The sequence below is a fragment of the Dermacentor albipictus genome, chromosome 1 (genome assembly GCF_038994185.2).
Source record: "Dermacentor albipictus isolate Rhodes 1998 colony chromosome 1, USDA_Dalb.pri_finalv2, whole genome shotgun sequence".
NCBI classification, from domain to species: Eukaryota; Metazoa; Arthropoda; class Arachnida; order Ixodida; family Ixodidae; genus Dermacentor; species Dermacentor albipictus.
In genome coordinates this window covers 392,494,569-392,638,747 of record NC_091821.1, presented here as the reverse complement: position 1 = coordinate 392,638,747, position 144,179 = coordinate 392,494,569, and the positions used below count along the sequence as shown (strand labels likewise).

The 144,179-nt window shown below is 44.0% G+C and overlaps 3 protein-coding genes across 4 annotated transcripts in view; 2 read left to right on the top strand and 1 right to left on the bottom strand.

Annotated features, from left to right (window-relative positions):
* Positions 1–31,257: 31,257 nt before the first annotated feature.
* On the bottom strand, positions 31,258–82,316 carry LOC135914493 (U2 snRNP-associated SURP motif-containing protein). Its single transcript, XM_065447376.1, has 22 exons — positions 82,180–82,316; positions 81,681–81,758; positions 80,852–80,966; positions 78,384–78,547; positions 75,407–75,471; positions 72,719–72,810; positions 68,844–69,098; positions 67,967–68,169; positions 67,288–67,331; positions 64,898–65,002; positions 64,297–64,363; positions 61,198–61,373; positions 58,451–58,613; positions 56,582–56,661; positions 54,980–55,067; positions 49,277–49,381; positions 46,782–47,029; positions 43,910–44,143; positions 39,669–39,780; positions 39,477–39,587; positions 33,586–33,842; positions 31,258–31,555 (listed from the first exon to the last, which is right to left on the bottom strand). The coding sequence occupies exons 1-22, from the start codon at positions 82,189–82,191 to the stop codon at positions 31,438–31,440; spliced, it is 2,892 nt and encodes a 963-aa protein (XP_065303448.1). The 5' UTR covers positions 82,192–82,316; the 3' UTR covers positions 31,258–31,437.
* Positions 82,317–82,424: 108 nt separating this feature from the next.
* Positions 82,425–120,527, top strand: eIF2A (eukaryotic translation initiation factor 2A). 2 transcript variants are annotated; one of them, XM_065447361.1, is made up of 17 exons: positions 82,425–82,502; positions 82,993–83,062; positions 90,993–91,067; positions 91,145–91,263; positions 92,754–92,850; positions 93,561–93,643; positions 94,235–94,335; positions 94,950–95,067; positions 96,610–96,726; positions 100,070–100,138; positions 107,777–107,878; positions 109,347–109,521; positions 111,927–112,090; positions 112,670–112,839; positions 114,956–115,078; positions 115,144–115,209; positions 120,259–120,527. In XM_065447361.1, exons 1-17 carry the CDS (start codon positions 82,475–82,477, stop codon positions 120,319–120,321), a joined length of 1,740 nt encoding a protein of 579 aa, XP_065303433.1. In that variant the 5' UTR covers positions 82,425–82,474; the 3' UTR covers positions 120,322–120,527. The 2 variants fall into 2 exon arrangements, with proteins under 2 accessions (XP_065303433.1, XP_065303438.1); XM_065447366.1 differs by having other exon boundaries at positions 96,610–96,732; positions 100,076–100,138.
* Positions 120,528–132,847: 12,320 nt separating this feature from the next.
* LOC135914465 (nuclear protein AMMECR1) overlaps positions 132,848–144,179 on the top strand; it is a 17,180-nt gene continuing 5,848 nt past the window's right edge. The window contains exons 1-5 of the mRNA XM_065447334.1: positions 132,848–133,145; positions 135,304–135,414; positions 135,811–135,925; positions 137,230–137,320; positions 142,127–144,179. The exon at positions 142,127–144,179 is cut by the window's right edge and continues 5,848 nt beyond it. Of these exons, the coding sequence (XP_065303406.1) occupies positions 132,925–133,145; positions 135,304–135,414; positions 135,811–135,925; positions 137,230–137,320; positions 142,127–142,293 (705 nt within the window). The 5' untranslated portion in view covers positions 132,848–132,924 and the 3' untranslated portion in view covers positions 142,294–144,179. The remainder of the gene's footprint in view (positions 133,146–135,303; positions 135,415–135,810; positions 135,926–137,229; positions 137,321–142,126) is intronic.

Sequence of the window (144,179 nt, the reverse complement as noted above, 5' to 3'; positions counted from 1 at the left end):
CAGACAAATTCGCACCATGTGAAACGGGTCTTATACCAGTTATCCTTGAATAAGACGCTGCACGCGTACGATCACGGTAGCGAAAAAGCATTGACACCCTATACCGGATAAAAGCATCGATAAAATAAATAACGAACAACGGCAACTTGTCTCACAATTATGCACACTTCTTTTTCTCTCGGCTTCGCGCCTAGCTTTCGGAGCAGAAAGTTCCCATTTTAGAAGGCGGCCACAGCGGGAGCGACTGTAGTATACTGATCTGCATCCGCGATAGCCCGCATTACGCGCGTAGTCGGCTTTCATGCGTTATCATTCGGAGACGCGGTAGGGAAAAGCAAAAAAGCAAAAAGAAATCAGCATCCAAAGGTGCCACTTTCTGCCCCCCCCCCCCCCCCCCCTCCCCGCCTTCTGTTGTTTCGCGCACCGCGCCTTCCCCCCCCTTGTTCTCTCCCCCGGTCTGCGACTCCACGCGGGTTTCCACGGCGATTTCGTGGTGCGCGACTCTGCGGCGGCGCACGGTGTGTCCCGCTTCGAGGCCCGCTCGCCGCTGCCGTTGCTTCGACGTCGTCGGCTGTGTTTTGGGGTCGGGGGCGAGTGCTCTTTTTCCCCGCCGCCGAGCCGTGTCCCGGAAATGCCGCTCAAGCGATAATCTGAGGTCGTCCCGGCGTCCTTGGGGTGTCGCAATAGGCGAAACCCGCTCCGATTCTTCCCCTCGTGTGTACTGGGTCTCTCCTTCTCGCGCGCCAGCGGCGAGTGTGTCTCCTGGCTCGGCGGACTGGAAACGGCACCGCAAGGACGTTGGAGGACGTTTCCCGACGCCTGCGGCCACGAGCGGCCGTCCGTTGCCGCCTGGCGGAGGCGAGCGAGCGCATCTGTAGGCACCCTATATCGCCGCTGCTTACGGCAGGGGCTCTCAAGTGTATTCTGGCAGCTGGCAGTATATGCGCTAGCGTCGACTGCTCGAGGTGCCTCGCCTCGACAGATGCGCAAGCGTTCACAAGATTCGGTCACGTGGACTCGACGTGAGGCGGTCGAGTCAGAATTCGGGGGGACGCAAACGAACCCGGCCAGCGTTCATTTCGCGGAGCGGATGGAGCGAGTCGTGCAACCCCCCTCCCGCCCTCCCCCCCAACCACCACACTCCCACGGCTTGTACAAGCCAGACTGACGCCGCTACTTTCACAAGTCCATGCAAAGTGCACCTCCGTTCTTCTCGTTTCATCCCCATCTTCCCTTCTTCTATCCCAATGCATGGCATTAGCCCAGTGGGGCAGCCAGAAATTTGGGGGGTGGAGGGGGGGGGGGTGGAGGCACGTGCCCAGGTGTGTAGCTGTGCAACTCACCGTAACTGCTCGCGTAGATATACACCAATATCTTTCCACGCCATATTTATGCAGCATTAACACGAAACTGTCACTCTTACCACTCCTGCCAAGTGCCACTTGCGCATGCGTGGTGCAGTTTAGACTAACGCGAAAGTTGCGATGTGTCTCGTAGGAAATATCTATGTTGATTTCACATATGCCATAATTTTTTACAATAAAAGCGGGAAAACAGCGACTTAGGATGATGTCTGGCAAGGAGGCAAAGTCTCTACAGTGCTATTCACTAGATGCTTGCACGTGTTAAAGATGCAAGATTAGGAAAGATTAGATGTGAGCGTTAACGGGCAACATCTCAGCAATAACGGCTAATGCTATGTTCACACTACGGTCGTAACGCGCGTAACAGCTCTTTTGGCGTATCAAACGTAACGGCTGTAAAAAACGTTACGGCAGTTAAGCCGGCACCTTTGTTCACATTTACTGCTGCTTAAATTACGGCTTTTACAACAGGCCAATCAAATTTGGAGCTGCAGAATCGACGTCACCAGCGGTCCTATATGGCTCCTGCCAACATGCGAGCGCTGGCCGAGATCGAAGAAATTCACGCTCAAAACAAACTTATAGTCATGTATTCAATCGCCCAAAGACGACGAAGGCGACGCAGAAGGGTTTGGGTGCGGCAAGTATTTCTCGACAGGGCCGTGGACGGCGATTTTCACAACCTTTTCGCCAAGCTCCGAGTTGGTGACGCTGCGATGTTTTATAACATCATGCGCATGTCGCCCCAGCAGTTCCGCTTCCTTGAAAACCTAATGAGACCACTCATCGAAGTTCGGAGCACGCATCTGCGGCCATCGATTTCCTCGGCGGATAAACCAGATGAACTGAAAACAGTCTCGCAAGGCGCACTGCAAAAATTTTCGCGAACACAGCCAATCGTGCGCACGGAATGGCGAAATGGCACTTCCCGCGCCCGGAGCTGTCTGCAGACGGGAGGACGGAAGTGTCGTCACCGGTTGTTGAAAGCCGAAAGCTTATCGGTCATTGGCTGTGTCGCAACGGTCGTAACATAACAGTCGTAAATGTTGCCGACCCTTTAACACTCTCACCCACGATTTTTGCGAGAATTGCGCACGTTGGTACCTTTACATTCGCAGTCTGAACTAGACGCATACGCTTGTTGCGCTTCCGCTTACGTATGTTACGAGAAATCGGCGCCTTACGAACGTAGTCTGAACATAGCATAACCCATCAGAAATTTGCACTTTGCATATGGCGTTGCTACGATGTGTACGACGTTGTTAGATTTATTAGGATTTGATTGGTTGACTTGTGGTTGGAGTCTCGTGGCGAAAAAAAAAAAAGAAGTATGCTTGCCTGTTCGCGCGCGTCATTGTCGGTGGAAATTATGCGGCTTCTACGGCAAAATCTCTTTATACTTAGTCTTTTGAATAGCTGAAAATACGTTGACGACGTTCGTTCTGCCGCAGCAAAAGTACTTGATTCTACAAAGAACTGTTACCTGCTTCCACCTGTTATTCCACCAATTTCGCCACCTATTAGCAAAATTATGTCGGAAACACAACACGGTGGAAGCAGAAACATAACACGGTGCTTCTAGATATACGTTGAAAGGACAAAGCCGTCTTAGAACAGACAAGCACGCACACACATACACGCCCAAAAATATAGTATAAAATAAAAAGTTTAGAAAATGAGAAGTGATCGAATTTGTTTTCCTTTCTTGGCATTGAGACAGGCGCGAACTGAAATATATACGATTATATGTGTTATGATGTATGACCCCGCATTCAGAAATGCATCTTCACTTGAAGCCCATTGATACAAATGCCGCCTGTTGTGAACGCGCCGAAGTAAACGCAATGAGCGTATACCGGGCACATTCACGACAGACGTCACTTAGATCACGTGCGCGTTGCTGTAGGGCACCTTGCAACACCTCGTCTTCCTGACAGCAGGCGGACGGGTGTCACAGAGGGTTGTCCCTTTTGGCGTCGCGGCGCTTGTCCACCGCGGCCACGGTCCGCCTGGCACGCGGCGCCGGACGCGAGAGAGCGCGGTCACCTTGCACGACGGACACGCTTTTTGACGAGGCTTCCCTTCGGCGCCCACTCTTTCCGTCGGCGGCCGCGGACCGTGGGAGTGGCCGCCGCTCGGCTGACGAAAGTGTGCTCGCCGTGCGAAAACGCTTGTTGTTCTGGGGAGGACGTTGTGAGGACTCGCGCCTATGGGAGACCTACACTGAGAGACCGGCTTCAGGTTCCTCCCGTATTTGATACAGTGAACTACCGTGGGGTCACCGTAGCTAACGTATGCGCGCCCATCAGTGAAGATATGCAAGGGGAGAACATCAATTTCCACGCACTGTGGGGATTAATGTAAGCTAAGCTTTCTGCGATGTTTGCTTTGACTGACGATAATTAGCGGTGAGGCACACAATGAGCCGTGATTGCTTGAGTCTTGCAAGCGGTCGCTGTGGACCTCATGAGAAAGCGATAATGCTGCCTGCTTCAATGCTGCTGACGGCATTTGTGCGTTCTTCTCGATGCCTGGAATGGTAAGGCATCTTTGTCGTTCTACCGTTCCCATCCCAAAAATAATTAGATTTGAGCAGTTTCTAAAATACTACAGTATTTGAGAAACTATTTACTATACTATAGTATTGCTATAATATTTACTGTAGCTATACTAAGCACTGTATTAAATATCGCTAAGTGCAATATTTTCCGAAAATGAATAAATAAATGTCCATAAACCTAGACTTGAAGGATGTGTCTTTGAGAAGTCTCCTATGCAAGAGCGAGACCTTCATTGCCGAATGATCAATATACTTAAAAATTTCTAAGTGATATAGTATCAGCGTATAGACAAATAATTCACAGCAACTATAATTACTTTTTTTTGGCTCTCACTGTCGATTTCGTTACACAACCGCCGTGATAGCACCACTCGATTTTGTACGTTGTATGGACAGCCCTTCCGCTGTTCTGATAACGACGAGAAAGGCAGAGCTTACCGCAGCCAAAACGCGCTAGGGGCAGCGAGTTCGTGAAAGAGCAGCCTCTTATTAAGCCGAAAGCCGTACATGCCTCATGAAACCTCGCCAACTTTCTGAGGCTATGAAGGGAAAGTTACGGGGTCGGAGTGTCTGCACATGTGTTACCGCGCCAAATAGTTCGCCAGCGTTTGACGGTGCATTTGGTCGCTCGGAACAGACCCTGAAACGACGCAGCTTCCACGTGCGATGGTTTCGCGTTTGCCCAGACGCAGAAGGGAAAAGCCGCAAAATAAGTAAACAGTTACATCGAGCCGTGTGTTTTGTCTTATTTAACTGTTGCTAATAAGGTGTTTTATAAGGTAAATAAGTCATGGAGACATTACGGAATCAGGGTGTAGATGAGCCGTATGTAAAAATACTGAAAGATATCTATAGCGGCTCCACAGCCACCGTAGTCCTCCATAAAGAAAGCAACAAAATCCCAATAAAGAAAGGCGTCAGGCAAGGAGATACAATCTCTCCAATGCTATTCACAGCGTGTTTACAGGAGGTATTCAGAGACCTGGAGTGGGAAGAATTGGGGATAATAGTTAATGGAGAATACCTTAGTAACTTGCGATTCGCTGATGATATTGTCTTGCTTAGTAGCTCAGGGGACCAATTGCAATGCATGCTCACTGACCTAGAGAAGCAAAGCAGAAAGGTGGGTCTAAAAATTAATCTGCAGAAAACTAAAGTAATGTTTAACAGTCTTGGAAGAGCACAGCAGTTTACGATAGGTAGCGAGGCACTGGAAGTGGTAAGGGGATAGGACAGGTAGTGACCGCGGATCCGGATCATGAGACTTAAATAATCAGAAGAATAAGAATGGGCTGGGGTGCATTTGACAGACATTCTCAGATCATGAACAGCAGGTTGCCATTATCTCTCAAGAGAAAAGTGTATAACAGCTGTGTCTTGCCAGTACTTACGTACGGGGCAGAAATCTGGAGGCTTACGAAAAGGGTTCTACTTAAATTGAGGACGACGCAACGAGCTATGGAAAGAAGAATGATGGGTGTAACGTTAAGGGATAAGAAAAGAGCAGATTGGGTGAGGGAACAAACTCGAGTTTATGACATCTTAGTTGAAATCAAGAAAAAGAAATGGGCATGGGCAGGACATGTAATGAGAAGGGAAGATAACCGATGGTCATTAAGGGTTATGGACTGGATTCCAAGGGAAAGGAAGGGTAGCAGGGGGCGGCATAAAGTTAGGTGGGCGGATGAGATTAAGAAGTTTGCAGGGACAACATGAACACAATTAGTACATGACCGGGGTAGTTGGAGAAGTATGGGAGAGGCCTTTGCCCTGCAGTGGGCGTAACCAGGCAGATTATGATGATGATGAATAAGGTCTTTACATTTTCTCTTCCTCAGCCCAACTCAACGTGGATCAAAACGCGGGACTCTTTTCAGAAGCACCTTCACTAGTGTGCGCGCTTTGCCTCCGCAGCTTTCATAGCCACAGAAAGTTGTCCGCTAGCATAGCTGCGCGTGCTAACGCGTCGACCTTTTGCGCGTGTTTGTTCTGCCCACAGCGAAGTTAAGATAAACGAAGTTCTCGAAACTTGGGGAAACAATCGACACGTCTCGCGTGCCATTATTTCGCACACAAACGAAAGACAGCGTAATTCGCCGATAGCAAAGGCGCGCACAAACGAGCTGCTGTGTCGTATAAGCTCGCACCACGTGTACACGCCGTACCGCGATCGCAGAATCGCGCAGCCGCACTGTGCGTTTTCCCCCCGTCAAACTTCTTTCTTTTCGCGAAAACCTACAACTCGATCTCGAAACAATTTCCGACGGCCGTGAAGCAGGTATCCCGTTGGTTAGGAATCCCTGCCTTTGTCCGCGGGCGTTCGAGGCAACTATTATACCATCGTGAGAAATCGTTATTACGACAAGCTTCTTTGCCGACCCATTTCCGATCGGCGGTAATATGCAGACAATAAGCGACGAAGAAAGTGAAACAAGCAGAGGGACCATACCGCGTGTGTGCTGACTCAGGCTTTGCACGCCGCTGTCACGATTAAGAGGTGCACAATGGACGACGTGCGAAACAACGCCCCCGGCCCACCACTCTCGATATTGAAATAACAGGCCGCCACTGTTATGAGCGAGCGCACGGCAGTCTCACTCACTACCGGAGGCGATCGGGTGCGAGGAGAGTGTATGAATACGCGCTATATCTACAGGGGCGATACACACACACACACACTATGCAGCACACGAGTCCTGAAAACGAACCACGATTGGATAATCACCCATTGTCTCCTAATGGAATCGTGCCCCAAAACCGCGACTCGAGCGGCGAGGCGTGGCCCAATGCTGCGACTGACTTAATTGCTCCCCGCGATCTGGGACCGCTAAAAAAGTCACGCTTAGCCTCGCGGCGAGTACCCGAGAAAATGCTGGGTCTACACGACGGTCGGGATAACGATATTCCAGAGAAAGAAAGCAGCTCACTGTATGCCCATGGTTGTGGGAGCTGAGAGCAAGAATTAACGGTGTGGTGAATTGTATTGCTTAATAAGAAATGACATTTTATGCGATACGAATATGCGGAACAATGCGATATACCAATGTGACAACGTGTCTGATCTCTAGTACTGCAGTGTCACGCGGGGCACTTTCGATCGCTATCGGGCACGACTCGAATCGAATTTCGCTATAGCGATTGGCTCCCTTCCTCAACCTGCGCAAATGAACTAATCGTGATGGCAAAATTCGATCCCGATCGGGCTCGATCACAATCGAAAGTGTCCCGTGTGACACCGGTATAATGTATGTGGTAACAACGTGACAAGTAGACCTCTTTCGGACCACACATGAATAGTTGTGCTAACAGGGTCCATTTCTTTTTCTTTTCTGTTTTCCCATGGCAGAATTGTGTTTTCTCATTTGTTCAAACTGTAGTTCGAAACTATCATGTCTGCATCTCGTGACTGTACATCTACACTGCTTATCGTCTGATACAATTTACTTGCAAAGCTTTGGTTAATTCAATATGCTACTTGTGCCAGGCGGAGGTTTCAAGAGAATAAGTGCAGTGCACTACTTCCTCGTCGCGGGCGTGTGCACATGTGTGCGCACGCGATGTATCTGGTCTTCTCACACAGCTTTTGCTGAGAACGTCTCATTAAATATAGCGAACGCTCTGCAATATATGCCCTGATATGCCGGCCATGGTCACACGAGTTTTCCTTTTTCCCATCAAGGTGATTGAAATATTATGTGCGATGCGCGTTCTTCTAATGAAACGACACTGAACTATTTGTAACATTCAGGGGAACGTACAAAATTTCATCTTGATAAAGTACTTATAGCGCATTTCAGCCCCATACTATAATATCCAAATGATGTAACGAATATCCAGCAGAGGCATCTCTGCAACTTCTTTTGAGCGTACAAAAAAAAAAGGATTTTTTACAGCACCATGAACGTTAATTTCACGTAAACTAGATCTAGCTGAGCCACCTTTAGGAACTGTTGAATGTCCAACTAAAACATCTAGTGGACATCAAGACAATGTTCGTGGTTTATAAGGGGGAGGGGGCGCAAAGAGCATTGAAGAACGAAAAGCACTGTGAATTCAGCCATGTTTATTCACGTTAACTCTACTTTGTGAGGTGCATGGGTAGCTACTCGTGGCACAGTTTACCTACATATATCATTATCGGTGCATGGATTATTACTGGTAAAGCGCGTTCACCACGGTTTCGTACTATGTATGCACGAAATGAAGCGGGTATGTCGCTTAGTCGACGAGTCAAGGGACGTCGATGACCGGCGATGCACGTCCTAGGAATTACTCTTTTTATGTGAAACTACAGGCTCTGAGCGGCCTCGGCGTCGCCTAAGCGCAACTAAGCATTGCGTGGCAAGAAATTTTCAGGCGTTGTCCAGCCTGATGATTTGATTCCGAGGACGGTGATCTCACAGGCATCTATAAAATTTTGGAGGGAAAGGTGGGGCGCCCTGACAAGAAACCATGACACCTTTCCCCCGCTTGACCCACTTGACTATACCCACCTGACCTTCAGGTGCAGGCAAAGAGCGTCAAAACATGCCCCCAAGGGCACTTAGGGATGTGCTAAGACTGAAAAAATGGGAAAAAAAGAAAAAGAAGAAAGTTTAATTCAGACGAGTTTCGCAAACCTAAACGTCGATCAAATCAGCATGCCTGCTGGATGATTACTCTTATCATTTCTTTGCCGAGATAACGAAACGATTCTATTCCGACTCATTTTATTTCTTGCGCTTCGTTAGCGGCCCGAGTTGCTTAAAGCCCCTTTACCAGTTTCGCCAATATACACGCAGTCACAATCCAGGCATGGTACAACGTACACTTTGGAGTTGATCACCGCCTATAAGTTATCGTCAAGACAGTCCGGTCTTGAGAGGTGAGTGATAAGAAAAAGAATAGAGTCGAGCTATAGGAATCATCACGTTATGCATTCCCCAGTTCCGTTTTAGAAATTTATAAAAAAAGAATAATCACATCTCAGTGCTTCTTACGCACCATAACCACGATCGCATTATGCATGAGACGTGCCGCAATTTCAGGATTAAATATGATTTCCCTTAACGTGTGCACCAAGTGCACGGTATACGAAGGTGTTTTCGTATTCCGGCCTCCATCGAAATGCGGCCTAAATGGCGGGTATCGAACCCGCAACATCGTTCTTAGCAGCGCGACGCCATAGCCACTGAGCCACAACAGCGGGTTTTAGAAATTTGGACAGTATACGTAGTCAAAGGACAGTTGCATTTGGTGTTTTCTTTTTCCGAAACTACATGTCTGTATATCGCTGTACACGACTCGCAAAATGATTGGGTAGTCAAGTTCGCCCTTACAAGGCGAAGCGTTGAAGGCCACAGCAATTAAGGTTTAGCGTTGCTCTCAAGATCTATCCTTAGACGATGTTCTAAAAGAACGCGGGGGACGACATAACGCGACGCAGCACCCGAAGCAACTGCTGCTGCGCAGCAGAAAACAGTGACTCTGTAGCTATTAAGAAATGCCATTGCCTCCAAGATCGGGCGGATCTCGGACGCCATTGACAATGTTAACGGGACGGGGAGCACTGCCACCGGCGTTGCAGGCGTCGAAACTCAGTGGTGCTCCAGATGAGACCGAAGGAAAACCCTCGGCCAGGAACGTATTCAAGCCCGCACCTCCCCTTTCTCCTTGCCCCTTCTAAATAAACTCTTCGCTCATTTTCGCAAGTGAAAGAGGAATATAATTATACAAACAGTGACGCATTCATTTCTCTCCCGCAAGAGATACGCACCGACTTGCGCTGCAAGGAAACTAAGTTCCCCAACATATTGTCACAGGCAGGCAACTAAACAACATTGTCGTTGAAGTCTGCGCTCCTATCGCGAAAAAGCGTGTAGCATTAGTATCGCGGGTTGTTCTTTTCCCCTCTAAATACAAGAAGGGGGAATTTCGTCTCATAGATACACGCAATGCGATAGAGTTTGGAGTGAAATGCGAAGTCCCACGGCTGCACGGCCCACAGAGGGAGATTTCGGTTCAATTATTCGATTCGTCTAGTTCAGTAGAGGAGTACTACAGGAGAGTCAAGTTCATTCCCTACATCGACAATATGAGAGCCTCTCGAGCACCGCTTTGCAAACCGGCAGACACTGAACAACAGTACATAGAGCTTACAATTTGTCTTATCAAGGCATGTCGTCAAGGCAACCTTACTTTGAGCCTTTGAATTTTACGTGAAATATACATGTAGTACCTAGTGTTCGGGTACTATATTTCACGCAGCTGCGTGCACAGAGGTGACCGGGCAACGCTACCAAAGGAGGTATGCCCTGGCGGTCGTGAACGCGATCTGTCAGCAGCAAATTACCGCGTCGGTCACGGCGGGATCCCCCGCCTCGGTCGAAATGTTAGCAGCGGCGATCGCCCTCGCTCATGCAGAACGTTCGCAAAGGGACTCGGTTGTGGTCACGGACTCCCGGGAGACATGTCGCATGGTGCTCAAGGGGCACGTGACTGCGGCTAGCTTTGCAATAAGTTCCAAATCTTTTAACAACCGTTATCACCTACTCTGGTGCCCGGGACACGCGGGGGTACAAGGGAACGAACAGGCTAACGGGTTAGCGCGATTTGAATCAGTGTTGCTTTTCTGTATGAAGTGTTCCAGTAGGTTCTTGCAATTTATATATATATATATATATATATAAAATGTGTGTGTGTGTTTTCCTTCTCAATTTATTTGTCCCCAACTCGGCAGATATCTGCTGACGTTTGACTTTGAATATATACGAAGATATATACGACGGCAGACACTGTCAGCTCCTGACTGGAAGCTTACCGTTATCATTGAAAAGGAAGGTGTACAATCAGTGCATTTTACCAGTGCTGACATATGGGGCACAGACTTGGAGACTGACAAAGAAGCTTGAGAACAAGTTAAGGACTGCGCAAGGAGCGATGGAACGAAGATTGCTAGGAATAACCTTGAGAAACAGAAAGAGAGCGGTTTGGATCAGAGAGCAAACGGGTATAGACTATATTCTAATTGACATCAAGAGCAAAAAATGGAGCTGGGCAGGTCACATAATGCGCCGGTTAGATAACCGTTGGACCATTAGGGTTACAGAATGGATACCAAGAAAATGGAAAGACAGCCGAGGACCGCAGAAGACTAGGTGGAGCGATGAAATTAGGAAATTCGCGGGCGCTAATTGGAATCAGTTGGCGCAGGACAAGGGTAATTGGAGATCGCAGGGAGAGGCCTTCATCCTGCAGTGGACATAAAACAGACTGACGACGACGACGACGACGACGATGATGATGATGATGACGATATATAGTCTAATCATAAGAAGCCGTTGAACAATGACACGAAAGACAGATTATTTATTTATTTATTTATTTATTTATTTATTTATTTATTTACAAGGGAAAAACATTTTGTTCGGACCACTGGAGCCTTGGGTCCACTCTGAAAAGAAATCCTGGCTACGAGCCTGCTGCCAGCGTTTTGTAGGTCGAAACATTACTCCGTGGTTGAAACCTATTGTTCGTTGTTGCGCTCAGACCACTGCATGCACCACTTTCTGGAATAAGCACAGAGCTGTTCAGCCGGAGCGCTTGTACGCACAACGCTCGTGCAAGTGGCGGAAGGCCGAACACTGCCGTGGATCCTCTGCAGAGCCGACTGAGCCGAGCGTGACGGCGCGTCCACTTGGCTTGGTCGTTTTCTCAACAAAACGCACTGCGCATCTGCCGCGTCTCTCGAGACCTTCTAACCACTACACATATGGGCCGCGCATGCGCCGTCGATACTAAGACAACACGGCGGCCAAGGCGTCGACGGCGTAAACGCGCCTCGAGTGACCATCATGCGATTGCTATCGCAACAAAATATTCGTTAGAGCTGGCTTCTCCGCAAATAGATAATTTATGCGGGGAAGTCCGCTTCACTTAATTTTGTCTTGCATGCTTTATTTGGAAGTTTGCATGCTTTAATGGTGTGAAGCGGAGAGTAGTTGCCATGGCAATTGAAAATGTCATTATTATTTATTTGTGTGCTCATTGGGTGTTTATTATTATTATTTTTAGACATTAAAGATTCTTTACAATAAAGCTATGACCGTGAGACACCTGCGGCCGTCGCATGCGAGCTCAACGGCGAGACGGAAATACTGTGCCACGGCTTAAGTTACCCTGAAAAGACTAATTAACAAAGTATAATTAAGTTTTCTTATTATTAACTTCAGCGCAGTTGTTCATATGGAAAACTTATATGGCGTCAATTTATCGCGTACCCATTCTTAAGAAAATAAAAAAACAATCGCACGTAATTTTAGGTATTCATCAAGGAAATTGAAGGTCAAATTCAGGCAATATCGGGACTGAAGGCGTCCCGCTGCGCAACAGACGGTAATAGTAGTAGTAGTAGTAGTAAAGACAGTAGTAAAGAAGTGTGGGATGAAGTCTAAATGATATGACGCGGCAAGTCCTGACCCGACAACAGGGGCACAAGCTTGCCAAGCAAAGCGTGCCGTATCAGTAGTAGCCGCGACTGGCAGAGACGCTCGGTTTCAAACTTCCTCGAGCTGGTAGTCACGTGGCGACTCTCTCTGATATGAAACCTGATAAGGCGCGATATGATATATGAAGCCTTTTCTGCACTCCCGCTGCGCTCGGTTTAATAACAATATTTGGGGTTTTACGTGCCAAAACCACTTTCTGATTATGAGGCACGCTGTAGTGGAGGACTCCGGAAATTTTGACCACCTGGGGTTCTTTAACGTGCACCTAAATCTAAGTATTACGGTTGTTTTCGCATTTCGCCCCCATCGAAATGCGGCCGCCGTAGCCGGGATTCGATCCCGCGACCTCGTGCTCAGCAGCCCAACACCATAGCCACTGAGCAACCACGGCGGGTACGCTCGGTTTCGATATCGCCTGTATTGACCGTTGAAATTTGATAAGTAACTCGAAGTAGGTGCGATTTTAGAGGTCTTTATAAAATTAGGGTACATTAAAAAGTTACTGCCTTCAATGTCGCCATTTAGACAACTGCCTGAAACTTAATAATAAAAATGTTAACTAACAAAATTTTTTAATGAGTCTTTTCAGAGTAACTTAAGCAGCTGCGAAGTATTTTCGCCTCGTAGAGCTTGCATGCGACGATGGCAGGTATTTAACCGTCATAGCTATATTTATTTTTAAAAATCTGTATTGCCTAAAAAAGAAAGTACCCTGTATAAAAGAACAAATGCGTATAAGCCAGGAACGAACCTGCGCACTTTCGATTTTGAGACCACGGTGCTCAACTGTTCGCGTTTTGAGGACAGCGGATATGCTTGAGAAAGTTAGGAGACCCTGCAATGCCTCGCGACGCATGCTGCACAACGATGGTGAATGTTGCGTCCACCGGCAGTGTCATTTAACAATATACCGGGTGTCTCAGTTAACTTGGACCAAAATTTTAAAAAAAGAAAGCCATGAGCTCTAGAGAAATCGTACCGACTGCATAGTAGCGGCAGTCGTGGGTACTTGCAGCCACTATATTTTTTATCACACATCATTAATTAACTATCGACTTTTAATGAGTGAACTTTTTAATTATTACTTGAATCGCAAACATGTAAATTACAAAGTTATAGCGCACTTTAAGTAACCTCCGAGAGAGAGAGAAAGAAACGTTTATTATACGAAAGTGTCCCGAGCGAGGCCCGGTATCACTTAAGGTGGGAAGGCTCCTTAGTCCAGGAACCCTCTGGCTTCGACTGCCCTCTTGTCCCTGGCGACGAGTTGTCGTTGGTCTACCAGGTCGCCGAGGGCGAGCTTGGCCTCCCACGTTTCGAACAGGTGGTTTGCTTCTCGTGCTCGTTTTGCGTCCGTTTCTGGTTGCATTTCGCTGCCTTCCTCAAGCATTTATTTCGTGTTTTTTCCAAGAAAAAAAATAAAAGCCCACGAAATACGCGAAATATGAAATAGGTGTGCGATCGCGCGTCGCTACTCAAGCGCCTCCAAGCAACCTTTGAAATATATACGGCTGCATTCGCAAGAATGTTGTGTTCGATCATGAGGCACTTGGGATAGCTTTAACCTTCGCGTATCATGAAACAAAGCTACAAAATAAATTCAACCAATGTATAAAAAAAGACAGTGTGCAAAAGAGCACGCAAAAAGACAAAAGGCAGCTCTCGGAAGAACAGAAAGGAGCTATACTCAGGAGTTTATTTCAACAAAAAATAAACTGAAAGCACGTACGGCGTCTCAGTTGCCCACAAAGTTTCATCCAAAGGTGCAACTGGTTTAGCCATTTACCATTTCTGTATCGTGAACACTGGAAAAGAGGCAAAACAAAGCAGTTTTTACCTATCTTTATCTTTGCCGAAAGGTTTTTTTATGTAAGGATAGGGCGACATCATGAATGTGCTTTGAAAAGTCACGTTTTACACCACCTTTGAGCGGTTATTTTCCACTGCCACTTACAGCACGTGGTCAAACAGGTCACCGTCTGAAGCAATGCAGTACTTGCTTCTTTCCAACACTTGTGCTGTTGCAGCTTTGACCAACGACGTTGGAATCTCGCGGCAGATTCTGCTTATTTTTGCCTTTAGGGCGTCCGCTGTGGTAGTTTCGCTGCTATACACGCGATCTTTCACGTAGCCCCACGAGAAGAAGTCGAGCGATGTCGTGTCCGGCGACCTTGCAGGCCAGAGTACAAGTCCGTGCCGGCCAATCAACTTGCCAGGAAAAAGCTCGTCGAGCCACGCTCTAGACTGACTACTACTATGTGCAGGAGCACCATCGTGTCGAAACCAGATGTTCCGAAGGTGCGCAAGTGGACCGTTGCAACAGACGTCGTTCACGGGACACCTCGAGGATGTCGTTGACGTAGCGTTGCGTCGTTAGTGTGTTGTCAAAAAAGATGGGCCCGATGATGTTGCCATCAAAAATACCGCACCACGCATTAAACGACCTCTGGTATTGGCGTCGTGTTTGTCCCAGCCATTGGGGATTCCTATCACTCCAGTATAGTGCGCGTTGTGAAGATTAACGTGTGCGTTTCAGGAGAAATTAGCCTCATCCGTCCAAAGCACGCGAGTGAGAAAGTCCGGTCCTTCTTCACATTTCGTGAAAATCCAATTGGCAAAGTCAAGTCTGTTTTCAAAATGTCGGTCTTCAAGTTTTTGATGAAGATAACTTACTTTCGTATGGCAATGTTATGCGGCGCACACGCCATGCGCCCATGTCAGAACACCACATCAAATTACATGAGACCTGGGGTACCTCAGTCCAGCCAATCAGACCTACAGCAGCAGACGAAATGAACATGTCCGTTATAGGCGGACACTTACCTGTAGCAGTGCATACGATGCCCACAAACTGCCTACGCACGTCATGCGCTCGCCTGCATGTCTATCCTTCACGATGGCGGCGGTAACTCAATGTGAGCACAGGGTTGTCCACATTATGCAAAATATGTATAGGAAAAGGGTAGTTGGGACCTACGCGCGGCGCTACCGTGGCGTCGCACCGAGGAATATGCAGTTACACGCCGTCGTCCGAACTTTCACGACGAGAGTTGCTGCCTTGCTGACGAGTTTGGAGGAGAGAGAGAGAGAGAGAGAAAAACTTTATTGGTTCTATCAAGGAGGTTAGCGGTGAGCCGTCTTGCGCTTGCTGCCTGGCTTCTCAGCATAGGTGTGCCCCTATTCCAGGGCTCCACTGAGCCTGGCCACTTCGCACGCGTGCTGCACGATCGCCCTTTGGGCGGTGAGCTCGCTGCTGGTGAGCAGGCCCTCCCATTGCTCCGCACTCGGGTTTTTATGTTTATGGAATGTGTAGTTATGCTTACATTCCCATGTTATGTGGTAAAGAGTTGGTATTTCTCCGCACCATGGGCAGGAGTTTCTGTATTGTGTCGGGTACATTTTACTTAATATGTGTAGATTATAGAAAGTTCCGGTTTGTAGCCTTCTCCAGTCGGCTGCTTCCTGTTGTGTAAGTAGTGTGTGTGGCGTAGGATATTTGATTCTCTGCCCTCTATAGTAGTTTAATATTTCCGCACACGTCGGCTCCACCGTTGTAGGGTTCTCGAGAGGCTCTATCTGTCCAGCTCGGTATGTGATCTCGCGAACTAGACTGTCTGCTCTCACGTTCCCTTCTATCCCGGTATGGGCCGGTATCCAGAAAAGTTTGTGTGTCACTTTATTTCCGAGGGTTCCTGCTCCGAGGAGGATTCGCAGGGCCTCTTTACAGACTCTCCCCTGCATGTAATGCCTGCATGCAGCTTTGGAGTCTGTTAATATGGTCAATGATCTGTTACTTCGGTAGCCTTCGGTCGCTGCAAGCGCTATGGCGACCTCTTCCCCCTCCGCTACCGTGCAATTCCTTATGGTTGCGCAGCTGATTGTCTCTCCCATGTAGTCTACTACAGCCGTAGCTACTCTGTGTGTTTTAGTGTGCTTGTCCCACGGGTATAGCCCTGCATCCGTGTACACCGTGTTTTCCTGTGTTGCCAGGTGGCCTTCCACGTAATCTGCCCTTGCCTGCCTTCTGGCTGCGTGTAGGTTCGCATCCATGTTGCGTGGAATTGGACTTATTCTGAGGGTTTGTCTGATGTTGTCTGGGATGTCTGCCTCTCGATCTATTGCCCCTTTCGTATCGTATCCTAGTCTCTTTAGGAGCATTCTTCCTGTAGCCGACTGCCAAAGTCTCGCTATTTGTGTGTTTAGTTGCGCTTCTGCCAGCTCGCTGAACGTGTTGTGTATTCCTAGCTGCAGTAGCTTGTCGTTTGAAGTATTCCTCGGTAGGTGCAGTGCCGTTTTGTACGCCTTCCTTAGTAATAGAACAGGGTTTAATAACGAGAGAAGGGCAAACTTATTTAAGTGCAAAGGCATACTACACTACTGGCCGAAGTACAGAGCACAGTAATGATTAACTCGTAGCCCGCCGCTACATCGTGCCACGTGATTCTGGGATAGCACGCACCACACACACCAAACACCCTCCGTCTTCCCTAGATCGCTCGCTTGAGAAACGGGTCGTGTCATCATCGGCCATTAGAATGGCCTAGCTATGCGCAGTTTCCCGCCGCACTCTGCCTCTGACGGTGCACCTTCTCTTTCGCATATGACACAATGACGAGGTAATTCAGAGACAGCAGTCAACGGCGTTCTTACGGTTGAAGGCTGGCTACCTCGGAGCAATTAGCTGAGCCAGGCGCTGAAGGTCCTCGCCCCTTTCACAGAATGAGGCAGTTGTCACGTTGGTTTGACTTGTCAGCAGTCCCAATGTGGTTCCCCGCAACGAGATAGACGCGTAATATATTTTCGTACCTCCGCGTTTGCCCCACGAAGGCATTGTTGACTACAACAAAGCGAAAGCGGCAACGGGCAGTGGCCTTGACTGCAGGATACACAGCTTTTGTAGAATATTACGTCATTCCGGATTCCATTAGAGGAGAGAGATATATATTTTATTGGCAGGAAAGACGTAGACGTCCACCCGAACTTGTGCACTTTGGTCTGCTACTCTGCGCTGGGGAAGAGGGAAGGGTAGTGAAAGTATTGAGGATGGACGGTCAGAGGAAACTGAAAAATAAAGAAGCAAATTAGGAAGCGCGGCAGTTTGAGATGTCGTGCGTACTGGCATAGCAATCACGCGCGATCATGATCTAGCACGGCTGAAGTGGCCTCGCAAACGCTGGCGTATTGGGCCACGTGATTGCGTCCGCTTGTGGCGGCCACCGTTTCCCGATGTATCATATTTGGCTCAAGAAACGTGACTCCTGTTGCCTACATAGTTTTAGGCGAGTGACGGAGCTCATTACGACAGTTCATTGTTGCTCATTAGCTTGAAAAACGCTCACATTCCTTCAACTATACTGTGCGCTATAAAAGTTACAAAGGGATAAGGTGCCTCAGAATGGCGGGCCTACGTTTCGTTATTTCGGCCTATTTTCGTCAAAGGACCACCTATGGAAACGTAGGGGCGCCTCTCTGGGGCACTTTATCCCTGCTTGTAACTTTTGTGCCACAGTCTCCTACCGGTGAATCAAGGCTGCTGCACCTAACTATTACGATTAGCATAATATAAGGACGAACGGTTGGCCACTAAGCAGCCGTGTTTACAAGTGAAGTCGGTGAATAGAACACCATACTGATTTTTGTGCACTTATATATGCCGTACAGTCGTAACCGTACACACAGACACACTGCATTGCATAGCGGCAAGCAGCTGTAGCATGCCATGTCGAATTTCAGCGTAGGAACGCTGGAGTAACAGCTCAAATTATGTATGCACGCGGCGCGGCCAGCTACTGGCCAACTTGCTCATGTATATCCCTCACAGTGGCGGCCGAAAATCAGCATCGCCTGACTGTGGCACAGGGTTGTCGGCATTATGCAAGACCCTTTATCAGAGTAACGCTAGACTCCCGAGACCACTACTCCCAAATCTTACATTGTGTAGTGTTTGTTTTATTATATTCTTATTCGCTGGTTCATCTTGTTTACTCGTCCCCATTTCTTTTACTTCCCGAGCAGTCTTTAGGAGTTTGGGATAGCCGGCCTTAAAGAAGCCTATCTAGCCATGTCCCAAAAATTGCAATTCAAGCTTTTGGAAGAAAGTAACTGAAGCATAAAGCCCATTTTTGGTGTCCCAAAATTCACTAAAGTTATTTTCAACATTTAGCACCATCCTCCATAGAATTTATTTATTTATTTATTTATTTATTTATTTATTTACAAGAATACTGCAGGCCTGAGAATAAACAGGCCCTTGCAGGAGGAGCATGATGTGGGAGAAATACATCACAGAACAAAAACATATCTTTTGCATAGCGGAGCATGTCCTGCTAGATGCTATGTTCGTTTGTACGCGGAACATTTGGATGCGCCGCTATCACGGCGCGCAAGCGGGAACGTCACGTGACATTTTTTTCAATTTATTTCGCGGGCATCTGCAGTAAGCGGAAAAACACTGATACTTAATAAATAGAAAGTTAGAACTTGTTTCATCGGACGTTTTGCAAATCGCTCTACAACATTCTAATTGAAATTTTTAGCCTAACTTAGTTGCTTCAGAAGTTGGTTAATTAATATTGACTAACTAATTGTACAATTAAGCAGAACACACACACACACGCACACGCACACACACACACACACACACACACACACACACACACACACACACACACACACACACACAAATAGTGCGGTTTACTCCATACAATAGTCAGCAACATGCATTTGGTCGCGTCGTCTTATAGTGCATCGGCACATTTCAAGCTATGGCTAACGTTAGCCGGGATACTCTGTATATATATATATATATATATATATATATATATATATATATATATATATATATATATATATATATATATATATATATATATATATATATATATATATATATACTTTCTCTTGATTTTTCACATTTTCGAAACTCCTCTGGGTCTGTGCGCTTACTTCGCGTTTCGCAGTCCGCACTTCGTCGCGACACCACGCCAGACTGTTCGCTAGGTTTAAACGAGTTCAGATTATTTTCCCGAGCTCACTTATTGACGAAAGTTATTAAAGTTGCAGTGATATTCCCAGCCTCTTTCTTAATAACGACGAGTCTATGGAATCTACTGAAAAGCTCGAACTAAAAATAAGATGATTATAAATGAACAATCAACAAAACAACTTTTGGAAATTGAATCGGTTATAATTGACCAAGTACTCGTAACACGTTGACAAAGAAGTTTCTGCGGAAGCCCGCAAGGTGAAAGTGGTTGCACGAAAGAAAAATTTCGGCATCCAGCTGGACTGTATAGCATAGTACGAAGCTACCAAGGAATCCCATACGGGTGTTTCAGAAAGAAAGCTTCCAAGTTGAAAAGAAAAAAAAAAGTTGCCCTAAGTTTCTTTTGTAGATTCGTATACTACACTTCAGGTGGATGACTATTTTCCCATCTCACTCGTAACGTGTTAAGAAACGATGGCGGCTGAATTTCTGAAAGGGGTAGAGCAGCTGCGAGCAACAAAAATTTGTGCCCCGCTTCGTTCAGCTTTCTTTCCTCGTGGCTTCGATCCTTCACCCCGGCGGGCGCCTAATTTCATGCAGAGTGCATTTGAGGAGATGCTCAGTGCTACGACGGCATTCATATTTCCTTTATTTAAAATGCAAAGCGGGTATACACCTAGCGCACGGCATCGCGCAAGCACGTAATAGTCTCGAGTGCAAAGAAGCCATATGGCAACAGCCCTGCGCAACCATCAGTGCATTCACATCGAGAGCTGCTCGTTTGTCCTCGCGCTTTTAGTTCGTTGCGCTTTCTCTCTCTATTACTAATGCGTTTTCTTTTTTTCACAAGGCTGGTCAACGGCCACACGCGCTCTCGAGTTTCGCGGGATTACGCGAACGCAGCTATAAGCTCTATGCGAGCAAGACGCGTCGCACGAGAAGCAAGTGAATGGCGCCGACTTTCTTTTCCCTGTAGAGGTATATACGTGACTCGCACGTACAAATGAGAAACCGGCAGCTTTGAGCAGTCTGGCAAGCCCTGGCAAGCCCGCCGTTGCCTCGATCGGTGCACCGCTTGCACTTCAAATCGGCACCGATTCTCCAATAAGCCGGTGGTTAAAGAAGAGGGTGGTGCGCTTGAGAGAGAGAGCTTAAAAAGAGAAAGTAAGACTAGAAGTGAACATTGCGCAAACAATATCAAAGCACATAAATCATAGGCTATTCATCGTTTACCTTGTTGAAGCGGCAAGTCAAGCTCTGCCCCTTCACTGCTGGCGGCGGGCGAGGAGCCACTCTGTGTCGCCGGGGCTTATGCTGCCGTTTAATGCCGCCAGCATCTAGCCTGCCATCTAACGGGCGCGGCGCGACACTCAAAAGCGGCTGTGCTGCCTTGGCGGCGCGTTTTCAACACAGTTGCATTGCCGCGCGCGGTGCTGCTATCGTCTGGCACAAAACGACCCGACATCGACCTCTAAGGCAGGGTGCGACTTCCCTTCTCCACACATTTAAGCATGCGAACTTCCAAATAACGCCTATCGGCTGCGAGACGAAAGAAAACGGTGAAGCGGGCTTCCCCGCAAGGTGTGTCTTATTGTGGAGAAGCCAGCTCTGACGAATGCTTCATCGCAAATGGCAATTATTGGATAGTGTAGGCGCGTTTGATTGTTGTGTTCATATAGGAGGTTGTGGCCAAGTACTGCACCAGGGTGGCCAATCCTGCTCTGGTGAGGGAGTGCGTTACCGGTTCTGGTCACCGGGATCAGGCCACACTCCAGGCCTGTTTGTGCAATTTTATCAACACGCGGATTTTTTTTATCCGGTGGAAAATTGCCGGCACCGGGATTCGAACCACGGACCTCTTGCACGCGAGGCGGGTGTTCTACCTTTACGCCACCGCGATTAAGATGAGATTAAGAAGTTTGCAGGGACGGCATGGCCACAATTAGTACTTGACCGGGGTTGTTGGAGAAGTATGGGAGAGGCCTTTGCCCTGCAGTGGGCGTAACCAGGCTGCTGCTGCTGCTGATGTAGGCGCGTTGGCACCGCCGCCGCCGTGCTGTCTCACTATCGATGGCGAGACAACCCCCGACGCGCGGCCTGCGCGTGGAGTGGCAGAAGCATGCGTTGGGTCTGCCTGCAGCATCGATAATTCATTTGTAGCATGTTTGAGGGCACTAATGTTGCTGCACCCAAGCGCTTAATCACGTGGTACTTGTTTTTTTTCTCGCGTACTCTCTTTCCAATCTGGAAAAATTGAAACCACATCAGCTATCGTCACGGAAAGAAATTACTTGGACATTCTTTAATAGGCTTTTAATATGCTTTTCTTGAAGATGTTAATTAGTAATTGTTTATTACCTATAAGCTCATAGCAAAAAAAAAAAATTTCGTGTTGCTCAAGAGGAAAGTGAGAAATACTGAGTTGGTTGTATTCTTGTAGCAGACGAGTGGAATTTTTTAGGCTTGGCACACATTAGCTGAAACACCCTGTATATACTATGTACTATCAGCGTCAAATGAAAGTTGAACAGCGGAGCGCGTGGCCCAAGCATAAGTGAAGATATAGTGCGCGCCGCCCAGTCATCACCATTGACAGGCGCGCACATACGGTTTGGCCGCACTGCGGGATCCCCCTCTAGTGAGATAATTTCGCTTCTGTTCTGGACCTTACATTTAAAAGGGAGAAAATGAAAAATAAAAACGAAGCTAAAATATTGCAGTTTTTTACGGCGAGTCTCGTCGCACAGATCGCCGAAACCACAAGTGCTGTAGGCGCGAACAGCAGTGCGCGTGATGCAGTTTGCACCGTCATCGCAAGATAGATTCGCCCGCGCCCGGCCCAGATCGCGCCAGGCCCGCGCCGAATGAATGAAGGCTCTGAGTGTCAGCAGCCTTCCAAGTCATCTTTACTTGACAATGGCTGTAGAACTTCGGATAAGAAAGCCAGTGATAGATTTGCAGCTGCTAGGTGCTTTCCAGAATTGTACTTTTGTATGATGCCTCAATCACTTCTGCAGCCAGGTGTCTGTGCCAGCCCAAGGGGCCTAGTGAACAGAGCTCATGATGAGGTTCTCGTTATGAAGGAGTGGTATGATACATATTGTTACAAGCTATCGTGACAATATGATAATAGAGTGAACGCGCAATATGCTTAGTTGCGGTTCCGAGGTGCCGATGTGCGAAATGCCCAACCGCAGATACGAAGAGCCGACGCGCGGAGTATACCTAGCCGCGCAGTCAGAGGTGCCGACGCGCGAAATGCCTATAGTTGCGGGCTCGAGGAGTCGACCCTCGATGCGCTCATATTCGCGCAGTCCGAGGTGCCGACGCGCGAAATGCTTAGGCGAGGGATAACATGTTTCTACCACCACTACCACCACCACCGAGAAGTCCGCGCGTGATGTGCTCGATCGCCGAGTCGGAGACTCCCTAGGCGCGAAATGCTTAGCCGCGTGTCCGAGGATTGCGTGCGCGATGTGCCTCGTCATTCCTGTAATTCCGAAAGACCGAAGGCTGGAAGGCTTAGCCGCATGTCCGAGGATTCCGTGCGGGAACCTTGGTTGCGAAATCCGCGTCGCCGACGCTCGGAATGTTTAGCCGCGAGTCTGAAACGTCCACAAACGTGGAGATCGGCCACGCTACGGCGATGTCCGCGTGGCGCCCATTTTGACACGTCGAGGTATCGGCTAGTGGAGACGTCGACTCGCGAGGCGCAAAGAGCCGAGCAGACGACGCGAGCGCCGGATTAATGGCGAACCGCGCTAGTCACGTGGCGAGCGCGGCCAATCGAACCATAGAGTTAAACTCTATGAATCGAACACTCCGGCACGACCTTCAGTCATTTGCTTTTTGTGCGCTTTGTTTCTGTATGGAGGAGATAGCTGAAGCGGCAAATTTGAAGACGGAGAAATGTGCTTTCCAACGAGACCAAGATGGCGGCGCTCGGTCGCGCCATTTCGTAGCAAAACGAATTCTTTAGAGTACTTCTAAGTGGTTTACAGTGATGATATTTGGGTATCAGATAGGAAAAGGGTTATAGAAACTGAACATGTGATTTTCAAAAAATCGCTTTTTTTGGCGGTTTTTCGCGATGCGAACGCCGCGTCCCCCCTCAAGTGTACGGTTCTTGTCCGTTAGATTTTCAACTGAGTACCTTTCTTCAGTGAAACGTAAAACTCTGTACAAAGATCTATGCGATGTAGTTCTCCCTGTGCCAATGTGCAGGACCATATATAGTGGAGGCAAGGGGCAAGACGTGCTTAAGCGGGTGAAAATGCAAGTAACGCCAGGGACCAAGTCTTTATTTTCTAAGCTTCACACGGGTACGTTGACCGTAAAAACCGTTTTAGAAGATCGTGCTTTTTTCTTACCTTGGGGCTCGCAGTGCTTGATCTGTAAGAAACCAGAAACTATAGATCATGCATTTCTAGATTGCTGGGCGGGTGTCTTCTTTTGGAATGTACTTCAGAGGACTATCAAAAAAGACTTTCCTTTAGATCCACAGGGTATTAGATATTTGCCTATAGAAAACGAGATGATGGACTGCCGTTTGATCTTAATATGCTAGCTCACCTTCACTGTCTATGGCGCGCCCGTATGGCGGGGTATCACTGCGATCCAGATGCTCGGCCTGCACGAATGCTTCTTCGAGAATGCATGTCGAGATTTGTAGAAATTCAGAAAGCACAAGATTGTGTAGCTGCTGTTAGATATGGAGCTGTTTCCTGCGATTACTTCGAGTTCCCCAAACCACTTCGAAACGCAGCACAGCTAATTGAGGAATGCAGAAGCAGGAAAGCACATTCCAGAGGAGCACCAGACAAGTGCAAACAAGTTTGCGGCCCCCAGGTCGTGCGCCGCCGGGATTAGAAGGGGGCGTCGGACAATAGAGCCCAATCGTCCCCCTTCGCCTTTGAAGAAGGCATTTGCCACCACTGCGTAGCCGAGCCACCGGGAGCAGGTGGGCCCTTGTGCAATGGAGCATGAGCGCCCCCCCCCCCCCTCCTCTTTAAAAGAAGTGGATTGCCAGACTGCGAGGCAAGATCGCAGGGGGATCAATTGATCAAGAGGGGAGGACCAGGCGCCGACTCTCTTCGCCGGGTATGACACCATCGCACGGGCGCCTACCATTGGCTGAAAGTGGCGTCATCGGAGCGGACTCTCCCATTGGTCAAATATGACGTGACTTCCAGTGCTCGGAGGGTTTATAAGAAGCCTTCCAGAGAGACCAGGACAGTCCCTGATTCCCTGATTCACCTCTCTCGAACTTCTTGCCGCGGGCCGCAGCGTCCGAGTTGCTGCCGGCCCGTAATGACTGTACGACTGTTAATTGACGCTCACCTCCATGTATATAATGTAGAGAATAAACCCTCCCAAGTTTGTGGTTTTCATCCCGAAGTCCGTCCCCCAACCCCTACACTGCGTGGCTGTCAATGGTGGAACCCTTGACCGCGCTCAAAGGATTCTAAAATAGTCAGCCCTGTAAGGCTGACACTTGGTGCTCAAAACTTGCAAATTTGTCTTGTTTTCTCAAATGTCATTTGTTTGATGTAGTAGTACAAACAGGCAATAAATAAATAAAAAAAAAGTATCGGTAGTTCACGGAAGAGCAGACACCGCTCGCGGGTTTCTCTTTCCCTGTTGCGCTTAGCTTTCTCTATAGTTTGACGCGTTCCACTTGACTGCCGGCTACGTGCTACTTCTATGCTTCCTCAGTCGTCATGAGTGCTCCAGGCCCACTAATCATTCGGCACTCGTTCACAGCAGCGTTCAAGAGGGCTGCCATCCTTTACGCCGAAGAAACAAATCGCTGCGCAGCGGGCCGCAAGTTCTGTTTCTGAATGGGTCGTGCGAGAGTGGCGACTGCATGCAGCGAAGCGAAATTTTCACCTGTGACGGCAAGGGAGGAATTTCCCACGTGGCGAAGCCTGGACGCCTTCCGGAGCTGTAGGCTAAGCTTGCGGCGTACGTCGCTGAAATGCGTGATCGGTCTCTGCCAGTGAAGTGCGACATGGTCATGAAACAAGCTCGGATCTTCGCCTTTTAAGGACCTGCTCCGCCGGGGGTACAACGAGTGGATGGCGGCAGAAAACCGCGAAATTACGCCAACCGGAGCTGTCAAAAGAGCCTCCCTTACGGCTGCGTGTGGTTGGGTGCATGCGGCGTGCACTGCTGTTCCACAAGATGTTGTGGTGCGGTCGTTTGCCAAATGTGAAATTTCGCTGGACGACGACGCGCTGTGCGACTGTAGCAACGATGGCGATGGCAGCGCTAGTGAAGACGAGTAGTCCAGTGACCATGTCAGCTACTAATAAATTTCCTTAATCGAACGCACCCTCGGGTATGCTTTTTTTTTTTCGTGTCACGCGATATGGGGGGTCGACTTACAATCGTGTAAATACGGTATCTTTCGCAAGATTTCACGTGATTAGCGCTAGACGCATCGGCGTCTACAAGAAACGACTTTCTTGGCACAGTGCCAGGCACGTTGTCTTATCACAGTGACTGGATCACTGTCGTGCATCGATGCATCCAGTGCTACGAAACTGATAGTGACTAATACGGCCCAAGTATGTCAGCGCATCGCTGCGTGGACATACTCGCGAGGCGCGAGACGAGGCGTTGGTGACCTGGACAGTCCGTATTTCGAACACTGTCATACCCCCTTCAGTCACGAATTAAAGCAAAGTGCGGGAAAATTATTCCACATGCTTTTTCGACAAGAGAGTGTTCCCAGAATGAAAATAAAGCAAAGAAAAAAAATTTTTTTCCTCCTTAGTGAATTTTAGCACGCGTACACATATGTGTACATTGTGACTCAGCCAGTACAAATGAGACAAAGTTGCATTTCGAGTCTGAGGCAAAGCATTTGTTTATTTCGCATAGAAATGTCATTGAAAAAAGGAAATTGAAAGCTCATTTGTTATGGAATGCGTAAAAGCAGTCATTTGTCGCTGAAAGACAAAGGAACACGTTGCATTTGCGGCATCGCACTCGCGTCCTTGAATTGCAGCCTTCTAGCTTGCAACGCTGAGCAAAGCTATTGCCTTTGTGTGCTGGCCAGTGGTTCATTCCGTCATACCGGACGGCATTTACGGGCCGCGGCTCAGCATTGTGCACCTTCCTTGGGGGCTCCTTCGCATCGTTGCTTGGGCGACCGCGTTTCCTGGCACCGTTCTTGTTGCACATTATCAATGCCAAGCCCACATCATTCTGAAATGCCAACAAGTCCATAATTTTCCTGTGTTGGAAGCAGTTGTCATTTGCGTCAGCCAGGTACTCTTGCCATCCATTCACTAATGAGAATGACGTGAAATGAGAGATGACGCGTACTGGCCACTTCCTTGTTCTTTGTTTTATTGGGTACAACGACAGCAAAAAATCCATCTTGTCAACTCCGCCCATCGATTCATTGTACTGGCTGATGATTTCAGGGCACGGTATGTCGACATGCTTCTTTGATGCCTCACTCCAACGTTTAACGTTTGTAGGCTCCCCAACACCCACGAATGTCAACGCAACATTCACAATGCCATTGTCCTGCCATCTGACAACTGTGACGTCACCAATTTTGGTGACACTGGCATCCATACTGCCGCGTCCCTCTTTTTTAAGGGCCTTCTCCGACTTCAGTGGACATCCTTGCAGCCTATTGCTACGGATGGTGCCAATAGCCCAAATACCTATTTCCTTCAGTTCTTGAAGCAGTGTTATCGAAGTGAAATAGTTATCAAAATAACATTTGAAGTTACGCAGTTTTGGGAGGTGCTGAGTCAACCTCATCACAATGGAGCCACCAAGCCCTAAGTGCTTGTGCTCCACTGAGGTGCCGGTACCTTTTCCCTGGTAAAACTCGAAGTCATGCGCGACACCACTGGAGCTGCAACGAACAAACCCTTTCACACCTTCGGGGTTGGGTTTGTTACGGACAAATTGCTTCGCAACGACTCTCCCTGTAAAGGGGATCATTTGCTCATCGATGCTGTTTTTTTTCAGTAGGAGGCAGTTCAAGGCATCTCTTCCTGACAGCATCAAGGAGCGGTCGCACTTTCCAAAACTTGTCAGTTCCAGTGTGATCTGGGTCTGGCTCAGTGACATGTAGTGCAGAACGGAGCCTGAAAAATCTGTTCACGCTCATTGCTCCCGACACACTTGGAATTTGCGTTGCAGGACTCCAGTACATCCTGATGCGTGGGAATTTCAGTGTTCCCATTATCAATAACATTCCAAAGAACATTTTTATTTCTTCTGGTGTTGTTCCAAGGATGGCTCCTGAAGTCTGAAGCGCGTAGCTGTTCGTGCAACGTGCAATCTCTTCAAACAGTTCTTCTGTAAAGTACCTGAAGAAGTACTCACACGGTTCAATCACAACACTGACATCACGGCCTGCAGAATGAAATGTGGTGTCGGGCGGCTCAAATTCCGCACTGGTCCAAACAGCTTTCCTCTTTTGTCGGCCGGCGTCTTTTTGTTGCTCATCATGGTCTAGCAGAGGATCAAGACGCTCAGCTGCTCCGGAAGGACCAGCTTCATTGTCTGTGACGGCCGTCTGCCAAACAAAATTTATTTTATAATTGCCTAGGGAAACACGACAGAATCACAATCGCGGTCATTCCGCCACTCACAGATTGATTGGGATGCCCTTCTTCTTCCTCGTCGTCAGAAAGTCCAATATCCGACGTGTTCCCATCGCCAATTCTGGACAGCAGTCTTTCTGCCCAGTTATCATCGAGTCTTGTTCGTTGTCTTCCATGATTTCTCAAGTCTGAAATGCGAAAACACCAAACGTTCCATCAGTAAAAACCTCAAGTACAAGATACGCCATCTTTCGGTTTGTGCCGATAGCGGCACGCCGTACACAATTGTGTACGCTGAAGTTTGAGCTGGATTTTCTAGCGTGGTAATGCAGCTCTAATAGATTTCACGGTTTCTACGTGTTCCTTGTGTCTTTACGAGCATAAAAAACCGCGCAGTTGCCTCCCAATAGCAATATAAATCCAGAAACCTTTGGTTTCGTAAATCACTTACCAGAGTTCCTGTAGAATGTGGCGGCGACCATCTTGGAAGTGGCTGTTTACTTCATTTCTCGATTGCAACGACAGATGGCGCTAGTAGTCTTGCCCAGTGCCCATACAAACCTACACAAACGCCTTTCGCGCGGGAAATTTGAACTCCAAGAGAGGAAAAAAATCCGCAAAATCGCGTACACATATGTGTACGCCGTGACTCAAGGGGATATGCGGACACCACATCTAGACGAAATTACAGTTAGTGCATGCGCCGAATTTTCATCCCCTGGCAACATAACCGAAGTAGACTGAGCTGTGATAGCCAAATAATCGCGGGCTTCTTGCAAAAGTCATTGTTCGGCACTTCTTTCATGAATCACAATCAGTGCCCTCGTCGCCGATGACATAGAGAGTGGAGTTTGCGCCACTTGAAATTACTTGAAGTTGCCCGGGATCGTGTCGCTATTTAACACGCAAATAAAAAGTCTGGGTGTGCAGAAATCGACAAATAACGATAACAAGATAATGAAATAACGATTAATAGCAAATGCAGTTGATGCATCCTTTACAACTATAGATGGAAAAGCTGGACGAAAAAAATGGGAACGACAATGACGCCGCTATGTTCCTCTCATTTTTGTAATGCTCAAAATGAACAACTACCTGCCGTAGTGGCTTAGCGACTTTGTGTTGCGCTGCTAAGCACAAGGTCGCGGGATAGAATCACGGCTCTGGCGGATGCATTTCGATGGGGGTGAAATGCAAAGGCAGTCTTGTCCTGTGCATTGAGCATAGAGTTTCCTCCAGTAATTATTTTTGAAACTCTATAGCATTGGGGACAAGTTAAAGATCCCAGTGATCAACAGTATTCAGGAGTCCCCCAGTATAGCATGCCTCATAATCAAATCGTCGTTTTGGCACGTGAAACTCCAGGTTTCACTCGTAGAAATAATCGAAATATGATGCAAAAGTAAGTATTTACACGTAGCATGTACGTACGGACACTATGTAAAATTCATTTCGTGTATCTCTGGGAAAGGTCCGATGGCCATTGACAAAATTTCTACACGATACTTATGGTGCATCATGTAAAATGTATGGCGCATGAACGGTTGAAGGCGCCTGAACTAGATGACGCCACCATACGGAGGGACACTACGGATCACATTGATTGCGTGTCTTGTCCGTACCTGCATGCCTGGCAAACATGGCAGCACCCTTGTGGTTACCGATTTCAATGCATAGTCGTTATGTGGAGCATTCCTCTGTTTTCCCAACACTTAGCAGCCTGGCTTGCCTTGTCCTGTAGTATGGGTGTGTTTGGCGATGGTTTGACTAGGCTTCGCTGGTTTTGGTTTTGAGAATAAGCCAGTGACGTTTTAAAAACCAAAATATAGGTATTTTTTATTGTTTCAGTAGCCAGATTGGCACATGGTCATGCGGGCAGAGTCCTAATATCCAGCGGTGCGCCTTAAGGTGTTCAAAATTTTGGAAATTTCCGCCAAGACCGTGGCGCGTCAAGAGCATATGTTGGTGGTGGTCAAAAGTGCAGAGATATAGGGTGTCTAGCGTGGCCAGTTGACGATTTTCTGATTTTTTATGTTATAGGCAGTACAATTCATATTTCTTTTGAATTTATGCATCAAGTTCGCGACGTGTTCTGCGGGAAAGTTGCGGGAATGCAGACGTGTCAAGAAGTTCCCAATACACAGGTGTTTATGTACCTTTTGTCAGGACCGGGCTTTAGCGACATTCTATCTAGGAAAACGCATGAATGAGGAACATATCAGCAGGGTTCTACTACTTAGAAAGCTGTTTACGTATGTTAGACAGCACAACAACAGAAGATGAAGGATGAGAAATTATTGTCCCTAGGATGGTTTGTACAACACGTGTAATCAGTTTTCAAGCCTCATCTTTTGCCTGTTCATGTACACTGTATTACATACTAACTACATCAAACAAATTAGCCGCAGTGAATGTGAACAACCAAGTCATAGCTGTAAAAATGCATCATGGAAGGCCCATTTATTATTTAGAAAAGTTTGGGACTCCTTTATGGCTTACTTGCTAAGGAAAGCAGGGCGTCACCCACATACCAACGTGGCCGGGATTAGTTAGTTCATGTGTGCCGCTGATGTAGTAGTCTCGTGAAACTGACATGACGGGAAAGAGGATAAAACAAAACGAGACCTTGTACACGCTACTTAAGCTACTGCAGCATGCCAAGCGGGAGCCACATACATTAACCATTGAGCGATAGTGCAACTCGCACATTTGACAGCCTCCAAGGGGTTTGTTAGGTGTGCGATGCACATCGGAACACTGGTGACACCAGTGTTCACCCATGCAAACAAGCTGTTCAAAACGTCCAGTATTGGACAGCAGCAGTATCAGACAGCGATGATTCTAAAAGTTGTGGAGAAAATAGGAAGAAGGGAATGTTCAGGGAATGTACAGAGACGGGTAATGTACACAGGGGAAGAACGTAAAAAATATATATACATATATTAAAGAAGGTGGTTGCCAATTAGAAGGCTGAGTGGGTAACTTGCAGAAGCATGACACATTAGTCAAGAATAGCTGGTAACAGCTCTTGGGCGTTGCAGATGTAGTGTCTCCCTCACATACTGACAATATTACTGTCCACCACAGGTTGGGGCTTAGCAAGCCACAGATAAACAGTCACCTCTTGTGTTCTAGCACGTCACTGTGCACATGTGCTCAGTTCGCTCAGTCCACATAATGTCGATCATCACGAAGAGAAATCGCAAGGCTAACACCTCCAGCATATCGTGAAAGTTTGTTTCTCTCTCTCTATACTAATGGCTGCAGTAAAGCAAACTCACACAACTTCTACTAACAAATCACTTTTATTTGCTCCCAGCGATCCCTTAGGTGAATGCATGATTAGTGATGGTTTAATGGGAATGTAAATAAACTATACAACCAAAAAGGTAGAAAAAAATTAAGGGAGCAGAGATGGAGGCAAATGAAAGTAACAGTACACATTGCAGCACAGGCATTGCTGCTCTTAGTGTTTACTTTTCTTGCTCTTGTGAGACTTTCGGGGAGGTGATTGGGATGAGCGCCGTCTGTGGGGTGACCGTGATCGTGAACGTCTCGATTTATGAGGGCTTCGACTTCTTGACCTGAAACAATACACCGCAACACATAAGCAGTTAGGTACACCATGCACAAACCTAAAACATAAAGCCTGCAATAAATGTGACCAAACTGTGTAATTTTCGCTTGAGCGATAATTGGGACATTGGAAGGGGGAAAGAGAGAGAATGGTTGCGAAGCACCAATGCACGCACGCACGCACACACACACATACTAAATGTGCAGAATGACTTGGCTGCAAATACTTGCTTGATATGGCCTAATGATGCATTGCTTGTAAAAAGTGTCTTCAATATTTGTATTAACTTGATGCAACAATGAATCACACGTAGCAAACCTCAACAAGCAAGCTCGGCCGACGCTGTGATGCAGACACACACACAAAAAAGAAGTTTTACTATACAGCTAATATCATTCCAGTGTAGAAAAAAAAAGACATATATATACAGTACACTACCATTAAGATGAACGCAGTTAAGCTAAATATTCGGGTAAGGTAAACAATGCAAACATGCGACTGGTTTCCCGTTGACTCAATGGAAAAATATTATCAAAATATTATTAGCAGATCAACATGAACCGGTAGTATGGTTAAGCCGATCTTGAGCAGCTGCCGCTGAAGTTTGCTACTCTGATCATTGGCAGACTTAGAGCACGCAAATCTGCTAGCTACCCGAGAGGCAGACGGTATTTCTGTGGACATAAACAGTTGAGCCTGCATTGACAATGATGTGGAAAGCTGCAGGGCTAGTACCACGGTAAAAATATTTGAGGAGGTCCTCTATGTGCCTCTGCAGGCTAGTAATTAGGCAAGGGCACTGCTCAGGAGCCACGAGAAACAGCTCCCCGCATGACACAGCTGATAATGCCCTAAATACCTTGGTGCATTTTTTTCTTTTTCAATGTGCGTGCACCAAAAATTTTGTGAGCAACAAGGGTGCAAGCTCAGGTAAGCAAATAGCAAATAATAGCAAATAATTGGTAATAGCAAATGGCTGTGTTTTGCACGGCATATGAATTGGTTTAGGAAAAAGTGCACAGGAGAAAGAGCGCTGGTGAGCAAGCTTGGTGAAATCTCTGCTATTGTGACAGAACACAAATTGGTACATTTACGGCAGGCAACCATCACCAAACAGCTAAAGAGTGCATAAAGCAACACTTAGTGTCATGCACATTCATCTAGTGATGGAAATATTGGATGGGGGCTGCACTTGACACTGCCGAAATGTTGTCCTTGCACAAAGCCACCTTGAAAAGGCAGGTGAACATATCGGGTGCTCAGGACGGCACGTTATTTCAAGAACTTCCCAAGTACAACTGACAGATGGAGATGTAAAATTAGATGATGGTAAATTTGGACACATTTAAACTGAGATAAACTGATCCACCCTTTCTATATGGCCAACGAGATCACAAATTGAATGCCACCATAGAAAAATTCTTGGAACAGGTAGAACATATAGGTGAAGAGCAAACTTCGTTATACATATAAAAATTGATCAAATGGTCACAAATCAAGCTAGGAATAAGAAACTTTTCTTTTTCAAAACTAGGATGCTGTCGATAGTATCTTTCCATAGAGATGTTATACTGATTGACTGACGTTTGGTTAGCATACCAAAGCAACACTCAGCGATCTGTTACACTTGCCAGATTTGTTACACCTGCATCTTAACTAAGAATGCAAAGATTTTTCTCATTGTGTCTGCCCCCTCCCAACACCACATCACAAATGCATGTGCCAGAATTGGTAATAAAACATGTGACCTTGTGCTTGCCAACAGAACATCAGAGCCAATGAGCCACCACCACAGTGGGTGCAGACAAGTCTGTCTTATCATGTTTGGTCAAATGCAAGTTGATTACTCTGCAAAAAGCTGCTGACACTCCAGACATACTCGATACACCCTCAATGCCCCTAAATGAAAGGAGAAACAAATAAAATAATAAAAGGGGGGGGGGAAGGGCTCAGTTGTCTATAGCTATGATAACTGCTACGGAGTTAGGTCCGTGCATTCAAATGGCTGCGACAATGTATGAAAAGTGTTAAGCATACCTCCTTTTCTTTGGTGAGCGTGATCGATGTGAACGGGAGCTGCGGGGAGATCGTGGTGACCGGGATCGACGACTCTTTCCTTCGGAGGAGACCGGGCTGCTGAGCCTGCCGCTACTGCGCTGGCTCACCCCCGACCGTACCACCAGAGGGCTTGAAATGGGAGACCGAGAGCGTGACCGTGACCGTGATTGAGAACGAGAGCGTTTACTGCGCTCTTTGCGACGCTCACTCGACCCGCCACTGGACTTCTCCTGATCCTGGGAAAACATGAAAAAGAGAAAATAAGCATTTTATTGATCCAGTGCTGGGAAGGCTGCTTGTTTCCCTTAGGACAAGAGGGAAGACAAACACCTGCACAGACACTGAACATCGGTTAACTTGCCTTCATCATTCTAGCTGAATAATATGACATTGCATAAATAACTTTTTCCAAAAATTTCGTTCTCTATCTGTCTCAAGCAAATATTCCACCAAACCTAAAAACGTTTGACAGCAAAATAAGGAAGACAGAATGCCAAATACATAACTAATTTACCAGTTTTAGTAGACAAAAACTGGAAAATGCTGTTTTTTGATTATGCTAGTTGGCTACTTAGCAAAGGCACATTACACATGGAATTAATTCAAACATGCATAACACGCAGTCCAGGTGCAAAAACTTTTCCGAGAACAGGGGTGAAAAATACATGGAGCTGACACTGCGATGGCAAGAAATTTCGACTTAGAGTAATTCCTCGTTATAACGAAGTCAGCGGGACAGCAAAAAAATTAATTATAAGTGGTAATTCTATATAAGCGACCACTGGAGAAAAGCTAAAGCAGTCGAGCGTTAGTTGCGCCACAACTGCGAGGAAGTCAAAATACAATGTATTCAGTGAAGCAAAACTTTATTCAGGTGCAAAAAAAGGCAGTGAGCCTAGGCTGTTTCAAGTAGTTACAGGGTGCAAGCACCGCCTGCTCTTATTTGACCAAGCAATGCACGAGCCCGTGGTAGCCACCCATGCATTCAACCTTATTTCGCAGCAGGCGGAGGTACTCCAACGTCTGCACCATAGTTGGCACTTCACGTGGCTCTTTGTCCGCCGGCTCTTCATCCTCGTTGGGACCCCGAACAGTGTCAATTAGTATCTCCGCATCCGTCACTGGGGCGACCACTGGAGCAGCAGCGTAAGCCAATGCAAATGTCTCAAAGTTGCCTTCTACCTCTTGGCCAGTAATTTTATGAACAGCCTCGCACAGATCGCTGCAACTCCGGTCATCGTCGGGCTGGTCATCGTCAGGGTCGCTGACGACGGCGCGGGAAAAGCCGCCGTGCGCAAAGCAGTTGGCGTCCTTTGAAGGTGCGAGTTTTTTCCATGAAAAGTGGATCGTACCAAGTAAATCAATGTTGTACCTCTTGCTGGCATCATACACTGTGAGCATACGTTGCAAAACAGCATTGTGGTACAGCTTCCAGGTGGTCTCAATGATGCCCTGATTCATGGGTTGCAATACCGTGGTTGCGGTTGCAGGCGAAAATTCCACAGCGATTGCCTTGAGGTTGTGCATCTTCCTATGGATCGGACAATTGTCAATTATGAAAAGCATTTGCAGATTCACTGCGTCGCATTGTCTATCCGGAAGGCACACAGAGTCTACAAAAATAGTAGCAGTCATCCATTCTTGCTTGTTACTTCTGTAGATGCATTCTTTGTGAACAGTTGCATTTCGGGCCTTCCCCAGTATCAATAAGGGAAGCTTGTCCTTGCCTGTTGCATTAGCACCAAGCAGCACAAGGCCATGCTCTTTGCTCTGTTTTCCTCTAGATGAGGATCTGCCAGCGGTAGTGAATGTGCAATTCAGTAGCATTTTGTAGAAAAATGAAGCCTCATCTAGGTTGTAGATGTCTTTGTCTTCATACGTTTCAAGTAGAGCTTGGAGCTGATGTTGGCGCCATTACGTCTACAGTGCCACAGTTCACGGATGCACTTTCGCCAACGATTGACTTTGAGGTCATGCTGTGTTGTTTTTTGAACTGCTCAAGCAAGCCATGTGGAGGGCAAGACCTTCGGCTTTTGCAGTAAGTGCAGGTCCATGTACGGGCAGATTTGCACTGCCGGTGTCCTTCAGCCAATGTAAAAGTACACCTTCCACTTAAAGGTATTTTGAATTACAATTCCTCTTTCTTTTTGCCGAGAAGCTCTTTTCAAAGCCATATAGCACAGGTTCCTTATTTTTCAATAGAGTTGATAAAGTAGACGGCGGTATGCCGAATTGCTTCGCGATGCCAGTTTTCTGCCGGCCACCTTTTTATACTTCTTTTATCAGCAGAACTTCCTGTTCCAAAGTCAGACACTTTCGCCCGGAGACTGATAAAGCCGTTTATTGCTGTAGACCACAAAAGCACACACAGGGCAAGCCTAATGAAGCACTCCGAATAACACACAATCACGTGGCCTGCAGCATAGATCCAAATGCACGTGCCGTCGGCGCCTAAGTAACTGAGTGCGGCAGGCGACACAGAAGCCAAAAGCTCCAAAATGTCATCAGGGCATCTCTCTTTCCTCGTCAGTGCATGCTGGTGATGACAACGGCTGCAATGGCGGGCTTGGCATTGGCTTCATGTGTAGCAGAAGAACGGCGATTGGAGTTGTGGAGACCAAGAAGCAGGAACCGCGGAAGGGCACCCGTTAGTGGAAGAGTGTGCTCGGAAGAGGGCAGCTTTGGAGGAGCAGAATGTCGAAACTGGCAGTGAGGAGGTGAGGAGTTGACATGAAGGCGAATGAGAGGAGTGATTGGCGTCCAAATAGCTTGCAGACTGGAGAGCGAATGGGGAGGGAACGGCAGTGGCCCCTTTTATCTGGAGGGGGGGCGGGGCCGCGGAGGTCACGAAAGACTACAAGAGTATTGTGCTGGAAAGCGCCACAAATGCCGTAGCTGGAGTATGAGCTTGTTTGTTGTGCTCAAAAAATGATTAGCCGCTTGATGTGGGTACCCTTGGTACACACATTGAGCGGTGATTGCGAAAACTGAACAGTTTTACAGTAGGGCTTTGCATCATCACTAGGCAATTTTTTCCCAAGGTAAGCAACCGTGAAGTTTGCAAAACGAGTTTTTCGGTGCATTGTCGTCAATGACACTGTGCTAATTCTACGGTTCTAGCGCAGGTGTTCGTGCACCGTCATGTTTGCACCAGTGAAAAATGTCTAGGAACAAAATTCATTGACCCTATCACGCATTTAGACCGTTTGTCTAAAGTTGGATGGTGCGAATCGAGCATGACTGGCTCGAGAAAATTTCCGGGGAAACAATAATTCGCGTTGACCCGCCATGTTGACGGCCTGACTCGCTGCTGTCGACTCCCGGATTTTTTCGCGTTTTCGAAACGTTATCGGTCGATTTGCACCGTCGGAAGTGCAACGAAGCTAGGGGTGGTGTTTTATTGCGATGCAGGTTGATTATGGCAAGCGGCAAGCAAATTTCCAGACCAGCTTCCCCAAAGTCGTCTTCCCGATTTGTTAACGTAGCTCCTTGCGTTGAACATGGCCCTTATAATAGGGGGGACACTTCTTTTGTGCTTTTCGGCACATTTTAGCGCCAGAAGTGCTCTTTAGAGCAGTAAAACTTTGCTCATTGTGCTTCCCTCATGGAACGCTACGGCACACGTCTGCCCACAGTCTTTTGACCACTTTTCGGCATCCAAGAGACCGTGGTTTTCTGGCATCGCAAAGCATCAGGAAAACTTTATTTTCGTGTGGATTCTATCACGGGGAAATCAGCAATGCGATTGCGATCGAGACTAATGGTTCAGGCGCGCTGCACCATGAAATGTGTTAGCTTCCATTCACACTGCAGTAAACAGCTGGGAGCACTTGGCACTTGCTCGGTACCCGTTACTAGGCGGTCATTGGTCGTGGGTTTGGTACTTTTGTTGTCTGTTCTGTGCCCGCATAAGGCTAATTCGCTGGCAGTATTAATTTGACACTGCAAGCACGAAGGGGTCTCCGCCGCTAGGGGGCGGCGATGCCTCCACTTGCTACTTCACTTTGAGCGGGTCAAGTTCTTTGAGCGCTTTGAGTAATGCGGCTTAAAAATGCATGCGCTTTGGTGAGAACTGGAAGAAATGTTGAATAAAGTGATAAAGTGATATTTCAAGTAAAGCGATTTTGCTATCAAATTTGAATTAAAGGGACAATACTAAGTGGACGTGGACTGTCTAAATACCATTCCAGAAACCTCGCAACGCTTGTTACGCGCCAAGACTTGGTTTACGAAAAAATTGCATCTGAAGGGTCCGAATACTTTTTCCGAAATTCAAATCTCCCGTCACCCAACCGCGACAGTGGTGACATTGCATATGCCATCACCATCTTTTGCTGCTGTCAGTGAGTAAAACGGGGCACGACACACAGTGGCACCAAGTCAAGACAGAGCGGTGGATTCGCCGTTGCAGCTGCTTTTTGGTCAAGTGGCGTGGACCGTTCGGGCATCCTGCGACATCACATGCTAGTTGAATTCTCTGCTACTTGTAGTTTGTGCGAGTTTCGCGAGCCAGCAAAACGAACACAGCACTATGCGATCAGGAAAGTACTGAAACAGGAAAGCATGGACAGCGCAGAGTTGAGCAAAAACTAAACCTTTCGACCGCCTGCATCATTGTCAACGGTAAGTTCAATTAGTTCTTTTTTTCTAAAAATGAAATAGACCTGGGCAAGAAGCATTTTATTTCGTCTTGTAATACAATACAATGATGTTTTTGCAACAAGTAGTTGAGTACTAGGGACAGAATTTAACTGAGGAGTGCGTTCGTGATTGGGAAAGTGCTTGAATGTGCCGGGGCAGTCTCTAACCATGTACTGCATTCACCCAAATTTCTCAAATTAAGGCTTTGTTTGCGATAATATTGACACCTTAGAGATTCTCGAGCACTAATCTATCACTTTAGTTTGACTTAGTATTTGCCTTTAGTGTCCCTTTAAAGAAAATCTACAGTATTACTGCACTGCTACGTGCACATTATATTACCTTTTTTGCCTATCACTGTATTTAGTGAACTGTTGCTGAGGTTACTACTCTTGCAAGTACTACTCTGCTGTCACATAAGGCAATCGTGCAAAGTGAGCATACTGCATCCAAAACTTTGTGAATGTTGCTGTCAATTCAATAGTGAGACAGGCATGTCTGACCAGGTTGCATGTATCATGTGAACAATGTTGTACAATTCTGAAACTACGCGAGTGCCAGCGTGTGCTCTCAAATCTATGGTTACGCATGCATACATCCCAGGCCAAATTGAGCTGTGAGATTACATTTGACAACTGCTGATCGCGCTGTCCGCTGTCATTGTTAATTTAGTACTGTCTTGCTCTCTGGGCACAAGATTACCCGATAAAGAGCTCGAGCCTTTACTCACTCTTTGTGATTCAGAAGGTGGCAAGCACAGTGTTATGAACACACAAAGTAAAAGTGGTGCTCGCATCCAAATAAAGATATCATAATGCAATGACAAGTGCACTAATCAGCACTTAGAAAGTAATGGTGGGAACATTCACCCCTCCTTGTTTAGCAGTGATGCAACATACATGGTGCCATTTGCAAGACTCATCTGGGTGGCAGATGTAGCAAGTGTTCGCTTCGTTTCTTAGTCAGTGCAAAATGTGCAACACGAGAGACACCAAGCAAACTGACGGCACATAAAAGCAGCTTCGATCGGGCTTGTCTGCTTGCACTGGATTTGCCGACTAAGATGTGCCATGCAAATATGAAGCAAGGTGGTACAAGGATGACAAAATGATTGGAAAAGCATTCGTCGTAAAAAGTGTGCTTATTTGAACAATGATGCATGTCCTGCAGCTGCAAACTTCAATGCAGATCAGGTCCGAAGACCCGGAAGCCACAATATTGTTGCTTACCTTTCTGATTAGCTTCTGCCTATAGTGCTCCACTTGAGCGCTGATTGAGAGGCCAGGCTTGCGTTGCCTTTTTCCCAATTCCAGCTCATCCTGAAACTTCATAACCTTCAGCTGCATAAAAAGAAGGAAACATGTTGCAAAGCAATAAAGTAACAAAAAGTAATAACAAAAAAGTAATAACAAAAACCGCACCTCAATTTCCCGTAGCTTGGCTCTTCTTTCTTCTCCCGACTCAGTCTTCAAAAGTTCCAGTGCAGGCATGGAGTCTTGAGAGTCATCCCTTGGAGAACTCTCTTCAAGTGGTCTGGAACCAATTACACAATGAAACGAGAAGGCTGCAACTGCCATCATTTACCATATTTACTCACATGATGATCATACTTTTTAGTCAAAAAAATTCATACAAATTCAGGAGTGCGATCATTATGCAAGTAAAAATTTTCTGCAAGAAGAAAAAATTTTCATCCCGCATTTGCTGTGGAATGACAACAGGTCAACAAACAGGCAGCTGCCGCTGTAACAGTGCGGGACACCAAAACAAAAATGTCGACCGACGGAGCAAGCCAAACGCTATATTTTTTCTTCTCTTGAGTAAATTATGTGCATTGAAACAGTTTCTTCCATATCAGTAATGAATAATATTGTTATTATTGGCAAGTTCGTGGCGATAACGTAGCTATGTCCACTTTGAGGGCACAGAAATAACATTCTTATGTCACTGGCTTAGTTAGCTGCCAGTGACATAGAAACACATAGCGGGCATGCTGCGAAAACCGAGGCATTTCTATTCATTACTATCCTAATACGGCACGTTTCCGCTTAGGTGCGCGAATATTTTAGCTGTGTTACAAGCGTCAGCGTATGAATAGGGTACACTTCTAGCGTATCAGTGTAAATGTGGCTACTATTGTTTCCACTCGCGATTTGTTGCGAGGCCACGAGTGCAGACGGGAGGAATGGAATCGAAAGGAGCCTTTTTGGTTGTTGACCACAACCATTATAAAGCCTGACAGCAGGAACAGGACAAACATGGCCGACCCAACGACAGCTGTCTTGTCAATGAATAAAGAGAAGTTTTGTATAATTATGCATTGCAAAAATGCATTTTGCATTTTCTTTTTCTGGCCGTGGTTTCGACTTCACATCTTGCAAAATCACGGCTTCAAACACACCAGGAAAAAGGCAATGTGGCACTGTCGGCAGCACCGTTTGCCCTCACTTTTTACCCGACAACAGCTTGCTAGCCAAGCCAGACGCCACACGGGGCTGCGCTCCCTGCTCATCTTTCCCCCTTCTTATCTATCACCACTCGTGCGCACTTGCTCTGCTGCTCCTCACAGACGGTTTCGAAGTGCAGAAAGTACGGCAAGAGTCAAGCATTAAATTATGCTGGTTCCCAAAAGTCACACTTAAAGAAGAGAATTGCGCTAAAAAAGACACGGACGAGTAAGGACATGGACGGGCGCAAACTCGCGACTGATTTTATTCAGAAGGAACACAAATATATATACCTAGATTCTTATTGCCTAATCATTGCCTAAGCGCACATGCCAAGAACGTTTTTTCTTTCTTATACAAATTTATACTGGAATCGCTTACACAATCATCACCTGACTTATCAATGTAAAAAGCTTCTGCGAGTTCACGTGCTACCTGGTTACGACTGCGCCTTAAGATTTTGGTTCTAGCCAGCAAAGGCTGGCATGCTTTATCAGGCGTAGCCAAAGGGCACGCGCCGCAATGTAAGGGCAAATTTGACCCTTTTTCGTTAACCATAGAGAGCTTGTGTTCCCTTAGTCGTTCATTTATACAACGGCCCGTCTGGCCAATGTAAACTTTTCCACATGTCAGGGGAATTTCATACACAACCCCGACCGAACACCTGACAAACTGGGTGGCGTGACGTTTGGTGCAGTCTCGCACGCATTCCTCGCCGGAGACAATCCGGGGGCACAAAGAGGCCAACTTGCGCGGGGCAGAAAATACCACCGGCACACCGTAGCGATTGGCTACATTCTTCAGGTTGTGGGAGACCCTATGAATATAGGGGAGAACCGCCGGTCTGGTCTTCGGTTGACCGCCACCATCTTGAGGTGTTCTAGGTTTCAAGCTTTGCAGAAGCTTCTCTGCCACAGCAGCCACGACGGAAACGGGAAAACCAGCCTTCTGCAACCTGCCAATCTGATTGTTGAGGCTGTCATTTACCAGGTGAACACATGATTTCTGCAGGGCTTCCTTCAGACACAGCATAACAATGGCGCGTTTTACGGTCTTAGAATGAGCGGACTCAAAAGGCAACAGGTCTTTCCGGGCTCGTGGTGAGTACATCCAACACGTGTGATCTGGTGTTAAAGTGATGTTAATATCTAAAAACTGCAATCTATCTTGTACAGGTAATTCGTGGGTGAAGGTTAGACCCTTCCCGTGTCGTTTAAAGACAGATAAGGTCTCTTGCACGGTAACCGTGTGTGTCAAACCGGGTTGCTTCTTAAACATCACCAAATAATCGTCCACGTATCTAAAAACTTTAAGAACCATCTTGTCGTCCAAATAACACACCAGATCACGATCAATGCTGGCCAGGAAAATGTTAGCCAGTACCGGCGCCACACAAGACCCGATGCAAATGCCCTGACGTTGAACATGAAAATGGTTGTCAAAAGTTACAAAAGTGGACTCAAGATAAAATTCCAGTAGCTTCATGAAATTGTCCACGGTTAGGCCGATAGTATTCTGAAAATCTACTACACCATTTTCGTCGATGCAAGACCTAACTGCACAAAATAGGTCATCATGCGGTATAGAAAAGAACAGGTTTTCTATGTCAAAAGAGACAGCGTAGCCTAAAGATGAGGAACCCTGTAGGAAAGAAACCACATCACCTGAATTCTTCACAACAAAAGGGTCTTGTATAACTAAATTCCTTAAACACTTCTGGAGAAAAGAGCTAATCTCTCGTTGCCACGTATCCCTTTCACTCACAATACACCGGAACGGCTTGTCATCTTTGTGCGTCTTCATGGTAAAAAACAGTTCTAGGCTATTGCGCTTACAGTTGTTAATAGCTCTTGCAAGTCTATCTAAAGCCAAGTCCTTGCACAGTTCTATGGCTTGAGCCTTTACCTTGGAAGTCTTCAGGTTCTTGGTGACAAAGTTCCTTCCGACGGCCTCAACGGCTTTGTCATGACAAAGCCGTTGACAAAGCCCCCGGATTGTCTGCGGGGGCTTTGTCATGACAAAGCCCCCGGATTGTCTCCGGCGAGGAATGCGTGCGAGACTGCACCAAACGTCACGCCACCCAGTTTGTCAGGTGTTCGGTCGGGGTTGTGTATGAAATTCCCCTGACATGTGGAAAAGTTTACATTGGCCAGACGGGCCGTTGTATAAATGAACGACTAAGGGAACACAAGCTCTCTATGGTTAACGAAAAAGGGTCAAATTTGCCCTTACATTGCGGCGCGTGCCCTTTGGCTACGCCTGATAAAGCATGCCAGCCTTTGCTGGCTAGAACCAAAATCTTAAGGCGCAGTCGTAACCAGGTTGCACGTGAACCCGCAGAAGCTTTTTACATTGATAAGTCAGGTGATGATTGTGTAAGCGATTCCAGTATAAATTTGTATAAGAAAGAAAAAACGTTCTTGGCATGTGCGCTTAGGCAATGATTAGGCAATAAGAATCTAGGTATATATATTTGTGTTCCTTCTGAATAAAATCAGTCGCGAGTTTGCGCCCGTCCATGTCCTTACTCGTCCGTGTCTTTTTTAGCGCAATTCTCTTCTTTAAGTATGTACGACCGACTCGCCCAACAACGTGCTCTCCCCAAAAGTCACCTTCACCGCAATTCAGGAGTTACGCGGTCAAGCATGGGCAACATATTGCTGTGACGCATACCAACAAAGAAAAGGGGCCACTGTCATGGGACGCAGCATGTATTTCTTATATACACGTACATTCACCGCGTATTGTCACAGTACAAGAGTCAATATGCCTAATACGTGTACTGGCAGGCCTTTACAGCTATTTCGGACATGCCTGTGGCATTTCGGCACTTCAGGGGAGTAACAAGCATGCATTTATTTATTCGGAGTACCCAATCTTTCAGATATCCTTGCGGCACCTGGGGAGTCTGAAAAGTCAATTTAATTAATTATGGGATTTTACGTGCCGAAACCACTTTCTGATTATGAGGCACGCCGTAGTGGGGGACTCCGGAAATTTAGACCACCTGGGGTTCTTTAACGTGGACCTAAATCTAAGTACACAGATGTTTTCGCATTTCGCCCCCATTGAAATGCGGCCGCCGTGGCCGGGATTCGATCCCGCGACCTCGTGCTCAGCAGCCTCACATTATAGCCACTGAGCACCTGAAAAGTCAGACGTTGACTGTATGTATACATACAAAAACCCAGGTTTAGCTGAAAGATGCCACTCACTCGCCATCAATGTCATCGTCAACAGATGCTGCAGCACTGCTGGCACAGCTTGTGGCGAGGTGCACCGCTGGACTGGCTGAGGCACCTGCCTTACGCCCACTGCTGCTGCAGCTTTCTTCCTCCTCTTCACCCTGGTCAAGTAGGTCCCACTTGGAGGTGGTGACGGCCTGCTGGGACACCGTCTCTGGGTCGACCGTCTCCCACTTGGAGGGCACGAATTTCGCTGGCGGCGCCCTGTAACAACAGTGCGGTTGAAGATCCAGCAAGACACACCACAATATTCCATCATTACCATACAAAAAACAAGCTAAAGAAAGGGAAAAAAAAAGAAGAAGAAGAAGATAAACATCTCGTCCTAATGACGCCACAACCCGCAATCGATAATTTCAACTCGGCGAGGCTAGTTTAAACAGATGCATACATCCCAGTCATATGCTTCGATTCTTGGATATGTACGGCTGGCTTGGTCTACAGGTTCTAAAAAAATTTTGTTTGGTTATAGTGCAGTATTGCTTATAGTGTGGCTATTCGTGACTCCTGTGACTTACATTATAAGCGATCTACATTGTACAGTAGCCAACCGATTTTTCGGACTCCAAAAATTTCGACTTGATGGATATTCCAGACTCCATAAATGCACCTTCGGGGTTCCCATAGAGCTAATGCATTTTTGCAACTGATTTTTCGGACAACATAAAGGCAGAAGTTCGTTTTCTGAACAAAATTTGCCGCAACAGACCACCGCTACGAGTCAGGAAGGACGCCATTTTGAATCTTGAGCCGCCTGACTAGCTTTGGATCGGACGTGAAGTGGCTTGGATCAGTATAGTAACTTGATTAGCAAGTATAGGAGGTGTCCAAATCCACGTGCCAACGACGGCGCCTGTTGTAAGAAACACCGATCTTAAAGGCCATGCTTTTGCCTGTAGCCTGCGGCGGAAGCGATATTGAGAGCTGGAAACCAGTTATGTGTGGCCAGTTTTGGACACCACCTATGAGAGCCAGGTGATGCTCATGATAACCACCATCATCATCAGTTTTGCCGCACTGTCATAGGTGGTGTCACGCACATTTTTGTCCAGCAGTGATCCGCAGGCTTTTATGCAGCACAGTGCAATTGAAATCGTCACCTGCCCTCACTAGCCACCGTACAACACATCGCTGTTTCAGTGTATTGTGGCTGTTCATTCAGTGCAAAGCCGACACGTTTTCGACGCGATGGACCCTGGTGTTCACCCGCCTCCACCGAATGTGTCGAAGAAGCATGGAAAATATTCGACCATGACGCTGGACAAGAAGGTCGCCATCATCAGGTTCATCGAGCAAGGACAGAGCCAAGTTGACGTCGTGAAGGAGTTTAATATCTCCAAACAGACCTTGTCTGATTACGTGAAAAACAAAGAAAAGATCTTGTCTGCAATCGACCAGTCGCACTGCAAAACTACAAAAAAACAACCAGAAAGGACAACATCCAAAGCTTGAAGAGGCCCTGCAGCTGTGTTTGAATGGAGTCCCAGCAAAGAACCTCCCCGTTTCGGGCAACATGCTCAAGTAGAAAGCCGAGATGCTCGCTTTAAAAATGGGCATTCAGGACTTCAAGTTCACTGGTGGGTGGATTTGTGGGTTTAAGAAAAGGCATGGAGTCTCAAGAAAGTTTGCAGGGAGAGCGGTGTCATGGATAGTCACCAATTACCAGACGAGTAAAAGTTGAAGGCTCTGCTACAAGAGTATGCTCCTGCAGACATTTTTAATTGTGATGAGACAGGCCTATTCTTCAAGATGTTGCTGGACCGTTCACTTTTTTTTTACTGATGAGGCCTGTGCTGGTGGGAAGCATAGTAAGGTGAGGGTAACTGTCATGGTCAGGGCAAACACGATTGGCACCGAGAAGCTGCCCCTTCTAGTGATAGGGAAGGCAAAAAATCTGCGTTGCTTTAAGGGTGCAAAGAACCTGCCTGTGTGGTACAGCAGCATTACAAAAGCCTGGATTACACAAAGGTTACTCAAAGATTACGTCCGCCGTCTGGACCGGATGTTTGAGTGCCAGAAGAAGCAAGTGGTAATAGTTGTAGACAAATGTGGGGTGCACGACGCCGTAAACAATCTACAAGCTATTCGTCTTGAATTCTTGCCGCCGAATACAACGGCTTTGCTCCAGCCGATGGACCAAGGGGTCATTGAAAACCTCGAGGTGCATCACCGCGTCCGTTTGCTTGACCTCACACTCATGTGCTTTGACAACGTTCCCGGAAGACATACTCTGTTAACCTGTCCTCGGCACTCGGCATGCTAGATTTTGGAACTCTGAAGAGCCTGTGACCTAAAAGACAAACGGCATCGCTGAAGACATCAACAGCGGCGAGCAGCTGATTGCCGACTTGTGCAGCAGTGGGATGGACCTTCCCCCTGCTGTTACTTTTCACGAGTTTGCCGCAATCAACAACAACATAGAGTTGTGCATGGAGCTTATGGACGATGAGATCGTGTGCCAGAAGACCGCACCGCTGCAACGCGACTCTTGACTCCTACGACAGAATCTCTGGCCATCCACAACCATCAACGCAAGATGTTACCAATGCTCTGATATTGTTGTCTAGTGTGTATGAACAGAACATGATGGTTGCACAGATGCAAGCAGCCATCGTTACAAAGTGGAGGAATTTAAAACAAGGGACTATCCATGACTTTTTCAGTCCACTTTAGCTGGAATAAAGTTTGGTTTTGCGACTCACGGATTTTTCGGACTGTTCTTTCATTCAGACTATTTTTCGGTCCCCTCCAGGTCCGGAAAATTGGTTGGCTACTGTATTGAATACGTCATCATTTTATAATGTAACTCCTGGTAGCAAAGTTCACACTGAGGCTGCCACACCTGCGCAAGATGGCCGGCTCTAATGGTTGTCCATCTATGTCCGGGTCTTCAACCACGCCCAGTGGCACCCCATCCAGGTCTGGGTCAGCCACAGGGATCCCCACCAGAGGCAGGCCGTCCAGGTCGACGTCTGTTGCCAGTGGCACACCATCCACGTCATCAATGATGTCATCCTTGACCAGTGGAGGAGGTGACGCCTCGCCCTCTGTTGACTGGTCCTCACTGCTTGGCACCAGGCTCACAGGTTTCTGCTCGAGGGAGAAGAGACAAATTGCCCAGGCCCTGATAGAGCGATTTCACCATATGCAGAGGGCATACACAGTGGCCCTGCCGGCGCCATGATGACAGTAGTCCTCATTGCATTTCTGCCATAGATAAGCTCAAGGCAACACAAGGCGGAATGACAAGGACAAATGTTTGAAACCCATTCCTATTGTAGATTCTTTTAATTCTCACTTCCCTGCCTTCTGACCTCTACAGCTAAGGGTTTGTCATAGTACAAACAACTCGACTTTTACCATACTTGCCCTTCAGCTTTTTAAGCACTACAATTACCGACATGAGGTGATGCGCTGGAAGTCGTGAAATCGGTCAATTGAAGATTGACAGGAGAAATTGATAAGCAGGCAAGCTGGTGTATACAGGGACTAGAAACCCACTTTTGGCACGTATTGTTATGTATCTGCATTCTTTTTTTGTGCAGGCATAAAAAGAAAGACTCGAACAGTCTTCTCGCCAACATTATGCAGCCTGCCTTGTTTCAAGACAGCCAATGAATATATCATACAGGAAGTATAACCCCCACATCACCTAATAAATTGGTGTTAGGACATTTAAGGCATCACAAACGAAAAAGGAGGTTGGAGTGGTGTGCCCACATGTTGACAGAAGAAAAGAAGAGGACAGGACATGCAGATGGACGAGCACATGTCCACCTCCCTTTGTCTGTTCTGTGTCGCTTCATTTTATTGCTGGCTGACTTTTTTCAACGCCTCAATTTTTAGACATCCTTGATTATTTGCACTTCTCAGCTTTCGGAACGCTGTACGTTTGCCAACTCTGCACCAAACTGGAGCTTTCGCTGTTAGATACGGACTAAGCTGCATCAATTAGGCGTTGTGAATGTGCTGCAGATGGAGGAGGAGGCAGGCAGCAAGCAGTTCTAGAAAGCCTGCTATCAGCACATTCATACCGCTAGACCTCTGCAATGATTAGGCACGGTATCACATGCAAGGGTGAACAACCTGGCGGCTGTATTAGTGTACTAGGCAGCTGTACTAGGCGGCTGTATCGAGTTTTTTTTTTGCTAAGGGGGACCCTGCTCATAAAAAATTATTTGTTACTTCTTGATGGATTTGGATGAAACTTGCTGAATTTATATATTTTAATGTAATAATTGAAGATATACATTCAGTTTTCTGGCAGAGTAAATAGTGTTCTAGAAGTTTAAACAATTCAGTTTTGTTCACAACTTGCTTGGAGGTGAGCTATTTACTAAACTATACATGGTGCAATAAAGATTGACATACAAAAATTATGTGCAACCAACAAAGAGTGCAAAACAGCAAGAACAGCTTTCTATGCCAATATTATATCAAATGAGAGCATGGCATACTCTTAAAATAGGTGCCCATAGTAGCAGCCAGGACAATTTATTGCTTTTTGAAAATTTCTGTAATATTTATAGGCTCTATTGCACTCCCTAATTGTAATCCCTTTCTGACACAAAAAAAAGTGTGCGTGTGTGTGTGTGTATAGCAATAGGACAAGTAGAACCAGATATATCACCGCTCCATAATTGTGACACCAACAAAAATGATGTTATGTGAAAATGAGAAAAAGATATCACAGCATGTTCACTGTCATTATGCCAAAGGCCAAATCAACCAAGATAACAGGGATCCAATCAAGCAAATCTAAATGCTGTACACCAACCTGGAGCAAAAGAATGCGAAAAGATATATGGGCCGATTTCTGACTCAAAAGAGCAGGGTCCCTTTAAGTGAATGGAACCGTGAAAGCTTTTATGCAGGCAGAAAGGCTTCAAACTGTATTCACGTAACACAGCCTCAAATGACAGCGATGGTGGCCTTCACTATTGCAGCATTTCAAATAGATCTTATTTAAATGAAGCACAACAGAGCAAAATTAGGCAAACTTTCCATACGTTGTAGAAAGCAATGAAATTAATTTTATTGCTCAAACTTTTTTTTTTGGAGTGCCAGATTATTTCTACATTTCGGCGGCCCTCTGTGAGTTCAAACAGTTGGTTGGGAACTGCACACAATTTTTTACTAGCATCTGCTTTACTTTTATTTCTCTGCAGTGCAAGAAATGGGGGACAAATCTGATGAAACATGTTTATGCAATATCGAAATACACGTTACACGTGCCCAAGGTTCAATGCCAATAAAAAATCCACACCGAATACGGAATTCCATGTCTTCCAAGAGGAACCCCCTCCCTCTTCTACCCAAATAAATCGGCTTACTTACTGTTGAAGGTACAAGACCCAAGAAGATGTTCTGCAGACGTATGAGGAAGTCATTTGGGTAGATCGCCCAATCCTCCCAGGCTCGGAAGCAGGACATCACACGTTGCTGAAGGTTAAAGAGCATGATCAAAACAAGAGCCGAAGCAGCTGAAAAATCGAACTCGGAGGGGTCACAAAGCCCTTAAAAATTAAATTCATTTCTTTTTTTTTTTCCCTACTGCAATGCAAATGAGACTGCAGCATGGTATTATTATATAATATGTATTAGGAGCAGCTAATACATCTATAATAACAGTCATCTCATGTACTCCCTTCCCACCCCCCTTACACACACACAATGGATACTCCAACTAAAGATCGGCCAAATTAAACAAAAAAGTACTCCAGCTAGCACTGGTTTGCATAAACCTCAGGCATGCAAAAGAACCGGCAAACATACCAAGCGCTCTGACCAGGATATAGAAAAGTAGCCAACAATTCTAAACAAGCTATCAAAACCAGTTTCACTTGAATCACCATGCTAGACACAAGTAAATGGCAACAGACCAGAGTACTTCAATTATACCTGTTCCAAAGCTATGCCTAAATCTTCGGGCATGTGCAGTACTTTTTGCTCGGAGTTAACTGACTGGCATGCCACAATTTAGCAACAAGATCAAACTTGTCACTTATCATCTACTAAAAAAGTGCTCGAAATGGCTGACCAGACTAAGGAAACGTGCTGATTGCAAATCATACTTGTACTTAATAGATTCCATATAATTAATTACTTGTAATCTATTAAATTGTTTTACAGTCTTATAGTATATCAATTACTCTTTTTAACTCAGTAACGCTGATTGTAATTCAATTACTTTTTTTCCAAAACCAGCTACATTATTTACGAGACAAGCTGTCACAGGCAATGCAGCTTTGAGAACTTCAATTTGGCGGGAACTACAGTAGAATGCCCGTGGTTACGTCAGGTAGCACCTTTGTGGATGCATATACAGTCAAACCCACTTATAACAATATTTAAGTGCCATGAAAATTCCACTGTTAAAACTGATAATTGTTATAACCGGGGTTGCATGAAAAAATCAAAATAGGGGGATGGCAGAGCTGATGTGAGAAAACTATAAGGGCAGGGAGGCCAGTGCGCCTCCCCACCACCTTCCTCCATCCGGCTGCTGATCGTTAACTGCTTCCTGGGCGCTTTGATCGCGTGTAACAAGCTGCAGCTGTCGGCGTTAACGAATGGCACTGCTATAACAACTACAAAGAGAGGTCACGGGTGGAAAGCAATATGCGAGCATGGCTGAGGCATCACTTTGGTGGCCCTAAAAGGGGCCTTCTAAAAAATGCGAGAAGGATGCCATGGCAGCCCGTCAGCTTGAGAAATCCTGAAGAAACGCTGAGGAAAGATCGCCACAAGCATCTCGCCACGTACTTCTCATCGGTTTGAACGAGAAAACCCTATGTCCATCAGCCTTGCATGCTTTACGCGAAACTTGTCGACATTGCCCCTCCCTCAGTACAGGGTAGCCAACCGGAGATAATCTCTGGTTAACCTCCCTGCCTTTCCTTTGCCTTTCTCTCTCTCTCTCTCTTGTCGTCATCCTTTTTCAAGGCATCCAGGTGCTCCACGTAGTGCAGCGGAAGGTTCTTCGCGAAAATGAAGCCCCAGAGGGATTGAATCATCTGCCGGGCGTCCCGTGAGGACAACGTTGAGGCAGCCTGCCCTACCGCATCATCGCTGCCGTCGTGGCAGTCATTACCCCATGCATGCATGTTTGCGACGATTGCCTCATCAGTTAGAAGCACTTAGTTTCTAAATCTACAGCCATGCGCTTTCTTTTCACCGGCAACGTCATGCACTGCCGATGATCAGTGGGCGGATCAGCCATCTTCCGTTTCGGCGGTGAGTCAAACTAGGCTGAGAAACCATGTGGCCAGGACCGATTTCAACGCAACCAACAAAGAGGACCACAAGCGATTAAATTAAGCTGTTTGCAGAACTGCGCTGAATGAGGAGCCAGCAAGCAAAATGCGAGCAGCGCAGTTGGCGTAGCCCATTTGTGTTTGGAAGGGTGGAAGGGCGATGGGAGACGGGCGTGGAGAAGGCTGGAAAAAGCGTGTGGTGGCTGTTGGAGCAGTGAGCCATCGTGCAGCAGCTCGAATTTCTCGTTTTCCTTTTTCTTTCCAAGGATTTCGCATTTCACTACCTTTGGGTGGATACACCCAGCAGCCAGACTTCATCGTTATAACCGATAATGTGGCATCGGGGAACTGTAGTAAGCGGGTTATTTCACCATGAAAAACATACAAAATTTGACAGTGTAGCAGCTTCTCATTGTTATAGCTGATATATTGTTAACGCCGGTATCGTTATAAATGGGTTCGACTGTATTCAGGCAGGCAAACTCGGGGTTTCGTATTTGTCCCCTCATCTTGTAATGTTCCACAATATGTTGGCCGACGAATTAAACCGACGCTGGTATGTCTCTATAGTGATGGCCAACTCAGACGTTAATGCCAGGAAATCGCATGCAGACAATTCTTTTGGCTTGTCACTGGCCCTACCAGGAGTGCCTTCTCCGAGCCCCACTAATAACTAAGTTGCGACACTTCATAGAAGTTCCAAGCACCGGCATCGCAGCATCGAGTGACCACAATAGCATGTGCAAGGCGCTTGTACATTAAACACTGCCCTACTGCCTCCAGTGCACACATTGGGCAAGTTTTCAGGGTCACTGCTGATGTCTTCACAAAATAACGAGGGACAATAACGAAAGTTTTGAAAAAGTTATGGTTACTGAAGATAAAATAATGTGTGATGAGCATGAAGAGGATGCATTGAAAGTGCGAGGCCAGCTGGTCCTATTTACTGTCTTTGTGCAATCTTAACAAAAGCTTTAATAAAAATGCAAAGAAAAGTAACGAAGAATGAATTGATTACCTATGAGTAATTCCTCAATTACTTTTGTGAGGCAGTAATTGGCAATTGCAATTGGTCAAGTTTTTCAGCAACAGGCACAATTCTGCTGCAAACACTATTTAATTGGGTTTTCTTAGATCATGTGCTGTGATTTAGCATTGTTGTTGTGCTCAAGAGGTTGTGTTTTATAGTTCGTTTTGTTGTTCATAGGTGATGCAACAGTCAACAGACCTCTGCGCAGTTACTGTTTCCAGGTTTGGAACATAGGGCATACGGAGCCTTTCGCAACTGGTATAATTAAAGAGCTTTGGACACAGACCACATGTCATGTGACCAGCATGGTAATTCTACAACTGCTACTAGTACTACTACTGCAGCACCGGTGCTCACATGCTAGACATAGCCAACAGAGTGCCAGCCTCCGTACTGAGAGGACATGGTTTCAAATGCTTGCTGTACCAATGGTGCAGATATCGTTTTGCTTAGTTACCTAAATGGTGACAAATGGGATTTGCAAGACAACTTTGTCTAGCTGGTTCATTAGAGCATTAAAAACTAATTATGTTACTGAGTGCAAACACCGAAAATACAATGAAAGGAAGCAGCACTTGTGGCCACCTAATTTTGTTTATCAGTCCATGTTTATTCCATAGAAGTCAGGTCCTACCATCCGAAATTTTGCGAGTTTGGGACACTGAAAACACAGAAGATTCCAGTGACACCATATGCCATTGCTTGTCAGACTTGATGCCAATGCCACTGTTACGAATGACAGATCGAAATATGTTTTTGTTTAACCCCTTCCATGCTTTTCACAAGCTGGGTTCGTCCACGCCTTTGTTAAGAAGAGCCAAGAACGAGCTAAGCTTGTCAACGGTACTTTTCTAGCAATGACATGCACGAGCCTAGTTTTGTCTCAACGCTTAGTTGTGCTTTTGGTAGATGGAACACTGTTCATGGGACTGCAAAAGCAGCAGTGAATTTATTTCTCAGAATTAGGGATAACAATGTGGCATGGAAGGGATTAATCCTGCATTTCTTCTCGTTTTGTTGTATTTTGTCCCCAAATATGTACTTATCTTTGCTCTGTTCTATGATCCCTCTTACTCAATGCTCTGCATATGAGCTTGTAAGGCATTCTAAATCAACAAAAGACTGCCCAGCCCGAGACTGTCAAGACAGTACTCGCAGCTTTCCAGCAGTTCTTAGCTGGAACTTGCGTCACATCGCCTATGAGCCTTCCTGTTTAGTCATCGGTAAACTACGCAAGTTGCAACATATTATAAATGGGGCCCCTCATGCAAGAAAAAAACACCGATTTTCTTAGGCCCATTTCAGTTTCACTACCACGCCAAATAAAGTCAAATTGTTGGGTTTAATGACTAAATGAGTGCTTTATTCATCCAAGTCAATTAGAAAATGGACCTCAGAGAAAAAAAAAAAACTACAATTAAGTAGCTCGAGGACACCTGGGGCCCAGAAAATGTCTCAAAACTTCGAAGTGAAAACACCATAGCAGGGGGGCTCAGGATTAATTTCTGGTCAGCAGTGACACCAACAGTAGCAATGTCCCTATAGGCAGCGCTTAGGGTACGGTGAATGCATCAAACACGTTATTTTCTGTCGAAAACGCCCGTTTCCAGCCTGCTACCAAGAAGGTTACAAAGCAAAATCGGTAGCTGAAAAATGAATCATTAAGTATTCCCCCAATTATAAAGCACGCCTCTTTTTCCAAGAATATTCGTCCGAAAATTGGTTGGGCCCCATGCAAACCGACACAAAACTAAAGCTGCGTTCTTTATAGCTATTGTCAGAGCCAGGCACGATAGCATCATTGCCACTGCCATCACAACATGGCAACCATGTATGGCGACAGAACAAGCATTTGTGTCACCTGATGACGACGCGCCGCTCCCAGTCCGATTATTAAAGCACACTGACACAATAAGTTATTTTACATGCAAGCTAGCATCAACAAGTCACGTCACGGGTTCTTGACGTTCCGGAGAATTGCATGCATTGTTGGACAAAATAGCGAAATGGTTAGTCTAGGCGTGGGCCACCATTCTGTTTGCAATTGTTACGGAGTCCTTTCAACCACGATGTAGTTCTTCATAGACAATGATAAATTGCCGTCCGAGAGTGATGATGATGGACATTAGGTAATTAAATTTCTCTTCTGTGAAGGCAAAGTTCACTCGTTTCGTCCTCTTTTCATTGCCAGATTGAGGCATGCTACAACTGCCTTGATAAAACATAAAGCGCGCATTCAACTTCTACTTTGTTTAGGAGCTCTAACATAATTTTCACATTAGTTTTGTACTTCCACAAAAAGTGCATGTGTGTTGGATTTGGGAACATGTTACAGTCATGGCAAAAGCTGCCAAATGATTCAGCAGCGTGTTTTCATGTTTCTTCTGCCTCTTGTTGAATTCGACCCGCTGAATAATTGAACCAATTTCGTCGATCTCATCAGGGTTGTATTAACGGAAGCCCGGCTGTACTACCAGGGGCTGCTTGTAATGAAGCATTGTGAAGGTGAGTAAATTTATTTGCAAGTAAAAAGTTTAGCTTTGCACAAGTGAAAATAAATTGCGACGCATCAAGTTATCAGGTGAAAAAAGTTAGTTCTGTAGACATTTATATTTTTCACTTGACAGCCTACTGTTGGGCAACTTGCCGTCACTTGCACAATGTCTGTGGGCAAATTCACACAGTTGGTTAAAAATGCTTCAAGCAAGCAGTCCCAGGTCGCATACTTATGCAAGTGGTCCCATCTTTACAAACCTTGAATTGTTCAGCTTTTAATCGTCCTTCAATGCTGTTAAATGCTTCATGAATCTCTTTGAATATATCTGGGAGACAAACTTGAAACCTGGAACACACACAAAACAGGTCTTAATGCTCCACTCAAAACTTTGCACCCTAAAGCTGTGAGCAAGAACATAGTTTAGCCTCATTAAAATGAATGTGTATCCAACAAGAAGATACCTCCATTACCGTATTCTCCGGTCTATAAGTCGCACCCCCCTCAAAATGGCAGTTTCTCCAAGGGAAGGGGAGGGGGGCGTAGTATATACGTCACGCTTGTTCATTCAGTAAGCGATTACAAAAATAATACAGTGACGTGTCACTTCGCAAATGCAGGCCACGTGCAAGGTATTGTATTGGTGCCATTCCTTTAGAATTGGGATAGAAATGATGTGGACACTCCGGGTGCATTTCTACCGTCATGGTCGCTGCGATGTTCCGTATGAAGTCCAAGGGTGATAACATTGTTCCCGCGCACTGTATGCTGCATGTGCGAGTGAACGCGTGCGGCCTGTGAGCCAAATCACGCACAAGGGAGGAAAGCGGAAGGGCAGCACGGGTGGGAGAGGAGGGCGGCTTGTACTCTGGTAGCAACTGCATAGTTTGCACAGCTGCACCCGCCGTATCTCGAAAGCGATCTGCAGATGTGACGACTTCGGGGTCGGCCGACTCGCGGTCGGCCTGCTACCGCTTGCATAGCTGCTCCTTCCTTCACGCATGGCACTCAGCAACTCATGGCACTCGGCAACTCAATCATCTCCTTAGCGTGCTCACAACTCGTAGCAACTGCCAGAGGAGGTCAACCCAGCACGCTTCGTGCGGCCATGACATCTAATTCGATCTTGATGGCAGTTTTGTTTTTCCCGGGGAAAAAAAAAAAGATACGTATATAAGTCGCACTGTTCTATAATATGCACAGACAATAAATTCAGGAAAAGACCGCTACTTATACACCGGGCAATACGGTATATCCAATATTCGCTATAAGCATTTGTTTGTTACATGCTGATATCAGCAAGAAACATTTCACATTATTTCATTATACACTAAATAATTCATTATATTCATGTCAGCCTTTATCAAGGTTCAATTGTATTTGCTAGTCAGTGTGCGATTGAGCATCTAGTCTGCAGCACGGCTTCAATGTGCACCGATCAACAGGACCCTAGTGAAGCTTTGTTACGCAGAGTATCGTATGCAGTTCTGAATAAGGAAACGAAAGGTGGAAAAACATGGGAAAACAGGTAAGGTGAGATGGCCAGGCTTCCCTCCCTTCTGTCAATCAATCAATCTTTCTCTCTCTCCCCTTCTTTCAGACATTGCTTTTAAATTTCCAATGCATTCTACAAAAAATGTGTACATTTTTGGCAATCAGGTTCCCTGCTATACGGTCGCTACACCGCGTGCCTTCAGTTCTGATATTGTGCAGAATTTCTTTTTCTTACGAAATGAACACATTTTTCTAACACTCTAGTGGAAGTATTACGGCTTAAATACACACAAACAGCAGAAGTCTTACTAGTACCTCTCTGGTGGCTATGGCTGCAGAGAAGGAAATCAAACCATTTATGCACGTACCCTTTTCTGAAGAATGAGGCATTTGCCACTTTGACACTGCAGTTGTGCAGTACATCAGAGATAAGGTATAGTCTGGCCACCTGAAAACAAATGACAGAAATAAAGAAAATGTTGGCAAAAGGACTGTCAAAGGAAGCAAATGTATGAACTATTTAATGGACTCAAATGCTCACTAATTCGAAGACATGTTTGGCTGTGCACTAGTTGGTTTAGATTAGCCCCGCAGCGCGACAAGTATGAAGAGTTCCAAATACACTATAAAAGTGATGGGAGCATCCAGCGAAAACATAGTGGGTAAGTACACATCACCACATTCATCACCTCCAAATAATTTGCGCATATTTCGGCTCCCATATGAACTATTGTAACATTTCATGCTTTTTTTTTTCAAGTTTGCATCACATGTAATGCCATATTGGTCTTAAGAACAAATTTTTAAGCCACGATAGCATGGTAGTTGTGGCAAGCACTCGTTTTCCTTTAAATAAATGTGAGGCATACAATTTTAAAACCTTGTGGGAAGCCATTAGCTAATCAGATGACAAGCTCTGACTACTGCTCAGAGGCTAGAGTCAAACTCATTGAATACATTGTGATAGATGATTAACCGCTGACTGGATATGAAATGGTCAGGAAAATGGAAAGCATTTGCAATTTGGGTAAACGTGCACATCATGACAATGCAGCTGCAGCTATGTGAAGCAAGTGATGAGGGCTTGATATTCTGCAGACATTTTGTGAGTACTGCCAAGAGCTTGCAAGCACTAACAATTTGCATGAGATGACGAGAACAGCAATACAAACGAGGGTTATGAAGTTCTTCAAGAGATAAAGGTAAAGTAACTATGTGCTCACCAAAAGTGTACAGTTTTGCAGAGGTCTGCCAACTTCCGCACAAAATGAACCAGGGTTGTGAGGGAAAGCGACAAGTCACGTTCGCAGTAGTAAAGTTTGTCGAGACACTAACGATTGTGGCTGACCTGTGATACTACCTTTATGGTCTGCCTGCTTTACCTGGCACACACGAGGACCCCCTAATTGTAGGGGAGTGCTAATAGTGATTTTTGACATCAAATTGATTATAAATAAAACAGTGCCAGAAGTAAATTGAATCGAATATTGATTGAATAGTATTTAAATAATGAACAGCCGTTATCACAATTAATATAAAACAATTTTCACATCATAGCATTCTTAAAATTACCAAGTTTCTGCCCTTATATGGTACGTTATGAAGCTATGTTTATTAAAAGCACAAATGGAACATTAAAAGCAAACAATTACTATCTTCACATGCACAGAGTCTCAATGATCACTGTACAGCCTGTAAAATATGGATACCTAGGTAACATAGCCTGCTCCACTACACAAGTTCTCATGTTTTGTGTCTCTGCTATGCCTGTGGGGGTGAAAACTTACTGTACTTTTGCTCCAACTGTGTGTTTATTTGGGTGCAATTGGCATTTTGAAATATTCAAAAAGTATTCGAAAAATATTTGCATTTATTGACTATTCGATTCAAAGACCAAATCGAATAGGACACAATTTGGTTCCTTATAAAAAAATTTCCTATATACCTACACCTCTACTTAATTACAATCTTAACATGTATGAGTTATCATAGTTCCAATTCCCTCTGAATGGACAGAAATATCCTGTTGTGTGTATTGAGGTGCTGGACACTGGTCTGGACGTTGGTCATCAAAGAAAGCGTGAAACTGATGACACAGTGGTGCTGTTAGTGCCAACTTTGCTTATCTGTGCCCTAGTGGTGGCTTCTCTGTGCTGTGCGATTAGTTTTTAAACCGTACGACAGTGTTTGGCGAATGACGGTGCTGCCCCCCATAGGTGTGGTCCACAGAATTTCACCTTTTTGTGCAAAGGTGTTTCCAGGATGGACAGCGATTGGGTAATGCAGTCAACAATCTCCTCAGCCGCATCAGCATGTTCAATGCAGTAGACCATGGCTTCCATGATGCGAGGACGCTCTGGAGTAAGGTTACGCAGCATGTCTTCAAGTTTGTCTCGTTGGCTGTAAGGAAAAAAATTGAGCATGCCATGAGCATGTTGTTGCCCCCCTACAATGAATCCACATTTTTCAGACAACCTCAGATACATTTCCAAATGCCCAAGGTTTGCCACTGATTCTTTCCTTGGCTTTGAGTTCTTTCAATGGAATTCTTTCATGACAAGAAGCTCTTCTAGAAGAACTTATAGATACTTTGTCTTTCATATATTATCCCAGTGTCTTTATTTCTAAGTTCGAGATAATAATTTGCACGCAGGAATTGTGAAAGATGGTGGTGAAAGAAGACAAAATAATTTGCAGTTTGCTATGCTCGAACACTTTACCATTTAGGCATCTGCTGAGAAGTTTTACATAAAAGAGTACATTGTTGTACTGCCATACATTATTGCATGCGCCTAGACCAAGCCAATGTCAAAGCGTGCTATGCCGTTTCATGGGCCTGTCTGCACACAAATGGTTACTCATGCCATAGGTGGTTTGTCTTCTTAGCTTTGTGATGACAGATCTCCCAAATGAATGTAGGAAAGTTTCTGAGGAAGTGTGTATGGCCTGCCGTTAGTCTTTATTGAATGCTATTTGGCATCAGGTAACCAACCACTTACTGATTTCTGTGTCCCATGTGACTAGCAACTTCTAGCAGCAAGTGTATAGTTAATTTTGGGCATATTCTCTTGCTTTTCTCAGCAAATTCTATTACCGTGAGCAACAGCAATAACTTAAATGCTCTCTCTAGTTCGATTACCACAATCCCCTTGTACAGCAAAAGCTTGTTAATTCTAATTCCGTGAGGATGCTACAAAAATGTGACTTAATCAAAATTCTAACTAATGAAAGTCAAAGAAAGAAACTGCTCGGTTAAGGCACGTATATAGTCTTCCGACGTAGCGTGAACATGCGTGCACACACGCTGCATCACATTGGCGTGAAAAAAAATTTCTATGCTTCGAATCACTGGTGCAGCCAACGAAACCGGACGTGGACAACACGGTCCAATGTGCCTGATGTCGAGATAGCTCTTGCTCCATTTGAGCATTCGTCGCGCTGACTGGCGAGGAGAAAAAGATTCACAGTTTTGCCCAAAAAGCAAACAATCGATTGCGATAGCAAATTAGTAGATAGCTTATAGATAGAAGAAGTAAGTATAGATAGTAGTAGAAGATAGTAGTTTTATCAGCCGTATAATCTTGTAAACATTTGCTTACTAACTAAATCACAAGCACGGTGTCAAGCCTGCATAGGTAAGCATGAATGCATCTTGCTTGATGACCGTGGAAACTCGCTAAAAAACAAGAGTGAGAAAATGTAGCGGTAGCAGTAAGCGAATTGATCTTCGTACAGCTCTCGCTTCAATGCGAACGAAACATAGAATGGACATCGCTTATGAAGTTACCAGCACTATGTGCACTTTGCAAACATCGCAGATAGCTTTGAAGATAAGGCCCACACAAGCACACACTTTGGCTGCGCCATAAGCAGCAGCCGCAGGAGAAGAGCCTCCCCCCCCCCCCTCACCCCCAAGCTTAGTGTGCGACAGGAGAAGGTGTGCTCCGCCCCGACTTCCTTGCCTACGCACGCAAGATTGAGTCGCGTGCGCCGGCTCACCCTCGCACGATTTCGCTTGTACACAAAGAACACGGTGTGCGGCGACGGTGTTATCGTCCTTGCCGCTGGTGGAAAAAGCAAAGCTGCGTGATCCGCATGGCATCGCCAGCATTGCCAACGTGCTCTCGTGCACTAGCACTCTCCCAATCCACGATGGCATGGAGTTCAAGTTATCGGTGGTGGTGCGGATTTCAGCGTGAATTAGCGAGATGTGTTACATATTGCTTTCACTACATTGTTGGATGAACCGCGGCGGCTCCTTCGAATTATCCAAAATTTCGAATTAGCAAGTTCTGAATTAACTTGCCTTTACTGTACAGTCAAACCTCGATATATCAAACACGAATGTATCGAATTATTGCATATATCGAACACTTTCTATATAACGTGGAAAAAAGCATGCATTACAAATTCTTTATTTCGAACGGGGTCGGACGTAAAATAGATATATTGAACTCCGCCACCCCAGACCACACGTGCTCTGTTGACAGGTGGTAAGCTTTCCCGCAACACCCTCAAAGATAGCGGTGGCACGGTGGGCGTTCCCGACTGCTGCGATTGCACTGAGGGCAACATTTGAACCTAGCAGCGTACGTACGCAGCAGCTTGGCTAGTTCGACAATGTCAACGACGCATTGCATTTGTCGCACCGACTCCTCGGTGCCGCGCTCTGCGCCTGCCGTGCCTCGTGAGGACTGGCGTTTTGCATTCACACAGACGCGCAACAGTGCGCGCTCACTGTGCTCACTCACAGAGGCCTTGGCAGACATTACTCAATACTTTGTTATTGACAGTGTTTCAAAATGCTTGTGTCATGCAGGTGTCATGCTTTTGCACTGTGCCTAGGTGTAGTTAAAAAAAATGGTGGTTACTTAGTAGTGGTGGACTGAGCGGTGTGCCCACAACAAAACCCTGAAGCACTTATGACATTCCCACTTACAAAGGCAAGCACTTTCTGTTAACCTGACTACCCCCAGCAACTCACCTGTCACTGAGTGAGCCCTTCTTGTTCTCTTCTTTAGCAGGTGAGGCCTCCTGCTCCTTCTCCACCAGCTCTGGGGGCATGCCTTGGAGGTATGGGTTCATCGGGGGTGGCTTCCAGAGGGAACCCGTTTCAAACATGCGGAACTCCTGTGTTCGCCACCTGTTAGGGTGGTCACCCTGCCAGTGCAGTTGGGGAGTGGGGGTAGAGGATGAAAAAGAACAGTGTCTCTGTAGCAGACATTACCTTGCAATCTAGTTTTGTAACAAGATTCCTAAAATAAAAAAGTGATTTGTTTTTTTTTTACAGCTTGGCACTGCCTGGCATCATAATGGCACATCTGTAAAGATTGCTCAGCCCCGTTAGTGACTGCACTAACACGTGCACCAAACAGTTAAGCTACATCGTGAAAAATAAATCTTTTACTAGTGTGTAAGCAACAACAAAACAGTTGGCTAAGCTTTCAGCAGACTATCTGTGATGGGTCACTTGGCGGTACGTGGAGCTTGACGACTTCATTTAGTACACTACATTTATTTGCCGCAATTACAGCTATGTCCAAAAAGAAAGGACGTAGCTTTTTCGTTTCTTTGAGTAGTGACTATATATGCAGTGACCTTGTACAGATATTGTACTTTGATTTTGAAGATGCAGCCCTAATCTTAAGGAACCTACAGAAGGCAAACATAAGCAGGCTTACTAGTTATAGAAAACTTGTTGGTAGGATAACATGTGCGGTTACATTACTTTCACCACAAGAAATGCCCAGATGCCAAGTGAAATTGCATGGTAAATCACTGAGCATGCTTAGAGGTGACTCTGTAATAGAGATGCTTACTTTGAGAAAATTTTCCATGCTATGTAACTTACTGGCCAGTTTCCCATGAAAATAACTTTTAAAAAGCCAGAACTTGATAGTTGCATTTGTTATGCAGCATATTTCACCATTTGTGTGGCTTGCTTCCGTATACAATGAACATGAAATGTCAAAGTTGTCAGAGTTGAAGTGGCTGTTTAAGGGGATACTACAGTGAACTACCGTTAAGACAAACTCAGTTCAGCCGAATTATCGCATATAACAAAGAACATGGGAACATTTGTTTGGTTTTCCATAGACCTACTCAATGTTTAAAAACGCTTAAGACGATCCACCTCAGACGTGCTCTTCAGTTAAGGCGAACATTCGGAGCGACTGCCACCGCTACCGATTCTGGAGGCTAGAGTGCCTCGACGAGATATCAGCTCACCTAGACTGTACCCCCAAAGCAGATCGCGGTAAAGATATAAAGCCTGCGCCACCGCACATGGCCAAAGTACAGCACCCCCTCCCTCCCCTCCCCTGTGCCATGTGCGTGACGGAAGTTGGTGCATTTGAAGTAAGATATTTGGCTGCACCTGGTCATTCTGCCAAGCTTTCTTCTGATAAGACAAGCAAATTTTCATGGTCCCTTCGAATTCATCTTAAAGGGAGTCTACTGTATACTTTTGCACTGTTGTCATAACTGAATTACACACAACACACCAACGGTTATGTACAGTCCCCTCAGTAATGCGTTTTCCTGGTCATAAGTGAAGCCCAGTCACCGTGATGCTAAAGGCATACTCAGCATGTTCATGTAATACATTTTTCCTGATACTACTATGCTCTATTCCTACAGTCCCATGCAAAACGTATTAATGTTAAACCTCGTTAATTCGAACACGCTTAATACGAACTTCCGGTTTATTCCAACTGACGCTGTGGTCCCGTCATGGTTATGTGTACTACAATGGGCAAAAATGCGTGGTAATTCGAATGCACAAGCATTTGCGACGGTTAATTCAAACATACTGCGCTCCGACAATGTTCTCAGCAGCACGCCAAATCACATGGCGGCACCTCCGGCCAACATTCCTCAGACGCTGCCACAGAGGAAGAGCTCAGGAGAGACTCTTCAACGCCGTGCACGAAGAAAGGAAAAAATAAAAAAAAATAAAAAAAAAAGATGTGGCAGAACTTTTTGCGCGGGCGTGTGCAGGCGCGCATCACCGATTACTTTTGTTCGTGCCGGGTTAGTGACTTATGTTACTGTCGCAGTACCGCTATGTACCCCACAGAGCCAATGTATAAGGACACCTTAAATTTCAGACGCAAAAAACCTTCACAATCCGACTGTCCGAACTTTTTTGCCATGATCGCAGGTCCGAGACGGCATTAATCAAAGCCACTACCACTGCCATCTTGACTACTGCGCAGCCTCGAGCGAGTCCTCTTGCACGCAGATCCACTGGCTGCCACAGCCACAATGCGGCGACGCTAGGCCTAGCTACTTTGACGTTCGCTATCAAGCTTCTTGCTGTTCGGTGCCCTCTTTTTTAATTGAAACAATTCGCATTTGTTAGCAATGGCGCCGACTGTGCCTCTATAATAATCCTCACCAATGGCTTCGGTGCACAGAAAACACCGCACGTTGCATAATGCCGGTTTCCGAAAGTCAACTTCGCCCCAGTACAGCAATTTTACGCGGTGAAGCATACCAAAATTCTGAAGGGGCAATCGTCACAAGACGTGGGATGTTTCCTTTTATAGTACACACGTGCACCCGCTGTCTCCAATCACGGTACAAGCACTAACTGACTGAAATTTGTAAATACATGTGAATAAATCTTATGGAACTTCCCACTCATGTCAATGCACATGCGCAACTGCAGGTAAGTCCTCTATTCAATTAGCTTCCTTTATTTCGAAATTCTTTTAATTCAAATAAACTTTTGGGCCCCCTCGAGTTCGAATTATGAAGATTCAACTGTAGAACGTTCCTGGTGCAATCACTTAGGTAAAAGGCAAAAACCACAATGAAACAATTATAGCTTCATAAACGAAATAAAGCATTACATCTCCTGTCTTCTTGCTCCTCATGACCAGTAAAGGCTTTAACTCATCATCATAGATGTCTGTTTAAGAAGGAACTATAACAAGGCGGATTGTTCTAGGATATGCTCTTCCATGAAACACAACTTTGGTAAACAAGATTCGGGAAGGAAACAGCTCCTATACCCTTCTCTGTCACAAGCATTGAAACTACAATATAGAACACTACAAATGACATGCTCAGGACTCACCTGTAGAATGGAGAAGAGCCGCCAGCGGTAGTAGACATGAGCAGGGCTCTGGTTCTCAAAGAGGAACCTAGAATAGCCAGCTTAGGGCTCATACATGGGCACTTCATTGCAGCACACAACACAGCACAGAAGAAATGCGGCAACTCTATAAACAGGAAAATTTTTCCCAGCAATATAATTCCAGGAACTGAACTAAATGTGTAAGATGATGTCACAAGTAGTAAGTGGCCACCAGAAACTGCAACCAATCGTCTTGCAAGTTTCTTTATACAATATGTAAAACTTAATTGCCCTGCTGCATAGCAACATTAAGTAATGGACCCCATAAATCCAGTTGTCTTCATCTTCAAACACCATTACATTTTTCATAGACAACTGCAAGCAGAAAAATCAGCAATACATGTGTGAAACTAATGTGTGCAATATTTAGTAACCGCCACACAGTACAATTAGCCCCGAAACTGAAGTCACAAAGGTTCAGTATTCCAGAAACTGAAATCAACCGCTAGGAAGGAAAGTACTTAAAACGATCGACTAAAAGCCAGGGGGAGGGGCGCTTACGAGACAACCAACAAATAATGGCAACTGCATGCCATCCTACCTGAACATGGGGTTGTTGAGCTCCCGGTTCATGATCATGGCTTCAAACATTGGCCCCTCTCGTACGACGAACTCGATCATGCGATGGATCAGGCAGAGTAGGCTCCTGTGGGTTGGGAATGGGTCAAGAGAGAAAGAGCCACAGGTAGTACACGCCCAAGGGGCAATGACAATGTGGCCACCGAGAAAAAAAGGAGAAATTAATATGCACGAAGGGCCACAGAAGACGTCAAAACACCTAACCCTCAGTATTATCTACCCTGGTTCTCATGCAGACAATATGCTAGCATGTCGCACAGTAGCTTTACACTACAACGCAAAAGTGATACAATTAAAAGACAGGCAGTGAATGTCCTATGCATGAGACCAATAAAACAAAAGAGAGTGAGAGAAAGAAAAAAGTGGGTTCATGCATGGATCTTCCACAACAGGATACGCCATGAAAGAAAATTGGGGCTAGGAGAAGAGCGGGCATCGAGACAGACTATGCTTTCTGATGTAAGAAAAAACAAGTCCATTGTCTATTTTATACGTTGTATTTGTTCTGCTCCAAACAGGCACTTGCCAAAATACATGTGCTTTTAACCTTCCAACAGTCAAGCAAAAACTGCACAACTGGTGCCTCAGCTTGTCCCAAGCACAAATGAAATGCTGTCACAAACAACTCGGGAACAAGTGCAAATATTTGAGCTGCCTAATCTGCTTTCTGGCTTATAAAGTGCCAACATGATAGCATTGCGTACTGTACTAGTCTTCTGAATTGCAAAACAGCATTTGTTTAATACTTCGTGCCACACTTCAGTGGGACCAAACTGCAGAAACATATGTGAGACTTGCACCAGCATTATTAGAGGCATCCCTATGCTCACAGGACTATTTATTTAGTATTCAGTAATTAGTAATGTTTTCAAAACCTTCACTAGCACAAATATTCTTAATAAGAAAATTGTTCCACATCACATAAAGCAAACAGCAGCTCTCTTCCAGATATAGTCTCTAACTAGCTTCGAACAAGCCTAGCAGCAGTTTCAAGGAGATGGGAGAGTTGTTTTTCCAGCACATTAGACATGGACAACAGAATAAACACACACAATGCCCTGTGTCTATTTTGCTGTTCGTGTCTAATGTGATGGAAAAACATTGATTATGCAGCAACAGCTTGCCCAACGGTCAACTTTGGTGAAACAGGAGAAGAGGAGTACACTGATTTTTAGTTGTAAGCGCAGCAATTGTGTGCGTCGCCTAATACGCATGCTCTGTCCTTTTGTGCTACAGATAAATGTGATCCACTGGAAAATCTATGAGCGAGGAAAAGAGCAAGGATTCTAAGGCGTGGTCGCTTCACATAACAACCCATGTAAATGCTAAGTTTGCCCCGTCACAAAGCCAGGGCCTGTGCGCCGCTGTGTGTCAGCTTGGCTGTTCACCTAAGCACACATATCCCCTTTCAGTCGCCAAATAGTGAATAGTTTCAAATCACTTCATACATATTCAGCATCAATAAAACCAGATGCAAGCACAACAGAGTTACACATCTTCAAATTTTCAGCGAATTTCATTGCATCCACAAATCTGCATCTCCAGTAGTGTTTTGTTTCATGCTTTTCAGAGTTTGTAGCTTGGCTTTCTTTTCCTCCAGCAATTTAGCAACACACTTGGCTACACAAGGTGGCATCAAACAGCACTGGTATGCGATTCTCACATTTGCAAAATGCTGTTTGTTGGTCCCACTGAGGTACGGCACCTTCTATCCATTAATGCTACTCATAGTATGGTAATGAATTCACTAAACTGATTTGGTACATCAAGATGGCTGTAAGAATACACCTGAGATTATGATTTCTTAGAAGGGTGGACAGGAAGATTTCCGTGTTTTAAAAATGACTGCCCAAGTTACGCTTACAAAAAGTACTTAAGCCCCTCTTTTGCTCGCGCCATGTTCCTGCTGACTATAAAGATGATAATCAGCTAACATTACGACTGAGAAATAAAGTAGAAAACTGGCATGCAAAATGGTGGCATAGATTCTTGGTCAACCAAATCCTGTCTGCAAGTAACCTGACACAGGAAAGCAAGCGCTATCAACTATAAAAATCAACACTGCAGCCGTGCAGGCCTGAGAAGGGTAAACACTTAGATAATTGCATCTACAGACATCTATACCGACATGCAGTCATCTTTATTTTCTTTATTCTTTTTTTTATAGCTACCTCAAAACACATGCCTTGGCAATCTGAAGCCTATCATTTGTTAGGAATTCAAAGCTAGCTAGGCTGCTGACAAAGTGGATGAAGGAGCTTTGGCAAGACAGCACACAAAAACTAACTTATAAAATTCAGCATGGAGCAATACGACAATGTAGGCATTAAGAAGAAAAAAGAATTCCAGTACCTTTCTGTAGGGATAACCACTTTCACTACTGCGTTGGCTAATATCTGCAGGAAACAGCATCGCATCGTACATGGGACAGATGAGATACTCATTAATATTAACATTCGGTGACAGCAGTAAGAAAAAAAAAAAGGCAAAGACTATGAGCAGTGCTACGCGAAGAAACGCAAATGAAAGCAATGCGTGCCTGTCCATGTGAAACATGTAAGCTACAAAAGATGAAGCCTGCCAACATTCGACTATATCACATGACACCACGGGCACATTTTACTGCCTAGCTTCCCCCACCCGCAGTACCCTGCCGTAGGGTTATTCCCCTACTGCAACCTGACACATTTACTTCCTAAAACTAACAAAGTGTTTCGTCAGAAAGAGATGAAAAAAAAAAAGAAGGTACCCAGGCATGACACAAGCATAACAACGCCTTCAGCTGTAACATGCGATGGTCATGGCACAATAACAAATAGTAAATGACAAGCCAGTTCCAAGCCCGTAACCAACACATGATAAAGGTTTTCAAGTTAAATATGCTTGCAAGAATTATATTTACAATATTTATACAAAACGAATGCGATATTTATCCAAGGACACTGAAACTAGGATCCTAAAACCCTCAAGCTCGCATTTGTGCCGTGTACGAACTAATAATGACCTTAGTGGCATTTGAGCTCTCACTGACCTTCTCAAACTCTTCTGGCGGCATGGTCTGAGGGTCAATAGGCCGACTGGGTTTTCGTTGGGGCTGGGCATTAAATGGAAGGCCTGAAGGAGGTGGCGGCAGCGTGAGCTCCACCATGGCTGGTGGGATGTATACTGGGTGCGGGGGGATGGGCACTGCCTTGCCCCAGCCCATTTTCATCTCAAAACCCATCACTTCCTGGCCTGCAATAAATAAGCACAGGGGCCACAAGAGTCAAGAAACAAGTCAGATACCTATATTGAAGCCGCCTCTATCTATACCGTACACCACACTTCATTTGTCACATCAATTTTCGGTGCAGGACAGTCCTTCATGTCAGGCTATGAGCACACTGTGATCAACACTCGGCAAGCAAGGGAACCCTCAACTTGACGCCTCCAAGCCGAAGCTTCTGTTATTTGCCCAAGTGCTGTTTAGTTGCAGGTCTCTATCTTTCTCATTCAGTTTGGAGGTCCCAGTGTAAGCATATGACATGCAAGGACCTTAATGCATCAAAACTACAAAGCAGGTTCTCTCAGCTAAATTGGAGAAATTTACATGACCTTCAATAAAGCTTAGATAGAAAATTACTTTTTAATTTGTTAGATCAGAGATTAGATTCTGGGGTCTTGTGTGCCAAAATTTAGGTATGTTTATGAGGCATGCCGTGATGGGGGGCTCTTGACTAATTTCAACCACCTGGCGTTCTTAAAATGTTAACTTAAATCTAAGTACACTGCCGTTTTTGTATTTCCCTCCCATCACAATGTGGCCAGGATCAAAACAGGTTAAATCGAGTACTTTATATTAGTATAGAGGTTCACCAGTAACCCCGACCCATGACATTGCACAAAGCATTGCTTAAAGAGGGCCATACCACTGAGATGCTTGATTGCACGCTCGCCATCCTTGCGATTCATGTAGGCAACGAAACCGCAGTTTCGCTTGCGCTGGCGCTCTTCCTGTGATCGGGGCCACATGATCTTGACACTGGCCAGGGGTCCATAGCGGCCAAAGATCTCACACAGCTCCTGCTCAGTCATCTTTGGGTTTAAATTACCCAGGTACAAGTTGGTGGTGTTGGGGTCTCCAGTGTCGAAGCTTCCCAGACTTGGGTAACGGTAGTCATCCGCTGTTCATAAAGAAGCAAACGCCATGCAAGAGAATGTGCTCAGAGTGTACGGCTACACTATGCCACTGAGCCAATGCAATTTGGCAGTGTTATACAAAAATGTGATTTCTAAATGTAAATAAAGTACAAATGCAAAGCAAAATACTTTAATGTAACATAAAAAAAGCACTATCATTTGTCCATTAAAGCAGAGTAAGAGGCGCAGAATGCACGTAACTCAAAGCTGTGTTCCTTATCAAGCTATGTATAGTATCTAACAATTTGTCCAATACAGTTAAACCTGGATATAACGAAGTTGACAAAAGCTCGCAATTTTTCGTTACATGCAGGTTTTCGTTACATGCAGGTTTCGCGTGAAGGCTCGTACGAATGATGCAGAAACGAAACCAAATAGCTCAATATATCCATGAAGGTGAACTCACCCTTCAAGCATTTATTTTACACCAAAAAACTGCGTAATTTCCACTTGCTTCTTCGGCACAAGTGACGGCTCAACACGCCGCTCCAAAGAAACTAAATCGTGTAGAGCTCCTTCATCGTCGAGCGAGCCGACGAAACGGCGCATAACGTCCATTGCGTTCATCACCTCCTTTGCAGAAGGCACGTCACACGGATCTGCCTCACAGGCACCATCATCACCGCCATCGGGATTTTGCACGCTTTCAGCTACTGCTGCATCAGACATTTCTTCTGTAGCCACGGCGGCGTTGTCGGCAAACAAAAAGTCAGTCAGTTCAACGTCGTCGGGTACACCACCGTTAGTGCATAGCTTGTTCCACGCTTCGGCCACATCGGACGGAGTAGAAAAGTCTTCCTCCTCCTCCTCGTCGGCACCAGCCCGTGCGTTTTTGGCTATTCCGGCCTTTAAAAAGCAATTCGCGATAACTTCTGCCCTGACCTCTTGCCAGGAGGCAGCAAGCATCTCGACTGCTTGATAAATGTCGATCTTCATCTCCCGTTCCAGACGGATGTCGAGAAGTATCTTCTGGATTAGTCGGCGCCGGTAACAGCATTTAAAACTGTTAATGACCCCTTTGTCCAGGGGCTGTATTAGAGACGTGCAGTTGGCCGGGAAATAATGCAGTTCGATGTTCGACAGCTGCAGGCCCTCGACGTGGTGCGCCGAACAATTGTCCAGCAGTAGGCAAACTTGACGGCCTTGCCGCTTGACGTCCTGGTTAAATTCCTTCAACCACTCAGAAAATATTGGCCGAGTCATCCAAGCTTTGGAATTCGCCACATACTTCACGGGCATACGCTTCGTCCCCTTAAAACACCTGGGACGGGCACTTTTGCCGACAACTAGCGGGACTCGCTTGTCTGTGCCGTCGAGGTTGGCACACAGCAGAATCGTTATGCGGAGCTTGCTCTGCTTTCCACCGCGGCAGTCATCGCCTTTCAACGCTAGCGTGCGGCCCGGAAGCATCTGATAAAATAGAGCCGTCTCGTCGGCATTGTAGACATCAGCCGCCTCGAAGCGACTCAGGATTCCAGGCAGCTTGTCAGCCACCCACGAAGCAGCAGCATCGCTGTCTGCGGAGGCAGATTCGCCGCTGATTACTCTTCCGACGACACCATGCCGGCTCTTAAATCCCTGCAGCCACCCGTTGCTTGCCTTGAAATCATCATGGCCCAAGATGCACGCAAAATCCTTTGCCTTCTGTTGCAAGATCGCACCACTTATGGGTACATTTCTGGCTCTCGTGTCCAAAAACCACGTGAACACTGCCTTGTCCACATCAGTGTATGTGGACAGCTTCAGTCTTTTTTTCTTCGAGCTTGTTCCCGACTCCACTGCGTTTCTGATGCTGTGTTCCGCACTCAAAATCGTTGATAGTGTGCTCGCTGGAATGCTGAAACGGGCGGCAACGTCCTTCTTCTTCTCGCCCGCGGAGACAGCATTTAAAATTGCGAGTTTGTCTTCAAAAGACAGAACTTTTCGTTTTCTGGCAGCAGAACTCATCACGACCAACCGATGACGTAGTTAGAAGCGGAGACGCACGACTACACGCCGACAGGCAGGCCTAGCACCTCCAAAACAAGTCGGACAAACCAGTACCAGGGTAGGGTGTCTCACCAGGCCACAGTTGACACACGCACACGTGCAGAACGCAGGACAACACTTAAAATGGCGAATGCAACGCATCCATAGAGAAAGAAAAAAAAAAAGTGACGCATGTCGTTCGTCATCGTCCCTCTCCCTTCCCGCGCCCTGGCAATGAAAGAACCGGCTATCAGCGTTGCTTTTCAAGTGAATTCTTACACATAAGTGCGTCTAAGCCGTTGAAACAAATAAAAATCACTAAATAAGAATGCTTGTCCTCAAATCCATACGAAACAAAATAAATCTGAAAGAGAAATCAGCTGCCGATACCAATGCCACCTGGCGTCACGCTAGACAAGCAAAGCCTGAAAAGACTGCTACGTTAGGCACGGAGCGGCGCTAGTTGCCGCCATCATCATCATCATCATCATCGCCAACTTTGCTTGGTCGCGGCAATCCCTGGCGTTTGCGTAGCTGCTGGCTCCTTACAATATTAATATTCAATAATCTAGAGCATTTCTTCGGCCGAATTTTCCTTAAAAGTGCAAAAAGTAATGACTGATCAGCTTTGGGAGTTCGTTACATCAAGGCTAACCGCCGCAACGCGTTCGTTACATCAAGGTCGAAAATACATGGGCTTCAATGGGGGCAGCGTTGGGGAATTCAAAAACTTCGTTAAATCCAGGAATTCGTTACATATAGGTTCGTTACATCCAGGTTTAACTGTTTGCCCTAAATACTGTGCAATCGCACGCACTAATCTAGAACTTGAGAGAGAGAGAGAGAGAAAAAAACTTTGTTGCACGTAAATAATAAATCGGACCAAAAGCATCCAATAGTACCTTCAAAGCATCATTGTTGCTGTCATTGTTGAGCAGCCCCACAAGTACTGTGTTTGTGAGTTATTTTGCTCCAACAAACTGCTTTGCACCACAACTACTTCCAAGTTATCGCACAATCTCCACTTCTCCAGCAAGCATAACTTTGCATAAAAGTCTAATTGTCAGTTTTAATTTCAAGCCAGGCAGCAAGGAAGGTACTCAAATCATGTACCATGATATTTGCCTTGTGGCCCAGTAAGAATGAAAATCCGAGTGTTGGTCTAAATTTTTTTGGCTCAGTGTGAATGGAAAGGCTTGGAAGAATGGATGATGCATTGTACCTAACAAGAAATCTAATAAAATGAGCAGAACTATTATAAAATGCATGCGAGCTTAATGACGAAGATATTAAATGAAGTCTAGCAGAAGTCAGTGAATGAAGCTGCAGCAGCAGCAGCAGCTAGTGTTGCACCAAATCACTTTTTTACGCAATTTGAACATTCCAAAAACCTACGCATGCATTATTCATTCGCAAAAAGGAATTGTAGTGCATATATCATGTTTTTTCACGGCATTAAGTCACCTGGCATCAAAAACAAACAACACACATGCACTTTCTAGTCCTCTTGATTAATGCTAAGCAGAATGTGTGTTATGAATAAATAAGGCTTCATATGAAACTGCAACATTCAAGCTAGACAAGTGCACGAGCATAAGAAGTTAACCTCGAGAAAGAGAGAGACAGCAAATCTCACCAAGCCTGATTTGCAGGTCACTATCTCCCTTTTTGAGGTTGTCCTTGAGGGCACCCTTCAATTTGTATCGCTCCTCACGTTCCTCTTGGATACTGCAAGTGCAACAGTAAGACATTTTACGCTATATGCAACTCTGTGCTTTAGGCTTACAGTACACACAAGGTTACTAGTTCAGACCCACATTTATTGAGACGTTTCATGCGTAGCAAAATAATTCATGGACTACTACGACACTCATTATTCATTCATGTAAACATATAACGAGAAGAACTAATGGAAGAGCACATTAAACTGTGTGGTAATGGGTTATTTCTGCGAACGTATTAAAACGGTGGAGAGATATAAATTAGGTCAGGCACATTCAACATAATGATCAATTAGGAAACAGCTACACCAGGCTAGATGCAGGACTTTCTACAACAAATAAATTGCAGACAGGGCACCCTAACCAAACCTGAACTACTAACTTCACTTAATCGACTGTTCCTTTTGAATTGTGTTTCTGAACTTGTCAATGATCAACAGATTAATTGTTGGATTTTAATGTCCAAAAGCAACGCTGGGGCTAGTGTCTTAGTGGAACGCTCCTCAGGAATTTTGACCACTTGGGATTATTTTAATGCGCCCCTACACAGCCGAACCTTATTACAATGAAGTCGCACCCAACACCAAAAATATCTTCGTTATATCCAATATTCTTCATAAGCATATGTTTGTTACATGCAGACATCGGCGAGACACATTTTAAATTTCCTTTGGTATATACGATAATTCGCTATACGAGTTTTTGTTATCTTGAAGTTCGACTGTATTTACGAGGGTCAGTCAAATGAAAACTGCAAATTAAAAAAAAAAGTTATTTATTGTGTCCACATGGTACAAAGCTGTATAACCTTTCAACATAATCTCCCCCACGCTCAATGCAAATTTCCCAGCATTTACGAAGTGCCTGTATTCTCCTAGAAAACGATTCATTTGGGTGGGTACTCAACCACTCTTGTACCACATGGAGTACTTCTTCATCAGAATGAAAGTTCTTGCTGCCCAGGGCTTCTTTTAGTGGTCCGAACATACGGACGTCGCTCGGGGCAAGGTCTGGCGAGTATGGTGGATGCGTAAAACATTCAAACTTAAGGTCTGTTATTGATGCAACTGCTGCATGGGCCGTATGAGGCTGTGCATTGTCATGTTGCAACACCTGCAGACAGCAATCCACGGCCTTTCGATTTGCTTGCTTGCAGAAGATGATTCTTTAGGAGGTCAGAGCATGGTTCACTAGTGATAGTGGTCCCTCACGACGTGTAGTGCTCCAAGATGACACCTTTCTCATCCCGAAAAGAGGGTCAAGCATAACCTTCCCTCCTGCTGGCTGTGTTTGGCACTCCTTTGGCTCAGGTTATGAGCAATGGTGCCATTCCTTACTCGCTCTCCCCGTTTCTGGTTGGTGGTAGTGAACCCAGGTTCCGTCCCCAGTGACGATTTTTGCAAGGAAGGCATCCCCGTCTTGTTCAACGCATCAATGTTTCAATTCAGAAGTCAGCTGCTGGGCAGCCACCTTGCTGCTGCAATGTCACATGGCGTCACTCAGCGGTTTTCCATCATGAAAGCATCAATGGCTGCAATGTTTTCTTAAGTCGAAACACGTTGTGCCTGGTCAGGATGATGAGCATTGGCCATGGATGTTGCACCGTTTGCCAATTTGCAACTCCATTCGTAGACTTGCTGCTGTCACACACATGCATCACCATACTGGGCCTTCATTCCGCAATGAATTTCGATAGGCTTCACACTTCCGTTATGCAGAAAGCAAATAACAGATCTTTGTTCCTCCCTGGTGCAAGTTGCTAGTGGGGTGGCCATTTTTACACTGTTCCTGTGCCAGCGCTTCTGCACCTGGAAATGCTGCCACCTAGTGAACATCCGGTGCACTGTTAGGTTACATATTGGCAGTTTTCATTTGACTGATGCCTGTAGGCATAGAAGCGTTTTTGCGTTCGGTACCCACTGAACTGAGTCACAACGGCTGGGAATCGAACCTGCAACTTCCTGCTTAGCAGCAGAATGCAACAGCCACTCAGCCATCACGGCGAACATTTTTGGACTTCAAAAATAAAGCAGTACTTAAACTTTGTTCTTTTTCTGTACATACACAGGGCCTCGAACAGACTCTTTCACTCTCCCAATAAACATGCTACCAAATTTCCATTAAGGCGCAAGTTTTTTTTAAAACCTTTTTTCCCCATTTTCCTAGTTTCCTGTAATATTCACTTGTGCTATTTTTTCATAACATTTATTGCAGTTGTTGAAATTTACTCCATGTAAGGTATACATAACTGTGTAAAGGGCTTTTTACTTAAATCAATGTAGGCGATTCGGCTAATATCTAACAAGTGTTGGCATTGAATCATCCTTCTTGCAGGAGAAGGGAGAGAGAAAAAAAAAAGAAGAGAAAAGAAAAGAACAACGAAATATTCCACCCTGTACGAGATTCATTCAATGCTGTAGACTGATTGGTAAACTGCTGATCTGATGAACAAGATATGAATCGGAACCGAAACACAGCACTGTGGACTCAAGCCACACCAGTTGTTCCTCTCGGCCGCCTTATAGCAGAGTCTGTCTACACAACAACAAAGCACACAGAAACAACATAAAACCAGCACTATCATGCAGTCAAATCTTACTTACATCTTGAGTTCTTCTTTGAAGAGCTCCAAGTTACTTTTTTTCTTCTCCTTTTCTTTCTTTTTTGCCTAAAGTAAAAGTACAGCCATTATTGTGACAGCAAGCAAGATCAGAAAGAGAGCGCGAATGAAATAAGACCAGAATATTTTATATAGCCCACACACAAACAAAGTGTCTCGTGTTTGTACCCAAGAGCATCTTTTGTAAGCACGTGAAATTTGATGCGAATATCTGCAGCCGTTTCTAAAATATTACGTTAAAACTAACATGTACTATATACCCTACCATACCTTCTTAAAACTCTATGGTCAGAGTTTTGTAATCGCATTAATAAAAATGAGTGGTTTCTCTCCAGTTGGTATGAGAAATTACGTTTGCAGGCTTAAATTCTTTTATCAATTAGACAATGGCCATTATAACATTGACACGTCAGGTAACTTTTTGTACTGGTTAATCTACAGGGAGTCAACACATTAAGACAATTATGCCCTTACCGCAAAGAATCAATAGCTTCAAGTACTCATTCTTTCCACAAGCTATCCCCGATTGGAATAACCTTACTAACGATATTGTGAGCCATAATGCATTATCTATTGAGGCGCATCTAATTTGAAGTGTGTATTAATCATCCTGCAAATTGCCTTGCTGTTCTTTTTTTGTATGCCCTTTATTGCTTCCATATCTGGTACCACCATGCTATGGTTTCAATACCAAGATCGCAGTATACAGTCGCCGACCAATTTTTCGGACTCCAAAAATTCGGACATGCTCAATTATTCGGTCTGCTTTGCGGCACCGCCACTCACCCCATAGACCATAATGTAAACAACTGCCAAAAGTTCGGACACCTTGCAACCTATCGTCTGATTTTTCGGACACTCCTTGAGCCAATTCGATCGAGAGCACCATGCACCAACTTTGACCGCTGCATGGTTCGACTTGCTGAACATCATTTTTGTATTGAACGGAGCCTCCTTGCTGCCCCACGAAGTGGCGCTACTGCAAATCCCCGCTCATCACCATCGTTTCTGCCCGGTTCGATAGAGTGGCTCTACAGCAGTTCCAGTTTCAGCTTAGTTAGCCATGTCAAGACAATCCAGCAGCTGATTTGTTTCTTCGCGCACGACGCTGCGAGTAAGCCACGTTTTTCGTTTGTGCAACTGGTGTCGGCGTGACGGCATGGTGATGTTTGCTTTGTGTGCAGTGTCGAGGTTGCGGTGATCCAACGTGGCATATGGAAACATCGCGTCAAGTGTCTAATGGCGCAGACAGCGCTGGGGAATGCCGGCAAGCGGGTGCCGGAAGGCCTGGGATTTAACGCCTACCGATGTGCTCCCTACTGACGCCGAATATGTTCTGCCGAGACCTGTGCAGTGGTTGCATTGCGATTCCGGACACCGTCTCATTTGAGTTTTACAGCTGCTGACACTGCTGTACTGACATGCGCAGAACTCGACGACGGTGAGATCATTCGTCAGGTTTCTGCTGCACTGCCGGACGATGAGTCGGAAGATGACGTTCCATGTGCTACGCTTCCGTCGCATGCAGAGCGTGTACAAGCAGTGACTGTGCTTTCAGCCACCTATAGTGACCGTACGACCCTCTTCAAGATTCAGGCTTATCTGATTGTGTTTAAAAGAAACAGCGTGCAACGGCGCATTCATGATTTCTTCAAGCCTACTGCCGAGCCAGAATAAGTGCGTGGAAATCAAGGATTTCTTTTTCTTAATCTGCTTTTTCAGACACCTGTTTATTCGGACATTTCCACAGTGCCCGTGAGGTCCGAATAAACAGTTAGCGACTGTATATATAAATGAAATAAAAATAGGTGGTGGGCACTGCTGCACATGAACTGGTTGTGACCTATCTCGACATGCTGCGTCCATGACGCACTGGATTTCTGGTCTACTGTACATAAGTGTTTCAGCCATGTATAATCAAACATTTAAATTTCACTTGGGCATTACGAGAATGCCAACTTACTGCTGTTCCCTGTTCTCTTGAGCAACTTGGGAGTATTTTTCACTATGAGCTTAGGTAATTATTAACAAGGATTAAGTAACCAATAATGCAAACTCTTCAAAGGAGAAATTGTAAAGCCTGTTGAGAAATATCCAAATAATTTCTTCCTTTGATGATAGCTGCCGTGGTTATAATTTTTCCGAGCTGCATAGAATGTGTGCAAGATTTAAAAAGGTACCGCATGACTGAGCACTTGTGCGCAGTGAAATTACTGCCCTCAAACATGAAAACTTAAAGCTCAAGAGTTACTCACGAGGACAGTAAACAATACTAAGTTGATGGTATTGTAACGCACATGTGGGTTTCTCAAAGCTTGGCATGAGTTGGCTGAAACAACCCCTGTATAACCCTTTAGCCCTAACTTCTCATATTTCTTAAAAAAACAAAAACAAAAAAAACTAGCAGCCTTGATTACAAACACACATTTCATACGTCTCACCACAGGCAATGAACTACCCCCGACAATGCAATCTGTTCAAAGAACACAAGAAGTGTGAAAAACAAACGATGTGACAGTTGTACTGCCTGCCTAGAAACGAATCATGCAGGCCACACGGACTACAGTTGATGCTATACCCAAAGTCTTGTCCGTGGTGAGGAAGTAGGCCCACACTACCACATTCCATGGGGGTGTGAGAGTAAACCCAGAAGGCTAGTAATTACCTAGGTAAACTGTTAACCCCCAGTATGGGGCAATGGGAGGGAAAGCTCGCCAGCTCGGACCTAGAGATGCAGATGGCGTTTCTGAACCAAGTCCGGCAGGCAGCCGAGGCCAGTGGAGCCAAGGACCTGGGGCCCCACGTATAGGATCTCTAAGACCATCTTACTTCCACAAAAGAAAGCTTTCATCATCATTATACAGGCCAAGCAGTGCAATGTGACCGGTGCACATATTTAGGAATGTTTGTTTGTCTGACATTACGAAAATTCGTTGATGTAGCACGAAACAAAAATTTACCTTTTCTCTTGCAGCTGCACTTTGAGAAGAGGACGAGTGAAAGTCATGCTGCTGTTGCTGTTGTGGTTGCTGTTGACGAGACTGAGACTCCTCCAACCTCCTCGTGGCTTCTGTGAGCTTAGGGGGCTTATAAAGCTTACCCGTCTGGGCAGTCGCTTTCTCTTCTAAAAATATAAGCAGAGAGTTGAAGAAAAAACAAATCTAATGAAACCACAAATTTTCATGCCCATAAGATTTTTTATATTTGAGTAAAGGGAAAGTTTTAGATGACTAAACAAACTTCACTATTTGAAACAACCTTTCTGTAAGTGCATGACACAACGCACAAAAGCCAGTTTGCTGTGGGCACATTCAGAGTTTCACGCAATGTGTCTGTACTATCATTGTCATGTGGGCCTTCCAATTTGCCATACGTTCAAGGCTTTTACTTTATATGCCACATAAAGAGATAAAACTCCTGCAATAGCCTCATTTAATTTCCATATGCCATTTAAAACAGTTCATGCAGCACAGTACTCTACTGTTGGTTTCTGTGCTCGGTTAGAGGAAATGCACTAGTTAACTCTATCTCCAACACCTATGAACATCATGTGCATTGTTTACATTCATTTTTATGTACGTGCACGCACGCACACAGTGTATACCGGGTGTTCCAGATAACTTGGGCCAATATATTTAAAAATGCGAGAGCTCTAGAGAAATCGTATTGACTGCATAGTAGCAGCAGTCATGCGTACTGGGACACCGGGTATATTGCAGCCCTCAATAGAATATATATGCAAGACGTGCACTTCTCCAAATATTTAATTTGACTTAACCAATATGGCAGAGCTTAGGTAGAATCGCAATTGAAAGCCAACTGCAATGAAATTCTGGATCCCATAAAAAGCCTGGCTTAAGATAATTTGGATACAAAAAAACCTCCATGCAAAATCTGACGATTCAAATGCAAGCAGAAATGTCAAGAAAAGCTAGAAAGATTGCCATTTTTATACCGAAACTGCCGGGAGGGGGGGGGGGGGAGGAAGAAAGGAAAAAAAGAGAAGAGAAAAGCAGCCATTACTCTTGATGCATGACTTGGAGCACACGGCTCCTAGCCAAGACTTCCAAGACAAGTCAGTACCCGCAGCACCCTAAATATCTTGCGAGACTGCATAGTGGGACTTGTGTCGTAGAGAAAACCACCAAATGCATGCTTTGTCTGCTTAGGTGAAAGGCTGCTAGCAAGAAAACTGTGCAATTACCAGCACAGTGGCCTTGCCAAGATTGCTGTAGTGGTATATGCAACTCATAAAAAATTTTGCAAAAGCTAAATTTTATTGCAGTTGGTCTTTGTCATGGCAAAATGCGGGCTGGTGACATCCATTGTGCCACCTTCTCAACTTAGCTTTGTCCATGTTTTCAAATTCCGCCTCAGCTTTAACAGTTATTTGCAACTTTCACGGCCTATAGGGGGTGCCACTTTAAATCCAACATGGCTGTGTGAGAGATTACGAACTAGAGCAGTTGGTGCAGTGCTGCGGTCATCTTGCTCAGTGACATGTTTCGCATCGTGATGTTCTAATGTCTCTTCAGTTTACACGCCCGCAGTCGTTAGCCTGCGTATTGGCTCGCATTTGGCGAGCAGAACGCAGGATTCGAAGCCTGCTTGAAGGTGAGGAAGTCTTAAACGCTGGTCATCTTGTGTGCTGCAGCATAAAAGCGTGCATGTTGACGTCCGTGGCTGTTGAAGGCTGCTGGTATATAAAAACAATGCTGCCATTCCTGTGTTTCTTTTTTCGAGATCCGACTCAGGAGAACTGATTGCCCATTGTTGTCAACGGAACGAAAGATTACTGCATGTCTCAGACTCATTTGGTTTTTCTGACAGGTGCACAAGCATAGAGTTTTCTTGCGTGCACTCCCATAAACAGTTCAATCTACACCCCAGTGACGACTTCCTCCAAGTAACAAACTGATCTCGAAGGCCATGCTTTTGCTGGCTGCATGTGCCAGGCTTTTTTTAGCCAAGTCAAGCTAAGAAGAATAAGATTAAGAATAAGGTAGAATAAGACAGCAGTGCTATTATTGCAGTGCTGGCACCCATTCATGACACAATTCGTTGATGGAATTGTGTATCTCACAGAGACCACAGAACTCGGGGAACTAACTTGCAATCTCGCTTGCGTACTACAGCCCTAATGTGCCCCACGACGCATTGAACAGCTCTGCCCGCTCTGCCGCTCCTCATTACCATGATGGCAACTTAACTCGCTTGTAGCATGGACTTTCTTTTACTTTGTAATACACATAGAATAAAATGCACGTGCCTAATAATATACGAACCACAATTTTAAGCAATAATTATGCTGTGCTTAATAACAGCTGACTTATGTAGAGCAACCTCATATACTACATCCAAAGTGTCAACCCTTCACCACCAGGACATGCCAAAGCTTACTACCGGAAATTAACACACGAAAACTTACCCCCGGAGCCTGCATTGATGACACTACCACGAACAAACAGCTTTCCATGTTTAGCAGGTTCTTCAAAAGATGCGAGGAACTCTTCGTATGCCTCTGCAGCAGCCTTGTCTTCTTCCTTCATGGAACAAGAGCAACAGCCATTATTATGGTTGCCCACTTTGCAACAAAATACTTGAAGCAGCTGCCTCCACCTCAGCTTCATATGTAAATGTTATGCAATTATTAGAGTAAACAGCTCTTCTTGCTGCGTTTATGTCACAGCAACAAATCTTAGTCTGCAATGCTTTCTGCACATTATGGCACAGAATACCTTGTCACACTTGGTGTACTTTTATTAAGTCTGAAGTTTCTAACGGAAAAACAAACAATTATACCTAGATACATACCAAGCAATCTTAAAATGAGTAAAAAAGCGCTGTTTTGCATCCAAGAAATGGAGTCACATTGCGTTTTCAGATCAATATAACACCTACGTCTTTTTTGAATTTGTCTTTCACCTTATGGAATAGAAGGCACCGGATTCTCGCCCAGTACAGGCGGTCTCGTCGCGCTGCGCACCATAAAGCACGGTTGCGCAATATACAGCGTTCCATTGAAGAATATACAACTATGCTTGCGTCAGACCGCTGGATGGGAATTTGCGAATCTATCAATGGACGTACTAAGTTTCTAACAAACAAACAAAAAACAAACAAACAAAACAATCATACATACATACACACACACATACACACACTCTCACACACACAAAGCAAACATAAAAGAGTAGGCGCTGTTTTGAGTCCAAGAAGTCAGGAATCACACTGAGTTTTCAGAGCAACACACATACCTCTTTTCTGAATTTGTCTTTCACCGCCAACTTCTTTGCCAGGGGGTTTATGTTGAAGGCCTTGACCTTCGGTCCTCCCTGGACGCGGGATTGAGACAATGACAAATGAGCAAGACATATTTGACCGCGCGTATTAAACCACCCTCCGATATTCAGATGTGTGTTGTAGACCGGATCGCGGGAATCAACAGAACTGTTCAGACCCAATACTTGGTGAACCGCAAATAAAAAAGCTACTTCTAGAGGTACAGTTGAATCTAGGCGTACAGTCGTTTTCGACGTCTCGTCGTCCACTGTGACACAAAAACAGTACAAACACTAGCAGCACTGGCGCAGCAAGAAGCGTCGACAAGTGCTCACTAGTCGCCTCCCGGGCGATCGTTACCCTAGGCCTAAAAGCCAGAAAGCGCCGATGACAACTCTGCACGTAATAACTACCCCAAATAGAAGGAAGGGTTGCAGTGCAATTATACTCGAAATAACAAGCGAACATGCTTACCGGTCCGCTCATTATGGATCACTCTATATACATTACACCGCGAAATCAAAACGGAGCAGAACACGACCTCACGAAAACAACCATTCAGGTTTTGTGGGTTTCCTAAAGTCCACTTCACGACCACGGGTCTGAAAATGTTGAATACGTAAAATCAACTTAAGTAAATTCTTAGTTGTGGACAACATAAAGTTATATGCAACAAAGTGTGTTACAATTTAAAGTATGGCTTAAGTATTAAACAAATAAAATTTTTATTCGGGCTTTTTTGTTTTTGTTTCTTTAAGCTGCAGGCAAGATGGCAGCTTCCAGGCCGCTGATTGCTGGTAATGATTGTTTACAACGTAGCGTGTAACTACAGTGCTTTTAATGTCTTGGCAAGCACCAACTGATACATCTGTGAACTAATGTACCCATACACACACCCCTCACGCCTCCTTAAAGGAAAACATTCACAATACATCGTTGACTACAGTAACTGCCTTGCACGTTTCGCACCTGTGAGCAAATATTCCGAACACGAGCTCATCGCGCGATTTCGAAAATGTGCGCTCGCAGCTCGCTTTTCAGGAGCTGTATGGCTACATACCATGTCTGTCTTTCTTTTAAATTTTGCAGTCTAGGATATGCTTTGGTTTTGCAATCTTGTTACTGCATTCAGTTTTTGAGAGACTCTCCAAAAGTGACAGATGGGAGTTTATCCTATCGATGTGTCTGACATGTGAGGTTGTGAAGCGGCGCCAGTCAAAGTCGGCGCTCCTACTTCGGTATCTTTTACTGACATCTTTCCTGTTCTGGGCTGAATTTTTTTTTCAGTTCGAGGATCAAGAGGAGTGGCGTTTTATGAAGGACAGCAAGATTATTCCGAGCTCAGTGGATTTCAGAGGTGGGCAGTATCCTTGCACTGGCATGTGCTGCAGTACCTCGGGAAGCAGGCGTTACAGTTCCGACCATGACAACTGCAGAACACATATTAATTACAAAACAAATATATGTATGTCTAATACATGTCACCGCGGCATGCTAGTTTAAGCTAATTTAACAGCAATTTAAACATTGGATGTGTGGTGATTATTAATGCACATAAAGCTAGGAGGTTCAAATTGTACACCTGTATTTCTTCTCATTTGTTGCACTGTTGGGTACCTACACTAATAACGTCTTTCTAACACATGTACCATGAACAGTGTGGCGAACTGCAAAAATGACATGAAAAGAATATAGGCATATATATTTGGGGGTTGGGGCAAGGGGCCTAGAGTTTTAAAGTCCAACCTAGAGTCCCTACCAAGATCACACGGGTCTACAGAAAGCAGTAGAGTGGCAATTTGGGCTAGTTGGTAGAAGTTCATCTTTAAAAAAAAATCATTAAAAAAAACTGCATGCATCTTGTCCACTTCTACTTTTATTATCCGTGTGCTTGTAGCACAGTAATCCCCTTACAACAGAAAGCGGCTTGAAACACTGATAATGGGGATCCGGCCTCTCCACCAGCTGCTTGAGGAGTCTCGGCCACATTGGTTCTTCAGCACACTCATCACTGGTATTTATATAGCATACGGAGTCTACTTGGTAACGGTTCTTAAATTTCCCCACCTCTTCAAGTCTGCAGAAGTCTTTCAAGTCTTGATCTCGGCGTTGATTCGGGCTACTTGGTCTGTCAATGGTGCAATTGAACCTCAATAGTGCAATTGAGGTTCCCAGAACTTTAAAGACTGCTTTCACTTATTTGGTCATAAAAGGTGTTCTCGCAGTGAAACTGAGGCAACACGAAGCATTCGCTTCTCGCTTGTGCTTGTGGTCATCGAGTGAGATGTGTTCATATTTGCCTGTACGTGTGTGACACCATGCTTGTCACAGGTGTACCGGTTTAGGGGGAGGTGTGCCCCTCCCCCCACAGTCAGAATCGAAAAGAAAAAGTAGGCCGTTTATCCGCGCCCCCCTACACACACACACACACTTGTGAAAGTGGGCACCGTTAACATCATCATTATCATCATCAGCCTGGTTTATGTCCACTGCAGGACAAAAGCCTTTCCTGCGATCTCCAATTACCCCTGTCCTGCGCCAACCGATTCCAACTAGCGCCCGCGAATTTCCTAATTTTATCGCTGTACCTAGTCTTCTGTCGTCCTTGATGGCATTTCCATTCTCTTGGTACCCATTCTGTAACCCTAATGGTCCAACGTTATGTAACTGGTGCATTACATGACCTGCCCAGCTCCATTTTTTTCTCTTGATGTCAATTAGAATATCGTCTATACCCGTTTGCTCTATGATCCAAACCGCTCTCCTTCTATCTCTTAACGTTATGCCTAGCAATCTTCGTTCCGTCACTCTTTGCACGGTACTTAGCTTCTTCTCAAGCTTCTTTGTCGGTCTCCAAGTCTCTGCCCCATATGTCAGCACTGGTAGAATGAACTGATTGTATGCTTTCCTTTTCAGTGGTAATGGTAAGCTTCCAGTCAGGAGCTGGCAATGTCTGCCATATGTGATCCAACCCATTTTTATTCTGTGAATTTCCTTCTCTTGATCAGAGTTCCCTGTGACTAATTGACCTAGGTAAACATACTCCTTCACATACTCTAGAGGCCAACTGGTGATCCTGAACTCTTGTTTCTTTGCCTGGCTATTAATCATTATCTTTGCCTTCTGCATATTAATCTTCAACCCCACTCTAACACTCTCTCTGTTAACGTCCTTAATAATTTGTCGTAACCCGTCTGCATTGTTGCTGAATAGAACAATGTCATCGGCAAAATGAACTGCATGCATCCTGTCCACTTCTACTTTAATGATCCATGTGTGTGTAGCACAGTAATCCCCTTACTACAGAAAGCGGCTTGAAACACTGATAATGGGAGTTGTCAAGATATTCGCCGCCGATGTTTACTCCTGAGCCTTCCCAGTTTAATAGCTTGAATACTTCTTCCAAGCATGCAGTGAATAGCATTGGAGAGATTGTGTCTCATTGTCTGACCCCTTTCTTTATAGGTATCTTCCTGCTTTTCTTGTGTAGAATTAAGCTAGCTGTAGAACCTCTGTAGATATTTTCCAAGGTATTTATGTAAGGGTTCTGTACTCCTTGATTACGTAATGCCACTATGACTGTTGGTATCTCCACTGAATCAAATGCCTTTTCGTAATCTATAAAAGCCATATAGAGAGGCTTATTATACTCTGCAGATTTCTCGATAACCTGATTAATGACATGGATGTGATCTATTGTAGAGTATACCTACCTGAAGCCAGCATTTTCCCTTGGTTAACTAAAGTCCAGTCATGCCCTTATTCTATTGGAGATTATCTTGGTAAATATTTTATATAATACTGGGAGTAAGCTAATGGGCCAATATTTTTTCATTTCTTTAACATCTCCCTTTTTGTGGATTAGTATAATGTTTGAATTCTTCCAGTTTTCTGGAACTTTTGCAGTCGATAGACACTTTGTATAAAGAGCCGCCAGTTTTCCAAGCATTGTGTCTCCTCCATCTTTGATTAAATCGACTGTTGTTCCATCTGCACATTGCACAAATAAAACAAAACAGCTGAGGCCAACTTTTCTCTCAGAATTGGGCTCACATAGTTTACAGTTTATTTGTTACGTATCACCTGCTTTCGGGCCTTGCCTGCACGTGCAGTAGCAGATGACGCGTTACTCCGTGCTTTGCGGTACAAGATGCCTGCGGGCATGCCTTGCCGGCCTGCATTGCTGACAAAGTTATCGCTAGGCTGTCCAAAACAAGTTTAATCTACCATCACTTGCATAATTCCGTGTTTGTTGGGGCCATCTAGCCTAACCATCTTCGAAAACACAAAATGAAATTTGCTTTTATAGTTTACTGGTATTTTATTGGTGTTGCCATTTCAGTTATTTTGACGCTAGTATTCGTGACTTTTTGTCTGTTTACGGCAAAGATTGCTATTTAGCGATAACTGACTTTTTTAATAACTTGAATGAACAGTTGGCGATATTTTAACGACTTATAAGTGAGAAAAATTGCTTGGAAAATGGCCTTCAAGAGCATGCTTTGATTTTCAAAAGCAACATGCAAGTGGCCAAAACTCGCTGTACGACGCATAGGCTGCGTGACGATGATGAACCAACGATTGTCTTCACATTGGTAGCCTTCACATTGTGATAGTGCTTCACAGCATCAAGGTCACCATAGGTCACAAAATTGAAGTTGAATTATTATTTAGAAAACTTATTCAATGTACATATAATTGAATATTACCAAACCTATGTGAACCCGCAGCATTTAAACACTATGGGTTCAGTGGTGTCACTAAATCCATTCGATTGGTATATGCTTGGCAAGCATGTCAGAGAACTAATTTACCAAGACCAAGTGGAATAAATTTTCTGTTGAGATTTAGAACACAGCAGATGAATTAGACGTATCGACTGCATAAAAGCGTAAATATCGGAATGGCTTAGCTCGTTCACATGTGACTGAACAAATCGCTTCCGTTTCTCACCCCTTTTGGACCACTCAGTACTTCACGGCAGCTTTCAGCTAGATCAAGGGCGAAAATATGGTATTTAAGCTGTACAATGCTTGGGTAATTGTCATTGCCATGTTAACAACATGTGGTCAAGCGCGTTCCACAGAATTTAGTTCTGCTGCCACAAACGTAGACATGCACAAAAGATTTAGGGGTAATATACAGACTAAATGTATCTTCACGCTAGGAAAACTACGTTGCTTGTGTACTTTTGAATTATGCTATATTGTAACCTTCCAATCTGAAGATAATGAAAAATGTAACCCTCTTAGGGTCGATTTTTTTCACCATGTGCGACTGCCCAGGGTCGATTTTTTTTATTGCAGATTCCAATTCTTCTTCAGGACTTGCTTGGAAAAAAAAAATTTACCGTAATTTTTCTAGGGTGACCGTAAAGTGTTTTTCTAGGGTGACCGTAAAGTGAGAAAGAAATACTTTGAGTTGGTATATATGTACTCTTCATTCATGAATAACAACAATAAAAAAGGAAATAAACTTATAAGAATGAGAAAATTTGATGCATTGTTATACATATAAGGCTTCGAAAATGTGCACATGAGAATATTTCGCAAGTGTCAAATGTTCCTGTTCTTACACTAATATTTATGTCCATAGCCTAATTGAACTGTGGAGATGAGCGCACTCAGGAAAACTGTAGTTGTGTGCCCATCAAAAAAGCAAAACGTGTGACAAACTTCCGCTAATCATCATCTTATTGTCAACCAGAGGCAATTAGTTCTCGTGAGTGTCAAAAAAAAGAAAAGCAACAGAAACGCATGCACGGTAGCATTCTTCCTATGCGCACCCCGGTGAGCACTAAACGAGTGAGAGACAGGCCCTTTTAGCGATTAGTAACGAGATAGCCATCAGTTTCGCAAGCACGAGAAGCTGAAACGGCCTGCGGAAGAAAACCCAAACCGCCGCCTGCCTGCGCGCGCGCCAATGCGCGATCGGTAGTATATAGACGCTCGGGAGCAAACTACCTCTAAAACAAACCATGCAACGTAAACCGAGGGAGGTGCAGAAAAAAAATTCGCTTTATTTCCACATAGTAGCAGCACATGACAGAAAAGAAAAAGTTGGGAAATTGGCGTGCTTTTTAAACATACAGATGTCGCCCTAAATATACGGCATCAACCATTTTTGGGCTTGTTTCGCGGCATCGTATATTTACGTCATTGACCCTTAATGGGTTAAAACTGTCATAATCCAGTACGTAAATATTAGAGGTAGACAATCGAAGACTGTATAGACTTTTTCAAATATGAATCGAATATACATAGTAAATATTAAATATTAAAGATTAACATAGATGCACATAGTTACAACAGGAATATTTGTTTCAGTATAATTAGGAACACGCTTGCACTGAATAGACAGTCAGCTATCATGCACAATTAAGATTGTTTTAAACACAAGATCACAACAGTCGTGAAAAGAAGTACACGAATAGCCGCTTGACACCTTTAAGCCTGATGGCAAACAAGTTTTCCAAGAATGACAGGCATTTGAAACTGACCAACTTTTCAAAAACGCATAATTAAGCAGTTGTCGAGGAAATATCAGAAGTTATGGAAAAGGAAGATAAAACTCTAAGGAGATACTTGTGTGCCCTAGAAAGAGTACAGAGCCGTTTACAAGAAACATCACTGGTTGTAACGTAAGAGATAAAACTCCTACACGACTAGGCTACAAGAAAGACTGTTTGGTAGGCCATAAGCACAATATAGCTGATTGTCAAGTGTTGGATGAAAAGAAGGGGAACTGAGGCGCCTGGTTTTGTAAGAACGCTCACACGTATTCGTTAGTCAGAACCGTATGAAAACAATAGATAATGAAGAAACAGAAAGCATAGGATAAATTATTTGTAGCTTCTAATTGAAGTGCAAAAATGAGAATCTAATGGGAAATGGAGGAAAACTCTACTGGCTGATGGTGAGACCCGAATCCACAACTTCTGCATTACACACGCATTGCACTACAAATTGTGCTACAGTGACGACGGCAGCTCCCACATCCATGCAGTCATTATTTATGTTTGTACATAAGATCTAACCCAAGGAGTTTTAACCAGCGCAGAACTTCCACCACAAAAAAAAAATTAAATTATGGGGTTTTATGTGCCAAGACCACAATCTCATTATGAAGCACGCCGTAGTGCCTAGGCACTCTGGAAATTTGGACCACCTGGGGTTCTTTACCGTGCACCTAAATCTAAGTACACGGGTGTCCTCGCATTGCACCCCCATTGAAATGCGACCCCCGTGGCCGGAATGCGATCCCGCAACCTCATGCTTAGCAGCCTAACACCATAGCCACTAAGCAACCACGGCAGGTCCTGCAAAACTGGAAACAAAGCTTGTATTGCTGATCCAGTTTCTGCATTGCGTCAAAAACCTTGTCGCTGTTTTACTTCTGATGATTATAATTTGGGATACTTTGTTCAGCAGGTGGAGAACAGTAACCCGATTTGAACAGTCGGTTGTTGCAAAATATTTGGTTAAATTTGATATTCGAAAATGCCAAATAGTTCATTTTCGAATACGAATAAAATATTACACACCGACTATTCATATTCGAAACTTTGATATTTGCCTATCCTATAGTAAATAGATTACTAAAGCTAAAGCCCTCAATACTCTGTTCGTAAATTCACTGTTTTCCTTCAACTGCACGAGCATTAGAGCAACATTACATGTCTAGGTAAATAATTTACTTCACACTAGCTTATATTAGATGTTTCAAAATGCCTACATTCTTAATATCCACTTCACAGTTGTAGTGAGGGTTTTAGTGACTTTTTGTCTTACTTCAGCGGCATGCCTCCTACCCACTGTGGTTGCTTAGTGGCTATGGTATTGGGCTGCTAAGCACGAGGTCGCGGGATTGAATCTTGACCACGGAGGCCGCATTTCGATGGGGGCGAAATGCGAAAACACCCATGTACTTAGATGTAGGTGCACGTTAAAAAACCCCATGTGGTCGAAATTTCCAGAGTTCCCCACTATGGCTTGCCTCATAATCAAAAAGTGGGTTTAGCACGTAAAACCCCATAATTTCATTTATTTTTAAAGTGGCATGCTTCCTAAAATGTTGGCAACACTAGACTGTAATGGTTCAAAATGTACGATTGAAAACTAGATCTGTCAATGACAAAGTACAAATTTCACGAAATTTCACTGACACATTTTTCAGCCTTTTTAATTGCAATGGCAATCGAGCAATCCCTAAAGGAGGCGAACTTTACATATACGTGCCACTTGGGCCCGCTCTGAGTATGCATTCTCCGCCCAGTCATGAACGTGAACTTCTGTATCACCTCCAGTGAATATTTTCCGACAAATCAACATGTCATTAACACATTAAATAAAAGAATGTGTCATCTTTTATTGGTCTGTGGCCTCTAAAGGCTCCTTCCGGGTGCGAGGGAGGTTAGGTAGATGCCGCTAACTTAACCTCCGCTCCCCTCGGAAGGAGCCCTCCGTGTCAGGCTTTGTGGTAAAGCATACAACAAACAAACATGTATTACAGAAGTCAAAGGGGAAATTATATGCAGGGTATTACAGCTGTTGTTGTTGGTGGGGGGCTATATATATAGAAAGAGAGAGAGAGGTGTGACTTGCCCCCTCATACTTAAAGTATAGTTGATATGCCAATGGACAAGAAAGAAAGAAGGAATAACTGACGTGGTTGCTTAGTGGCTTTGGTGTTACGCTGTTAAGCATGAGGTCGCAGGGTCAAATCCCCTTATGGCAGCAGCATTTTGATGGTGTCAAAATGCAAAAATGACTTTGTACTTGACGTAATAGTTCTGCGAAAACCTGCAGAGCTATTGTACTTACATTTAGGGGCACATTAAAGAACCCCAGGTGGTCGAAATTGATCTGGAACCACCCCGCGACAGCGTGCCTCATAATCAGATCGTGGTTTTGGCATGTAAAATCCGAGAATTTGTTTTTTTTAAGGCAAAGAAAGAAGGAAACAACACATGGATTCCATCCCTCTTTCTTGTCCTGTCATCTGTGCTATTCACCGTGCTATTCATAAATCAACTAGACCACTTGTGTACTCGACTAGTAAATTAGCCTAACAACATTTGCTATGATTCTACTTTTTGAAAGAGCATTCTAAAGTGCAGCTTGCTTATCAATGAAACAACGTTGCTGTCTCCCGAAAAAAAAAAAAAAAAAAGATTTTGGCAGTTTTCATTGCGTCAGGGTCTTGTACACAAGTCGTGCTGCAGAACAATGCTTTATGTGAAAAGGCCCCGTGTGTGAATCATGCTTGGGAAATATTTCTAATTTCAGAGACACCACACGGTCCTGCAGAGTTATTGCCTTCAGCAAGGATGGGAAACTTTTTGCTTGGAGTAATGAGGAGAAGTATGTTTGTACTGGCCAACTGCTTTTGTAGCCTTATCGTTTCGTCATGGTCAATGATGGCACACTTGTTTATGCAGAGTACAGGTTGTTGCTCTACCATCATTCGAAAAAGTGCTTGAAGTTCCCAAGCCAAAGACATTGTATCTGGAGTTCTCACCAAAGGGAAGTATCTTGTGCACATGGGAGCAGTGCACAGGTACGTGTCAATTCGTTACTTATGCTTGCAAGTATAGCCACAACTTCTAAATGCATCCTTGCATGAAGCTGTATAACTGCAGGACACAGTGCAAGAAAAAAAAAGAGGAGAAAAAGAAAAACAATGCTCATGGCAGTGTGTATGTTCCCGTTGTTGCTTTGTCTTAGATATTATCCCAGTGTCACACGTACACTTCTGGTCGCAAACAGGGCCGATCCGGATTAAGCTTGATCTGGATCCGTGTGCAGCTACACGGTCACTGTCAAGTCGTGATCTCGATTCAATGATTGTAAATCATGATAAAAAATCATGATCATGATAGCAGGCTCACAACTGCGCCCTCTAGCGCAGTATTCTAAAAATTCTAAAAACAACGGGAAGGCAGCTCAATAAAAATTTTTTAAGAACATTTTTATCAGCTAAAGTAAGCTGTAAAATTGAAATAGTGTTCAAATTTAATCATATTTTGCAAATCTACATTTGTAAACAAGTTGTAATGTTATTCTGAGAGTTGCAGATGATCAGCATAGAATAATAACTCAACCTAAATTTTTGGACAGTGTAGCAGCCACCATTGTTGATCACAATCAAGAAATCTGATCCAGTTTAGCCCCGATTGTGATCAGAAGTGTACGTTTGACACTGGTATTAGATATTTCTTTGCATTGGATTGAAAGTCATGGCTGATGAATATCTAGCACGTAGCATTGCCTTGCCGAATGACATGTTGCTTGTTATGTAACAGCTTACTTAGTTGGCAGTACATTGCTGCAAGATGCATGTTCTGGCTGTTTGGGAGACCAGCTCAATTACAGCCTTGCTTGCTAGGGTAAACCAACCGGCACATAATTTATCAACATTATCATGCTATGCCAAACTATAAATTTCGAGCTGTATATGAGGCCCCCATGACAGGATGTAACCCCGTTCAACTCACTTATAGGTTCTCACAGCTCATATTTGAAGAGTTGATGTTTTCAAAAGTATTTGTTTCTCGTTAAACCAATAAAAGCAACGTAACATGTGCATATCTGAAAATACAGATTCTGTCACCAGTTTTGAACACATATTAAAGAATGAATTTTACTTTATTCTTTTCACTTAACATTTGGTTCATCTATTCTGCTGTGTGTTTCGTTTTGCCTACAGTTGTGCAATTGCAACATAGAATTTAACTGAGTTTTAACGTAATTATTAAAACTTTGTCAGCTGAGTAAGTGAGCCTTGTTATTTTACTATTCTTTTTATGTCCACCTGTTCCGGTGATGAAGGCACAGAATTGCATTATGTGTTAAATAAAAGAAAAAAATGTGCTGAACTTGAGCATACAATGAAAATGTGTGGGTGTTAATGTGCAGTTGGGGTGTTTGCTTACATGTGCATCTAATTTCATTGTTTTCCTTGGCATGCATAACCAATTCTGTGCTTCATGCAAGGTCTTCACAGTGCCACTGTTATGCCCTTTGTGAATTAAAAGTTATATCCTCTAGGCTCCAAGGACTCTCAAGAGCAGCCTAACATGTTTGTTTACGATATCAAGACCAAAAAGTGCCTTCGATCCTTTGTGCAGAAAAAACAAAGTTCGTGGTAAGATGTTTTCAATGCTTTTGTTTTTATAATAGCATAAACTTGCAATATGTTGTAGCATTTTTCGGTGCTTTCATTTACCTAAAGCAAGCTTGAGATTTGCTATAGAGGCAGCTCTGATCTGTATGGGTGTCATGTGAAGGTGCATTTTTGATCGTGATTGGCTCCTTTGCTCAAGCTGGAGAAGGAAGCCAATTGCTGCCGAGAAATTTGATTGAATATGCACCGTTCGGCACACATGTTACTCTTTGCAGCCCCTTCTGAGTATAGCTGCAATTGCTAGGTTTGTTGGCGTTGCATGTTCTGGATGCACGATGATTTATCGGCCATATAGAGCCATAGAACAGTTAAGATTCCTTCTTTTAGAATTGTGCCCCTTTTTCTGCCTGCATATTCACTTTCTCATTTGGCAGGGTGGCTTTCTTGCAAAGTTAGTTGCTTCGTGCTTGAGTTTGCTCAAGTTCTCAGTGTGAAAGTTGAAGGGGTAAAAAAAAAATCTTTTAAATTTATAGCATTGTTCTTAATTTAACACGAGGCATTTCCTTAATTTGATAAGCTTAAATTAAGAAGCAGCATGTCTGTGCAAACATGGTGCCAGTGCCATGATAACACTAAAACTAATACTTTTAATGTGTTTATTAGTTAATATTCATGCCAGTAACTAAATGAAAGTATTACTAACTAGCCTGAGTCCCTATGGCATCTTTCAGGCAGCCCCAGTGGACTGATGATGAGAGCATTTGTGCACGGAGCATGAACAATGAGGTTCACATCTTTGAAAGCAACAATTTTGGTAAGTTGTAGAGACTCGGCCAATGACAAAGCCGTTTGTAGGAGCAGGGCTTCCAGGCATGGCATTCAGAATCACTCCAGCTTGGAAGATTGTAAAATTACTCCAGAGAATCTTCCCTGTACCTGTTTTCAATGGTAATTTTTGTCATCCTGACAAATTTCTGCACTGTAATTGATGGCTATAAATTAATGTTTTGTTGGCATTATAGTACAGTCTGATTAAACACTAACTGTTTTGCAGTTCCCACCGAGGTAGGTGTACCAACTTTGTGTTGACTTTTTTTTGCGAGGATGTAGCTCACTCATTAAAGCCAAGTGAGGGCCTAGCCAGGTCTGTGAAAAGTTGTCCTTCCTTTTAAAACTTGATGTCACATATTCTTGCTGGTGCTGCTGTTACGGCGCAAATGTATGTAATCTGCAAACAGTTCTCATATTCTTCCCAAATATACTGATGACGACTGAATATTTATAGCTCTCTAGCCTCTGTACTTCTTTTATTGAGTCATTTTAATGGTCATGGAGCAATCTCTTTCTTTTATGGAACGACTGCATTTTTAATAAATCATCAATTTGTTGGCGCAATGCACCATAGAAACCTTCAGCCACAAGATCCATCTTCCGAAGCTTGCAGAATTTAGCCTGGCTCCTGGTGACAAGCCCCACCACATCGCATGCCATGTTCCTGGCACAAAGGTATGACTGCATCCTGTGCCAGTTTATTGTATACATGCACAGTCAGGGTTGGTATCAGCATCCCATTTTTCAATCAGTCTATTCAACTCTACAATTAAAAAAAAAAAATGTGATGCTAAAAGGTAAAGCACCACCCAGGCAATGTTCGCAGAACTACAGTATGTTCTGGCCTTCATGTAAAATTAAGTATAATATCAACCTAAATATGCTTCACAGCTTAACATGAAACAACTAATTGTTGCCTTATATATATTAAAGTTCTAGATTGAAAAATAAGGCAAATGCATTTCAGAGCCACATACTTTTCAAGTGGGAGCTCAATATTTGTCTGGTCTGAAATTTCACTGGTTACTGAAACCTTACTGTTTCTTTTCGCATGGAAGCAATACTGCTTTAGTGGCGACTAAAATATTTTTCACCTTGACAACTTGTGTGTACGCTTGTTTCATGAACAAGTTCCCTATGTTCTTTGGCCTAGCTTCTTGTTCACTTAGAAAAGGGTCCAAGTGCTAGTGCTAGCTATGTCATGTTTTTCTTTGGTATGGTAAATTGATGCAATGCTTATGCACATGCTCGTGGATTGCAGTTAACTCAGACCCAGTCTAAACTTACAGGGCCAGCCATCCTTTGTAAGGGCATTCAGGCATCCAAGCTATGACGGTCCAAATGCAGGCATTGCAAACAAGAGTTTTTACAAGTCAGATAAGGTGGACTTCTTTTGGAACAAGAAAGGTTAGTGCACAAATGTATTTGTCATTCTGTCATTAAACTCTTTACTTTTGCTTTTTTTTAGCTAATTTGTTTTTCTCAAGCACTTTCTTCAGTTAACAACTGCCTTAGTGTAATGTTTATATCACACCCTGTAGTCGTTGATGTGAATCGAAGTGTGTGCCAAAATAAACAAATTTTATAGTGCGTGCTGTTTAATACATTGGTCTTTCTGGGACTGCTTGGTCATTTGGCTGTGTAGTAGGTTTGGTAGCTAACCTGTAAATGAATTTCATAAACTAAGATGGAGTCATGATGCTGAGTTCGTCTTGCCTGTCCGTGGTATGCTCACAGGCTAAATGAAATCATGGCACTGTGCTTATTTGAAAAGGTTGTCCCACAGAATGGGCCCACTCAACAGGAATGCTTCATTTGCATGGTGGCAAGTAACATTGAGGTATAGACATTTCCGAATAAAATGTTCATTGTTTGTCTGTCCTGTTGTGGTTGGGCATTGTAGGCACATCTTGACTTGGTCAAATTGTTTTAGTCACTGTTGAATTGCATACCAATGTTGCTGAGTCTGCATGTTGCTTGAACATGTGCCTTCGGGCTTTTTTGTTGTGTTGCTTGTACCTTTTAAAATTCTGGCTGGTGTGCATTAAGATCTATGTCTTCCAATTGGTCTGTTGGTCATCTAGGGAGTTGAAGCACAACCATATCAGGGTCACCTGCCTAGCAATCGTAACGGCTGGGCTGACGCTAACATTTTGCATATATCCTAGTAAACCGCCTATACAACAAGCTGTGTGCTATCTCTCACAGTGGCCGAATTCTTGATTATGGCTTTCTGCCTTGGACATTCAGGGTTGCTTCCTCTTAGTTCCAACTCTTCTCACTTGTCATGTTCAGTTTCCTGATCTTCCAACTTGATGGTCTGTTGTACACCACTGGTATTTAGCTGCTATGAGGACTGCTTTTTTTCTCGGGTCCTTGTGCAGACCCTAGGAAGGGTGAGGGGATATCTTCAGCCATGTTGTGATTCACCTCGTTACCTGACAGACTGGCTTGATGAAACAGTCACTGGCTATGAACTTGTCTTCCTCGTTTTCACACTTGCACCATGATTGGCCACTGTGTATGAGTTTGTACACAAGATGTATAGTGCGACATGACAGCTTCTCTTGGATCCAGTATGTATGCAATAGCGAAGCCTGTACCTGTTTGGTTAAACGCTTCATCGCTTAGCACCTGAAGGATCATCAATAAATGTGTTTTTTTTTTGTTGTTGTTGTTGTTGACAGATTGCTATGTAAATGCACCATAAAAACACCTAATATAGTGAAGGTTCAGTAATAAGTCTATTATTACTGTTTTCTTTTTTTAAAGACTAAATTGACCCAATGTAAAATTACCTCCTCTTTTTTTTTCACTTTTGGTTTTATGTCATGCTATATTTGTTAGGCTGAATGTTGTAGTTCTGGTGGTGCACTTAACTTGTCCGTGCTAGTTTTTATTGTAATCGTTCTTCTAGCTGCAAAATGTGCTACATATGTTTCTTGCCAGGCACGGGCCTGCTGCTGCTGACGAGCACTGATGTGGACAAGACAGGAGCTTCCTACTACGGTGACCAGGGGTTGCATTTCCTACGAACTAATGGAGACACGGCCATGGTGAAGCGAGGCAAGTGTTTATGTGTACGCACATTACTCTCCTTGCCTACGTGGTTGCCTTCACAATGTCTAACCCTTATACTCATGTAAGCCTTTGCAGGGTCGATGCTGTAAATATACGGTGCCGTGAACAAGTCCCAAAAGGTTGACGCTGTCTGTTTACGGTGCCGCCTGTATGTTTCAAAAACATGCTAATTTTTTAACTCTTTGCTGCCCAACAAGTGCTGCCACCCTGTGTTGACACAAGGAATTAATTTTTTGGCTCAGCACGCTTGGATCCACTGCTTTATTGCACTGGCATTTCAGCGACCATTCATGCATCCGCTCGCGCGAGGGTGTGCGGCAGTTAGTTTTGGTTTCATCTCGCGGGCTGTTTCCGGTCATCGCACTCGCTGATACTGATGTCCGTCTGGTTTATAACCTCTGAACGGGTCAACGCTAGATACTTGCTCATCTGTTGTTCACAGGGTTGCGGTTACATTTGTTGACAGACAGACGGTGGTATATACAGACAAGGCCGCCATACACAAACGATGCTGCCATGCCTGCATTTCTTTTCTCGAGACTCTGCTCACGAAGACTGATCGCACTTAATTGATGCCAGAACAGAGGGTTACTGCAAGTTTCTGACTCGTTTCGTTTTTCTGACAGATGCACAATCATAGAGATTTTTTGCCTACACTTGCATACACAGTTCGATTACGCTATTACGATTATGATTACACTTGCTCTGCTGCAATTGAGTCAAGCGGCAATTCCTCCGATGTGGACAACTACACAAGTGCCAAATCAGAATATACATCTATTTCAGTGTATCTACTTTTTTATTCTTAATGTAAGTATTTATGGAAGCCCATCTGTATTCATAAATAAGTAATGCATGTTTACCTACCGAAAATATTTTTTTGTCACTTTATGGTAACTAGAAAAAAATTGCAGTCAATTTTTTTCAATATAGGTCCGTCTGAAGATTTTAAATCTGCAGTAAAGAAATTTTACACTGTGGGGTCGCATTGGGCGAAATAAATTGACCCTCAAACTGTTAAAAACCCTTAGTGTTCCTACTGAAACTTCAGAGAAAAACAATCCAGGAGAACTTTAAACACTTCTTTATATCTATATATGTGAAAGGAATAACTTGACCTTTGGGCTTTTTGAGTTTTGATAACTTCATTTGACAGCTAATTATCAGTCCAGAAGAATGAAGTGTATTATATCCAGAGAGACAAACCATTTAAATAACCGAGCCTCATTGTAACAAAGCCGTACCTGATATGTAAATGCCTTCACTATATCTGATATCAATATAAGCATATATTCATTACATGCTGATATTTGCAAGAAACATTTTGGATTTTTTTCGTTATACCCTATCGAACATTATTTTCATGTTCAATGTAGCAAGGCTTGTCTGTATTTCTCTCCTTTCTTAATACTTATGTGCAGTACCTACTCATAGGCTTTGGTTTTTCTTGCAAAATGATGTGCCAGTACGAAATCTCCAAACATGCTAGTGCATCTGCAGAAACTGGACTGCATAGAAACCGAACTTGCCTTTGTGTTGAAGGATCACATTTGGTAACGTCACAATTGATAGATAGTAGTTAGAACTTATGTGCTTAAGCATTAACCCTCTAAGGGTCACTCTTTTTTGCCAAATGTGACTCTCCAGGGTTGATATTTCTTTATTGCAGACTTCATATCTTCAGAGTGAGCTATTTCAAAAAAAAAAAAATTACCACAAATTTTTAAAGGTGACCATAAAGTGAGAAAAAAATTTTTTACATAGGTAAGCATGCATTGTTTATTCATGAATACAGATGGGCTTGCGTAAATACTCACAATAAGAATAAGAATGTAAATACACTCAAATTGATATATTCCGATTCAGCACTCAGGCAGGAGTTCGCATCGAGGGAATTGCCACTTGACTTACTTGCAGAAGGGCAACCAGCACGCAAGTCCATAGCATAATTGAACTGTGTATGTGAGTGCATGCAAGAAAATGAGATGTTTGTGTGCCCCCCAGAAAAACCAAACCTGTCAGGAACTTTCAGTTATACTTCACCCCATCGCCAACCCTTCGCTCCATCGTGAGTCACAATAAAAAATATTCAGGCATGGAAGCATCGTTTGTATGCATCGGCATTGTTTGTATACACTAGTGCCCGCCTCTGAATGGATGTAATTCTACCCCTACAAGCAGTAAACGAGCGAGCATCTAGTCGTGGCCCTTTGAGAGATTAAAAACCAGATAGACATCAGTTTCATTTGCAAGTGCGGCAAATGAAAACAGCCCGTGAGACGAAACCAAAACTAACCACTATGCACACACGGATACGTGACCGGTAGCTGGCACGTTGGTGAAAAGAAATCACGGAATTAAAACCAAAAGCCTACTGAGCAAAAAAAAAAAAAAAAAAAAATCTTGTATTCACACTAGGTGACAGCAATTTCTGGACAACAGAGAGCTGAAAAATTGGCTCGTTTTTCAAGTATACTGATGGTGTCGTAAATATATGGTATCGAGCATTTGGGACCTGTTGGCCGCACTGTATATTTGCATCTTTGAACCTCAAAGGGTTAATAAAGTGAGCATGCAGCTATTTTTTGCTTACCTCCATTGATGCGGCTCAAGTGGGACACAAAACAACACAGAACTGAAAGCAGTAGCTGTTAGCTAATGCATTCAACTTATTGATTACAGAAAGAATTGCAGCTATCCACAACTGCTTTAGTATTGCATGAAGCAATTGTTCCATTGTACGACTTGGGTTGCTAAGTCATGTGGAGAGGTACATTGCAGTGGACCTGTTTAGTGCAGTCATTGATTCAGGGCTGCTGAGTTCATGTCGCCTTGCCTGTGTCAGTGGTTGCATGTCTGTTATAGGGGCATAAAACAGTAATTGTTTTAATTATCCCTTGTTTGATCCTCTTATTCAGGAAATGCTACCGCAACATGCATAGATTTCAGAAACTTGTTGCTTTCCCAAAGGCATGCTTACAATGAGCAAATATACCTTTTTTGTCACCTCTGGACCTTGAGGACATATATGGGCAGCTGTACAGTGTATGTCACTTTTGGTGGTAACAAACATGAGTCTTTTCGTGTTAAATTAACTTTTAGATTTGAGTTGGTAATTGAATAAATGTGGCTTTCAAGTAACTTCTTGAATTTTAACCTTGTAATCTCACCTTTTTAGCTTTATAAGAGTTACTCAATATGAGCAAAAACAGCTGGTAATGCTCAAGTGCAAGCCTGAAGTAGTTATAATAACAGCTGGCAGAGCTCAGATGACCTGATTACTCAGTGAAAACAATGTGCTAAAAAAATGTCTGATGTTCTGTTCCAGGCAAAGATGGACCTGTATACAGTGTGGAGTGGAGCCCTGAGTGTGACCACTTTTGTGTTGTTTATGGATGTATCCTTATGTGCGCAAAAATTCTATTACATTCAGGAAATCATGTGTCACGAACTCTGGGTTGTAAAAACCACATATATAAGGAACAACAAATGTTCGTCATTAGTAGGGTAAGAAGAGTAACAAACACAAAAAAGGCCCCCCTACATACTTCGTTGTCAAGGACATTCGATAGGTGAATGGTTGTATAGACTGGGCCGTGCCCAATACACCTCGCACCGTGAGAGCACATGCAGCGCTGTCCATCGAACACTTTCCATCGAACACTGTCCATCATTCAGCCGCTGGATACCATGTATGTCTACCACACGCACTAAGCTAACATATTCTTATCTGAGTGATGGTGACCTTGTTCACTTGAGCCCACTACACTGTCCACAGATGGCAACGATCCACTTGCACTGCAAGTTCAAGTGAGCACTCGGGCTTGGCCAGTTGTTGAAACATAATTACAATGCAGTGGAACTCCGTTAATACTATGTTCCTTGCCGTTGCGTTTTCTTGGCTGCTGCGTTGCATTTTTGCGGTCCAGACCTAAATCTCATTGACTCCCGTGTATTATGTTCCCATTGGACATGTCGCCATTCTGTAATGTTCCTGCATCTGACGTTGCATTTGGATGTGGTAGTGACATGAATTTAGCGGTGCAGAGGGAAATTCGCTTTCACACTTTGCAACAAGTGACCGAAGTTTGCAATAAGTGACTGAAAGTGCACAAGCCAGGCACTACACAGAGCTGTTGGCAAAAGCACCAAAAAAGTGTGCTTCAGTTAGAACTTACTGGTAACCACACATACTGGTTCAAATCCGCTGAGCACTCGGCTGCCTTTATTTTGGGGCCTTCAAGGGTCTCATTTCTGTTGCATTATCACCTGTTCTGACCAGTCAGTTTTTATGCAGTGTAGCCATGTTATGTGGTGAAGCATATATAAAATAGTGCAATGAAGCATATCAACAGTGTAAAGGAGCCACTGTTATGGAACATCGTATGCATGCACCCTCTTCGGTCACAGTACGAGCACCGAGATGTCTAATAACTACTGGCAGCTGTTCAAAGCTTCTTCTGATGTTGCTTTGGTGATTTTCTCCCTTCCTCATAGTTGCATTTTCTTGGCTGTTGCACTTTTGTTCCCGCAATTCCTTGAACAATGTATCAATGGGACTCTACACTACTGAAAAATCGCCACAATTTGATTGTCTTTCTCGCACATTCTTGAATCAGGTTTCTTTCATTCTTTTTTTTTTTTTCAATAAAAAAACATAGGAAGCTAGGCTATGTCAGAGCCAGCTATCCCAAAATCTCAAACCTGATACTCAAGCAACAATAAAAAAAGGAAGAGACAGAAGAAAATATCAAAAAGTACGATATGCACACAAATATGAATGCACAAAGATTGTCTCATCTACGGGCACCAGCACTGAAAACAGTCCAGTAACTACAGGTCGTCCATCCATTATACAGGAGTGATAAGCCCCGTTTACATGAATGCGACAGTGGCGCATCGCATTTCCAAGCGCATTTGGGAAAGGTGATGCGACGCCGTTTACATGTAGCGCCTTAACTCTCGCAAAAACGTAGCGCCACATGGTGTCGTATAAGTGAAGTGGAACCGACTTCCGGTGCAACTGGTTTCCGGTTGTGGGCCGAGTGCACGTTGGTGGTTGAGTGCCGAGAAATAGACAGTTTTAGTTTAGCGTACGCAACTTATAGCGTACGCTATACGCTATAGTGTAGCGGACGCGAAGCAGCGCACGTTTTTTGCAGCTTTAGCTGGCCAGCGAGATCTTCGGATCTCGGAGGCCATTAGTCGTCGTTGCGGCTACTTTCCGACTATAGCGATAGGTAGCGCTGACATCTAGAATGTTTCTTTCATTAGGCTTCGCCTCGTTCGAAACGAGAAGCGATCTCGAAAACACCACAAGGTTATCCATAATACCCTGTCGTCGAAGCGGCCTGAGACTAAGCGAAAGCCGTTTACACATTCATTTGCTGCGAACGAAGTGCATTTTACAAAAGCAACGCCAAATTCATTTCGAAGCAGGCAGCCGGGACCGCCGCCATGTTGTTTGGCAATTCCTTCCCATCATTCCTAATGCGACGATCCTGCGTTTACATGCTCCGCGAGAGTCGACTCGCGCCCGTAAATCTACCCTCGCCTGGCGCATTAATGCGATGCGCCTTTCTAGCGCATTACTGCTGTTTACATGAATGTGATGCGCTAGAAATGCGATGCGATGCGACACTGTCGCATTCATGTAAGCGCAGCTATAGAGTCCACACAAGTCTCTTGTCTTCAGCATTGTGCTCAAGCTGCCACATGACGTCCACCTCAGTGACTCATGGCTGGGACAGACCTGCTGTCATTTATTGATATGTTCCTGGGCATCTACCGCTGCTCTTAAGGCAAAGCAAGCTTTCTTTTGTTTGTCTGGCTGCTGCCATTTTCATTGGCCAGAAGTTTGCACCGACTGTTGTAGCTCTGCTATTCTGCCACTAGCCTGTTGTAGACTGCCTCACTCAAAAACGCATAACAAATGTCTAAGGGATTTCACTCTACTTCAAGTTTTTCCACAGACTTTGATTTTCTTGTGTGCACCTGTAGAAATTGTGGTGCTCCACAATATTTGGCCACTTAAGCATGCATTGTGTTAGGCACAACTTTTTTGTTTGCTGATAACTTTTCTTTTATGGCCTGTGTGGAAATGCCATGGTGCTAAACATCACATAGGTGCTGATACCAAGCAGTGTGATAAACATGTCTGTATCTTGCTCATTGTGCAACTTAAAGGGATGCCAAAGCGCTTTTTGAACATACCATATTTACTCGCATAACGAACACACTTGCGTAATGAACGCAGCCCCCACTTTTCCAATCAAGAAGTGTGTTTTGTTCTTTTTCTCGCATAATGATCGCACCCTGAACTTGCTGTCGTGAAGTAGGAGAGACACGGTACGATTCGGCATCTGATACGGTGTCCGATTGTGTGGATGCCAAATCGTACCGTGTCTTCTACTCTTATTGTGATAGCAATTATATGGATGCTCCATTCACATTTTTGCCGTCACCGCTGTCGTCGTTGCTGCGCGCCGCATGGTGTAGGAGTGAAAACGTGTGTGGGAAACCGATGATCGTGGCTCAATCTCGCATGACGTCTTTCTTTGTGCAAAAGGCCCCGGGAGGGAAGGGATGGGCGGGAGGTGCGGTGGCGTTGTGCTCTGGGAGCAACTGCGTATTGCACAACCGCGCCCGAAGTGTGCAGCTCAATCTCCTGCATACAAGAGAGAAAAGCAGGAAGGAAGCACACCATCTTCCATCGCGCGAATGGCACCGAAGGGAGGAGGGGGGCGGGGGAGGCATTTTACTCCAGCAGCAACTGCACATTGCTCGGCCGCGGTGCGCCCTATCTTCAAAGTGATCTGCGTCAGGGGCTGAGTCGATGGCAGCTCATACCTTTGTGTGTTCTGCATTCTCGCCACTCAGCTTGCATTGAAGTGAATCTTTGCAAATTTATACAGCCGATAAAACTGTTATCCTTACTTGTGTAGCTGTCTACACATTTGCTGTCGCAATCGATGGTTTGCATTTCAGGCGAAACTGACTTCTTCTAGAAGTGGCCATGGAAAAAAAAAAAAACACTCAGAGTTCTAGCACACTCAGACTTCTGCAAGCCCGTTCGTATCCCACTCCTCGATCCCTTAACAGTATAGACCCACTCACAGTCGTGCCCCAAATGTGGTCATGACTCAGGCTCTTTTGGTTCCCGCTCCAGCGGGCTGTTTCGCAAGAGGGCCCGCAGCTTGAACACAGGCTCTGGCTGTGCCCAGCCCTTAATGCCTCTCCACCCATCACAAAAGAACAATGAGAGGAATCCGTCAAGAACAGCAATCTTCTCATTCAACTACAGGCTGTCCAGAGGGCCCGCAACACTGCGGTGGGACTTCGTCTCCTGGTCCCATTGTGGATGGAGCCATCGACTTGATCTTGGGGAGCCTTTGGCTCCCCTAGGTCTTAGTTCCTCAGGACTCAAAAAAAGCTCTTGTGATGTCATGTCACAGTTTTACTCTGCATAATGAAAGCACCCCCTAACTTTGCGCATATTTTTAGCGAAAAAAAAGCGCATTCAATATGGGAGTAAATACGATAGTAAGAAAATGCTGATTTCTAGAAGAGGGCATTGTGAATATGTGAGCCAAATGTTATTGCACTGCTTGCAGCAAGGAATTTACAATCTTGTGTCAAGAGTAGCTAAACATTGCGTGCTCTTACCTCTCCAATGTCATCATGCAACGTCATCGCAAGCAGCGATGACCATCAACACCTATTGGCTGATGTCTTGATCGCGAAGACATTCTCAGTTATGCTATGCTAAGTTTGAGTCATATAAATGAAAAGTATATATGTCTGCGATCTTAAAAAGACAGCAAAATCGTTTCATCTTTGCATTGCCAGTCTACAAACGACAACTGTGCATTGCTGCACGTGACCTCCGAGATGACAGTGACATGCTGTATAGCGTAGCCTACTGCTGCTGCCACAAGGTGCCGCGACGAGCTTTCTCACTGCTGAAACACTCAATTTCTGGGTGGCACGTTACCTCCATAGCTTCTCCCCTGTGTAGCTTCCGCTTGCTAGTAGACACTAAATGAAAGAGAAGGCTGCTCAGAGGTGCAATATCACATCTAAATCCACTTATACTTGAAGAAATTGAGAAATCTTTGCGGCATGAGACTTGTGATGCAACATCATGTAATAGTGAGGTCATTCTATCAATTAAAAAAATGTTTCAGGGCACCTTTAACTAAAAAAAAATCCCTCAAGTCACTCTATGTTCACTATTAAGTTACTTCACCTTGGCAGAACTTGCACAAGCTCCCAATAACTGGCTATAGTTGGATACAACTTTAGAAAAAAGGGGGCATTTACACCTCCAACTCGGATGGACGCAAGCATCGACCAATGGGCGTGCACTCTGGACTGACGTCATGAGCCGGACGGCCAGTGACCCCGCCGACAGAGAAGATGGCCGGCCGCGCTTTGAACTGGGCCAAGTCGCGTCAGCTGTGTGCTTCAGCAATAAATGCATTGTTTTATACAGTGAAAGCTCGTTAATTCGAACTTCAATAATTCGAATTTATGGATAATTCGAACTGTACGATTTGGTCCGGCCAAGCTCCACAGAAGTCTATGTATAAAAAAGTTTGTTAATTCGAACGCGAGAAGGTTCCCTCACAGATAATTCGAACTACGCTCGCCTGGCACACGGCCATAGAAACACGCCTACTGCCTACACACAAGGCTGTATCGCCTCCGAAACGGAGAGAATGGCGAGAGAAGGCAAAATCGGAAAAAAATCTAACCGACGCGGGGTCAGCCAGAAGGCAGCGGCGGCTGCCGCCTCTCCGTTCTACACAACCTCCGAGACTTCTAGCCCGTTGCGAATCTCGGAGGCTTTGCAAATCTTGTACAGCTGCTAATGTTGTGCGGAGATGGCACGGCAAGCGCCAAAACACAGCGAATCAAGTATGTCGCAGCTGCGCTTGCAATCAAGAACCAACGAATCAGGGCCTTCGCCACCTTCACATGTTCAGCGTCTTTGTCTCGGCAGTTTTCATCAGCTGTGCACGTCTGTTTTCAGCTTAGGAGGTATCGGCCGTCGCGATTCATTGTGATGGTGTTAAGCCTCGGCTAACGTTCGTTTCGGTGGACATCGGTGGTGTGGCACAATCGGACCCAGAGCTTCGACTTGATCACTTTCTGACACGCCAAATTTCTGACATGCCCTACTGCTTCCAAATTGCAGTGTACTGTTGCTCTCCTTCACTTTTGTTAGTTCGAACTTTCGTTAATTCGAACTGAAGTGGCTTCCCCTTGCAGTTCGAATTAACGAGCTTTTACTGTATAAGTACTTTTTCAATAGCAACTGATTCATTTGAAGCTGTACACGGCGCATCTACAAATAGTAGATGCGCCGTGTACATGCAAACAAGCGCAAAAGCCATGCAAAGCTGCTCTTTCTACTTTTGTCACTTGCAATGAAGCTTAAGAGCAGATGACGGGCAGCGTTGTAGAAGGCATGGGGTTATTTTTCTGTCGCTATCCGGCATGTGCTGTAGCACATGAGAGCTCTACTAAACCAGTCATCAAAATACAAAAGTCTTTATTTATACTGAGAATTGCGTATTTCTTGACCGGGGCTATTTTAGTCGCAGAGGCAATCGGCTGTCGCGTTTCAGTCATCTAAGCGGGGCCTCCCTGTTTTTCTAAAGTTGTATCCGACTATGTGTAATGTTCATGCAGTTTTCATCAGTTGTGTCTTCCTGATTTGCTTTATGTGATTTCGCAGTTTAGTGGGTTCTTGTTATACACATGAATATCACTGATGTGGTTACCACTTTTGATCAGAATATTTGGGTGATATGAACATCAAAGAAGTCTTTGCCACATTGATGCTAAATATTTAGTGCATGCTGTTTCTGGATGCCGTGAATGCCCTTAGCTGTAGTTCATTCATGATAAGAATTTCAGAGCCGCTAAAATCGAGATCTCTCGCAGTCTGTGGATGACTGCCATGTTATGCAGTTAATAAATGAGCCTATGGAAATTGGTCTTGCATGATGCTGGCAAGTCACCTGTACACTTAATAAGTGCTCATGATTCTTGCAATCAGTGCTGGCATTGTAGTAGAAGATATGAGCATAAATATTTATGCACTCTAGAACAGTCTCCCCAGCAAAATTGGTGGAAGAAAGTTGCAGAAAACTATTAAACTGTTCTTCAAATGAAAGTAGTTGCCATAAGTATGCAAAAAATTTCTTTCCTTCACTTTGGAACTGTTATTTTTATGGATACCACAACTTTTGTATAATACAGATATTTTCCAAGATCCTGAGCAAGTCATAATAATTAATGTTCCGCTGTATTTTCTTTGCCGTTGTTATATTCTCGACACGCTGAGCTGTCGAGAAGTTCAATTGGTTGGCTAGTTACTGTGCCAGCAAAATCATAAGACATGCCTCTTAATTTCAAGACATGCCTTAACAGGGATGGCACTATATTGATCATTATCTTTGTAAAGATAGCGAGGCTATAGAGCAAGACAATAACAGCTGTCGGTGGGGAATGCCACTTTAGCTTTAGAAGGCAGCAACGCTGAATGGCATAGAGCATTGATAAATGCAGTAAAAGGCAGCATGACAGTGAAAACAGAGAAATATACAAGTAAGCTCAGAATGTTTGCAAGCAATGTTTGTGCACATTGCGAGAAAATAACCAGTAAATTTAGGACCGATGGAGCCCACTTTAGGACAAATTTACTCATTTTACAGGCAGAACTTTGCATTGTAAACATCTTAATTGTTGCAGATTCCTTGTGTCCTCTGTACCCGCATGTTTTTACCACTTTTCATTGGTAAGAGCTGTTAAAGTTTCTTCAAGGACACTGAACAAATATGGCAAACCAGCAGTATGTTGTGATGCTGTTTTGCAGATGGAGATTTGTGACGTCAAGCTCACAGTGCCTATGTGTATAACACTAAACAATGTCAGTTTTTTTCCTATATACAGTGCAGCTCACATGCCTCTTCTACACTTTGGCATGTGGGTGAGTTCTGCTTTCCTTAACATGTAAACTACACAGTCATGCCTGCAAAAGCCACTCTGTTCAACCTCAACTGTGATCCTGTGTTTGACATGGGTACTGGCCCAAGGAACAGCATCTACTACAATGTGCAAGGAACCCATATCCTTTTGCTCATTGTTACTTTGCTTTTGCTTAGAAAAGAAAGAAAGTTATGATGATGACATGAAAAACTGGCACCTATAAAGGTATAAAGGTGTCAGTTTTCAAGGAGTCAGAAAGTAAGATCAGTTCAATACTTTCCGATGCTATGTGTGGTGAACCTTTCTGTTTTATACTTTTTTTTTTGTAATTGGACAGTCTGATGAGTTTTTTTATTTCTACATCACATACAGACATATGCAATAGTAATACCCCTGTCACATGGGCAAACTAAAGTGCACTTCAGCACGCTGAGTGTTGCTTTAGAGCGTGCTGCCACATGCGAAAGAAAAGTGTTCTTTCGAATCGTTGGCAGTGGCAGTCAGGAGCCAGAAGGCAAAGCGTACATTTGTTAATTTAGAAATGCATGCACAGGAACAGTTAGTTATTGTTAGAAACATTCAGAATGAACTTAACTGCAAGCGAAGTAATTCATTGCAAGCTCAATAAAAAGATCAATCTTCACGAGCCAAGACAAGACAACAAGACGACCAGTACCAGTCCAGACGATTCGTCCGTCAAACAATTGCACAGCCATTACCCGTTACGTTACATATTATTAAGAATTATTCCCGATTCTGCTTTCTACATTACTTATTTTTACTCTTTGCTAATGAGGCTACACACTTTGCCGCCATGAAGTGTTTGCCGGACACACTCGCTGAAGAGTGCACCCTGCAGTAAGTGACACTAAGCGTTCCCCTGTGGCAGCCTGCGAATGAAACTAGTGGCAAAGTGCACTCTCTCAAAGGGCACTTAAGTTTGCCCGTGTTACAGGGGTGTAAGTCTCCCTGGCATTTTCAAACTGCAATTGGCCACAACTTGATGAAACAGTCACCATTCATTCTTGTTTACGACATGTGTAGTGACAAATCCGAAGAAATTCTTCCAGTAGAAACAATTACATCTTTGCTAGCTGATTGAAAAATTGACTTCAAAACTGGAGGTCAGGATCTGTCATTTTTGCACATGAGGGTGCATAATCTTGGAGGCCAAAAAACAGCCAGAAAGCCACTAAACATTGGCTTGATAAGGAGTATGCCCCTTGTAGAAAGCAACAGCTACTGAATGACCAACCCTTGCACACGGAAAACAAGGAAAACCAATGCCTTCTTCATTAGCACTGCAACTTCTGCATTGTTTGTTTGTTGCACAGCTGTAGTGGACAACTCAAAAAATTTCTGGCCAACTATAAGGCACAACGCTGTGCTGCAACAGGAGGCTAAGGAAAGGACATTTCCCAGATTTAACTGGTCAACTGCAACACACTTTTGGCAACGTCTAGTTGATGCAGCTGCTCTAGTCCTTCTTCTTTCAAGTGATTCTTTGGCTATATATAATGCAATGAGACATCTCTCGTGCCCCACCAATCGTTCACTTGTCTAAATTCCAATTTATGGCATTGCTCCGCCTTAACTCAACTGTGCACTCCTCATCCTCGCCGGCTTTGGGAACTTGAGGGGCAATGTTGAAGTGTGGGACGTTAAGGGCCGCAAGCAGGTGTCCAGGAGCCAAGCTTCTGACTCCACGCAACTATGCTGGTGTGCAGATGGTGAGCACTACCTGACAGCCACAACTGCTCCTCGATTGAGGGTGGGAAACGGGTATGTGGTGTACAAGGCGTTTTTGATGTTTTTTGGTCTTGCAGGAACAAGCAGAACAAACTTAATCAATTCGGGGGGAGGAGGGCTGTCTAAATAGCAAAATTTCTTAATCGAAGTGAGTGCCATATATTTGAGAAAAATGACCTTTGGGTATTGAATCGAATGCATAATACTTTCTCGTTCCTAAACAAAGTGAAATAGGAAGGTTGTGTGCACTTTGTCCAGTAAGGAAGAAGAAGAAAACTTACTGATGTCATTGTCACTTCATACATATGCTGCCATTCAGAACTGGACATGTGGAGAGCCAAGCACTGTGTAAATGAGAAACAACTAAAAAGTGGTAGTATCAGGTGCACCATCACGATGGCCGTAATGAAACACAAAAGCAACGACATAACTGGATGCATGCAGATCATTCTCTTTGCTGCAGGAACAGTGTCTACAGCAACATGCATCATATCCAAGGGATGAAAAAGTGCAGCTTGGACGAAATAATACATTGTTTTACCTAAATGGGGAAAGCAAATTCATAATAAGCAGCCTAAAGGCACAACATTCTTCTTGAATGATGGGAAATTATTGAGCAGAAGTTGGTACAGTAACTCCATTGGCTTTCTCAGCAGTTGCTGTCTCTGCGCAGCAACCGTGACTTGCCTGCCGCAGGATGATTTGGAACATACGGCACTTTCATCTGTCTTTCTCCATGTATACTCCATCCAATAAGGATTGTTGTGCACTATATTCAAACAGAAATTAACATTCGACAGCTTCGAATAATGAGTTCTCAAATTGAATACAAGTCAAATAACAATGACAGTTTGATTCATATTCTAAATTTCCAATATTCACACCCTTCTACATTTATGGTAACTGCAGCATAATATGTCCCACGGGAGTGCGGTTCATTGTGACTGCGAACCAGGTGGACATAAGGCCCCATGATGGTCCCGCAGTTGTATGTGCTGATCTGCTGTAGTACTCTTGATTGTCTAGAGCATGCAGAAGACAGCTGTACTCTCAAAGCATGCAGTACTAGCAAACACAGCAGCACTAAAATGTCTTGGGCTAGCCCTGAGCATATTCACTATAATGTCTTGTGCAAACTCCGGTCACATTCACTATTGGCTACATATCTTTAATATGTAGCCAATATTAAATATTATAATGTAAAAATATGGTATCTTTCACCTGATAGACTTTTGTTGAATGAGGAAGCATGGGAGAAAGTGACCAGAAGCGCCTGTTTAACTTCAGGTAAATGTCACAGATTGCTGATGAAAAAAAAATGATAAAAATGTCACATAGGTGTTCCTAATGTGCAACTATAAGAAACTGCCTGTCTTCTTATATGTTGAACTTTTTTTCTGACCTACTATGGACTGCTGTACTTGTTTTTCGTTTAGATTCAGTCAAACATAAAAGCATTGTCAGGCAGCAAGCAAATGAAGTTCACAAAGAAGGATAAAGTTGTCACTTCTGCACTCAAGCATATCAGCTTTACAGCATACAGAAGTGACAGTCAGACCAAACATTATTCATTACACATTATATGATGGGCATGATACAAGTGTTGTACAAGTAATACTGGGTGTTTCAGCAAACACTCAATTTTTTTTTATTGTATGTGGGAGATAGCACAATTCTAGTCTGTGAGCTGGTCTACTCAAAGAGGCAGACATTACATGTGCGGAAAATATAAGTGCATATGCTACTAATTAACAAAAACCACTAATTAAGTATATAACTAATTGCCTTATTACATATGGCAATTTACAAATTCAAGCCGGGGAGTTCGCAAGGCGAATCCACTTGGAAATAATTCCCAGGATGACACCAGTTTTGATATATTCATTCCTGAACTTTGCGGAAAAATGCGCATCCCAGTTACTTTTGTGCTTCATTGCATAAAATGGCGTTTTTACAGTAAGTGGAAAAACAGTGCATTTTCGCACAAGTTTGACGGCACATATCTCGTAAATGGTGTCATCCACACAACTCTCTTCAATTGGATATGCCTTGCAGTCTCACCTGATAGAATTTGTAAATTGCAATATGTGCCATAAGGTAATTAGTTAAAAACTTAAGTAGTGAATGTTTGTTCATTAGCTCATTATGAATTTCACATTTTTGTGCAAGTGAAGTCCGCCTCTTCGAGTAGACCAGCTCAAGGACTAGAATTGTGCTATCTGCCGCAGGCAGTTTTTAAAAAATTTTGGAAGTCTTCACTGAAACATCCTGTATAGGTGCATCAGTGGTCATAATTCATCCACTCAACTGCTGTAGCGACTTGGTGGCCGAGCTATTCTGCTATTGAGCAGGATATCGAAGGCTAGATTCATAGGGATCTTTATAGACCGTGTGTATTGAGGTGTAGAGAAAACATTGTATCAATAATTTCTTTACAGATACAAAGTGTGGCATTACTCAGGCAGCTTGCAACACGAGAACATCTGCTGTGAAGGGGAAGAGCTTTGGGATGTGTTATGGCAGCCCTGTCCTGCTGACTCATTCCCTGCCAAGCCCATTTCTTACAAGCAAGTCGGTGGCATACAGTCATCACAGCCGCAAGGTATGCATGCTACTGCATTGTGAGTCTTTTAGGAACAGCCCTTTGTTGATCCATTAAGATCTTTTATAGTTGAAAACACTGTCCAGAAAGTGTTCGTTATAAAGAATTTTTTTAATGCAGTTCAAGGTTTTACTGTCGTCATTGATGCCTTCAATTGAGCTTGATAAATGTGTAGCCTTGTGTAGCCCCCTCACATATACATCTTTTTAATATGCTTGAGACATATTAAAAAGCATATGAACTTGTGCATAGAAAGACACACTTTATTGTGATCATTCCTTGTAATCTCTAAAATTGTATTTCTTGGTGTACATTTCTGTGCACCTTTCACATGCTTCAGTAGGCAGAGTAAAGTCTGTGCGCTACATTGCCAGCATGAGTATGCATTCAGGTTCACAGGCACCCTGTGTGTAGAAAGGCAACACCGCCATAGCTACCACGTCAAGTCACATTGGAAAAAATTATTGCTGCAGGCAATGTTGGAGTTCATTTTCAACAGTTTCTCTGCTTGACAATTTCAGTCTCATAATTAATTTGTGTTGAGGACCCCTTTAACCCTTGCTGGCTCTTCTTTTGCAGCATCAAAGCAGGTGTACCGGCCACCAGGAGCCAGGGGTCAGCCTTCCTCCTTCAAGGTGAAAGAAGATGAAAGCTCGTCCACTGATAAGGCTGCAGAGCCCAAATCCAAGACAGCCATCAAGAACCAGAAGAGGAAAGAAGCCAAGAAGGCAAAAAAGGAGAATGCTCAGGCAAGGGAGTTCAATTGTGAATTTCTTATTCAATCTTTAGAAGCATGAGCTCCTGTTCATCGCACTTTTTGTCATGGCTTGGGCGTAAATTGGTTTCTGGACCTTCTTATCACTGAAGCTTTTTTTAAAATGTTTTTTTTTCTTTCTTTTCTGGAGCCATTTTCAGCCTGCTGTGTGACTGTGTTTGCACCAGGGAACTCACAAGGAAATAATTTTCTGTTGAGTGCCATGAGAGCTTATATGCTTCTTCAGGCATTTCTCCAGTCATTCGTATATTACCTCCACAGGTCAAGCTGCAGACTACACATTTGTGTTGTGCCATTTTGTGGTGCTCCTACATTCGCTTGAGTGTTCCTTTTTCTTAGTCTTTGCCTGGAAACGGCCCCAAAATTTGTCTCAACCACTTGTTATAGTGAAGAGCTCTGAAAATTTGAACTTAACTACTGCAATATTTTTTCTTTCATGAAGAGAACATGCAAGAAAACATTAGAAATTATAGCAGAGACTTAGAAAATGTGCTCGAATGAAAAGAATGAGATAATTTGTGGGGAACAAGAGAACACGCAAGAAAACTTTATTGAAAGCAATAACATTTTTTTTTATTTACAAATACTGCTGTCTCATTGAGGAGACATAGCAGGAGTGGGTACATACATTAGCAAAAACAAATAACATGGGCTGCGTAGAAACAGATAACACAGAAGTATTAAAAACAGATCAACAGTTCAAATTGTTAGGCAACTGTACAACGAACTCTTCAATTGGCAATGCGCAAAGTGAGCCATCCAATCGATTCCAAAGTTCAACAGTTAGCGGGAAAAAAGAAAATTTAAAGCAGTCTATATGTGGTTTGAAAGGAACAATGTTTAATGGGTGGTTCCGTCGAGTTGCACGTGCGCTTGAGGGTACAAATAAGAAGGGTGCCTGAATGCCAGATGACGTGTGAACAATCTTGTGCAGCATGATGATACGTTCACGTGTGCACCTATGTTCTAATGTTTGCAAAGATAAAGTGTGCATATGTGAAGAAGGTGAAAAGTTGCGATCATACCGGCCGAAGATGAATCGTATTGCTTTTTTTTTAACTGATTCTAAACGGCCAATGTTTCGCGCGTGATGAGGGGACCGAACCAGGATCGGTTGAACTAGTGCTTTTTAAGCAGTTAATTTACATTCCTTCGTGGCATTTTTCAAGGTTCGTTTGAGATAGCCAAGTTTGCGAAGTGCTTTCCCAGAAATGTTATTAATATGAGCATTCCATTTTAAGTTATGTGAAAAAATAACACCCAGGTATCTGAACTCGCTGACATGGGTCAAGTAGTTACCGTTATTACTGTAAGAGAAATGCAGCGGATTCTTTTTGTTACCGAAGGTCATTAAAACTGTTTTAGTGAAATTAGTTTTCATTTGCCATGCGTTACTCCATTCACAGAACAATGAAAACACTTTGTTTATTTCGTCTTTATCACGGGCGTTAGCAACGTTACAATAAAGCACACAGTCATCAGCGTATAGGCGTAACTTCACTGCGGTGTCATTAATAACATTTGCTACATCATTAATAAAAATTATAAATAATCAGATCAGAGCATTCAGGATAGTAGAGATTAAGAAAATGTGCTAGGTAATAGATGTTCGATAATTTGTTGGGAACTAAAATCTGAGGTGACCAACACATGTGTCCACAATTCTGGAATGCTTACTTCAATTCCTTGTGGAACTCCATTATAAACATTTATGTTTTTTTAAGCAGAGGGTAATGCTGTAATTTTTCACATGTTGAGCTACTCTTGGTATGATTACTTTTTTTCTTAAGCACTTTTTACATACACGTTACATTCAAGTGCGTGGCTGTTGACAAGCTAAGAAGAAATATCTTTATCAATGTCAGTCGGGGCATATCTACAGAGCTACTATTATCTGGAACAAGCAGCAACGTGGTTCAGAAACATGGCAGCTTGAAAGCAATGAAGACTACTGCATGGGAGGGGGGGAAAAAATTTCTCTAAGAGTTGCAAATGCAGCCTGAAGCAGTGATACACTGTAATGCTACTTTTATGTACTACATAAAACAAGATATTTAGTGTAATAAAGTTCTTGCTGTTTTTGTTTTCAGCCAGGTGAGCTCACTGAGAAAGCCTCAGCTATACAGACAGTTGTTGAAGTCATGGGACAGAGCAATTCTCTGCAAGAGACAGAGGAAGTGTCCAGAGAAAAGAAGATTCGAAACTTGAAAAAGGCAAGTCATACTGCTTGTCTATTTTCTTTTAGATCTCAGCCATTACACTTCTTTCTTCTTTGCAGAAACTGGGCCAAATTGTTATGCTGAAAGAAGAATTGCAAGCAGGAAAGAAGCTAGAAGCAAACCAGGTAATGCTGAGTAAGCTTGTCCACTCAACTTCTTTCTTTTCATCAATGTGCAGGAAATATTCATTAAGAGGGTGTGTTGTACATGAAATGTACCTTTTCCTAAAATAACTAAAGTTAAGAAATCAATACATATTATAAGGCATTTCTGCATTGACGGCTGCTGCAGCATTCGGGATCAGACTAAAGAATCAAATAGGGTACAAAAAATAGTCTAGGTACTTAATGTCTCGATACAGTCTTTGACTATGGGACCTCCTCCTGCGTACTAAATACTTGTAATGTGACCCATCTTCTAACAATAAATTCTGATTCTGAAAAAACAGCAGTTCTTTAACATGTGTTATAATATAAAAAAGAGCAATCAAAATGACAAAGCAATCTCTAAGATAGTAAGCTGAGTTTTGCAACACTTTTTTGGCAACTGCACTAAGTTTGTCTTCGCTCTCAAAATCCCAAATGCGGCTATCATTATGTTCATACTCAAGACTAGTTAGTGTTTCACCAGACAAACAAAAGTGATTGTTCTTACTCTATTCAAATCTCAGATTGCAATAAGAATCCCTTTAGTACATTTATACATATTTTTTCTCTTTTTTCTTTTTGCGCTAACTGAACAGTTGTTAGACATTTAACATAATCGCATGTCAACCAGGAATGTGGTGATAAAATATGTGCTTCTTCTGTGTTTTGGCTTTTCAACCTCTCTTCTTTTATTTAGGATTGGTTTTAGCTGGCTATAGCTTTTGTGGCAGGGGTTCCCCTTTCTTTTGTTTATTTATTCATGGGGCATCAAAAAAGATGGTCTTCTATTTGCTCCTTCTGTCTGAAATTATCTGCTCAGTATCTGAGAACATGCACTCTGCTGGTGCTCACATTGCTGGAATGCACAAGTACTTCAAAGAGTGACCTTCCAGAGCTTTGGGCTTGGTCTATGTGCTATTCATAGTTTTTTTTTTTCACTATTGATAGTACTAAGAATGTTCAGCATCACTGGTGCACAATCTAGCTTTGAAGGTGCTGTCTTGTGCCAATAAATGGGGATCGCCCTTTGACCTCAATAGACCCTTCTCAAAGCTGTCACCTTGGTTTTCTTATATAGCTCGCTTAGCAGAATAGGGCAACAATGCTTGTCACTTACACCTTTCGTAAAATGATCAAATTTACTCTCAGTTTAAATGTGCTGGCATCGACATCATTTCGGAGGCTGTCAGATGAGAAGGCACAGTGACACCTGATGATGTTTATTTGCCAAACTTAGTCAGTTTGCCCAGCTCCCTGGAAGCAGGTAGTTTCGACATTAGTCGTATAGCAGTAAATAAAATAAAATTTAAAAAAACGTCAATAATCAAGTTATTGTATTTTTGACCAGACAATTTGTTGACTGCCTTGCTCTGGGCATGAGGCATTGCAGGAAAGCCACCTTGCTATTTGCGAGAAGGTTCCCCAGTGCCTGGTCACAGTGACTTTGCTCCTCCTGTGCTGTACATTAGAAGCCTGCATCAAAGATGGTATTCATATTTAAATGCTGCAAGGAAGCATGCTTTAGAATGTGAATGACCCCGTGTGGCTGTACAAAAGTCGGAGTCCGAACTAGTTGGTTAACCCTTCTTCTACTGTAGACGAGTTCAATTGGTTCTCATCGCTACTATGGAAGACAAACTTAGTTTCCACATGAAAAAGTGCCAATTTCTCAAACCAAGAACCAGCTCAACATATCCACCCATCTAGTTGTGTTTCTTGATGGCAAGCTCTATCATGAATCCAACTTTCCAGTACAAAGAAATTTTTATTTTTGTTGTCCAATGAATGCGATTCGATTGAAGACATTTCTTGAAGTGCTGATTTCATTGCACACTTCAAAAGGTTTGGTATTAGGGAACATTTTCTTTAAGATGATGCAGGTAGGTAAAGTGTACTGCTAGAAATGGGCTCATTTCTGGTGCATTTATGTTCTAACATTTTATTTCCATACATAGTCGTTGCAACTTATACTGTGATACATAATATTGCAGCCTGAACACTGGTGCTTTGAATGGATGTAGAGTAGTAATTATTACTCAGACAATTTTTGACAATTCTTATGTAAAACTTCAAAGAATCACCTCAAGGAACATAAATGAAAGAAATAATGTGCCATCTTTAGCAAAAGTACTGAGAGTAAAATAAATCTGAAATATACAAAATATGTGCTTGGTTCGTAGTTACTAGATTTTCTTCTAAGATCACGGAAAAAAAAATTATAATGTAAGTTTTTTTTTGTCAGTACTAGCCTTAGTAATACCCATGCTATGCAGGAACGCAGTAGCTTTGCAAATGTGATTCCAAATGTCCTATTGTACAGGGAGCATTTGTTTCTACTTATTGCAGCAGGCACCTGGTTCGTCTTTTACTTCATTCTTTAAGCTTGCAAAGCAATGGTTAAGTCAGGGAGCGTGCTGAAGTCTCCTCATACTTTATTATTGTGCTCAGTCAGCTTTTCTGTGCAAGCAAGGTGGTCAGCGCATGCTCAACTTGCGCTGGTGCCTCCACATGCTTTGTTCAGTGCGTGTACGGGGCTGTAAAGTAATGTGGAGTGTTGCACAATATTGTACAGTAATGAGCAAGGGCACTTTCTCAGGAGGTGCTCAGAATGTAACAGCCTAGAGAGCTAGTCAAGCTTCTTTAAAGGTCAGTCTGAAGTCGACTGAGTAGTACTCTTATGTGAGTGAAAACCCCACATGACAGGAAGGATAGCTCATGATAATTTGTACATATGCTGTTTAAACCCTGATAGTAAACGCAACCCACGCTGGGGAAAATAATGTTTCGCTTGATATTAGTCTAACACAATTATCAAAATAGCAAACATTTATGGGTGTCTACCGTTGTTGAGGCTTTGTTAAAACAGTATGCACATTGGATGGGAAAATTGACAACCCAAGAGAAGCTTCTGTGTCTTTACTGCGGCTGTCATTTACAAATTGTATTGGTAATTGGTCTAAAATCATGGAATTCTGATGTCTTGCACTCGGTGGTAATACCTAGCTGACCAGAGCGCAAGCTTTGTGTGTCTCTATTGAAAAAGTGCTAGTAGCACTGTAGGCTAGTTTCAATGATACCTCCAGTCAAACTTTTATTTTTCCAAACTTTCCAATCTGCCAAAAATTGTCAAATCTGACAAATAGTTGGAGTTCAGTCATCATTTCAGACAGGGCATGATGTTGCAAGTAAAATAATTTAACTGGAAATGTTTAACGACATGTAGAAAAACTGTCAAATTGATCTGTTTATATAGGTGCAGTAACGAAAGAGTTAAAGCGGGATGAATATCTTAAAGAGGCCCTGAACCACCCCCCCGGCTTGGTGAAGTAACTTAGTCCGCAGGTAGCATATGCTGTTGTGAACATCTCAGCCAAGTTTTTCTCTCGTACGCAGTGCATGGAGCTCGCAAGCGGGGCGCAAAGTCGCCTTTCTCTCAAATGCTCGCTTTTCAAACAGAAGCCTGCTTCTCACTGTCTTCTGCACACTTTATTTCGTAATAAAGCAGATTCACATACGTGGCTGCTATCGGTAGCTGCGGTCGACTATGCAGTGCAGGTACCGTGGCTACCGCGGGGTGCTATTACAAGTCTAGTTACTGGCGCAGTCTGCTACTGGCTAAGCACACTGCGGCTCGCTTAGGGCAACCGCATTCAGCTTAAGTTTAGCGCGTCATAGGCACCAAAATCAGAAGTCATGGCATCTAACACCCAAGATGAATTTTGAACCGCGCACTACAGTGACAATTCAACCGTAGCCTTCGCAGTGCAAGGCATTGAAGAAGCAACGGGAGCACAGCGAACGCCCTGTTTGATTGCCAATAACTCTGCTTCTGCTTAACACATTGAAGTACTGATGTCAAAGTATTTCTGGTGTAGCGTATTTTCACTCCAAATCCCTTTCTCCACTTTGATAAAAAGTGGTTCAGGGCCCCTTTAATTTTTTTTATCATGTATTTATCACATATCATATATCTTTATCATATATTAACAGGGAACAGTGCTAAGAGACAGGACAAGCGAGAAACATATGCACATGGCCAGAGTGTTCAGTGCGTGTGTATGTTCTCTGTGTATTTGCTCTTTCTCAGGATTCACCGCATCCTAGTCTTCAGAGCTCCTTGAATTCCTAAAGGCAGCCAGGCTGTCGCGCTCACTCTAGGGGGCCTAGCTTGCTACTAGTACTTGTGAGATGGTGCTGCCAACAGCCACTTCTTCTATTCTCGCCCCTTCTCCTCCTTATAGGCGCTGAGCTGTGCTGCCTACAGGGAAGCAGAAATTTCACCTCTGTCGTCTATGCAACCTCTGTCTCTGTATGCTCCTCGCTCATCCTGTCCCTATTCACTGAAATTTCACTAGTTCATACCTGCCAATTATTCTGCATTTTCAATCAAGATTACGAATTTAAGCTTGTTTTATTATTTTATGAATGCTGCGTGAAGCTTTACGAAAAAATCCACAAAGTGTATCACTTGGCAGTCTACGACCATACCCTTCCTCACATGTCCTCTAATTGTGAAAGGACACAAGAGGGGTACTTGCTTTGAGTAAGTGTATTCAGACAAGTTGCTGTATAGCAGGCAAACTCTGCAACAACAAAATTTGTCTCTGTAGATTAAAGTTTGCTGTTGCTTGTGCGCTGTGTCTAAAGGTAAATTACCATTAATAAAGTATGTATGCATCCCACAAAAAGTCCGTGTTTAGGGGGAAAAAAATCCATGCTATTTCCTCCCCACCTCTGTGTTGTCTGTAGGATATTTACGAAAGTTCACTGGTTGGCTGGTATGGTGATTGCATGTTTGACTTGCACATGTGAGACTGTGTAAACTATGATTATGAGACATCTTTATATGAGCCAGGCTGCATTACTGCTGCAAGAAACAGTATGCCTGGAAATTGATTTCTGTGTTGTTCGCATAGTAAATGAATGGTGGTATTATGAATTAAATTTCTTACAAACTATATTACGCTCTAGTCTGCCTGAAAAGAACTTTTTCATTGTGTGTTCTTAAAATTCTTTTTATTTCTACAGCTTGAGAAGATAAAGAGGGAGCAAGAACTTCTCGATGAATTGGAAGCCTTAGAACTGCATTGACTATGAACTGATTGTTAAGAAGTGGATCTGAGTGTGAAAAAAAGCACATATGCAAGAAGAAATACAGTGAAGACAAGCACTCATATTTCTTCTTTTGCTTGTGCATTTTTTTTTCTTGGATCCCTTTCTCAGCAATGCTTAACCGACTCTCGCAACAACTTCTACCGAAGTATAAAATAAAACTTGCGATTATTGTTGGGCTTTCACATGGCTAGACGTTTCTGCTGAATTCTATCTATTGCATCCTGACGTGTTGCCTGCTTGCGCCAGTTGTTTGCACTAGGAGGAACATGAAATGTAAAAATGTGGTATATTCTCCTTAGCTTCTTTGCTAATCTTCAACACACAGGGCAGAAACATGGAGGTCAACAAAAAACTCGCAGTTTCGCCTGCAAGGCAAAGCATTGATTGCAATAGCAAATTAGTAAACAGCTATAAGAAGTAATGACAGTAGTCTTATCAGCCGTATAAACTTGTAAACATTTGCTTACTGACTAAATTAACAAGCATGGTGTCACGCGCACACAGCTAAACATGAACACATCTCACTCTGTGATAGCAGAAAGTTGCTTCAAAATGCCGGAGAGGAAGCGCAGCAACAGCACCGAGTGAATTGACCTTTGTGTTGCCTCTCACTTCAACGTGAACTAAGCACCGAAAGCACAGTGCATATGAAGCTACGAGCGCTTGGCGCACTTTGTCCACATCGCATATTGCTTTGAAGATGAGTCCTGCGTGCCCGCGCCGTATGCAACAACTCATGGAGTAGATCCCCCCTACCCTCATTGCTTCACACGCAACGAAGGTCGACGTGCTTCCTCCGTGCTTTCCTCCCTTGCGCATGTGAGATTGAGCCACAACTGACGGGTGACCCTCACAAGTTTCACTCGCACATGCAGCATACGGTGCATGGTGACGATGTTATTGTGCTTGGAATTTATATGGAGCATCACAGCGATGACGATGGCAGAAATGTGCCTGGAGTGTCCATATAATTGTTGTCGCAATAAAAAAATCCGAGGACACCTAAGCACTTCTTTTGAGTTGTGAATACGAAAGCATGAATGTCCAGATGTACACTGCTGAGCAGTCCTTCAAGGTATGAACTTCTTACGGGCAAGTGATTGCGTTGATACACTCGGCCAACGCCTCCTAGATAACACAAGGCCGGTCTACTTCAATCCGTGACGTCATGCTTGCTTACCAGACTGCCATAGAATCTAATGGAGACGCTACCGAGCAAGCTGCAGCGATTTTGACATCACAACTTTCATCACGCCAGGCTTGGCAGTTAAATTTCGGTCAAAGTAGCTTGATTTCAAAACAGAGTGCACAGGCCTGCTATCTAAGAGGCGCTGGTTTATTCCAGTGAGTACGGCACTCAGCTTCTGAGCATGGGGTTATAGGTTCGAAACTCGCTACTGCCGACGTTCTTCCTTTCAAATTTATTCTGTTTCATTATACATTAATTCCTGAATAGCGAATACCAAGGCAAAGTTAGAATGCAGGTGAGAACTTGCGCAGACAAGGAACGTGCGGATAACACGGGCCTGCAAGAGTGAAGGTGATGCAGCGTCATGATGATGCTTTCTATCCTCGCACATTACCTGGCGCGCTTTCTGGTGTTTCATTTCATCCGCTCTGCTCCGTCGAGGTGCACACATGACATGGCGTTGCAGCCAGTGGGAATGTAGATTCCGTTTCATTGCTACATACACTGGCTTTTTTGCTCAATGGGCTGTGTGATGCTTTCATATCAAAAACTGAAGCAGCAGCTCAGGACTGCGCAAATTACAACGTACCAAAAAGTGATAGGCATAATATTAAGAAATTCCTTGGAAATACAGTGGTATGGTTAAGACAGTCGCCGAACGTATACTTGAGAGCAGCACAATACCACTGCACAAGCACTCCGTCACATGGCATTTTTCATATTTCGCGGGCTTTCTTTGCCACCTGGAAGAAAGGACCACGTGAGACGTAGGATAAAGAAAACAACTCAATCAGTGGTTTCTGAAGGTGCTCTACAAATCTGCGTATCATACTTGGGGTCCTCCACCAATAATGATGAAGTTGGGTAATTAAACCTAATTAATTAGTGAGTTATGGGGAAAACAAAAAAAATGTCTGAGTTACTATAGGCCATTACGAATAGTATGCGTTTGGTTCAGTTCGCTTCCGACGTGCCTTTCAGTTTTAAATTCTTGGCTTATGTTGTGTGGGACACCCTGTATGTGTGTATATATATATATATATATATATATATATATATACATATATAACTTTAATAACAGTTGCACTTCTTCTGACCTCGAAGAATTGTTCTCTGAAGTGACGGCCTTATATGAGTATTTACAAGACCCCATAGTAGGAGACAGTTCAATTTCACAGCCTGAGCCTTCTCGCACCACCAAGAATCTGGCATCTCTCAGTGGTGTAATCTTCCTTCATGCATTTGTCGTATACTTTACTATCACTAATAGTGATTCGCCTTTCCTCAGAAACTGTTGACTCTCTCTCTCTCTTTTACTGTGAGTCCGAGTATAAGTGCTGCTGTGCATGACTGCTATTGATTCTGATTTTGAGTGAATCCGGCCTGGCCTCATTTCGGTTATTGAGTGAATTATACAGGGTGTCCCAACTATCATGCACTAAGCCTTCAAAAAGGAGCGATTGCGTTACTCGAAGAAAACCTAGTGCATATTGTTTCCAGTACAGTGGAGTACCGGCCAGTAATTTTTACATTACTAGGTAATTGTAAATAATTATATAACTTGAGAAGTACTGTCCTAGCTATCAAAGTGTCATGGAGGCATTTGTAGGCACCCCCAAATGACATCTAACTGTGGTGTTTTAAGCAACGCAGTAATGGCGTACTAATTTTCTTGCGGGTGGTAAATAAACCTCACGAAATATCAAAAATATCACATGACTGCACTCCCACTCTCATCGTAAAGCAGCGCGCTCAAATAAGCTAATTGAAAGCAACTGATTTGGCTGTCACAATCCCGAAGAGACAGCTTATCCAGGCACATACCCAGGATTTTTTTTAGAGGGGGGGAGGGGGGCAACCTTTGTATGCAAATGAGGGGGGTACCTTTACTAGCACAAATGTGAACAATGCTCACCGTTTGGTATAAAGACGCATAATCCTGCAGAAGAGAAATTAAATAAGGTGTACCTCACAGGTAAGCCCGTGAGATGCACGTCTCCTTTACTTGGCAAACAACGAACAACATCAAATGAACTCGCGCAGGAAAGAAGCACAGGAAGAACACTGCTAAAAACAAGTAAACAAGCGAAAATGTAAAGTAAAAATTTCTAGTAGCCTTTCTTGAATTAGCTCTGGAAGAATTATAGAGAAATATATATTTGTGAAATAATCAGTTCTTTTAGATCCCTCGTTTACTGCTCTTCCAAGTTGTGCCAAAACCGACTTATATTGTTATTTGGGAAGTTGCGTAACGATACGTGGCTGCCAGTCCCCTACAACCGCGTAGAGCACAGGACACTGCAGTTCTGCACGTACTGTGCCCACTGCGCAAGGTTAGAAAAACGCCCACATAAGCACAGGAGAGAAGTGGCTATGTCAGGCGGCTCGACTGATAACTCTAGAAGCGTCATTCAGAACACAGGGAATAGTTCTACACTCCTGGCGGTGTTTTTTCTACTTCCTTTTTAAATAAAAGGATGTTGATCCATAAATATTTTTATAGACAACGGTGAAATTTGTTAATTTTCACTTTTCCTTCCTGTTTGGCTGTTACCTTGGCTCTCTCCCTTGGCATATCACTTAATTTCTCATCTCCTTGCGACTCTTTTTTCCAGTTGCCAATTTCACACAAAAAGCAAAAGTGAGTTAGGGAAAAAATCAGACGATGTAACGGTTAGCAGTCATATTTTAGCTATGGGTTTAAGGGTTATTGCAGGGTTTGATGATGAACGCTGTTTCGCATTATTTTATTTCCCACCTTATCTAATCCATATAGCGGGTATATGGTTCTCGGGATCTGTTAGTGTCGCGGCGAGCCATCACTTGAGGAAATAATAAAGCAAAAGGAAACGTTAAATACAACTGGCGTTTTCTCCGGCCGCAACTCGTTCCACGAGCGTACAGACCAGCCGAGTACGAACCGAATCCCTTTCCTGGTCCCTGGATCAATCTAAACAAAGAAGGTTGAACTAACGAAGCAATAGCGGTACGCGTGATCGTTGAATAGATTGTGACAACGCATCTCAAGTTAATCACGCTGGCATTGAATTGATGAGAAAACGGGCATTCACACCTCAGGAGATGCTGATAACTACCGCCATCCAAAAAGAGTGAAAAAGGCAGCAAATTGTTGACCGTCGAATAGCTGTCAAGTCTCAAGATTGATTTGGTGGCGCTTTAGGAATGTGTGTGAGGAGTGGTGGCGTGAGAATTGAGCAGGGAGATTATGCCACTTAATTTTGCTTTCCACCCCTGGGTATGTGCCTGAGCTCATCATTTTGATAATGGTACGGAAGGAGCACCAACAGCAGGTTTCGCTGCTTCGCAGCTATTCCTTTCTCTCATTTCTACATCACACTCATTATCCATCTCTCAAGGTCGACTGATCACATTGATAACAAAAGCACCTTGATAATGCAGCCGAACCACCACTCTTACCATGCACGAAATGCAAAAAGCAATGGAATAGGCATTGATTGTTTGAAAATCCTGGCTGTGCTCGCACCGCATCGAAAGTGTGTGCGCACAGTTTTATGGCTATATTTCGCACCAGAAACTTGCTTTGGACCAAAGCCAAATTAAAATGACGGTTTCATTTTTCATGAGAGTGTATACCTGCTGCAAAAACAAGCTTGTGGCAAAAAATAAAAGCAAATAAACAGACCAGGGAGTGACAACATGTAGAGAAAAAGCAGAACCAATGCGTTCAAGAAAGTAAATGTACCACTTTTAAATGAGCCGAATTCGCAATCACGATGTCTGCACAAAAAAACAACATAAAAGTAAAACCATCAGATTTCAGTGTACTTTTATTATCTGTGAATTCGTAAGTGCCATTGATGCCTAGAGGATGGGTTTGAATAGGTGTCCTGCAGCTGCGCAGTACTGAGTCCGCTTTACCACATCTTCAGTGGCTTTCTTGATGACCGACGCTGGAATTCTACGGCAGACATCCATTATGCTTGACTTGAGCTCACGTGACGTCATCGTCTCGATCATGTAAAAACGATTTTCCATAACCCCAAAGAAAGAAACTGAGTGGAAAGAGGTCAGCTTACCTAGCTGGCCAATTCACAGGCCCGTGCCTTCCAATCTATTGCGCATGAAAAGTCGCATCCAGCCAGTTTCTTGCTTGGCAGCTTTTGTCTGCGGGTGCCCCATCTTTCTGATGCCATGGAAGTGGAAGACGTAACAGTGGGGCTTCGCTAAGAAACCCATCCACCACTCCTTCAAAGGTTTCGTTCCCATGACGCTGTCCACTCAGTGTTTGATCGAAGTAGATGGGACCGATTATAGCACCAGCGTAAATTCCGAACCACACATTGAGGGGCCACTGGTATTGGTGCCGTTAGCGCTTTACCCAGTGTGGATTGGAGTCCCTCAAATATGTGCATTATGCGAATTTACCAAGCCGTTTCTCCAATAATTGGCTTCATCTGTGCACATGATGTTGCTCAAAAAATCTGGTGACTTATCGGCTTTTGTGAGGAACCAGTTCAAGAAATCTAGACGATTCTGCAGGCCCCCATCTTCCAAGATTGTTGCTGGTTAAGGTGGTACGTGTGAAAGGCCGAGTGATTTATAATCTTCTAAACTGATGACTTGCAAATTGGTACCTGGGTGGCCACACCCTGCATGCTAACGTAAGGGTTTAAGGCCATAAATGCTAGAACATCCGTGTGTAGGCTAGGACTTAATGATGGAATCCTCCACCGCTGTTTCTGGAAGCTGCTGATTTGTCTCAGGTTTTCATAATTTCTGATTATATTCTATGCATTTGGTCTACTGCCACACTTCCATGACTGACATATGTTTGTGCCTTCCACTTATTGCCATTTGCAGCTCCCAAGGCAAGCATCATGTTTTCCTTCTGCACGTTAGAGAAAGACATGGCAACTGGAACGAAACAAAACGCATCTTTAAACCTGTGCACTGACGTCAGTTCGCTTTGGGATGGTAGGTTTTCTGGCAAAAAAAAAGAGAACCATCCATGCACTTTATCTACAGTAAGACAACAGCTATCACAGCTTGTTTCCAACTAACACCAAACACGATGTGTTACTTCGACCGGTGTGTGGCAGAGAAGGCTCGATCACATTGTTTTTATTTCCTTCTAACTCAGAGAGAGCCTGTTCGAAGGCATTGATTTATGATGTGGGTGGAAGCGCAGTCATATGGTGTTCTTCTTATTTCTCTGGGTTTATTTATCATTTGGAACAAAATAAGTACGCAATAATAAGTCCCCTTAGCCATGTTACTCACATATGCCTCTTTTGTATGGCGATTTGTATGTTCCACATTTTGTATTCACCCACTCCTGCAATAGCCTTTCTGGGCCGCAGTATTTGTAAATAAATAAATAAATAAATAAATTAGTACGTTGTTGAAAATGCCGCAGTTAGATGTCCCTTGGCTGTACTTACAAATGCCTTTTTGACACTTTGATAATTTGGATAGTAGGTATGTCTCGAGTTAAATAATTAATTACAATTATACCTAAATAACGCCCCATCCGGAGCCCTTCCCTGTAGTTGGCGCCTATGAGTAGAAGAAATATTCCACACTCTAATAGCCTCTTTTGTATCACCACACCTTAATGCATGGGCGTAGCCAGGGGGGAGGGGGGGGGGGTTATGGGGCTTCAGCCCCCCCCCCCCACGAAATTTTTTCGTGCTGTCCATGCACCGCCGACCAAAGTGACCCCCGGCGCCGGGAATTATTCCGAATTTTGTCTGGAATGTCTTTTTCACGCTCGAAAAGGCATTTCACCGTGAACATGGTAAACTCGGGTTGGATTTCGGGGCACCGCCCATGCACCGGGAGTCACATCACGCAAGCAGCGCCATCCGAGCACAAAGCTTCAACGCCGTTTTGATTGCGAACGGGCTCGTCGCAGCATTTTGTGGAGGCCACGGAATCTACGGAGCACATGGATGTCAATTCCAAAACTTCATGGGTATAAAGTTCTCATAAACTTTTGATGTAAAAGGTGCATTGACATTTCCAAAGTGTTGCTTTATATTTCCAACTCCGGAAATTTGTGGGTTTAATGTTCTTATGAACATTTGACGCCAAAGGTGCATTGACTTTTCTAAAGTTGTACATCGGAGCATACGAGACAAGCCAAATCAACATGCTATCAGAGAAGTTGACAAAACATGCAGCGAGTTCCGATGAGAGGAAGCGTTGTGGTGATTCATTTGCACCGTCATGACACATAAAAAAATAAACATTTTTTTTACCTACGCCAAAGCATCCATGTCAAGACACTAAAGCCAGCCAAGGTAACTACGTTCTTATTTATTTTTCTACTTTGACTTTTATTCTCAAGGACGCATTGAGTCTCTTCAATTTTTTTGTCCTCGCTACCCTACCCGCGGGCTGCTAGAGCCAGCCATAGTGCATGCGTTTTTCTCGTGTGGCACTGACCACCGCGTGCCGCACTTCAGTGCGCGTTCGCTTTTTTCCCGACTGAGTGGATTTTCGCCTGGTAGAGTTTTGGATGCTTTCTGGCTAGCAGACAAGAAAAAAAAAACTGTGGTCGCTTGCCAGCATCACTGTGGGGACTCGATGGATTGCACCGCGTTCGCTTGGGCGCAACCTCTCCGGAAAGTCTTGTCTCGTCAGTGTATGATACTGAGCAGTATGCTTATGGTTCTCTGTGGACCAAGCGTCTCACATTTTCTTCTATATTCCTTCGGTAGCCACATTAGGTGCCCAAAGTAGGCATTCGATTGTGGCCAACATACTTTGCATTTTTTTATTTCAGTGCCCCGGCCCCACAAAAGAAAAAAAGAGACATTGTTGAGGCGCAGCGAATTATTGCTTGGTGAAAGTTCGATTTGTTACTTCTTTTGCGGAAAGTAATGGGCCATGGGACGCTTCAGTTGCCTGATACTCTTATTATGTAGTATTGCGACAGCAATTGTATGGACACTCCAGGCGCATTCTTGTCGTCACCGTCGCCCTCATGTTTCATATAAAGTCCAAGGGCGAAAACATAGTGACCACGCATCACATGTTGTATGTTCAAGTGAAAGCATAGGGAGGGGGGTGGGAGGCTGGAAAGGGAGAGCCGACGTTGGTGGCTCTGTCTCATGTGCCCAAAAGAGAAAAGCGGGGAGCAAGCGTGCCGCCTTCCATCACGCGCGATACATCGGGGGGAGAGTGGATGGAGTGGGGGTGGGACTTGGGATTCTGTGAATCTGTGATTGCGCAACATGTTTAATTGTTTTGCTTGACGCATTATATACAGTGATTTTCTTTTAGATACATAGATTATTGGAGACTTATACATATATTTAAATATCTTGTTGCGAAGTTTTGTGTATGCATGCAGTGAACTTTGTTTCCAGTGGCATTTTTTTGCCATTCATCAAACTGTATCTTCACATTTGTATATTCCATTGCATCTTCGCATTTCTAGTGTACGCAGGCTAGTGAAATAAAAGAGCCTACCCTCACTGCACAATAATTGTTCTGTTCGTTATCTGAGAGGCATGCGCGTAGCACACAGGCATCTCTCATTTACAAAAGTGATACGCAGGTGTTAGGATATATTTTTTTTTATGCTCTCATACACTGGGTTGAACATGGTTGCGTGACGTATGTAATGGACGCTCCAGAAGTTGAGCAGCGTAGTGCCCTGAGGTTTTTGACAGCTGAAGGCATTTCCCAAAAATAAATCAGTCACCGTATGGCTGCCGTGTACGTTGAACATTACATTCCATTGGCCACAGTGAAGTGTTGGAGGAAACTGTTCAAAGAAGGAAGTGATAGTTGCAATGACGATCCAAGACCCGGCCAAAGCCACCGTGCAATCACCTCCAACATGATTGCAAAGGTTGATGAGCTGATTAAACAAGAACAGAGGATAAGCATCGATGAACAGGCAGAGCGTGTGAACATCATTCACGGTTCGGTTCACACCATAATTCGTGAACACGTCGGTTATCGGCTCATGTGTGCGCAATGGATGCCCAAGATTTTGAACCACCACCAGAAGATGGAGAAGTTCGGCGCTGCCTTGACTCATCTGATCCGGTATCAGTGAGGGTGAAGACATGTTGGCTGCAATTGTGACCCGGGACGAATGATGGATGCCACTACTACGAGCCTAAAACACGACGGCAAAGCTTATAGTGGAAACATTTGAATTCACCACCCCCAAAGAAAGGAAAGGCCATCATTTCCACCGGAAAGCTGTTGACTTTTTTTCAATCGTCTAAGGCCATTGCTGATATAATTTGCTAAATCTAGAGAGACTATCAATTCTTTTCGTTATTGCGAAATGCCGGATCGGCTGTGTGTCACAATCAAGAACAAGCTATGTGGAAAATTGACGAATGGGGTCTTCTTGTTCCACGACAATGCCGTCCCCACGTCGCTGATGTTGTTAATACAAAACTGGCAATGTTCAAGTGGGAAGCGCTGCAACATCCGCCATACAGCTCAGACCTGTCGCCTTGACTTCCACATTTTGGGGCAACCGAGAAAACAGCTCAAGGGAACCAGAATCGTGTCAAAGGGTCAGTTGCACACTGTTTGAAGCAGCACCCAATGAGTTTAATGAGACGGGAATCACGCAACTCGTTAGACAATGGGACAAATGTCGAAATTCTCAAGGAGACTACTTTTAAATAAAGCACCCCGTTTGTCATATATTCACAATGGCTCACTTTCATTTGACTCGCCCTCGTATATTTTGCAGAACTCCTACTTTTTATACGTGCTCTCTGCTGCGGCTATAATTTCAGTGCAATTGCAATACATGACTGGTGACAGCTACTCCTGCGTTATACATTTAAACAATTGACAGCATCATTGAGATTTTTCACTGGCCGTTGCATATGTACAAGAATCTAAACAAGGCTCTTGAATGACAGTTTCATTAACATATTTGTCCTCAACTTGTTAATTTCATGGCCTTCACATTTTTCATATCAGTGGCAAGCACTGCTTTGCCGATTTCGAACTGATATGGTTCTAAAGTTCGTGTAATGTTTTCTTTACTTATTAAATAGACAAAAAATATGGAAGCATTGGTATCAGTTATTTCGGGCACAATTTTTGGCACATGCAAGTGCATTCTCTCATTTAAAAAAATACATATTTTACTTAGCAGTGTTTAGCGTTCAAGATTTCATTTGCAGCATTTTTGGCAATGGTAATGCAGTTATTATTCATGTATTTGATCCCCAGACAAATTGTTTAAGAGGAAGCTTTAGCTCGGGCCCAACTCCGACGCGGCCTATTCAAATACATGTAAAAACGCAAAAACGTTTTTCTGAGATAACCCCTGGACCGATTTTAATGAAATTTGTTGCATTTGAGAGAAAAAGTTAAATTCTAGTGACTGTTGAAAGTGGAATTTTGATTTAGGGCTTGAATTTTGTTAAAAGGATTTTCGAAAATTCAGACGTTTGAAAAAAATAGAAGCACGAAGTTTACAAACTAATAGCTCTGCATCAAGAACAGATATCGCGATTCTGTAAACGGCATCCATTAGACCATTCAAAGCGGACAAATTCGTTATGTCAGTTTACATCTTACGTGAATTTGTTACGTTGTTTACGAGGGTTCTGCAAAAGTTGTAATGACACATTTCCCCATTTTTTGAGGTTCATGTGTAACATATCAATTTTGTCCGCTTTAGATGTGCTATCAGGTACAATTCACAGAATTGCGATATCGTCTTTTCTTGCCGAGTTACGGAGTTGTAAACTTCATAGTTTCGTTTTCTGAAAATTTGCGATTTTTGCCAAATTTTTATAAAAAATTGACGACCTAAATCGAAAATTCGGAACCAACAGTCACTAGATTTTAAGTTTTTCTTTTAAATGCAGCAAACCCCGTCAAATTTGGTGCAGTGGTTGCCTAGAAAAACGAATTCTCCTTTTACATGTATTTAGATAGGAGCGCCCGAGCTAAAGCTTCCTCTTAATAGGAAGTTTTAGCTCGGGCCCAACTCCGAGGCGGCCTATTCAAATACATGTAAAACGCAGAAATGCTTTTCTGTGATAACCCCTGGATCGCATTTAATGAAATTTGTTGCATTTGAGATAGAAAGTTAAATTCTAGTGTCTGTTGGAAACGGAATTTCGATTTAGAGCGTGAACATTGTTTAAAATATTTTGAAAAACTCAAAAGTTTTAAAAAAAATTATAGACACATGACGTTTACAGACTAATAGCTCTACATCAAGAATATATGTCACTGTTCTTTAAACGGCATCTATTATAACAGTCAAAGCGGACAAATTTGGTGTGTTTTTTCGTATCTTACGTGAATTGGTTACGTTATATATATATGTACAAGGATGCCGTGAAAGCCGTATTTCCATAATACTAAATTTCTTGAGATTCATGTGTAACATAGCAATTTTGTCCGCTGTAGATGTACTATTAGGTGCAATTCGCAGAATCGTTACATCATTTTTCATTACTGAGTTTTAAACTTGATAGTTTCGTTTACTGAAAATTTGCGATTTTGGTCCATTTTTAATAAATTATTGACAATCTAAATGAGAAATTCGAAACCAACAGTCACTCGAATTTAAGTTTTTCTTTTAAATGCAACAAGCTTCGTCAAATTTGATGCATTGGTTTTGGTACATGTATTTAGATACGAGCACCCGAGCTAAAGCTCCCTATTAAGGAGGAGACCGAGCTGCAATATGTGAGCCCCCCCGAACGAAATTTCTGGCTATGACACTGCCTTAATGAAAATGAGAAATATACATGGCGACAGCCTCGAGGAGTATACTAAAGCTATCATTTTCGGGGATACTATTGTCACTTTCACGAGACTTCGTGTGACTTAGCACCGTTCGCGAAAGTGATCGTATCCGAAGCCCCCAGCGAAGTCGCGGGAAATTAACGCAAAGGGCCAGATGACCTTGGTAAAACCGCAGAAGCGAACCCTTTCACGCGGCAATCGATGCTGCCTGCGTATAAGTCGCCCCGTATTTAAGATCATATAAAGGGGAAAATGATGTTTAGTGATCATCCATCACGCCACGTGACTCAGCCGCAGCAGACGCTGCCTCCAGCGATTTATTCGAACTTTTTGGCGCGCACGTAATACGGCCGGGCTTCGCGACAAAGTGCGCCTGAAGTCTACACGACATTGGACAGCCAACCAACTGGCTGAACGAACGCTCCGCGCTCCTTGCACGAAAATCGTGCCTGCGCGCCAGCGTATGCGGGCAGCTGGCAATGCATGTGGGGATGCATTTCAGCCGTCACAGCTGACAGCCAAACTCTCGACCAATAGAAAGACTCCCAAGGTTCACGTGATCGCGACCATGCAAAAAGCAGTTGTAGCCGAGGCCACACGGTTCCGTAGCCAGCGCCTCTCAGCAGACGAGCGGTGAAGTTTAGGGCGAAGCCATGGCGGCTGGCTGTTGTGGAGCCAAGAAGCAAAAGATGAATAACAATTCATCCCCATGTTGTAATGGGACAATTGTGCATCCGAATCACTTCCACCCCAGCCACTACAAGAATGGCATGGTAGTCTGTGTAGAAATGTGTTTCTTTTGCTTCGATGTGCTTTACTGCCATCTCAATCAGTACGAGCCGCCCAAGCCGCCCAATTTCCCAAACGAATGCTAGTGAGTATGTTTCCTTTGTGTCCTGAGCGTGTGTTTATCCGTAATAATGCCGTCTGTGGCTCTCCTCATCGTTATGAATCCGTTCCCAATGCGCTAAGCCACGAGCTTGCGTGGGCCAGGTAACACAGTTGTCAGCTGATTTTACCTCCAAACAAAGGCATTACTCTCGCCACCAGCTGTTTCGGGGCGACATTGCTTGTGAAACAAAGCTTTAACATCTTTTTGCCCCCCTCTTATGACTTCCTCATCACATTACCACAGCAAAAGTTGGTCGCTAGCAGTTCGCACCACGAGTTTTCATTGAAGTAGCTCGTGGTTTTTTGTCTTTTTTCTGATTATGTCCAATTTGTCAGGTCGTAGGCTTAAATTTAGGTTCGCGGAGTGTGAGCGCATCACATTTTTCATTGTGTGAGAAGCTGGGGCATTACGGTGGCAGAAGTGAGCCGAAACATAAGTCGATGAGAAGCCTGGTTGTGCTTCATGTCGCAACATAGCCTCGGTACGCTCACGTCCTGCCATGCTTTTTTGTTTTATTGGTTCTGTTGGCTGTCTGCAAAGCAAAGGTCCTCGCCCTTCGTGTTGCTAGGCTCCCGAAATACCACCTTGTCGTGTTTCCTAATGGCCCTGCTTCGAAGAAAACACATCCGCATATGCTAGCGTTTTGAGACCTGACAGTAGAGGTAGTTGATTGTTCACCCGCGATCGATTGACCCGAGTGAGGGTGAAATCACGCAACCGCGCTGTGATAAAGCCCGTAAGCAATTAAGGCTTTATTTTTTATGCGATAGTCTGGCTTCTCAAGCCTTTCACAAGGCTTTAGACCTCGGTTCGTCGATATTATTATTATTATTATTCAATTCTATGAACCTCGAAGAGCAAGCATCGTGCATAATGCGGGAATACAGATTAGCGTTTCTTCATGTATCCGATTCACTGCCACGGAAGTGCACCTTTGTTAAACGCATGGTGTCGTCCAAGTGCGAGGTACTGCAAAACGTTAGGTTACGATAGTACTCGGCTGTTTGTCACGTAGTACCGTGAAAACGCCTTAGACAGCCGATAACGCAACTGCAGTTAATACTTTTACCAAGCAGAACCATAGTGCATTTCATGCTTAAATGCCCTACCCATAGGACGAAGTATTGTTGCAGATGGACGCAGAATTCACACTGCTGCCACTTCTTTTGTTTCTTTCTCAGATGTCATCTTCGTGCTTGACTGGCCATCTAAACATGAACACAGACACCTATCTGTACTCTTGTCCCAGACTAGTATGTTCATGCCCCCCACATCCCCGAAAAATTGTGCAGTAAAAAAGTGAACATTTTGTAACAATTTACATTTGTGGGTTCTTTCACTTGGGTTACCACACATGGTTGTAACTGGCTTGCAATGTAGTTGCTATGATTTCTTGAATTGTTGCAGCCAGAAGTGATAACCAAGCCTCACTGAGCCCATGAATTTCTTTCCTTACAGCTTTTTCATGTAAGGTCAGCTGTATTTAATGCTTTGTGACATGGTCACTGTGTCACCTAAAAAAAATGCATGCACCTATTCTGCTAGCAGCCGGCATTTTCTTTTGTGAGGGAGTACATGCTAACATTTGCATGTCTGTTCCCTTACTTTTGCTTATGTTGCACCATTGTGCTGGCGGCACCCGTCTATGGCTACTTAATTACAAATGATGCATGCACAATTGCATTTGTAATGCCAGTATTTGGAAATGTCCATACTGGGCAAGACATATCACTGATGCTAAAGAAGCATTCACGTATCTCATGACCACGAGTTACCAAGCATACTCGCACAAAGCAATATGTGGGTTGCATGTTTTGTTCTTTTGTAGCAGGTTTTAAGAGTTGTTGATTTGGAGCACACCATTCTCTTATAATCTGCACCTGTTCATGCAACCTAAATGTGCATATATGTTGCTCACAAGTTTTCTTGTGAAGCATGTATGCGAGAGGTTCCCACTTGGAGGGCATTGATGCCAGTTGCTGGCAGAATGGTCACTTTCAAATCTGTGAGGCCAAACCAAAATTACGAGGGCATTAGTTTCGTTTATTTGCCCTTGTGTAGGGGATGTTCTTTCTGATTCCCCTCCCCCTCCCTTATTTGTGTAATTGAACAATCTGGGACTCTCTTTCCCCCTTCAAAGCCCGCTATTTGTGACTTGGAACATCGGTAAAGACAAGAGGCTGAGAGGCTGCATTGGTACCTTCAATGCGATGCACTTGCACTCAGGTCTGAGGGAGTACGCCGTCACCAGGTGGGTTGCAGAGCTCCTTTTACTTCTTTCAATTTTGTTGTTTTTAGTGTGTAAACATCTTTACATTGGCATAGCAGTTTATCATGGCACACTAGTTTGCATATTGATGCCTGTGCCGTCTAAGGGGAATGCTGCCTAGTGGTATGTGCTCTCCATCTGCTAAACTTCAGCAATTAAGTTATTGCTTAGAGCTTTAGGCTAGGTGCACGCAGTGAGAAGAAGCTTCAGCTAAGCCAAAAGGCCGTCTCTGGAAAACCATTGCCTTTTATATATATGTGCATGTGGTTGGGGGGGGGGGGGGAGTAGACATATTTTGTGATTTATTATAGATATTTGCGCGTCATTATTTGCCTACTTTTGTTTTTCTCTTGGTTCTGCTTGTGATGGATGTGTCAGTGCATTCAAGGACAGCCGCTTCAGCCCTATCACAAGGGACGAATTCAACAAACTCCACGTCTCTGTTTCCATTCTCCGGCACTTCGAAGACGGCAATGACTACATGGACTGGGAGGTAGGTTGTCACGTGTGTGTTCCCTTTGTGGCTTCCTGTATTCATTCTGTTAACAGCTCTTTATCTATTTTATTTTGGATACATACAAGAATCAAAGGTGCATTATATTGCGAGATCTGCGTCAGTAATGCGTATTCCAGCCGTTAAGGCTTTGGTAGCTATATGGCTTTCAGAAAAGCATGTGTGCTCAGTAATTTACAAAACCGAAAGTTATCTCGGTGAACCTAAGACGTTGGGTCTCTTGTGGGCTTGCTAGGCAATTCACATGCATGCTTTTTGTTACAGTGATTGTTTTTGATCTAAAAAAGTTCTCTCAAGAAGAGCACCTGTATGCATAACATCGTTTCACTGCTCTGCTGGAAGGCTTGTTTTCTTGCATACCATAATGACAAAATGTTTGCTTCAATTGATCAAGGCAATGGTATGGCAGCTCTTAGGTTCTGCTATTGTTTTCTTGTTGTGCCAGTGTACAAAACGACAGAAATATCCTTGCTGTATTTCCATGCTATATTAGTAGTAGCTATACTCAACGTAGAGCATAACTAGATGAATATCTGGTTCCTATCTGTATACGTGTATGTACTGTTGTCACTATGCATCATCTGTGGGGGTGTACGGTCGAGCCCACCTATAACAAACAGGCTTATGCACAAAAATAGTTCAATATATCGGGTAATTCATTATTACCCAAACTCTCCTATAAGGAACTGAAACAAACTTTTGTGATGTGTTTGTTATGTATGAACAGGGGAGAAGAGTTCCTCGGTGCCAGAATGGTGTTCTCGATTTGGAAAATTGTGTCATATTGCCAAATACAGTAATTGCAGCATTTTGAGCCAATAAGAGCAGCCCTCTGGGCCAATCGTAGCCGACAAGATTGCAAATTTGACAGCAATGTGAGATTCGACAGTTCCCCAGCTCCAGTCCACTTCCCTTGTGTCAACACGGCACCAGCGCAATACATCCACCATTTAAAGTGCACCCCGAAGCATTGGGCAAGGAGATCCCTGGCCTGGCAGTAAATGCCCCAGGTTTGACATATCCAGTGTCCAGTTAATTATCAGCGAGTTATTTTGCAGGAGTATCAGTCAGTAAGCTTCCCATGTTTAAGAAAGAGAATGATTTGCTTGATCTGGGATTGTTAAGTACCTAGTTGGACTGTACACACCATAAGTGGCAGTTGGCTGGCGTTGATATGACAGTGCAAAACTTTGCACTGCCTAATTTTTGGACACAAAGATTTTCAGTGTGTTGCAGCATTTTGTTGTGTGTGTAGTTGCATAAACCTCATGGTTCTCTTGCAGATTGGTATTCACGGTATCAGAATAGAGTTTTTGACTGAGAAAGGCTCAAAACGCACTGCCACTTACCTTCCCGAAGTAGCCCCTGAGCAAGGTAAGCTAGTCTCCATGAAGTGACTTTCTGTATGACGACTTCATCATTACTTTGTTACAGTCTTGTGCTAAGTGCAAGGAAATGGTCGTCAAGTGTGGCAGAGGCATTGAGAATCATTACACTAAACATTTGTTGTGGCCTTTCCTTAACACCAAGGCATGCTGTAATCTCTTCACCTAGCAGGCTTGAAGCTTTATTAAACCTGTGTGCACTGGGCTCAAGCTAGCTGCAACTCTCTGTGCGTCGAAATAGGTATGCTGGTTTGAGATCGGAGCATCTGCTGGCCAGTCAAGTGCTGAGTGCATGCACTCGGGGTTGAGGCATACATCTGTAAGTACAGTTCACATAAAGAATTAACTTACTCAGGCAAAGTCACATATACTGAGTTTAGCTTTGAGGGTGTTTTCGTGTTCATGTTTGATCCCCGTAAAATGCTCTGAAACTATTAGGGTGTCATTTATAGCTTTGCTGTTATTGTGATGTTTGTAGAATTAGCTGATTCATGTGCATGCACCAGTCAGCTTTGTAGGGTTTGCTATTTAGAGCTGTTTTGCTGAATATTCATGTCCAGTATCGCAGAAATGCAGTTAAGCATCGCATCTTGCATGAGACATGTCTTTTCTTCAGCAGTACTGTTGTGGTTGGCTCCTAGACAAAAGAATGGAAACGCTTTTAATGCGATTAGCATTTTACTGGAGCTTCATGCAGTTCTTCGTATGTTCCATCCATATCTAACCTCTTTCGCTCGAACTTGGGTCACTGGGTAGTCCATGGTCTAACGGGTAGAGCATCAGGCTGCTGTGCTGAGGGAACCAGGTTTGAAACCAACTGTTGGACCAACTTGGGTTGCTGGGTATGTGCAGACCTGTTTCATGCCTTCTCATGTTACTCGATATGTGCCCCCTCCAGTGAACCTCTTTGACGACAACTTGGGTCCCTGGGTATGTACTGTGCTTGAACGAAAAAAAAAAAGCGATATCTTTTGAACATCTTTAGTACTGGGCAAGATCAAACCTGTGTCATACGTGTTCATTCACACACCTCGTGCGGGCTTTGTGGCAGCCGCGTTAAATGGTGCAACATGTCCAGAGGGAAGCACTAAAAAGAAGCTCGGCTGCAACATGCATCATACATGATGCATTTCGATGGTAGCAATACAGTGTTGCTACGTTGCTTCAATGCTAATCGCATTAATGGCGGCGGTATTACTGAGATGGATTGGTTGGTTGGTTAGTTTGGGTGTAATGGCACAATGGCAACTAAAACTAAGGCCATGCTGCGCCAGACACATGAGATGGATTCTGCCCGAATGTTTTCTATTGCACTTGAGAAGATAGGGGCTTGATTTTCGTCTAGTACTGTGATGGCCATTGTATGATACATCTGTATTTTATGAGACAAAATGGTGGAAGCAATAAAATATAGTTGATTGCTACTCACTTTACAGGTTAGCATTTGTGTGGCTAGTATGATGGCCATGTGTGAACTTCGCTGCAAAAATATACCATACGATATACAATATAACCTTGTTCATACATTGTGGGGAAGGAAAAAAAAGTTGAGAAAAGACATACTAACCAAGAAAACGTGTAATCCGAAGTCACTAAAAAATTGGACTTACTCAACTGTAGTTGTCATTCACATAACGCGAGGCGTTGTGCGCGAGACGCTGATGCACATCAAGCTGGTGGGGCTTCACCAGCCTGAGACACGTAGGTTTTGTAATGTTTCTTATTGTGTAGTGTTTGCAAAATACGCAACCAAAATTAAGACTGTACAATGAATAGTTTTTGTTTGATGATAGGAAAATGTTCAAAAATTCGTATAAAATGTATTTAACAAAAACATCGTTAATAATTAACTTTCTTGCATAATGATGTACTTTTGGTTTGGTAGATAGAAGACAAAGTACCGAACAAAATGGTACAAACATGTAGTCACTATCTCTATTAGTTGCTGAAAAGAGTGCACCACAATATGCCCAAAAGTACATGGTAATGGGAAGTATAGGGCTTCTCGTGTTGTCTCGTGCACGATTTCTTTGCGATTGTTCCTTGTTTTTCTATTGTGTAGAACCTTATAAATTCCCTGCCTTCACGAAATAAAGGTAGTTGGAAGTATGTGCCTTGTGTTTGCGTCTATGTTTCTGTTCACATGCTGTCTTCGTTATACAGTTTAAAATCTTGCTGAATAGGGCCTGCCCTGTCCTTTTAAGACTGCGACGGGAAACTGAAACAAAATCGAACTGGTGGCCGATGTCTGATACCACTGAAGCAGAACATGACGCTCACATCGCGCCGCTTGCAGCAGGAAATGGCGGTGCGTTTGGATTATCGCCTACTAAAAGCATGCAGGGGAAGTATTCTGTGACAAATACTTTCGGCAACAGTGGTGCCTCTGCAATAGCATTGCTGTCGGGCACATGCTGATTGTCTTGCTGAGCAAAATTGGATGACTTATGCTGAATCGGCTCATCCGATTTTCTTAATTAACCAGTTAATCAGCATGCACCTGATGACCAAGGCATGTCCAAGGCAATAGCATAACCAAAGTGGATCGTTGCAGAATACAACCCCTTTACGCTACCCACGGCACTACGCCCTACGTGCTGTAAAAACAGATAAGTGAAGATGCTTATCGCAATAGGTTTGACGGCAATAGTTGTGAATAAGGCGCTCGACGACCCAGGAGATTTGCCGGTACCAGAATAAGAAACTGAGTGCGCGCCACCGTTTTCACATGGAATGGATGGGCAAGTAATGCAGTGAAGCTGCCATGGCGGGCAGCTATATGATGTTCTCGATTGTGGGCGCCTTGCCCGTTTTCTTTTTTAACATTGGATCTAGTACCAGAGAACGTAAGATGCCATCGCATTTCGGTGATGTACTGAACTTTGGTGCCCAAAAATCGTGTTTTCTGGGAACAAATGAACCGGTAAGAAATAAAGCTTAACTCTATTGGGTAATTTTTTGTGTTCTCTATGAGAAGTGGTGGCAACGGGAAATCGTAGTACGTAATGGCATCGTGTCAATGAGGTTCTACTGTATATTTGTACCGCATACTTCCATTAATTCGACCCTGATGGGACCAATGAAATTGGTTGCAACCAATTATCTGGCATGTCAAATTAAGCAAGATGCAGAAAAAATTCCAAAAACGCACTGCGAAGTCATTTGGCAATATTTACCCAATTCCACCCTCCCCCCACCCCCCCTGAATCAAATGCATACCAGCTTCCTTGTGTCCAAAGTAGAAAACAAGTGTAGAAATGACATTGAAGCTCCTAAACGAATTAGAAATTTAACATGCATTTGATTTCATAGAAAGAAAAATGGGCGAGGGTCTAATATGTGTTGCACAATGGCATCCGGTTTCCTAAAGTTAATTTCACCACACCACTTTAGAAAGTCAGCTTTACCATAATACAACGTCATTGTATGGTAAAGCATACGAATGCTGTGACTGCGGTTTTGGTTTTGTATTGGATAGCACTGCCCAAGCAATATTCGGACTGACTTTCCTGGGGGAAAAAAGTGTACATTAGAATCGAGTAAATTCTGTAATAATCCATTGTGAGCTACCATTTTTACTTTAATCTTTTCTTAGCCGACCGAAAATAAGTTTTCAAAGGGCGATGAGACATGTTCAACGGATTCCTTGTACCCTAAACACTGCCAAGACGGACGCTGCCGCTATTGATGTAGCCACTGAGGTCACCATAGGGGTGGAATGCCTGCATGAAGACTAGCCAAATTCGAATTATCCGGTGAAGGTGAACTTCAGAATCAAAATAAAAGGTTTGGTCCCATAGAAATTGATGGGTGTTGGCCAGGACAACACGAGGTCCTGGTTCTGAATTAACTGGAGTCGAATTAACGGACGTCTATTGTATTGGCAACGATTAGTTGTACCTACATGCCTCATCTCTGAACATTGAGGTGATTTTTTTTTTTTCAGTTTTTCACTACGTGCAATGAACAACATGTGATAGCTACTGGGTGGAGCTGAATCGTGTTTAGCATGTTTGCATTCAAATGCTAGGTGCAGTAGCTTTGTGATGAAATTGGTTCTCCAGAAGACATTAATAGCTAGGACTGCATATCTGAAGTCTTTAAACGGTCCTTGCAGCACCTACTAATCTAAAATCGGAATGCACTGGATTGCAGTACTTTTCAATGAACATATTCTCACATAAATTTTTGAAAAGATCATAACGAAAGTATAAAGTGGGTCATATTTAATTTTCTCATTGATCCTTGCAATGTTCCCTCTCAGTTAAGGTGGAACTGATAGCAATGTCCTGCTTGTTGCTCCTTTCTTTTTCTTTCCATGGCGCACTTATGATAATAGTTTCAGCTTGCCTTTTGTAAAAGGTGCTGGAGAAGGACAAAACAGAGGTTACAAGATGTGCGAGACACATAGGGGTGTGCAAAAGTGTGTGGGGTTACTCAAGATCATGAACAATTGCCCAATGACTGGTGCCTATGGGCTATTCGGCAGGTCTGTCATTTCATTGATGGGACATACCTAATATAGGGAGTGTCAAACGCAACTGGAAGGAGCAAGGGATCGTTTATGCGAGAGTATAGGCTCTTTGCTGTATGCATGGAATCATGTTTGCCTTGCATGTTCATGGCAGAAATGTCTCCAGAATGCAAACGTTTTCTTAACATGTTCAAAAAGTGTTGCACCACCCCTTAAGCAAATAGTGCAACATGTTTTTAGGTGCGATGTTCATGTAAGTGTGCACACCAAGCTGAGGTTGCTATGCACCACATTTTTTTTTTTTCATTTCTTTCCTGTCAGGCTGGGACCATGTGCAGACAATAGACTCTCTGCTACGCAAGGGTGGCTACAAGGGCTCCATTTCCAACGACATGCGGAAGTCAATCCACCTGACACGCTACCAGAGTGAGAAGGTCTCCATTAGCTACCAGGAGTACCGGGACTTTTGGAGGAACCGCCAGTGCTAGCCCCGGTGGTGGGGCCTTTAGCCTCTCTTCTCCTGGACAAGTTAACGGCGACTTTGCACTTCCACGGAAGCCTATCTCCAAGCCACATCAGCCTTCTCCTGCGCCCTTCTCCCTTTCTTGTGAATCCCCTCCCCTGCATTTTCAAGTTTGCTGCCAACTGTGCCTAGTGCTACCCCCTCCCTCTCTCCCCGTTGCTCTGACTCTGTGGTGCTGCCATGACACCACCGTGCTGCAGCTGCTGTTCTTTGCCCTCAGTGTTGTCCCATCTGCTAGTTTTCTTGTTGGTTGATATAGGTTGTTTTGCATTGGGTTGGTTGCTCGCCAGTGGTCATGTCCAGGCAGAGAGGCAGTGGATGGCAGCTGTGGAGGCCTGAGAGGCTGTTTTGTCTTCACGTGTCTGAAAAGGCCTTTTGCTTAGAACTTGAGTGGGCCCTAATTTTTATGGTCTTGCACACTAGCTGTAAGGCATTCAGTCTCTGACCTGGTTGTATGTAGTATATGTGTGTGTGTCACGACATGGTTGGAAGTAGTGCACTGCCTCAACGCTGGGCTGCCCTTGACACAGGACAGACAGATTTATGTGTAGGACTGAAAGAGAGGATTCTGAGAGGCTTGTTTGTCCCAAGCTGTACCTTGTTGCTGCAAGCTTCCTTAACATGGAGAAATGGGGCACTCTTTTTTGTTTGCCATTGTTTCTTTGGATGCCTTGATAGGTTTGTCTGGGTTGCTGTGATAGGCCATTGGTGACTGACAGGCAATTGCGTACTTGGCGTTTGCTTGTTGTCTACAGTGTTTTCATGTATTTGCAACTGTTGAGCAAGTATAGAGAGGCTGCTGTAGTGCAATGTCTTGGGAAGCTTGAGCTGTTGGAAGATGGGATTTTGCAGTGCATTAATGACGTGCTTTGCATTACAGCGTTGTAGCAGCTCCATTATTTGGTGAGTAAGGTGCCAAGGTGGCCTTCAAGGAGTGTATTGCACTGCACAGAATGAGGTAACAGTGCATCTAGCTTCTGTCTATTGTGAATTACGGCTTTTCTTCATACGCTGTTTGTTTCGCTTGTTTGTTACTTCTCCTGTTCAAGGATCAGGTGTTAAGTATTTCATTGCACTAAGCCCTTCTTTCAGTCTCAGGCTTTTGAAAGAGAGGGAACGGCTGTTTGCGTTTCAGTAATTCCTTCTTGTGAATACCGTGTTGAAACAGTCAATGTGATTTATGCTTCTCTGTCGCTATTCTCATCAAGCTTCAACTTATATAAAGGTGTGAATGCTTTTCTTTTTTCTGTGTCCTAATATGGACATATGACATTTGCCTGGACCAAGCTGGCTGCATGGTGCCGTGCAGCTGAAGTGCTGATCAGTTTGTGCTTTGTTCTTCTGCAGCAGCTACACATCCTAAAAAGTACACTTGCGTCTTGTTCTGTGCCTGTTTTACTGAACAGTCTGTTTTTAGTTAAGATGCAGCAGTAATCTTGTAATGCTTTTCTAGCCTCTATTCACCCTTTCACTGACATCTTTGGATTGTGCACTTGCTTAGACAGGCATTTCAAGAAGCCAGTGGTGTTTGATGTCTCAGTGGAGAGGCAAGGTGCCATGCTGTGTTGTCATGTGGAAGGCATCTTGTGCTACAAGGAAGAATGGTCCTTTCTTTTGTGTGTGTGTCCACTTCTTTTTCATGTTACTGTTAAGGCTCCATTTCTCCTGCTCCCATCTTCCAGATATTTCATCCTTATTGTTGGCCACACTGTCCTCATCGTTTCTTTTTGTTGTGCATGAGGCAAGTTAGGCTGTTGAATGAAATTAAGTGAAAGATTTAATCTGGGCATATATGATGTGGGCACCTTGTCAGTCATGCACATGGTAATCGCCTAAGCTGCTTGTGATCGG

What these genes read in the sequence shown, in the direction of transcription:
- LOC135914493 (XM_065447376.1), bottom strand. An exon ending in TGCAATCAAGCATCTCAGTG is followed by an intron (nt 68,170 to 68,843) that starts GTATGGCCCTCT and finishes TATTTATTGCAG; the next exon opens with GCCAGGAAGTGATGGGTTTT. An exon ending in CGCTCACCAAAGAAAAGGAG is followed by an intron (nt 31,556 to 33,585) that starts GTATGCTTAACA and finishes GTATTGTTTCAG; the next exon opens with GTCAAGAAGTCGAAGCCCTC.
- eIF2A (XM_065447361.1), top strand. Translation starts at nt 82,475, where the DNA reads ATGGCAGCTTCCAGGCCGCTGATTGCTG. An exon ending in CGATTGAGGGTGGGAAACGG is followed by an intron (nt 109,522 to 111,926) that starts GTATGTGGTGTA and finishes ATTTCTTTACAG; the next exon opens with ATACAAAGTGTGGCATTACT. An exon ending in AGAAGCTAGAAGCAAACCAG is followed by an intron (nt 115,210 to 120,258) that starts GTAATGCTGAGT and finishes TTATTTCTACAG; the next exon opens with CTTGAGAAGATAAAGAGGGA.